Genomic DNA, 101,103 nt, shown 5'->3' on the forward strand with positions numbered 1-101,103 from the left:
TTTGCCATGTACAAGTTCAGCTGGACGAGCAGAGTCTCAGCCCTCCTGCAGCAGTGCCTGATGAGAGCTACAGCCCTGAGCTGGGCACTGTGGCAGCTGTCCCATGGCAGCTCTGCCCTGCAGGGTTCCTCTCTCTCTGTGCTGGCCTGCTGTGTGCCCTGATTTCCTTGTCCTGGTCCCAGATAGGAGCTGCACTTGGCCTCTTTGAACCATATGAGGTGCACATGATGCCAGTGCTGGAGCTTGCCAAGGGCCCTTTGGATGGTCCCTGAGGACAGTTCTGTCTGTGTGTCTGTGGCTGCCATGCCCAGCTGGAGCTGTGTTCCCTGTGCTGAGGCTCAGTGCCCCTCTCAGCTCCCTGTGCCTTCCTGCAGCCTCTCTCCTCCTGTTCTCACCCACTGACACAGCCCTGGCCACTTTCCCAACGCTTCCTGTTCCCTCAGCCCCCTGCAGGAAATATTTTCACAGCAGTGCAGTAACAAACCTTGCTGTCCCACACTGCTGTCTCTGCCCTGGCTTCATCACCAACATGGGACAATATCTGCCCATTCTCTGTCCTGTCATGAGTAACAGCTAGAAGTAGAAAACCCCTGGAGGTTCCTTCCAGCCTCAATTGTTCCAGGAGTCCATACACTGTGCTTGGAATGTGATAGGCACAGCTACCCCTGCCCCAGGGAGGAGTGCAATCCTACAGAACAGCAAAGGAAAGGTTCAAGGAGAGAAATATGGATGGTTTCAGGAACTTTTCAATCTGCTAATACAAAGGGTTGAGTTTTGTTTGGGTTTTTTGTTTGTTTTTGTTTTGTTTTGTTTATTTTTTAATAGCAAAAAATTATTTTGAGTTTTTCAGTAATAGCAGGATGAAGTAAAGATGGAGAATGACTTTGAGCCTTCAGTGGAGGGGATTACATTTGACAAGAGAGCAAGTAAGAGCTGCTGCTGAACTGGGAGGGAAGTTTGATGTTGGGGAAATTGAATTGATAAATACACCACAAGTAATCCCCAAGGTATTTTATACATGACTTGATGATGACATTATTTCAAGGAAATTGAACAATAAATGCAATTAACCGGAAAGTGACAAAGGTTTTAAAATCTTCCTTAGAATTACTGACAGCAAGATATATTCTGGAAAGGACCTCCCTAGACCAAGCCTTCTTCACAGTAAAGATGTAACCAAAGGGAAACAGGTTACTCATGGCCATCATCAAGTGATTTCTGAACAACCACAGGGCTGGAGCTTCCCCAGGGTCTCTGGCCTTACCAAGCAGCAGACTGGACCCCATGGCACCGTAAGGTCACTTTCAACCAGAATTGTCCTGTTATCCCACAATCCTCCTGCCTTACATAGTCACTCAAGCTCATGATTTAGGGATCAGGATGGGCAAATCCGAGTATCGCCTGAGCTGTATTGCTCCTGAGGAATCTTGCTCTAAAGAAAGGGTCTCAGCTGATAATCTCACATTACAGATGTGCATGCTCACAGCAGATTATTGGCTAGTCTGTTCTGGAAATACCTCGCGTTTTCCCTTCCCCTTCCTTCAGTAATTCTCAGGAAAACACACAAGCACCTCCCTCCCACAACACACTTTCATACTGCTCACAATGTCTTCTGGATTTCTGACTCATTTAGAGCAAGAATCTAGAACATATAGAACACATCTAGAACACATCAAAGGCGCTACCCATATTTTCATCCCTGGTCCATTCCTTCTTTCAGAATTCCTGAAAAATTGTCTCTCAGGGAAAGAAAATCTTTCTGCGAAAGAAACTCAGAGTATTGTGAAAGGATCAGAGAATAGAGCAGCTGCAGCCTCTCACAATTAACTTCCCTGCTTTCCCCAAACAGAAAGGTTACCCTATTTCTGTGTGCATACAGCAGCTTTATTACTCATTAACTGCTGAGAATACTGGTTTGAAGCACTTGAGATCCAACAGGTCTGCCCCATTTCTTGACTTTCTTTGTCTCATCAGTGATTGACTCTAAGCAAACTTTCAGTGTAGGTTTGCCAGTTAGGAGAGCAGTTTGCTGGCAAGCCAAGAGAAGCACAAGAAGATTGCAAAGTGATGCTTTCAGGAGGTGCATTTGCAGGAGTGATCTGGTGTGTCATTGATGTTCTGGGCCTCTCTCAACACTGAGGTTGCTCGGCCATCGTTGCTTTCCTGATGGTTTCAGTCAGATGCCCTCTCACACTCACAGAGTTGGCTCACTTGACTCACACATCTCAACTCTTTGGAGCATGGGCAGAGGAAGAGAAAAGCACCCTGGTCACCTAACTCCAACTTTCCTGTAGTTTGTCAGCAAAGGATTTTCCTGTTTTGTTCTTTTCAATCCCACAAACTCTTTATTTAGACTCCTTTTGAAGAGGAGCTGTTCTAGTCAGTACTTCTGTACAGGTTTTACCCTGCCTCAGGCATGCCACTATTGAGTACATGCAACCCCTGAGAGTTTAATTCCAGTCCTGTCAGAATGGCTTCTCTCTGTCTCCTTTCTGTGGTGGATAAGATGTTGAAGGGCACTTGCATCCTGCACAGCATGAGAACTGGAGGAGCAGGGGAAGGGAAGAGTTTATTCCAACTCCTCTGAACAGAGGGCACACCCGGAATACTGCATCTGTTTCAGATGCCCTATAAAAAGCACAATGTGAACAAAATGGTGGAGCCCCATACAGGCCAGTGGATGGCACAGGAGCATCCCATGAACCAGCAGAGTCTGAGGGGCCTGGTCCTGTTCAGCCTGCAGAAGACAAGGCTCCTGTTATCCGAGGGGCTCAGCAAAGGACAGCTGGAAAGAGTCTTAGATGGCAGCAGGGAAACTCAGACATAAAAAAAGGAATAAAAACAAAGCATGCAAATGATTGCTCAGCTCTGGCAGAAAGGCAAGAGACCCTGGAGAGCCTCCACCCTTGTACTTTTTGCAAACATCTCTTGAGGATGGCCGTTAGTAAACTTCTTACCTTGTATCTACTGTGAGGAAGGCAGTGAAATAGGGAAGTCCCTTCCTGAATAAATCTTTCTGTCAGTAATTCTCAGGATGTTTTAAAAACCTTTGTCACTTTCTGGCTAATTGCATTCTTTGTTCAATTTCCTTGAAAAAATGGCAGCATCAAGTCATGTGTACATTAACTTGAGGATTACTTGTTGTGTATTTATCAATTCCATTTCCCCAACATCAGACTTCCCTCCCAGTTCAGCAGCAGCTCTTACTTGCTTTCTTGTCAAATGTAATCCCCTCCACTGAAGGGTCAGAGTCCTTCTCCATTTTTACCTCATCCTCCTCTTACTCAAAAAGGTACAAGAATTCTTTGCTATAAAAAACAGAACAAAAAGGATAAACCAAACAAACAAATAGACGCCATTTGTAACAGCAGATGGTTCCTGAAACCACCCCATCCATATTTGTCTCCTTGAACCTTTCCTTGGCTGTTCTCTAGGATTGCACTCCTCACTGGGGCAGGGGTAGCTGTGCCTATCACATTCCAAGCACAGTGTATGGACTCCTGGAACAATTGAGGCTGGAAGGAACCTCCAGGGGTTTTCCACTTCCAGCTGCTGCTGAAGGCAGGACAGAGAATGGGCAGATATTGTCCCATGCTGGTGATGAAGCCAGGGCAGAGACAGCAGTGTGGGACAGCAAGGTTTGTTACTGCACTGCTGTGAAAATATTTCCTGCAGGGGGCTGAGGGAACAGGAAGCGTTGGGAAAGTGGCCAGGGCTGTGTCAGTGGGTGAGAACAGGAGGAGAGAGGCTGCAGGAAGGCACAGGGAGCTGAGAGGGGCACTGAGCCTCAGCACAGGGAACACAGCTCCAGCTGGGCATGGCAGCCACACACAGACAGACAGACAGACAGACAGAACTGTCCTCAGGGACCATCCAAAGGGCCCTTGGCAAGCTCCAGCACTGGCACCATGTGCACCTCATTGTAAATTGGCTGCTCTCTACCAGAGCCATTCGGGCCCGATCCATCCAGCGCTGGGCCCAGGCCCCTGCCAACCTTTACAAGGATAAAAGCAAAAGACTGGAAGTGTTCTTCTCCTCTCAGGACCAATAATCCCACAGCTTTACTGTGGAATTACTCCAGGGGATCGTTTATGGGGAGTAGTTGGTGTCCCAGGAGAAAAAGAGAGGGAATGCGTAAGGAGGGGAGACTTTACATCTGGGGGAATGGGGGATGGAGGAATAGGACCACAGCCAATGGGACACAATTGAGGAACGGGCCAGGGGATGAGTAAACCCGGGACAAACTACTACCAGCAAGGATCAGGAGTGGGGAACACCATGTGATCAGTGCAGATTATCAAACACCCAGTGCAAAACCAACTAACTAACTATTTAATGCAATAAAGCACCTCTTGTGGTTCGAAGAGGCCAAGTGCAGCTCCTATCTGTGACCAGGACAAGGAAATCAGGGCACACAGCAGGCCAGCACAGAGGGAGAGGAACCCTGCAGGGCAGAGCTGCCATGGGACAGCTGCCACAGTGCCCAGCTCAGGGCTGCAGCTCTCATCAGGCACTGCTGCAGGAGGGCTGAGACTCTGCTCGTCCAGCTGAACGTGCACAGGACTCACCAGGTCCTGATCTACCTTGTCATTCCTCATTCCTTATCAGGCTATTGCAGGTGTGAAAGACAAGGCAGGTTTTCCCATTAGGATGAAAGAATTGAAATTATTGAAAACATTCTGTTTATGATGAGATTTAGGGCAGTAGAAGACTGCATCACTGCTACAATCACTGCCTTCAAATACAACCAAGCATGTGATAGCCAGGTAGAATCTGGAGGTGAGTGTTTGGCCAGGACCAGCAATGATCACATGCTCACGAAGACATTTAGAGTCAAGCCTGACCCCACTGATAATGAGCAGGTAAACCAGAAGGAAACAGAATTGTGCAGGAGACATCAAGGAAAAATATCTGGAAGTGGCTGTGGGGACCATTCTCTGGATACACAGAGACATCTCAGCATGGAAGAGCAATATTTATCTATTCCAAAGATGCACAAAACAGACCCAGTGCTGATTGCAAAGGATTCTTTAATGGCAGCAACACAAAATGGATTAGAGACAATGGCAGAGCCTACAGTAGCACAAGGGCATTGCAATGCAAATTACAAAAGAAGTGATGCTGGTTCTGCACTGACACTCTCTGTTTCACTTAGCCACACACACAACCTGCAATGCTTCTACATTCCATAGGCCAGGACTCTGGAATGCCAGCTGAGGGTACAACAGGTTTCACACATGTGGCATTGCCTCCTCTAGCTTGGACACTCTCATATGATCAATCCTGATGATTCTTGCATTGGTGGGGTGGGAGCAGCGTGCAAGGCAGGATGGAGAAGTGCAGCTCTGCAGTGCAGCCGAGCAGAGAGCGCTGACATTCGGTGGTCCTGTGACACTGGGGGAAAAGGCAGCACCAGCAGAGGCAGAGATCCGGGTGTCAAATTTCTGCATCTTTTCTCAGCGCTGCAGGATTTGCATTCTAACAGCCACAGCCAGGGCGCAGGGGGCGCAGGAAGGAAAGCTTGTCGTTGAAATAGATTGCGTTGTAGTTTGGAAAGTCCTCATGGGCTCGGGCAAGGTATTGAATTCCACTTCCATCGCTGTGCTCACACAGCAGCCAGGCACCTCTCTGTACTTTGTGGGAAGAAATGATGTCATTGTCGTGTCCGGCAGCCAGGTTGGTTGCTTCTCTTATTATTCTGCTCTTCCCTTGATAATTAATGTGTTCATAGAGAGTGATCTGAGGATTCTGCAGATTTTCAGTGATCACCTGCAGAGAGCTGATCCTGTCATTCATCTCTTTACCTACAAAGCTATATTCTCCCTCCTCAAACACCAGAAACCGACCCTGGTAATCAACATGCTCGTAAGCCACCCAAGGCTGGCCAATTACTTTCACTGAGGAGACAATATCATTCCAATCTACATCTTTTAGATTGGAAATGTTAGTGGTGAATTCTCTGGACAGGCCCTTGAAGTTGGCATGCTCATAAATGATGATTTTGCCCATCTCTGCAGGACTTCTGGGGGGCAGATTTCTTGGTATAGGAGCTGGATGGCAGCCTGCACAAAAGGGAGACAGAAAACAAGTAGAGCTGGTAAGATGACTTTCTGCTCCAGACAGAGGATTATGGGAAGTGTGGTGCAGAAAAGGAAAAGTAGGAAGTTTTTAGCAGAATAGAAACATAGCAGCAGCTGGAAAGCAGTGAGAACATGACAGAAATTTCAGTTTTGAGGGAAAACATAAAACAAGACATGTGCCCACAGCTACTCAGTTCAAATTAGTTGTGTCTGTTGGTTTAGGTGCATACCCAAGAATAAGCTGTAAATGCTCTCCCGGTGACACCCACAACTGTGTATCTGTGGCCCCCTCCAGGCTGTCCCTGGGTCAGGTTTGTCTCTCCTGCAGCAGCCATCCATCTCCTCATGCCCTGAGAGATGGCTTCAGTCTCTGCACACGCACACAACAGAGCCTCACGGCTGTGCTGCAGCTCTCAGCCCAGCACTAAAGCCTCCTGCCCTTGCCCTGCACTTCACAGCAGCTGCCCAAGAAGCCCTTCCAGCTCTCCTGTGCCGAGGGTGCCTCTTACCTTGCTGTCAGCTGCAGGGCTGCGAGAGCTGAGGGCAATTCTTCAAGTGCAGGGCTGTGGTGTGTGCAGAGTGTCTGACGTGCCTCCATTTATACTTACACAGAAGTGAAAGTGTGGATCACCCATTGCAAGGAACTGGGAGTGCTTGATATCATGCTCAGGGATCAAAAAGTATTCATATTCTATCTTGGTTTTGATGTCCTACAGCCAGACATCTCATTGCTTTGGTTCAAAAGTTCACTGAAGTGTGAGTGACCTGATAACCTTAGAACGTGGCTTCATGTCTGTCCCTGCTCAGAAGCCGTCTGAACCATAGGAACTGGAACACGTTGATTGGAGCAACCCCAGCTCCTTCAATCCCTCAACAGCTCAATTCCCTTCTCTGCACTCACTCCAGACCCCCATGTCTGCCTTGCAGTGAGGGGCCCAGAACTGGGCCCAGCCCTTGAGGTGTGGCCTCAGCGGTGCTGAGCACAGGGGGACAATCCCTGCCCTGATCCTGCTGGCCACACCATTGCTGATCCAGCCCAGGTGCCACGGGCCTGCCTGGCCACCTGGGCACAGCTGGCTCATGTGCAGCTGCTGTCTGTCACGTGTGGGGCTTTTGTGACCGCAGGGCAGGACTCGGCCCTCGGCCTGGCAGAGCTTCATTCCATCGGCCTCAGCCCACTGACCCCTCTGCAGAGCCTCCTCACCCTCCAGCACACAACACTCACCCAAGCTGGTGTTGCCTACAGACTGACTAAGGGGGGAGATCCAAGGATGGGGTGCCCACATCTTCTCTAGAGAACCTCTTCCAGTGCCTCACCACCCTCACAGTGAAGAATTCCTTTGAAATGTCGAGCCTAAACCTACGCTCTTTCATCGTGAAAGGCCGCAGTAAAACGACCCTCTCTCTGCTTTTCTTATAAGCCTCTTTATATTTTAAAATGCTGCAATAAGGTCTCCCAGAACCCTTCTCTTCTCTAGGCTGAACAACTCCAAGTATCTCTGGCTTTCTTTTTTGGAGGTTCTCCAGCCCTCTGACCATTGTGATGGCCCCATTGTGATCTCTACATCTGCTATAACAGGTCTGTGTCTCTCTTGTTCAGGAAACCCCACGGTTGCATGCAGAGCTGCAGGTAGAGTCTCACCTCAGCAGATCAGAAGGGAAGGATCATCTCCCTCATCCTGCCAACTACACTTTCTGCAGCCCAGGACACCTTTGGCTTTCTAGGTGGCAAGTGTCAGGTCACGTCCAGTCTTTCATCCACCGGTGTTCTCAGCTCCTTCTCCACAGGGCTGCCCTCAGCCCATTCATCCCTCAGCCTACGCTGCCCCTGGTGATTGCTCTGACATCCAGTTGCAGGGCCTTGCACTCAGCCTTGCTGAAATTTATGGGATGCACATCGGGCCATTGCTCAGGCTTCTCGAGGTCCTGCTTAACAATCCCTTCCTTCCAGCATGGCAACACACCACTCAGCTTGGTGTCATCTGCAAACTCGCTGAGGGTGCACCTGACCCCAGGGCTGTGACATCAAGGAAGGCATTGGAGAGCACTGGGGGCAGAACAGAGCCTTGGGGGTCACCATTTGTTCATGGCTTCCATTGATCCTGATCAGGTTTCTCAGGAACTCATTGTGTGAATGACAGCACAGGCATTTAGGTGCCAGCAGCGCGGCACTTCTGCCCCAAGAGATGGTACTTCCTCAAGGGAGAAGAGATCTAGAAAGATTTCTTCTCTTTTATCAGAGTATTCACCTGCTCACTTAACTTGCTCACTTAGGGTGATTTAGCAAGGAGATGTGTGAACAGTTAAGTAACTCAAACTGCTTCCTTCTTCTCATTTTGTGGATTTGTAGGCACATGAAAAACATGGATGTGATTTGTGATTTGCACATCTTCAGCAAAGGAAAGTCCAGTTCAAATAACCTACTGGCTTTGTACAGTCGACTGACTATTTCAGTGGAAAATGGAAGGGCTGCAGATGTTATCTCCCTGGATTTCTGCCAGGCCTTTGACATGGTCCCCACAACTTCCTTATTTCTAAATTGGAAGCACAGAGATTTGATGGGGAGACTGTTCAGTGGACTGGGCTTTGGGGCTGTGTAAATGACAAAACCAAATTACCTCCAGGGAAGGGAGTTCCTTATAGGAACAATCAGCTGCACACATTTCACTCTGTCACATTTATTTTCCTGATGACCTCTACAGATCCCTGAAGGAAAGTCTCTCATTACTGCTTTTGTGAGCAACAGGCTTTGCGTTTTTTGAGATTTGATTTACAGGGATGGAGAATCTCATTTGAGCTTTGCTGTAGGATTGCTCTGATTAACACAGAGTCAATAAGGTACTGCCAGGAAAAACAGCAGCGTAAGGGGGAGGACTACTCCGACAAGGAAACCAAGAAAAACTTAAAGGAACTATCAGGAAATGAATTGAATGTGGGGCAGCTCTGTTGTTGGGTAAAGGAAGATGTCTTTGACGATGCATGTGGGGAAAAAAATAAGTTGCTTCAGCCTTGCTTGCCACAATGGCTTTTCAGTGTTGGATACATTAAAAGATGCTGCAAATCCTTGCTGTGGGAATTCCAGTAGCAGATGAAGTGAGTAGGGAAGAAAGGCACAGTAAAAACTTGCTAGCTTGCAAACAGCAAGTTTGGGAATTTTGGACTTGGAGAAGAGCTTGAGTTTCCCCAAGGGAATGTTAAATCATCTAGCCAAAAACCCATGGGTTAAGGCATGTGCAGCAGAACATCCTGTCTGCTGGTGTCCTGCACTCCTCTGATGGAGGCTGCCTGGGCAATGGAGCTGCCCTGCAGGTGCAGAGTCACAGTGGCTCATTCACAAAGCTGACCCAAAGGAGCTGCACCAGAGCCCTGAAACACAGAAACAAACACAGAATCATTAAGAAATGACAGAAGTGGTTAATGTGTAGCATCACCTTTTACTGGGCATACAAGATCTGACTTTAAGGCAGTGCTGAAGCTTGCCAAGGTCCCTGGGCATGGTCCCTTCCCTCAGCTCTATCAAACACTCCCTCAGCTCAGAGCCGTCTTCACACCTGCTCAGGGTGCCTGCATCCCACTGCCTGTGCCATGGATGAACACAGGGAGCACTCCTGGTGCCAGCAGGGACCCTCAGGGACCCCATTTGGGACTGGTTTCCATTGACCCTGACAAGGCCCTTCACGTGTGTGTCCCTAACAATTCCATAGCTCCAACTGCTTCCTGCATTTCCACTTCTGTGCTGGGATTTGCAGGCACATGGAGGACAGGGCGTGATTGGAGACAGTCAGCACAGCTTCAGCAAAGCCTTCACCTCCTGATCTGTGGGATCAGCTCAGTCTCAGGCTGAGTGCACTGGGAGCAGGCCAGGAACTGGGGACAGTGCTGGATGACAAACTGGACGTGACCCAGCACGCTGAGCTTGCAGCCTGGAAAGCCAAACCTATCCTGGGCTGCCAAAGGTGTCCTCAGCAGGTCAAGGCAGGGGGTTCCCACCCTGCGATCCCCTATGGTGAGATCCCACCTACAGTACTGCGTGCAGCTCTGCAGGTTTTTACTGGAGCCTTTGAAACCTAGAGAGGGGAGATTTGAAATGGACATTTGGAAGAGTATTTTTGTTGTGGGGGGTGTGAGAAACTAGCGCAGATTGCCCAGAGAAGCTGTGGATGCTCCACCAAAGACCTGGCTGGATGCACCTTTGAGCAGCCTGGTCTAGTGGAAAATCTCCCTGCTCATGGCTGGAGGTTGCGACTATATGGTGTTTAAGAGCTCTCCCAGCCAAAATCATTCTGTCATTTTGTGATTCTAGGATGTGCAAATTCAGCAATACAGTCAACCTTGCTGTGGTTTCAGGTCCCAGTCTCTCAGTTTCATGTTCCTCCTTTTACATCTACAGTAGCTCTTTTTCCAGCAGCACTTATAAATTTTGAATATCAGCACAATGAGTCTGTATGGCTCCAAGTCCCAGCAAAATGCTGTGCTTTGCAAGGCTGGCTGAGGAGGAAATCTACCCTATCCTACTGTGCAGGGCTGTGTAGGCAGAAGTCTCTGCTAAAGCATTAGCATGTTTACAGCTCAGGCTGGATGATTTATGGTTGTGGCATGGAAGGGTAGAAGAACAGTGCCTTTCTAGCTGCTTCTCAGGCATGCAGTGGATGATGCCTGAATGTTGTGAAGCACGATATCAAATAACACATATAGGGAACAAAATTGAGATTCTGGAGTGGATTCGTACAATGGAAAAAAATAAAGATGTAAGAACATCCTTGTTGGTGTTCTTTCCTTGTTTCTGACACTATGACCTGCAGGTTCTTGCAATGTCTCACTTTAAGGTGTAATGTATGTGCACTCAGGTTATCTTTTGTCTTTTCTTGGTAGTAGAAACATTTGTAATGATTGAGAGCCTGTAGAGGAATTGGGAGGAAAGTCTGATGTTGGGGAATGGTATTTATAAAGGCACAAGAAGTAATCTAAGTTATTGTATGCATGACTTGATGATGACATTTTTTCATTGAAATTGAATAACAGATGAAATCAGGAAGAGAATGACCATGGCTTTTAAATCTTCCTTAGAATTACTGACAGAAAGATTTAGTGTAGAAGGGACCTCCCTAGTCCAAGGCCTTGTTTACAGCAGACCTACTTTCAAACATGATCAAGTTGCTCATGGCCGTCTTCAAGTGATTTCTGAACAGCTGCAAGGATGGAGATTCCCCAGGGTCTCTGGCTCTCCGGTCAATCCTGAAAACCCCTTAGGGTCATATTTTTTTCTTTACTTTCCATCAGAGCTTCCTTGCTCCCAGAAAGGACTCTTTCCCAGGTGTCCTTTTGTGTGCACCTCCCTTAGCCTTTTCTCTTCCATGGCTGAGAAACATTTTCTCAATGAGGTCAGACAATTTTAAATCACGCCACTAGAGATCACAGAATCACACAATCACACGATCCCTAGGTTGGAAGAGAACTTTAAGATCATTGAGTCCAACCCGTGCCCAAGCACCTCAGCTAAACTATGGCACCAAGTGCCACATCCAGTCTGTTTTTAAACACATCCAGGGATGGTGAGTCTACCACCTCCCTGGGCAGACCATTCTAGTGCTTTATCACTCTTTCCATAAAAAACTTTTTCCTAACACCCTACCTAAATTTCCCTTGGCGCAGCTGTGTTCTCTTGTTCTGCCAGTTGCTGTCTGGAAGAAAAAAACAACCCCCACCTGACTACAGCCACCTTTCAGGAAGTTGTAGAGTGATAAGGTCACCTCTGAGTCTTCTTTTCTCCAAGCTAAACAACCGCAGCTCCCTCAGTTATTCCTCACAGGGCTTGTGTCCCTCATAGGGCAATGTTGTGTAGTCTGCATACTCTGAGGTTTTCCAGACCTGACTGGATGAAGCCACCAGCAGCCATAATTCACCACACAGATGTCCCTGTGTTAAGCAGCTGACTGGATCCATTGACAATCAAAAGTCACCTTGAAATTCAATTACTCACCAATCCTACCATCCTCCTGGCTCCCTGGATCATTCAAGCTCATCACATAAGGACCAAGACAGGCAAATCCCAGTATTTCCTGAGCCAGACTGCTCCTGAGGAATCCTGCTGTAAATAAAGATGATCAATGTCCCTTGTCCAACCATTCAGCCTGGTCAGACCAAGGCTGTCCTTGGGGATTTCTGAGCACTGGGGATTTCTGTGCACTGACATTGACCCAGTGGATCTAATGAGCTCCTTTGCATTGTCCTTGCACTCAGCAATTAATGTGTCCCTGCAATTTGTCTCTCCTCAATTTAGTGTTTGGGGCTTTCTTGGTGAATTTAGTTTTGTAGAAGGGAATTTTTCAAGATGTGGCTCTCCTGCTTTCAAGGGAGTACAAGTACAATCACATCCAACTACAAGTGCAAGAGAAAGAGAACTGAGAGAGCATCTGCAGATCTGTAGGATTTCAACACACAAGATACTTGTCTGAGAAAGCCCATGTTAGTTCTTACAAACAGATGACCAAGATTGAAAGTAAAAGGAAAGAAGACTGAAGTTACACCAGGATGTTCGGGTTTTTTGTGGAAAAGCCCCAGTTTCAGAGCTGTGTTTTGGCCAAGTCACTTTTCAAGTGCATAGGGAGAGCTCAGGATGAGCAGAGTTCAGCCCCAGGAGCTCCTCAGCTCAGCTGCTGCAGCCCAGGCTGCAGGCTCTCTGTCCAGGGCTGCTCTTCCCAGTGCCACTGGCCAGGCTGCAGGGACAGCCCGTGCTGGGCTTGGCTGTGTGACCCAGGGACGGGCACCTGGGCACGGAAAGGACACGGCCACGGCCACGGCACCGGCTGGCACACACCAGGGGCTGCCCTCAGCCACCCACAGCTGACACCACCAGCACTCCCACTGAATGCAATGGAAGACAGACAGCCCCGTCTCCTTCCTCCTCTGCAGCCAACACACATGGAAGCCCTCTAGCGAAGACCTGCCCACCCTCACTCCCCACAGCCACAAGCACTGCCCAGCTGCTCCCAACGGGACTGAGAGCCCCCAGCCTGTCCAGCCTCACACCTGGCTCTGGGCTCTCTGACCAGGACACCCTTTGGTGTCTCCTAGTCCTTGGCTAGTGCAGCTTGGTGCTTGAGCCAGCCCACACACAGCACACACTGTTCTCATTGGTGTTCTGGCAGTCGTGGGTGCCTTGAATCCCAGCACGAGTCTCCTGCTGGACTGAAATCCCTGTCTATATCCATGCCCTGCTTGCTGGGTGCTCCAGCTCAAACTTTGCTGGCAAATCACACCATTATAACTTCTCTTGAACCGAAAATGTCTTAATTTGATAAAGTTCATGAAACAGAGGCTGTCATGTTCCACATACCCTTACAAGCTTGTCTTCCCACACTTTAAATATCACAAGGGGTGGAAGACTGTGGAGTAAGATGTATCCCAGCAGGACAGAAGGAGACACTTTTAGAGCTGGTAATTGAAGGAGAAGAGACACCAAGGCTGAACAGAGCAATCCATTGAGGTTTAGGCCAGTGCAGATTGCCTCTTCAGTCTGGTCTTGCAGACCCCATGCCCTGCAGCAGCCTCTCTGTCCCGTGTCACTGCCTCTGTTGTAGCTGAGGTGTTAAGGCACGTCCAGCCGTGGCTTCCCTGGCAAAGCACCACACCCTGCTCTGTGCCACACAGTGCTCAAAGCTTGGGGAAGACACTCTTAGACCCAACATGACCACCCAGTGACCCAGGTCTCAGAATACTCTCTAACTTTTCCCTACCTTCTGTTTGTGATAGTGGTTGGACTGCTGCAGGCAGTTTCCTTTGAGCGGACATCATAGTTTCTTTCAGCACAAATGCAAGCAGAAATTAAGAACCAATCAAAGAAACAGAGAATCTATCTTCACGTCCTGTTACTTTTGCACTAAAATTAATTTTATGCTAATGTAGATTTTTATGAGAATTTAGAGTGACGACATAAAACATTTTGTGAAAATATAAACCAGAAATATTTTAAACAACTAACAAAGCAACAAGGGTTCAGAGTTGATTCTGGGAAGTGTTCTAGCAATGACTTTTTAACGTTGTCCAGAGTGCTTGTGAGTTAATTCCAAAACCAGCAAGGAGGAAGCACAACCTCCGACAGGCTGATCCTGTAAAGTAAGTTCCTACTGATAAGTGACCAAAGGCAGTTATTTAAAAATGCAGAAATAGAGCTGATTTTACAATCTATTGTTCGTTGAATTCAATTCAGTAACTCATTAGATGGTGTTTCTGTTGCTTAGAAGTTGGTCAGGAGCCCCAGAGGAGAACAAGTCAGATCAGAGCACCTTGAAAGACCAGTGACCAGAGACAGGGTGGGCTGAGTCCTGGGGACACACGCTGCAGAATTCCCAGCACAGGAGTTTATGAGATGCTGTTTTCTGCAAAGCAGAGTTCCAGTAGGAGTCACTGAGGGCATAGTGTGGTATCTGGGAGAACCAATAACTTGATGTAGGAGATAATTTGTACCCATCTGGAGAAGAAAATAAAGGAGGATGGGGAAATGAGGAGAAACAATATTGCTGGTCCATGGACAGGAATGGAAAAACTTGATAGAGGAAAAACATTAAAAAGAAGTATTATCTGAAGCATTTACTTCAACCTGATTGGAAAAATGCCTAGGGTCATATTTAGCATAATAAGACTGCTACTTGACATGTTTGTGAAAAAACACCATGTCTAACCAGATTCAAATGTTCAATTTCAAAACTGAAAGTATAAAGCACTATTTAAAATAAAACGGTGTTGAATGCAAAATAAATGTCTGCAAATATCTATGTTTCTTTTGCCACGATTCTGCCTTAAAATTCTGACTTTGAAGCTGGTTTTACACCATGCCAGAAAGTCTCTATTTACATCCTGTTTCTGGATTCTACACTGTGACCTTCTTTCTGCTTTTGAGACAACAGTTATGATAATTTTGAGTTTTATTGATGAGAGTACCATGACCATCTATTACTATACATAAATATATGCATTAATACATATATCACAGAATCAGAGAATGATTTGGGCTGCAAGGGACCCTAAAGAACCCTTCAAGGGATGGTGCATTCACACCTTGAGAGGGCTGAACATGGGCCATCAGTGTTCCCAGGTGGCCAAGAAGGCCCGTGGCACCTGGCCTGGATCAGCAATGGGGTGGCCAGCAGGAGCAGGGCAGGGATTGTCCTCCTGTACTCAGCACTGCTGAGGCCACTCCTGGAATCCTGTGTTCATTTTGGGCCCCTCACTGGCAGACAGACATTGAGGTGCTGGAGTGAGTCCAGGGCAGCAAGGCTGGTGAAGAGTCTGGAGCCAGGTCTGATGAGGAGCCACTGGGGGATTTTATCCTGGGGAAAAGGAGGCTCAGGGCAGATATGTTTACTTTTGACAGTTCCTGAGAGGAGCTTTTGGCAAGGTGGTGGTTTGGCCCTTGTCCCAGACAAGGCAGGAACAAGGGGAAATGGCCTTTAGTTGTGCATGGAGAAGTTTGGGCTGGATATTGGAAACATGTTTTCATTGAAAGATTGTTAAAATTGGGAATGGGCTGCCCAGGGAAGTGGTGGAGTCATCATCATTGGAAGTGTTCAAAACACAAGTAGAAGCGACATTTGCAACATGGTTTAGTGGGCATGGTGGCATCCAGTCAAAGGCTGGATCTTGGAGGCCTTTTCCAACATATAATAATACTGTGATACTAAGGACAAAACACAACTGAAAAAAGAAAAAAAATACATAAATGTCCTCTCTGCTACCTGGATATTTCCCCAAAAAAACCTTTTAGTAGGACTAAGGCTGTGTATTCAATATTCTTCCCAGAAAAGCAAAAATGCAAACTCCAACAGGCAGAAACATTCTACAGCACATGTGCCACAAAATGCTTTGATACACTTTTATTACTGGGATTCCAGTTTCTTCTGGAGGAGAAGGACAACAAGAACTGAACTTCCCCCATTTCATCAAGTCACTCATGCTTCAATGGACTTTTGTACAAGAGGAAGAAGATGTCTGATTGTATTTTGACAATAGAAAGCAAAATATAATGGATAATGAGTTTTGATCCCAGGGGGTAATATTGGACATTTTCAGTTCCCTTGACCGGCATGCTTTGCGAAGCTTCTGTTCAAGTATAAATGCAGGGAGGTGAGAGACCCTTCCCAAACCACAGCTCTGCACTGGAGGAATTGCCCTCAGCTCTCGCAGCCCTGCAGCTGACAGCAAGGTAAGAGGCACCCTTGGCACAGGAGAGCTGGAAGGGCTTCTTGGGCAGCTGCTGTGAAGTGCAGGGCAAGGGCAGGAGGCTTTAGTGCTGGGCTGAGAGCTGCAGCACAGCCGTGAGGCTCTGCTGTGTGCATGTGCAGAGACTGAAGCCATCTCTCAGGGCATGAGGAGATGGATGGCTGCTGCAGGAGAGACAAACCTGACCCAGGGACAGCCTGGAGGGGGCCACTGATACACAGTTGTGGGGGGTGACTGGGAGAGTATTTACAGCTTATTCTTGGGTATGCACCTAAACGAATACACATATGTCATGAGCTCACTCTTCTCCAGTTACTTTTATGTTTATTCTTTGTTCAAAATGTTTTATTTTTCCTGCTCCCCTTTTTCCTTTCTGGGTGCCCAACATTTTGTTTCAAAACGCTTCTTACAAGCATTCTTGTTTTCTGTCTTCCTTTTGTGCAGGCTGTCATCCAGCTCTTAGAGGAAGAAATTCAAACTCTAGAATTCCTACAGAAATGGGAAGAATCATCCTTTATGAACGTGCCAATTTCCAGGGCATGTCCAAAGAATTCACCTCTGATATCGCCAATTTAAGAGATGTAGATTGGAATGATCTTGCCTCCTCGGCAAAAGTAATTGGCCAGCCTTGGGTGCTTTATGAGCATTCAAACTATGGAGGCAAATTTCTGGTACTTGAGGAGGGAGACCATAGCCTTTTTAGTTCAAAGATGAATAATAAGGTCAGTTCTCTGCAGATGATCACTGAAGATCTGAGCAATCCGGAGATCACTCTCTATGAGGATGCCAACTACCAAGGGAAAAGCAGGGCAGTACGAGAAGCAACCAACCTGGCTGCAGGACACGACAATGACATCATGTCTTCCCACAAAGTCCAGAGAGGTGCCTGGCTGCTGTGTGAAAACAGTGATGGAAGTGGAATTCAATACCTTGCTCGAGAACGTGAAAACCTTCCAAATTACAAGGCAATCAATTTCAATGACAAGCTTTCCTTCCTGCGTCCCCTTCGTGCTGGCCGTTCTTATTAGAATGCAAATCCTCCAAAGCTGAGGAAAGATGCAGCACCAGCAAGAAATTTAAGACCTAGATCTCTGCCTCTGCTTTTATCACATTCTTTGTGATTTGTTTTAAAATGCCCCTATGATACCATGGCTTCTGCTATTGTCTCTAATCCATTTTGTGTTGATGCCATTAAAGAAACTCTTGCAAGCAACAGTGAGTCTGTTTTATGTACTGTTTAGTGTCGATAAATATTGCCCTTTCATGATGTCTCTGTGTATCCAGAGAATGCTTTGTGCAGTCATTTTGAGCCCTTTTCATGGATATCTCCTGCAAGATTTTATCTCCTTCTAGTTTCACTGTTCAGTAACAGTGGGTTCAGGCTTAACTCAACTAGTGCTAAAGTCTTGGTGAGCATAGTGATAATTGCTGTGATCCTGGCCAAACTCTCACCTGCAGCCTGTACCTAAGTATCACATATTTGATTGTGTTTTAAGACATTGGTCACACTGATGATATAGCCTTTTACTGCCCAAATTACATAATCAAACAGACTGTTCTCACAAATTTGAATTGACTGAATGCTTGGTCCCAATGGTAAAACTTGTATGATTTTTTTAAACAGCTGCCTCACTTTCAATTAAGTTATTGATTAAGAATTTAATTTTTTCTTGGTTTTCTTTGTCATAGTATTCCTCTCCCTTATGCTGCTGTGTTTTCTTGGCAGTGCCTTATTTGACCTTTGAATTCAACAGAGCAATACTATGGCAAAACTTAAATGAGATTCTCTATCCTGGTAAATCAAATCTCAAAAACTGTGAAGCATATTGCTGACAAAAGCAGTAATGAGAGACCTTCTTTCAGAGATCTGTAGAGGTCATCAGGAAAATAAATGTGACACGGTCAAATGTGTGCAGCTGCAGCAGATTGTCCCTATAAGGAATTCTCCTCCTTGGAGCAAACTTGCCTTTGTCATTTGTGAGGTCCCAAAACCCTGTTCACACAGTCCCACGGATTGGCAGAGTGCAGTTCACCTTAGGTAAACACCATCAGCCCCAGAGCTCAGCACAGACTCAGGACAGGTCCCCCAGGCCCCTGGCCTGTTCATGCTCTCTGTGCCCCAGAGGCAAGTGCACTCAAACTGGACCTGGTGCTGTGAGACACCTTCCCAGGGCAATGTCACCTGTGGGGATGTCGTGGCTTGACACTGGCCAAACACCAGGCGCACACGAAAGTCACTCACTCAACCTCCCCTGCTACAGCTGGACAGAGGAGAGAAAAATTTAACAGAGGGCTCACTAGCTAAGATAAGGACCAGGAGGAAACACTCCAAGGGCAAAACAGGCTCAACTTGGAGGTACAAAGTGAGTTTATTGCTATCAGCATCACAGCAGGATAATAGGAAGTAAAATAAGCCCTTAAAAACACCTTTTCCCCCCCAGCCCCTCCATCCCATTGACAGCACAGGGAGATGGGGTTGGGGGTTTTGGTCAGTTTGTCATCCAAGGTTTTCTTCCCCTGTGCTGGGAGACAGGTTGTTTCCCTGTGAGACTGTGGAGTCCTTCTCACAGGAGAAAATTCTCGGTGAACTTCTCCGGTGTGGTTCCAATCTCATGAGCAGCAGCCCTCCCAAAACTGCTGCAGCGTGGGTCACTCTTCCTTGGGGTGCAGTCCTCCAAGGACAGGCTGCTCCAGCCTGGATGTAGGGGCCCTTTCCCTCCACCAAGCCACCCACTGGATCACAGCCTCTTCCACACTTCCTGAGCGCCTGCTCTGGCATGGGCACTTCCCCCACAGGCTGCAGGAGGATCTCTGCATTCCCCATGGATCCCCACAGGCAGCAGGGGCACAGCTGCCTCACCATGCTGCCTTGGAATTTTGGCTGCAGAGGAATTTTGGCTCCAGTGCCTGGAGCAGCTCCTCCCCTCCTTCTCCACTGACTTGGTGTCCCCCTGTAGTTTCCCTCACATGTTCTCACCTGCTCTTCTTCTCCATCTGGAATGAAAACTGTGCCCCCACCTTTGTTTTGGTTTCTTCTTAAGTACATTATCACAGAGGTGTTACCACCATCTCTCATTGGCTCAGCTGTGACCAGCAGCATGTCCATGTTCAGAGCCATCAGGGATTGGCTCTGCTGGACATGGTGGAAACTTCCAGCAGCTTCTCACAGAACGTGGCCCTCTCACTACCAGAAACCAGGCCATGCAAAACCACACACAGGGGAATACAGCAGCTTGTTGATCTAGGGCAGTTCCCAGTGCAGTGACACCCAGGCTCAAGGAGAATGCAGCTTGAGGTGTCCTTAGCAGCAGCACAAGATGGAATGAGCTGCTGCTCATGTGCACTTCCAGACCTCACAAATCTGACAGAGTGACAAACAAGGCAGCAAAACCCTGTCAAATGTTTTTGAAAAGGCTGAGAACAAAGTGTCTATTGGTATCAGTCAAGCCAGAGCCTACCAGCCAGGCTTTTCCCCACAGAAACCACAGCAAACATATATACCAGAGAAAAATCTTCAGCATGTTTAAGAGATGACCAGTGACAGCAAGGCAGGTGTCTACTTGTCACTTTAAGCTCCCCCTCTTCCTGTGGTTACTCAGGAACCCAGGCAGGAGATATTAATAGAATGAGTGATCACCAAGTGTACACAGCAGGCGATGAGAATCCTGCTGGGAATCCTGTACTCGGCACGTCTTTCCTTGGAAATGCCCATGACACTTCAGATGAACTCAGAGCCTTGCAAACATCTCCAATATCATTTTTCAGGAGGTGTGAGTGACAGGAACACACTGAAAAATCACTGCTGCCTGGGGAGAAGTGCTGATTGTTGAATACGGAAAGTAAAACTGCTGCCTTAGGAGATCAAGATGACTGAGGAAGACAAAAGCGAGGGTACCTTGGCTAAATAAGCAAGTAACCAATAGAATCATACTCACAGAATGTTTTGGGTTGGAAGACACCTTTAAGGATCCTGTAGTCCATGGACAGGAATATCTTTCACTAAATCATGTTGCTCAGTGTCCCATCTAACATTGGCTTGAATACTTCCAAGGAAAGGGCATCCACAACTTCTCTGGGCAACATATTCCAGTGTGTCACCTCCTCACAGTAAAGAATTTCTTACTAATATCTAAACCTACCCTCTTTCAGTTTAAAGCCATTACACCTTGTGTCATCATTGCATGTCCTTTTAAAAATTCCTTCTTCAGCTTTCTTGTAGTCCCTCTAGGTACTGGAAATTGCTGTAAGGTCTCCCCAAAGCTGCCTCTTCTCCAGGCTGAACAGCCCCAGCTGTCTTGGCTTATTTTCATGGTGGAGGTGCTCCAACTCTCTGACCATCTTCATGGCCTCCTCTGGACCCTCTCCAACAGGTTGGGGGTTCCAGAGCTGGATGCAGCACTCCACTCCAGGCAGGGTTTCACCAGAGTGGAACAGAGGGGCAGAATCTCCCTTGCCCTGCTGGCCATGCTGCTTGTGATACAGCCAGGACACATTTGGCTTTCTGGGATGTGAGTGCTCACTGCCAACTCACATTCAGCTTCTTGTCGCAGACATCTTTTTGTCAAAATATCTTCTTAATATTTTTTTCGCTTCTGAGAAGCTGAGGCCTCAAAAACAAAATGTAAACAATGGTTATCTGCTGCTGTGGAATGCATCAGGTTTGTCTGTGATTGGGCCATCTTGAGTGTTTACAATTAATGGCCAACCACAGACCAGATAGCTTGGACTCTCTGTACGAGCCACAGATCTTTCTTTTTCATTCCATTCTATTCTTAGCTTAGCTAGCCTTCTGAAGAAACCTTTCCTTCTATTTCTTTCTAGTATAGTTATAATGTAATATATATATATATCTTAAAATAATAAATCAAGCCTTCTGAACATGGAGCCAACATTCTCATCTCTTCCCTCATCCAAGAACCCTTGTGACCACTGTCACAGCTTCTTGTCAGCCAAAGCCCCCAAGTCTTTCCCTGCTCGGCTGCTCTCAGTCCATTCTTTGCCCAGCCTATATTTGTGCTTGGGATTGTCCCAGTTCACAGGCTGTTGCTGCACTTGGCCTTGTTGAACTTGGCTCACCACTCCAGCCTGGCAAGACTCCTCTGGGGAGCATCCCTTCCCTCCATCACCTTGACAGCACTGCAGATCTGGTGTCATCAGCAAACTGACTGAGGGTGCACCCGATCCCACTGTCCACGTTGCCAACAAAGATGTTAAACAGTCCAGTCCCAATAACAGCCCCTGAAAAACACTGCTCATCACTGGTCTCTATTTGGACATTGAGTCATTGTCCCCAACTCTTTGAGTGTGACCATCCAGCCAGATACTTATCCATTGGAGCAGTCCATCCACCAAATTCAAGTCTCCCCAGTTTAGAGATAAGGATGTCATGCTGTCAAGCTTCAAATGCTTTCCATAAGCAAAGTAGATAATGTCAAACAGTCTTCCCCATCCACCAATGCTTCAACCCTGTTGTAGACATTTTTTTTTGTTGATGCAGACATATTTTTTGTTGATATAGACATATTTATTTATAAACATAGCATTTTCATTTTACTCTGGAAATAGCTTACCATAAAAGGGATAACTTTAGGGCAAACAATCTACAGCTACTACAAGGCACCTTTATTTAATACTGAAAATTCCTTACCTCACAAATTTTCCCAGCCCCTGTTTCATGCTGGCCTAATCATCCATAATACACTTTCCATAGCTTGTTGAAATAAATACATTGCATTTTCAGCAGGCAGTTTTGTGGTGTGGCAGGTGAGCCTTTCCAAACCCTTGAAATAGCTTTTTTTAAAATGAGAAAAGTGTGAAAGCAGCTCTCCTTGCAGAGCCTGGGAGTTGCAGGGTGGGGCACACCAGATGGGAACCAGGTAGGACCTCCCCTACCCTGGTCACCCACTGGCACAGCCATTTGGCTGGAGGAGGTTCTGCTTCTCTAGTGCTGCTTGCTTTAATGTCTGCTGATGTTACCTGGAACTCCCATCCAGATTTTTTGTACTTGTCAGTACTACTTCATCTGGTCATGTCTGGATCCCTCAGAAAACTTGCTTAGGTCAAGCCTGAAAATAGCAGGGAGCTCAGCAGAGTCTGAACACTTGGGGGTTGAAACTAGATGATTTTTAAGATCCCTTTCAACTCAAACTATTCTGTGGTTCTCTAAGCCGGGGGGGGGGGGGGGGGGGGGGGGAGGGGGGGGAAAGGTCCTTCAGGGTTGCTTGAGCTCTGCTGCCATCCTCTGGAGAGGGACAGGGTGCAGTGCTAGTGAGCTGACCCTAAACGGGCTTCCTCTCTATGGCTGGGTGGGTTTGCTGCTAGTAACAAAACTTGGCCTTAATTTGTGCCATGAGGACGGAAAGGAACACTGCAGTATGGTGGCTGTGACTGGAAAGATGTGGGCAACAAAGCTGGGACCAGTGTGCCTGAGGCGCTGTTTGCCATCGTGCAACACCCTTGTGCCTTTGGCCCTGGGGCAGCCGTGCCAGCAGCGGGAGGGTTTAGAGAAAGACCTTAAAACTAGAAACTCCTTTTACTCATAGTCCTTGCAAGAGAAGTTAAAATGCTAACCAAACACATCAAGAATATAGTTATATGCATGGCTGATGTAATTAATCCTTAGCTGGACTATTACTTGCAGAATACAGTGGCCGTTATGAGATTGTGGTCACTATAGCCTGAATATCTGCTTCCTAGAAAAATAAATTATAGCAATCACTAACATAATGGTTTTGATGTGGGTTTTTTTTGTTGGTTGTTTGTTTGTTTGGGTTTTTTTGGTTTTTTTGTTGTTTTTTTTGTTTTGTTTTGTTTTTTTGTGGTTTTTTTTGTTTTTTTTTTTTTGTTTTGTTTTGTTTTGGTTTTTTTTGTTTTGTTTTTTGTTTTTTGTTTTTTTTGTTTTTTTTTTCACTGTGCTCCTGGATAGCCTAAAAAGAATAGGAAGGAGAGGGAATGGTAGTGTCTTATCAGTTGGATATTTTTTAATCCATCCTTGCAGTATTTGAAGAAAACTGCTATACTTGCCTGGAATTTAATCAGAACACTCTATTGCACTGTCATTACAATTAACAAGTTGTCAAGGACTGAGACTAAGCAAAGATGACATGGTCAGAACTTCAATCTACCATTGGACAGGGCTCTCACCTGACAGTGAATGAATATGACAGGAATAGAAAGGATTGATGATGGAAATAGCTCCCAGTCAAACTGGGAAGGGAAGCACGTTAAGATACCGTCTGTGTGAGAAGCCAGAGCTGTAAGCACAAGTTCATTTATTATTTATCAGTTGTTCATGGATATTCGTGTCATCAAGTGGGTGATGCATTGTCCAGAAATTCTGCTTCACGTGGGACTATCCTCAACACCACATCAGGTCACTGTGACTTTATCTGGCCAAGTGCTGAAAATACTGATGTACAAGTCACCATCTCACACATGGTTTGATGCTGCACTGACTCCTAGTGGAAAAGTTCCTCTCAATGCCATGTCCAAATCTCCCAAATCACAGTTTGTGTACCAGACAGTTATGAAGATGGATGAAGATGGATGAAGAAGTGCAAACACCAAAAGCGTGAGATTGCTGAGTGACTGAGTATTTACTGAGGTTATGGTGAGCACGTTGGTGGAAGCCTGTGAGTAAACACTGACTTTGTGTCAGTGGGTTGTCCACATGACTGTAACGCATTATTTTAGTTAAGGACTTTCTACAGTACTAATGACTAAGTTGATGTAGCTTTTTGGCTCCTCCTAAGAGAGGTACAAAGTGTAAAAAAGATATCTACTTCAGCAGCTCAGGGAGACAGGAGTCCCCTGAGTTTTTTCATGTTCCTAACTGATGTAACTGTGCTCTAAATAGAAGGGGATGTGATCAGGAAAGTCAAGGCACAGCTGGAACTTAATTTAGAAAGAATAATAATAAGGACTTTCATAAGTACATTGACCAGAAAAGGAAGATTAAACAAAATGTCGTGCTCCTCCCCCCCCCGCCCCCCCCCCCCCCCCCCCCCCCCCCCCAATAAATAAGACAGGAGAAATCGTGACAACTGATAGGGAGAAGGCTGAGGTACTCAGCAAATTTTTTTTGCCTCAGTTCCCTCTTCCCACATCTCCAAAGCCCCTGAAACTCAAGACAGTGTGCCTCAAGACAGTACTGGGGGAATGAAGCTGCTCCCATCATCAGAAAAAATCAGGGTAAAGACCAACTGAGGAACCTGAAAGTGGCATGGCTGAGAAGGAATTGGGAGTACTGGTGGATGAAAGGCTGGTCATGAGTTGATAATGAGCACTTGCAGCCCAGAAGCCAACTGTGTCCTGGGCTGCATCCAAAGCAGTGAGGCCAGCAGGTCATGGGGGTGACTCTGCCCCTGTGCTTGGCTCGAGAGAGACTCCACATGGAGTTCTGTGTCCAGCTCTGGAGTCCAGCACAGGAAAAATATGTACCTGTTGCAACGAGTCCAGAGGAGGGCCACAAAAATGGTTAGAGGTCTGGAACACTTCTGCTATGAAGAAAATCTGAGGGGCTTGTGGTGGTTCTGCCGGGAGGAGCGAAGACTCTGGAGAAATCTTACTGGGACCTTTCAATATATGAAAAGGGTTTATAAGAAAGATAGAAAGAGACATTTTTATCATGACCTGTAGTGTCAGGACAAGGGGCAGTGGTTTTACACAGACAGAGAATACATTTAGATGGGATATACAGAAGACATATCTTTTACAATGGAGGTGGTGAAGCATGGGATCATGTTGCCCAGAGAAGCTGTGGATGCCCCATCCCTGGAAGTGCTCAAGCCCATGTTGGACGGAGCTTTGAGCAACCTGTTCTAGTGGAAGATGTCCCTGCCTATGGCAGAGGGTTGGAACTAGATGGTTTTTAAACCTCCCTTCCAACCCAAACCAAAGGGTAAAAATGTATCATAGAAGAAGGACAGAAAGTAAAAGGAAAGAACAGTAAAATTACACAAGCTCTTTTTTCTGTGGGGAAAGCTTCAGTTCCAGAGCTCTATTTTGGTCAAGTCACTTTTCAAGTGCATAGGGAGAGCTCAGGATGAGCAGGGTTCAGCCCCAGGAGCTCCTCAGCTCAGCTGCTGCAGCCCAGGCTGCAGGCTCTCTGTCCAGGGCTGCCCTTCCCAGTGCCACTGGCCAGGCTGCAGGGACAGCCCGTGCTGGGCTTGGCTGTGTGACCCAGGGACGGGCACCTGGGCACGGAAAGGACACGGCCACGGCCACGGCACCGGCTGGCACACACCAGGGGCTGCCCTCAGCCACCCACAGCTGACACCACCAGCACTCCCACAAAACAAGGAGAGACAGCCAAGGTCCTCCTCTGAATGCAATGTAATTACAGCACTGCAGGGACATCAAGGACAGTGTATGCGTATTTTGTAGTGGTGGCTGAGATACTTACCAGTTCTATTGCCATCCTCAGTTTGGTTTTGAGTTTTACTGGGGAGAAAATGCTGGTGTTTGGAGTTTTAAGTAAGATATTATTTCAAAGCCATTCCTGGACTGAAGTGAATCTCACAAAACTTCAGCACAACAGAGGAGACTGTTACTGGGTAGAGATGTAAATGCTGGCCTAATGTTGTCAGTTCATCAAACATTACAGACACAGTTGACTACAAGGAAGTAATTCTGGTTTTGTTTTATTATCTGAATTTTCAGACTTATGTTTTGTTCCTCAGTGTAGTGGAAAGTGCTTTTATCCCATTTATCTGCCTGGATGTCAGCACACTGTTGAGACTATTGACCTTCCACCACAACAGGGTTGGCAAAATGAATGTTTTTCCACAATCTTTCTCCTCTAAAGAAGTACTCCAAGAGTCATGTAGCAGGCTTGGTCTGCTCCCACTTTTGACTAGAGCCTAATGTTCTGGGACGATGAAAAATCTCTATTACCAGTGACTTCACTCTTTTCAGGATGGCCTTGTGCCCTTTTTACTTTCCTGGCATGTGCAACTAATTGACAAGCAGAGCTATATTTTCCATCTTGCATTCCACCTGCCATACAGGCATTTCCATTGCTCTACAGTCCTCAATTTTTGTGCACAAAGTGGATATTACGAAGTCTAATATGAACTCCTGAAAGGTAAAATCTGTAAGATGGTTGTTGCCTGGGAAAGCAACTGTGCTTCTGGGAATAGTCATAGAGCTTCCAAAATGAGATTTGTGGTTCTCCAAGCCATAGTACTGATTTCAGTAAAGATGGATATTTTTTTCTCTGTCTTGTGTAAAAGCTGAGTGAAACCTTAGTTTGGAGTATCTTAAAAAAAAGTTAAATTCTTAGACAAAACAATATGCATTACTTAATTCCAATTAAGTTGTTCTTCTGATTTTAGTGTCCATTGATATTGTTGAGAAACACATGTCAAGATTCCTATCTCAGTAAGCTACCTTATGCAACATTAATATTGTTCCAAATTTTGGGCAGCAAAAGGCTCCTCTTCTCATCAATGTCTAGAACAAATAAAATAAGTTTTCAAGAACATGCAAATATTGAAGAGTTTAATATAATATTTCCAGCTGGCATATAAAACATTGATGAATTTTCATATCTGCAGCCCATTTGAACTGTCTGCTCTGGTACTCTGAAGATGTAACCTCTGTGAAGTTACATCTAGTAACCTCTGTGAAGCTACTCTTCCTTTATGCTGTGCTAAGAGGCTTTTTCCAACGTTCTCTTGATGCACCGATCTTGTTTTTCCTACTTCCAGTCCTATTTCCCTTTGCCACCCAACTTCCAGTCCCAAATACCAGGGGTTTATTGCAGCTCCATTAAACCAACAGTAATGGTCAGTAGCTGTAAATCACATCTCAGGGGATTCTGGTTAGAAATTCAAAAAATTTTTCACCAACAGGCACCCAGCAGTGGAAATGACATGTAGAGGGGTGAAGGAGTCTCCAGCCTTGGAGGCTCCCAGTAAGAAAAATCCATCATAACAGGACGCGGTGTTAGTGACACTCTGGCTCTGAGCAGGATGCTGGGTGTTCCAGGCTGGTTTCTTATGTTTCTGTGACTCAGTGAAGGCCTTTTGTAGCACTGGAGAATGTTATGGAATCACATCCACTCGATGCAGTTCCATTACATTTCCCATTCATCAGCCCAAAAGAACTGCAGAGTACTTAGCTTGGTTTGTTGCTCAGGCTGTCACAGGGTCTTCAGCCTGTGTTCCCTAATCAGGGAAAATTATGTTTTGCTAATAAAAGAAAGTTGCTAAAATGAATATGGAGGAAGCTCTTCTCAGTGTCTGAATATAAAGGAAAAGGCATAAATATGCAGATCAGCTAGCATGTGCTCTAACAAGCAGCTTATTTCAGAATAAAAGCCTTTGCACCAAATAGATCCATGAGACTGGAAATCAAAAGGGGCATCAGAGGTATCAGGCTTTAGATCAGCCATCCAGGACCCAGATTTGTTGCACTGGTCAACCAACATGTAAATATGAGTGTGATCTCTTGATAACTCCAGGTGTGCCCACAGTTCCCCAGCCCAGGACAGGGTTCAGGACTCTGACAACTGAAGGGCATTTGCCAGCAGTAAAATACAGGTTGCCACATAAGAATGGAATGGAATGGAATGGAATGGAATAGAATAGAATAGAATAGAATAGAATAGAATAGAATAGAATAGAATAGAATAGAATAGAATAGAATAGAATAGAATAGAATAGAATAGAACATCCTGAGTTGGAAGGGATCCCACAAAGATCAAGTGCAACTTCTGGGATTTCCAGAGACCTCAGACAAGTATGAGTCCTCTCTGCCACATCTTCACTGAGACTCACAGAAGTAGATAAGGGCCTAAACTTTTTGTCCTTTGTGACCTACTGTCCTCCTCTTTCTCCTGTTCCTCCAAGCAGCTCATGATTCTGTTGTGCCATGTGATGTGTCCTTTCAGATAAGGGCTGTAGTCACCCAAGAAGCACAATGAAAAAATTAAATATATGACATATCTATGGACAGGGATCCCTGCAGGCTGATAAGTCTCTCCCCTATCTCTAGCAGGTCCTCATGCAGAAAAGCTGTTTAAAGTTTTTCTCTCTTGCATTCACTTGTCTTGAAACTATTTCCTATAAATCTGTGTTCCTGGACATCTGGGCTCATAACATTTTACTGCATCTCATCCTGTATTCTGCAGTGGTGATGCAATGCTGGGCTTTGTACCAAGAATAGTTTGCTGAATTCTCACTGAGTTGTTTCAGCGTTTGCTTTAATGTTATGTAAGAATTTAGAGATGTTGTGAACACAAGAAAAAAAATAATAGAAGTAGATAACATGTACATCATTGTGTGAGACAATAAGTGGAAATGACGCTAAAGAATGCTGAAGGCAACAGCTGGATGGCTCTTTGACTGAGCACCTGCTCCCCTGCCATCCAGTCCAGCAAGCCACTGTATACATGTTTTCTAAAACATAGATTCTTTCCACAGTTAGGGACAGATTGCTCTTTTCTTTCACCTCCACTGACTTTCTTGAAACACAGCTTGAAAAAAACTTGAGAGTTCAGTGCTAGAATGGATCCTACATCCCATCTGCAGTCTCTGACCACACATATTGACTGTATACCGCAGTTCTTCTGTCTAAACAAGCTCCAGTTCACCTGGAGTTTGTATATTCAGTCTGGGATGCTGGTTTGCAGAGTTTATTTTCTGAAATAAGCTTCTTCAGAAAAGCATGTTGGCCTAATAGTTATTTACCTCACTACTCTGAAAATGAGCTTTGGGTTTCTAAGTGACACAGATGAAAAATGTTATTCTAGATGACCAAACTTGTGATGGGAGGAGGAGGATGAAATGAGTAGTAGCTGAGTACACTGGGGATGAAGTGTGTGCAGCATCAGCTTGGGATGGTGTCTCCTGTGGAGAACTTCATAAGACAATGAGTTTTTCTGGCTTTTCTCCCAATGGCTGTAGGTGCATCAGAACAAATTAAGCAAAAACAAATGATGTCCCCAGGTGGAGTGTCTCAGTCACTGCCACCCCAAGGAAGAGCTCAGGTGAGACAATGCCTCATTTACCACTGCACAGGGAACAATAAATACATGATTTTTGGAAGACAACACCAGTGATTCTCAGCAAGGCCCCAGAGTGCTATCATCCCTGCCCCAAGAAGGGCTGAACACTGCTGATCTCCTTCAGAGACCATGGGAGATGCAGCTACTCTGTTTCTTTCCAGATGAGCCCTTTAGGCTGAAGGTAGTTAAACCCCAAACTTTTAATTGGATCCACAGAGACATCCACAAAGTTGTCCAAATGAATCTGAAAATTACTTCAGATACAAGAAGAAGACTTAGACCTGTCTTCAGAATATCAGTCTTTCCTACTACCTCACCTTCCTTCTTGTCTTAACCACTGGAGTTCTAGTTAATCTTTTCCAGGGCCTGTAGCCCTCATTTTCAGTCTGTCTTTTTCATTTTCACTTGCTGTTCTCAGGTAAAATATTTTCATCCTTTTATTCATGAATTCCTATTTTAGATTTGTCCTTTCCCTCTCTAGTTCTAAATGAGCTTTCTTCTAGTAACTCCATTTTATTCCAAATGAGAAAAGCTTGCATGTTTATGATACTATTAACTGATCCGTACAAACTTTTTTTATTTAGCAGAGACACAGGACAATGCCTTTGGCTGGGTTAGACTATGAGTAAGTACAACCAGGTGAAAGAAATGCCCCACCCTTAACAAATCATGAGGAGTAGTTAGCTGCCAGGTTGCCTGCCCTTTTTTTGCAAAACTCTGTTTTGGTTGGTTTATGGTTCAGCATCTTTCCCAGACTGAGTTCCCAGGCACGGTTTATCAAGCCAAACAACAGAAACTCAAGGAGGGCAGCGTGATGAATTTCTCACCAAGGCAAACTGATGCCAGCCATCCTGCTGTTACCACCCCAGCCAGTTTCAGTTCCCGGTTTCCAGAAAGCTCTGAACATTGTGGGAATAAGGATACACTGCTCCTCCTAAAGGCTATGCCCAATTGTTTCAATGTCTTGCCTCTGTGGGAGACAACATTTCTTGACTCCTGTTTACTCAAGAATAGGGATCCCATACCGGTTAGAAAGTCTCTGTCAAGATGCTGTAATTTTCAGCCCTTGGCCCTGCTATGTTATCATCATAATCAGCCATACTGGATCCAAAAATGCACTTTCTCAAAAGATATTGGCATTTATTTTTATATTGCTACTCTTAACATTTTCATTTGAGCGAATCTTATATTTCATCAACCACCAAAACCAATTCAAGGAATCCACCTTAAAACTGCCTTAAGTTCTCAATCAAATAAGTCACCGTGACGTTTCTGAATAAGCTTCTGCAACTGAACATTCCTGCAGCAGAACATCAGTTGTGAAAAATCAGTGCAGCTATGACAGCCAAAATCTTTGCTTTCTACAGCGCTAAGATACCTCCAGAGGATCAGTATCAGTGCGTTTTTGCATGCAAAGATCTGCAATCTTTCTTATCCTCATTATTCTCTTTTACCACTGGCTAGGTAGTTCGTGTTGCTTGAACATTGCTTGCAGCCTGCTGCAGAGCACCATTTCCCTGACCATTGCTGGGACTGGCTGTCCCTCTCCTCCAGGTTTCCTGGTACCTCTCTCAGTTGTTTCCATTTTTCCCAGATTGCTCCACGTTACACTGAGCTTCCCAGTTTCTCTTGCTCTCTTTGGAGAAGGCCAGCAATTCAGGGGTGTGGAGAGGCAAGCCCAGTACTGGCCCTTTTTCTGAAGACCAAGGGGAATATCCTCTGAAGTATGTTGCAATTGCTGATAGAAGCTGATACCATGTGATTCACTAACCGTAGCTGGATTCCAAGAAACCCTTTATACAAATTCGGGCTAAGGCAGGCCAGTCCCAAAGCCTTGCAGGCACGTACTGAAAAAAAATCACACAGTCAAGAGTGTGGGGGAGGAGAGCGGGGCTGAACTCTGCAGCAAGGCAGAAAGTACAGCTCTGTAACATGCTGCAGACTCAAGACATGCAAACACTAATGCCAACGTGCAGCTTTTAATAATCTGTTATGAATTTGGCTGTAAGCTGATGCAATGGAAGTGCTGGGAACCTGAAAGGTGTGGGCTAGAGGAGGAAGTACAGAGTCGCTTTGACATGCATATTCTCATCCTCTGCTGCTTGTTGTTTGTCTGGTTGCTGTGTGTTCTGGCACTGGGCTGCACTGCTCACTCCAGCTAGCACTCCCCTCTTGGGGAGCCGTGTTTTGGAGGTAAGGTGTGGGAGTGTGTCGAAACGTTGCGGGGAGGTGTAAGTTGCATGTTAATAAATGACGGCTTATCTGCACACACACAGACTGAAACAGTAATTTGCCTGATTTATTTCAGTATAAGGCTGGGCACTATGGTAAAAAAAAAATTAGTGCATATAACTGCTGACTGTGTGGTATTGGTTACTGGGTACGTGCTGACTCACCTCAGTTCACCTCCAGTCCAGCAGGAGGAAAGGGCCATCTGAAGATGAGAAAGCTGGAATAGACTTGTCAAAGTAGTTCCTGATAATTATTTTGCATTGTTACTGAGGCAGCAGACTTTCTCCTGCAGTTTGGGTCAGAGAAGAGGACAAAGTAAGAAATAGCACCAGAGCCCCTGAATTTTATTTTGTAACACAAAGATAAACTCTACATGAGTTAATCAGCTGGTGTCCTGAAATTCTGACAGAGTTTACTAGAGGGAGCAGTCTTACTCTGCAAAGCATTTGACTAAAATAGATTTCACTGTAAAGATTTCCTTCCATTTATAATCCACCCAACTTGCTAGGTGTAATTAGAAAATAACCAGCACCTCGATTTTGCTCCTGTTACAGCTGCACAGACAACGTGTCACCGAGAGAGGCTTCAGGGTGGCTGTTTTGTTCAGTATTGTACAACAGTGCCTAGAATTCAAGACAGATTCAGAATTCAGTTTTGTAAATGCTCTAAAAACATTCTGTGCCCTGAATTATTTGCAGAACCTTAAACAATAAGAAGGGTAAGGAAAAGAGTTGAAATGAAAAAAAAAATAATTTGAAAGTTAAGGAAGTGACTCGAGAATCTAAAGACTTCACTGTCATAGCTGTAATTCCAATAAGTTAAATGACGGGTTTAAAATAGAGGAAAAAACCTTAAGTACAACTTTGCCAGTTCCAGATGTGGCTACATGTGTGACAGATAAAGAGGCATAATCACCTTCCTTCACCTGTTGGACACATTCTTACTATTGCAGCCCAATAAGTGGTTGTACTTTGTTGCCTTTTCCTGGCTCCTGTTTCTTGCTGTCCACTGGAAGCCCCAGTTCTTTTCCCAGCACAATTACTCTCAGACTGGATTGATGTATGAAGCAGTTTTGTATCAAAATGACTATGCCACATAGATAAAATATGAGACAAGAATATTTTGAAAGGATTCCTTCTAAACCAGGTCCTGTGAAAAATCTTGAGGTACCATATTTACATGTTTCTACCAAGCAGATCAATTTTAGCAGTCAAAAATCTTGACTTTTCTTCTCTTTTCTACTCACATAAGGCTAGAGATCTCTTTCATTATCTCAGTGTAAGTGGCCAGGAATGAATGTAACCATGGCAATAAAAATAAATTGGGCTCAAATAATCTCAGTCCAACCAACTGCTGAATGGTGATTTCATCTGAGCCAGTAAGAAATAGTGGGTCACCAGAACTGGTGAAAACTCCACACACAAATGTGTTTAAAGTCTTTATATCTGTTTAGCTTTGCCTCTAAGTGTTAGTTTGGTTTAAACTTAGTTAAAGACCCATAGCTTTATCTTTATTTAAGAAGAGCAGCGATGCATTTTGTTACTTAAACATTGCCATGCCACGTACAAAACAGCCCCATCAATAATCAGCTACTTTTAATTGCTTCAGTGAAGAGAACAAGGGAGGAGGGTGCCGCAGCTCTGCCATCCTCTGAAGATGTAATTACATCCTACTGCTCATTTACAGAAAAACTGAAACACCCCTTTCTTGGGAGGAATGGAACTGCCTGCCCTTGGTGCAGGGAGGAGGCAGCTGGAAGAGGACAGAATTCTGTGTCATATGGCATATAAGGAGCTGGGTCCTGCAGAGAAGAGAGGATGGCCATGAGATGCTGAAAGGAAACGTTGGCTCTAGGGGCGCCCACAGCCAGAGGGAGCCCAGACTGAAAAAGAATATGAATCTCAGCCCAGACTGAACAGCACACATCATCAAGAGGAAGAAGTCTCTATTTTCTTACCTTTTAACCCAGAGAAGGTATGTTGCCACTGAAGCAAACAGCTCCAAACTAAAGGAAGGGAGTCCCGTGTTTCTTCCCCACTTCTTAGCCCTGCTGTGTTTAGTAGAATCCTCTTAAAGTCTCAGCACGTGGAGTGAGGGGAGCCCCAGCTGGTCCTCAGTGACTCAGTCCACAGCCATGTACCAACCCATTACTCCTGTTTTCAGTGAATACCTTCTACTTGCATAGAGTGTGAAAGATTTACAGCCAGACTGCTTAGAACTGCTTTTGGAGAGGTCTTGCAGCAGCAAAACGTAGATGTAAGAGATAACTATGGGTTTATAACTGCTGGAAACTGTGTCCAGCAGGAGTATATTTACTTGCTTTTGCAGGATTGCTGCTCTCTCTGTGTTCTCTAAAGAGCTCCTTGGTCTTCACCAACTATCCACTATTTTTTGGTCTTGGAGTTTATGGTAGTTCCTTCCTAGCTTGTTAATTTTGCTGACTTGTGCTCTGAGGCGGACTGATTAAATTCCTAGTTTTGCACCTGAGGTAATATAATAGTGGGTATTTTGTGGGTATGTTTACCTGAGTCCCCAGATGTTTTGAATGCTGCTGAGATACTGAATCACAAGGAAACCTTGGGGCCAAAAAAAATAAAGAGACAAAGGCCTGTAGGCTTTAAGCAGATTCACCTCCTCAATTGTACTGATTATTTTTTCTGGAGTTTTTTGAAACATCTATTTCCAGGAAAATCTCATCCCCACTAATAGCGTTTCCACCAATTTCACATTCCTTCTATTAGTCTTTGATGATATTTCATGTAGTTTTCCAGTTTGTTTTACACTTAAATATTGCTGGGATTTTTATATGAGCAGAAGTCTTCAAGGAATCTCCGATTTTATTTATGTTTTATGGCAAAGTGTAGAAAGAGTTGAAATTATTTCTTGTAGTTAATACTGTATTGATGAACATATGAGCAATGAACTCTGTTCAACCATGACCAGTATATATAATTTATTTTTGTTTGTCTCTCTACCTTCTTATCTTTCCTAAATTTTCCAGCTTTAATAGCTTTGTATCACTCCACTTTCCCAGGAAATTTCTGTTCTTCCGGTGAAAAGCAAGATCTCAGTCTCCAAGTCCAGGATATTAGCATTGTGTTTTCCTTAAAAAACTGTTACAGAGTATGTATGTTGCCATGGACATCTTTGGTTTGGAGAGTCGAAGTTTGTTTACTTTAACTCTGATGCCACAGGGCTGAGCCAGACATAAAGATGTGAGCAGCCAAAATGTCAGCCCTAACTTTGGAGTCCTCATGTCTAATCATGAAACCCTCCTTCTGTATGAACCTTATGGCAGACCCACTGTGGAGAAGGGAAAAGCCAGTCAGAGAACACCTCAGATTCCCACTAATGGGAGTCAGGCTGCAGCACAGAAGCTGCAGCTCACTGTCTGGTTGTTCTTGCACATCTCTGACACAGATGTAGGGGACTGCAGAAGTGCTGTGAATAGAGAATTAACAGGTCTGCCTAGGAGTAGAAGCACAAGGAACAGCAGCAGCTTCTGTGAGACCTAGGAGCTGATGGTTGTTAAGACGCAAACACCTCTGTCTGCAGCTTAGGACACGCAGATCAGGAGGGAGAGTCCAATGAAGACTCTCAAAAGCAGGACAGCTCAGTCAGACTAATCAGTGCCAACTTCTAAAGGATACCTAATGCATGTTCAAAACCTGCACTTGGTCACAAATCTCAGAATAATTCAGAAGTGATGAAGACCCAACAACTGACAGTCTTTGTCACCAATGTCATGACAAAGAATCCTAGGCTGATTGTTTGGGCACAAGAACCTTGGTAGTTGTGAGAATATGGGTCTGAGATTGTGCTGAATGTGGCTGAGTGAAATCAGGTTTGAAGTTTGGGTTTTTGTTTTTAAAAGAAATTGCCCACCCCACCCAATAAGCTTTACTACTGTGAAAAACGCCAATCACTTGTTTTTAAAATTTTAAAAGTTTAATAAGTAATAAAATGATTATAAAAATAGTAATACAATTAGAGTAATAATAATTTGGACAATTTAAATTAGGATAATATGAGACAACAGAGACAAAGAGTTATGGGCCCGAAAAAGGACACTCGTTAACAGAGGATTAACCCTTAAAAACAACAGCCTGTTGCATATTCATACACCTCATACATGATGCATAAATTCCATTCAAACACAGGATTCTGTCTGGTCATCCTCAACTTGTTCCTCATAATCTTAATGGTGCTTTCAAGCCTGAGCAAGGTGGGAAGAAGTTCATTTCTTCTGATAAGATAGCAATAAATTCTTTTTCTCTGAAAGATTTAGGTGTCCTGTGACTGCTATCTTGCTGTGAGTCCTTTCTTTAAAAGAGTATCTTACATTGCATAGTTTCTATTTTACATTTTGCTATAACCTAAAACTATATTTAGCACACTACTTAAGAGAATTAATACAGCATAACTTTCTAACACAACGCATTTTAATATTTGTGAAAAGCCAATCATAAAATATGCATTTTTCACACTACGCTGGTTCTACAGTAATGCAGCATTATTTCCTATCTGGAATTGATTGCCAGGCATCGAATTCAGCTGTTTCCCTTCTGTTTCCCTCCTGCAGATGCCATGTGAAGGCTGCATGGAGAGGGACAATGTGAGCAGTGGTGCAACCATGGAGTTCATCCTGCTCGGCTTCTCTGAGCTGCTCCATCTGCGGGTCCTGCTCTTCTTTACCTTCCTCATTGTTCATTTGGTCACACTGGCAGGGAATATGATGATCTTCATAGCGGTGGTGATGGAGCCCTCACGTCCCCCCATGCTTTTCTTCCTCGGCCAACTCTCTGCTGTGGAGCTGTGCTACACTTTAGTCATCGTGCCCAAGGCGCTGCTCAGCCTGGCAGTGGGTGGCAGCCCCATCTCCATGCCGGGCTGTGCCGCACAGATGCACTTCTTTGTGGCCCTTGGTGGCGCCGAGTGCTTCCTGCTGGCAGCCATGGCCTACGACCGCTACGTGGCCGTCTGCCAGCCCCTGCGCTACGCGGCCCTCATGGGCGAGGGGCTGTGCCTGCGTCTGGCTCTGGCCTGCGCCCTGGGAGCCTTCCCTGTGGCCCTGGGCCTGACGGTGGCCGTGTTCCGCCTGCCCTTCTGTCAGCCCCGCCGCATCGACCACTTCTTCTGCGACGTGCCCGCCGTGCTGCGCCTGGCCTGCGCGCAGGGCTACGCCGCAGAGCTGGCCCTGCTGGCGGCCTGCGTGCTCCTCCTGCTGCTCCCCTTCCTGCTGATCCTGGCCTCGTACCTCTGCATTGCTGTGGCTCTGTTAGGTGTCACCTCCCCGGTGGGAAGGGGCAAGGCCTTTTCCACCTGCATTTCGCACCTGGCCATCACCTTACTGCACTATGGCTGTGCCACCTTCATCTATATTCGTCCCAAGTCCAGTTACTCACCGGCTCGGGACAAGGTGGTGTCTCTGGTCTACACCAACGTTACTCCTTTAATGTATCCCCTCATTTATAGCCTGAGGAACAAGGAAATCAGAGGGATCCTCAGGAAAATGCTGAGGAGAAAGAAAATAGGTGAACTGGGATATTATCAGAGTTGTGATGTGTGTGTGTGGTAAATTTTAGTAGAGCAAACACATTCTTGTTGGGAAAAAGCCCCATAACCAGATCACCATAGACTTCACTAAGGCAAATATCCAAGCAGAATTCTACATGCATCACTACATTTATGAGAAAAAGATATCTCTGCTCAAAAAAATCCCCAACATAACAGTTGATCTAAAGGAAAATGTTTTAGTGAGTTGTGAGCATGAAGAGCTTTGATCAATCACTGGTCTCGCTTCTCTGATCACATACATATTCAGGCTTACATTCATAGTCATGCCAGCACAATTAGAAGATCAACACAAAAGTTTTTAAAGCTAATAAACCAATATTAAAGTATTGGTTTTGTTATTTTTCTATCAAGATGACAGCAGAAATTGGGTAGTCCAGTACAAATTTTAGCCTGGTAAGTTTACCAGCACAATAAATCTGTAGGGCTTAAAGGAAGGTTAGAAGAAGAAAGACCATGGCTAGAAAAAAGGGTAAAATAGCTGTGGTTTTCTCCAAATTTAATAGAAGCCTGCACTCTGGCATCCCATGACAAATGGAAAGATTGTTAGTGTAAACTCATCTAACCTTGAATTATTCTACATATTGAAAGTTAAAATGCCAACAGTCTAACAAGAGTATGACTTTGCTATGCCAGTTTTGCAGGAAGCAAAACATATTTCCTTGTATTGGGAGATGCTTTAGGTTTGGATTGTTCCTATGGCAACACAAAGGCTAAGATACTTGTTTTATCATTTGACTTTCACCACCAAAGACTGCATCATATAAATATGAATGCCTGGGGAGTGTTGAGATCTGTAATTGTAAAAGTAATAATACTGCTGCCACAGTTACTGCAATTTCTTCAGCAAAACCAGTGAGAGTTACAGCAGACTGCAGCAGACATAAGAATCTCAAAGTTGCAAAGCAGTGCTATTTTATGAGTTTCCTATGTGTAGGAGGAACAGGATGATTCAGACAAATTAGAGAAGATCAATTTTGGCCAGGAAGAAGGGGGGAAAGAACCAACGTAATTATTTTATTTAATACTTCCCTCCCCCATGTCTCTTTAAAGGCTGTAGAGACACCATGATTCAGAACCCACCTCTTACACAGAAAATAGTTGAGAAAAAAATTAAAATGTTTGCTTCTGTTCCTCTGTCTCATCCAAAGGAATTTCAGCACCCCAGCTGCCCTCAACTCTCTCGTTGGGCAGATTGAGAAAGCAGAGTGGTATTTGCTTTCTCTGGGCTACAATCATTAAAAATTATGGTAAGTGGATTTGACAAATGTAAGAAATTGGCACTGTAACTAAGGAAGTTAACTTGGAGCCTTCTGACAAAAGAGAAATGTGGAATTTAAAACTGACATTAAAAGCTGTCTTCAAGATCAGAGTCTAGCCTGCCTAAAACATTAACACAGAATATTGGCTCTCAAGTCAATGAATACCTAATTACTCTGTGGGCAAACACTTAGCTGCATTATTTAAAATTATCAAAGTTGCAGTGAACATTTTAATCACCTGCCAGCTCTTCCAAAAAGTGAGAAGGAGAGGGTCTCAATGAAAGAACACTATGTACTAATAGAGAAGTACTTCAGAATTACATTAGAGAAGTACTTTGAATCAAATACTATTAAGTAACTGTAATGAGCACAAGCAGAATAGGAAGCATCAATTCTAAATCCTGTCAAGTCAAATCAAGCTTTGAAGTCAATCCTGCTGCGAGCAGTTGGCTGGACTTGAGGTGGCCAGAGCTCCTTCCTGAGATTAGCACAACTTTGCATCAGAGGTTTCTGACCTGCCTTCTGTCCAAATGCCTGGCAATAAAACTGAAGGACAGACAGACACTGAGGTTTATGACACGGTTCAAAGCCTTGGTAGAGGCCCTCACATATTTCTGGCAGCTGTGGGTGTGGGATAGCAGAGAGATAACTGTGACCTGCTGTGGGAAGATAGCAGGGCTGTCCCCTGAAGCAGGAAGTTCCTCACCAACCACTGCAGAACAGAGGTACCTGGACAGACCTCTCCTCACCCCAAGGATACAGATTATGCCTTTGGAAGGGATGAAATGACCTAAACAGCAGTCAGGCTAGACTCCCAGCCTGAGATACATGTGGGAAGTACGACAAGCAGTGGAGGCTTTCTGAGAAGACGCTTTCTCTACCTAATGTTCTTGCAGATGAACAGAGTGAGGAGATATCCCAGAGCCCAAGACCATCTTCACCAGTGTTCCCACATCCACTAGTCCAAGACTAGCCCCATCAGTATTCCCACACTCATTCACAGCACCCTTTCTCCTCAACCCTTGCCAGCTGTGTTGTGCACTGTACAGATATGTAGAGAGTATGAGGTAAGAGCAGCAGCAATGTATCAGAGGTATCACAACAATTTCCTTTCTAAAATGTTATCTTTTAATTGACTGGACCTGCCTGAGGTCCCTTTCCACTCAACAAGTGGCTGTTTCAGTCCTGTTGACTCAGCACACTGTGTGCTGAGAGCTGGAGAGTGCTCAAGTGAAGTAAGGCAGCACCATCCCTGATGTAGGCATGAGCACAGAATAATAATTTTTAAAAGGTAATTTCTAAGCTATTTTCAGACCTTCATAGGGAACAGCAGGATTCAGCTAGGCAGAGCAGATTATGACAAATGCACATTCCACCTCCAAACAAAGATGGGTATGGAAAAGATTTTTCCATGGGTGCTGTAGTTTTTTGGGTTGGGTAGAGATTCAAGAGTCCCCAGTGAATGAGTACAGCTGGGTACCTGCATTTCACAAATGGTCTTGTCCATTCTTGGAAGAGGAGTGCTTGCATTCCCAAATTTGCTGAGACCTGAGATCTGGCGAACATAGATGTCATGAAGTTTTCCAGTGAAACCAATTAGGACATCACTAAGAATCACTTTATGGTTTACACAGCCATACAAACAGAGTATTCACCCTTGCAATTAATTTCATAAAGGCGGCCCTGAGCAAGCACTGTGTAAGAACACAGATCTTATCAGGGGTGCAGCACCAGAGCCCAGCCTGTAAGAGTTTAACCTGTAAGATCACATCAGTGATCAGCTGCCACGTTCTCAAAAATGAAGAGAGTTTGGAGGATGATGGCCCAGATTTGGGCATTCAGGATGCTCTAAGTCCAGCACCTTGAATGGTACATGCCACTGAAAGGTTCCTCCCCTTAAGGGGATACTTCAAGGTTCTTCCTTGAGAACTCCTGCCAGTACCAGACATTCTGGGAGGATACAAGTGAAACCTCCCTTTCAGTATAGAGAGAAACCAGACAAAAATGCTTTGGTGTTTTTTGTTTGTTTGTTTTTGTTTGGTTGGGGTTTTTTTGTTTCATTATGGGGGGTTTTTTGCACACATTATGCTTTGCTGGCAAGCCAGGTAAGACGTTTCCTAAAAGTTGTTCCTATAAATAATCAATCTCCTAAAAGAAATAAATGTACTTGCATTAAAAGAATATCCTTATTTTCCTAGGAGTATAAATACAAAAAGTTTATCTAGGGGATTTGTTTCTGTTATGGGTAAGGAAAGTTGAAAACTTGGCAAAAGTCCAGTTTTAAGAGCTAGGAAGACATTTCAGTGTATTTATTTTCCCTTGACAAAGACATGTTAAAACATTCTGTCTGTTTTGGCTTACATGGAAAGTGAGTCCACCAGCTTTTCTTTCTTTCTTTCTTTCTTTCTTTCTTTCTTTCTTTCTTTCTTTCTTTCTTTCTTTCTTTCTTTCTTTCTTTCTTTCTTTCTTTCTTTCTTTCTTTCTTTCTTTCTTTCTTTCTTTCTTTCTTTCTTTCTTTCTTTCTTTCTTTCTTTCTTTCTTTCTTTCTTTCTTTCTTTCTTTCTTTCTTTCTTTCTTTCTTTCTTTCTTTCTTTCTTTCCCATTCCTTAAAAGCTTAGAAAACCTGCAAATAATCCTATATTTACCCAAATAGATTTTTTTTATCCTTTGATCTGAAGCAGGATGGTGAAATTAATACAGCCATTTACGATAATGGAGTTGTAAAATGAAATGGGTATGGGCTTAGTAGCAAACCTAGAAAATAGATGTTAATATCATGAGGGTGAAAAGTTGTCAAAGATTTTCTTTATTAAGAAAAAGCTTCTGTTTTTGAAGTTTATTATTAACATGCCAAAGGAGCAATATTTAGTGTTATTACTTTACTATTAACATATTTTACTATTATAAAGGCTAGAATGCTATAGGAATTTCTCTTGCAGATATTTATAGATAGAAGATTTACAAAAGAAGAGAGATGAGTCCTTTCTGAGATTGTTTTTTACTATTATATGAAATTATGTATTCAGCATATAAAATCTGATAGGTTCTATATGATATAAAACAAATATAGTCCACACCCCCATAAACAAGCTAATGGGAATTAAATATACTTCAATAATCTGCCATTTCTCCACAGAATTAAACATTTCTACAAGCTTTTTATTTATCAACTTGGCTGTTGCACAAGCCTTCATTTTCCTTTAATGGATTGTTTCAGGAAGCAACCAGGAACATAGGACAAAACTAATCAGGAGACCAAAGTGGAGCTGAAGAATGAGGTGAAGCTCCTGCCAGCTGGTTGGTTTCAGAATTAGTTTCACCTTGCCCTACAAGTACCTCCACATCAAAAAGCTGACTGAAGGTGTTATTAATAATTCCAGCAGTGTATCCCTAACCTAAAGCTCTTGGCTTTAAAGATCCTATTGTGCTCAGTTGTCTTCCAAGCAAGTCTAGAGAAAAGAGAATGGGAAGATCGATACCCACCCAGTGTGTACCTTTGGTTTTACCTGCATAAGTGCAAGAGTATGAGACAGTCTGGTTTTACAAATCGGTATGTAAAGATGTAAGACTGTCTGGTTCTACAAATTGGCATGTAAAGTTGAGGGAAGACCTGATGGCTCAGCAGCATATGGCCTCTAGCCTAGTCACTGCTGAAAATCAGGTCTCCTAAAATCTCTGCAGTGTTTCATTGTGGTTTTGCTGTACAGTTGCTCTCAGCATTCATTTCAGTTTTCATGTTTTGATTTAATTAATGAGTTCAAGTTTCAAAAAATCAAGTGGGAGGCTGAACTGAGAATCGAGTTGGCAGTGAGTCGGGAAGATGTTAACACGTTCACTGCCCTCTTTCCACCTGCAAGGTGTCTGCTTCAAATACCTTCTTCTGGTGTCCACCTTGAGACCTCTCAGGGAGAATGCTGCTTGCTTACACAGTGAACAGTGGAAACTATTTCATTTCTGCACTGGACAGCAACTCTTCAACATCAGGATCGAGCTACAACAGCAACAAATATGGGCAAGCTTATTGTGTTTAGATTGTGGAGGCAACTGTAATTTGTTAAGAAGAGGACTATAAAAATATCTTGAAAAAACATATTAGAAATAGACATAAAAGCTTTAAAATATTTGTTGTAAACTCCCAGAAAAAGAAAAGATTTATTAACTCACACATTCACCTGTAAGAGCAGAAAAAATAAATTTTAAATCACACTAAGTGACTAATGGTTTGGTTTTTATTGTATATTAGAAAAGCCTTTTCAGTGTCAGTGAGATATTTCCATGCTTGAACATAATTAATCCAAGAGTGGGGAAGAACAGCAGGAAAATATGAAGAAATTACAAATTACAGAGAGGTATGTGTTTGCCATGCAGAGGTTACCATTGTTAAATTTTGAGTTTTGATTCAGCTACTAAAAATATTATAATCTATACTTTTCTATAATGTAGTGGAATAAGTCATCAGCATTTCTCTACTAGAAATAAGTAATCAGTCATTTCTCTACCAGAAATCAAATTTATCTGGGTCAGATTTTATGTTTTTCACACATATTCTGTTGTGTTAGTAATGCTCACGGAGAAACTGAATCCTCTCATGAAATCTTAATGCCACCAAGATGAATAAATATCTTTAAAGGTGCCCAAGAAGAATGTGCTCTCAAAGAGAAGTGTTAAGTGTAGAACTGCACTTTTTGGATTTCTAATTATATAACGTGCTGCAATAGTATAATAGAAAGTAACTAACTCTTGCGACACAGATTTGTACCACTTAGGGAAGCTTTATGATTAGGAGAATGACTTGGTTTTCCTTGGTTTCCTCCTGTCTATACAAAAAGTCACACCTCAGCCCAGGCGAAGCCCCGTTTGGCCGCTCTCCCGGACACATCTGGGGCTCCACAGCCGCTGGACCACGAGGGGGAGCAGAGCTGGGTTAACGCGGCAAGAGAGTTATCTCAGGTGATTGCTGCGGAGAAGCAAGGTCCTCCCCCTCATTTGCAGGATGGAGTAATAATTTAACTGAGCCCTGTTTTGCAAGCCAAATAAGAGCATGGCAGACCATGGCAGGATAAGCTTATCCAGAGACAAAAGCCAGCAAGCTTGCAGTTCAGGCAGCAGTGCAAACACACTTCCCTGCCTGATCAGGCGTTCAGCCAGGGCATCAGCAGGTAGAGAAACACCTATTAGTGTGTGGCTGATGATCAAGTAAGTGGAATTTTATTCAGGAATACTGGGCTTCTTCTGGTTCATCTACTGTATGACATTTCAGTCAGGTGGAATATATATTTGGGAAGCTACCCTCCTGTTTTGACTGCAGCCCAAGTAAGGAACTGTCTACATTCCTGGTGGAAGAAGATGTGATTGCTCATCCACCAATGATGAACTGAACGAGCAAAAGATTGATGTGGGGAGGGATGACTGGAGGTCTTTAGCCCAAATACCAGCTCACTGCAGGGTTAAGACCAAAACTATGTCAGGTTGTTCAGGGCCTTTCAGGCAAAGCTTGTACATCTCCAAGGGTGTTTATCTCACATATGTGAGGAAGAACAAGGGAGTGTCCCCTGCTTCTTCTGTGTATGAAAACTCAGATCTACGCCTTGTCTCTATCAGCTTCATTCCTACCCTTGCCCTTGTTCTTCTTCGCAAGGGAGAAAGATAACCAGCTTGACTACTTGTGCAGTCAGATCCTCAGGTCTGTAACACAGGGGTGGCTGCTCTGTGATCCAGAGGAGCTACTTGTGCTTCCTCATAGGAGTTTAAAATATCTATTTAAAACAAAATCTGAGTTTCTGAATGCAAAATGTCTGTATACAAAATTAATTTAACAGCTTAAACCACTAAATGGTAGGAGTCTGTTTTCTGCAGAAAAACAGTCTGAAGTCAGCTGTTTGAAATATTCCAAGATAATTGCTGGTGGACTAGAGCCAGAAAACCTTCTAAGATAAACATGAAAACACTAGAATATTTAACTGTGGTCATGCAGGTGAGAATAAGGGACAGAAAGCACAATTTTTTATACAGGGAATTAGACATTCATACAGAGCATATCTTAGGCTCTACAGAGCTGTCATCATAGATTATTTCTAGAGTTGTAGAAATAGTGGATAAAAGGAGTGAATCAGAGACCACAGAACAAGAGCAAGTTCCCCCTTCAGAATGAAATGGGGTTTGTTGCAAAATGGATTTGAGGCCTCTGGGGGACCTATACATCTATGTTACTATGATACCTTACTGAAAGCCCATTCAGGATGCAGAGATTCAAGTTATCAGTACCGAAGGGATGCTTAGATAATTAGGGAAGTCATATCAAGTGAGAAACTCCAAAGATTATTTCTAATAATCTTAGGTTCTGTTTCATTCATCATCTGTAAGGACATTTAACAGCACAATGGTGAAACTCATTCTAAAACATGAGGAGCAGCAAACACAGTAAACAATTTGTAAGAATCATATGAGACAGTTCTGTCTGAACTGCAGTTCAAAAGAAGCACGTCCCAACTCAGCCTTGGGAGTGCCCTTTGACTTTCCAACAGCACATCAAAACAAGACCTGGTGCACAGCCTTCCTCCTCACTTCCCTCACCACAAGCCCACATAGCTGTAGGAGGAAAGCCCAGGTGTGTTGTGTGGTGATATTTTCCAGCTGGATACCTAATCACAGAGATACTCAAAACAAGATTCTGGGGAATGGAAGGAAAAAATGTGCCCTGCAATTCAGAAATACTCAGAGGGCCAAGAAAGAGACGATGAGAATCAGCCCGAAGACATGCCGAGAGTGAGCTGAAAAGACACAGTTACCTTCTTAACACAAGATGCATGCCAGAGATGGCATGCTCACTGGGAAGCCATGAGAGCGAGAGGCTGTGGAGATGTAAATTATAGAATCATAGAATATGATTGTAAACAAGACATAAAAAGACTTTTTAAATTAAGCTCTTTCAGTTTTGCTTATTTGTTGTTTGTTTGGGATTTGTTTGTTTTAGTTGTTTGGTGGTGGTGGTTTTGTTTGTGTTTTTTTTACAGTCAGAGAATTAATTTTGCCCAACGATTTCCAAAGACAAAATCCAAGCTTGTGATGCACAAACAGAATAACAATGTCAATGAAATACTGAGTATGAAAATGCACGTGTGGTACTCACTCTTCTGGCTACAGCCTCTGTGTATATTCCCTCTTTTTCCCTTTGGATCTGCATTTTGGGGCAGAGGACACAAGGGAAAGCAATCTTGCAGAGCTTTTACAGGTATCAGCAAAGTTCTATGCATTTTGTGTTTTTACTTCTGTCTGCTCCCACTTGTTTATAAATTTTCTTCAGGTCCTGATCCTGCTGAAACATTACGCTGTATTTTGTTTCACTATCATTATACACATTCTGACTGTGAGCTACACTAGGTGATCTCCAATCTGAAAAAACACAAAGCAATAAATACGATTTCTGACCACCATTATCTGGAAAACCCCAATTGCTGATCCCCATTTGGCCACACTATGAGGGGGAGAAAAAGAAAGGATTTTTTTTTAGGCCACGTTCTCCAGTAAGTCCTAGTAAATTGCTTCCTGCCCACTCCTTAGATCAAATGTTCTGAGTATCTGCACACCAATGAAATGGAAATAGAGCCTCCCAAGGATCTTCACTCCAGAACTTGTTACTTCTGGGATTTTACAGATGCAAACTCTGTTAGCCCTGAGGAGACCAATGTCAGGCCTCAACACTGATTTTTTTTTTTTTTTCTGAAGAAGGACATGAGCTCCTGGCCTGCCCTAGAGCCTTATCCTCCAGTTGCAAATGGTTCTTCCCCATTTCACATCTATTTAGGCCTTGCCTATGTCATCCCATCACAGACAAGTTAGCTGTGGGTCTGTCTGCCCCCTGCTACATCACAGACTGAAGAAGGCACAGAACTGTCCAAATGAAGCCCTAAATGGACACATTCTCCCACCACAACTCAAGGTATGGGTTGCAGACCAAAAAATCTTACATGACTCCTGAAATGGGAGTCTTTCAATTGTGGGGAAAACACAGGCATAAAAGTTTGGGACTTAGCACTGTGGACTGATGAAGAGAACTTCAGTCAGGATTAAACTGTAACAAATTTAAGGTACAGCTACTCTGAGTGCCATTTACATTTGAATTATTTGCAGCTATATTTTACTTCATGTGCTACATAAAATTTAAAGCTTAGTATTGTAACCATTTGTTCTGAAATTTCTCTTGCCTATGTTCAGACATCTTGGGATAGATCTTGCTTTCTCAAGATGTATGAGAACCACAGGATTCATTGAAAGATTAAATGCAAGGGCCCTCAGAGAGTCCACACTCCCAAATGCTGCCCAGAGCAGGGCTGACTCCAGAGGTGGTTATGTTGTTCATGGCTGTGTCCTGGCAAATCTGGAACATCTCCAAGGGTGGAGATCCCCCAGCCTCTCTAAGCAACCTGACAAGGTCCTTTCTTTAGCCTTCCTTGGGGAGGAGGAGGAAGAGACCAGGAGGAATGCAGCCGTACAGCAAATGTAAGTGCAATAATACCATCTGTTTTTTACAGGGAGGGGTGTAATAGCTGTGTATAGGTGGGAGTTACATCCTTGATGAATGCCAGAAGAGACAGAACAAAGGCAAGTTCTTTCATATTTATATCCCTCAGGAAGAAAACTAAAAGTCCCATGAGGTCTTCTTAGACAGAGAAAGAATCCTTCTAGTTTGCTTCCTCTCCCATGATTTCTTTTTTGCTGAAAAGCAGGCACTGTCCATCAATGCAGAGGAGCATACTGAATGAAAAACAGTAATTCTGCCAGACAAAGTGGTATCGCTGTCGCTCTGTGACATACTTGGGAATGAAACGGGCTGCTGTCCCCGTGTACAGATGGATTTCCTAAACATATTCAGTGAGGATGGCTGAGTGGTTTTAGCCCCATTATCATAGATCACAGAATGGCTTGGCTGAGATCTGGAAGATCATCCATTTCCAACTGCCCTGCCATGAGGGTTGGAACGAGACCTTCCACTAGACCAGTTTGCTCCAGGGTCCCATCCAACCTGGCCTTGAACACTTCCAGGGATGGAATAGCAACAACCTCCCTGGGCAACCTATTCCAGTACTCCACCACCCTGAAGAATTTCTTCCTAAAATTTCAGTTTAAAGCCATTGCCGGGGCCGGCGGGACGGGGAAGGATGGCGAGGGCCGCCCAGGAGGTGGCAATCGGGAGCCTCTTACGGGAGTGGAGCAAAGGTGGAGGGAGGCTCCCAGGAAAGAGGTGGCTGCCTTTAAGGTGGGTTTATTTGCCTGCCAGATGGGAAGTCTGTGACCAGCCCCTTAGAACAGGTAAAGGCAGTAAGGCTTCTCCACCCACTCGCCTTGATCTTTCATCACCACCGTGGGCCAGGCGGGCGCTTGTGCAACGTGCGCGCCGCGCTCGGAGGCTGCGGGAGAGGCCCATGCGCTGCCCGCAGCTGCCCGGGCACGGAGGCCGGAGCCGGCGGGGGCTGCGAGCCGGGCCCCCTCCCCGGCCAGCCTGGGGCTGAGCACCTGCAGCGGCGGCATGGAGCCCTCCCTCGGGCTCCTTCTCCTCTGGGCTCTCCTTCCTCCCGAGGCGCACGGCAAGGAAGGTAAGCGTGGGACCCGCCGCCGGTCCCTCTGCCTGCAGGGCTGGGCTGGGGCGCGCAGCGACAGCGACCGCGCTAAGGGGCAGGGAACGGGACCTGGCCCACGCGTCCGGGGCTCCGGGGACACCTCCGAGGGACCGGGGGGTCGGGGAAGGGCAGCCGGGTGTGGGGACCATGGCCTGGCAAATGCCATCCGAATCTCGGTGGCTCAGTGTGTTCTCGTCCTCCTTCACCTCCTCCTAGTTGAAACACAAATGTCTCGGCATATCCAGTGATCCAAGAGAATTCTGCCCCTGTTCCCCTCAAACAAGGGCCTTGCAGATAACAAGTTTAAACACAAACTCAGAAAGTTTCTCCCCTCCTCTGGCAACACCCCCGCAGTTTCCTCAGGAAGCCCTCCTAGGAGTTAACTCTTATGAGCAAGCGGACAGTAATTTTATCAGAGTCTTTTATCTACCCTACTGCTGGAAGACGGAGCTGGGCTTTAAAATTTCCTCTTCCACCTCTTAAGGCTTCCATGTTTCCCCTCCCTGTACCACTTACTCCCTTTTATTAAATGCAGTGATTTTTTTTTCCTTCCATCTTGGTAGTTGCACAGTGGTTATGAAACGTGGGAGAATGGTAACTTTTAATAGAGAGGTGAGGGAGGTGTAAATCTCGGCTCTGTTTCCTACCTCCTCCTGCAGTCAATTCTTGCTAGGGACTTCTGTTTTGTACAGCAAGAGGTGTTGGGGCTTTTCCATCCCAAGGACAGTCCTCCTTCGCTTCTCAAGGCTCTGGATTGAGGGGACTTTGTCATAACTGGAAGTTCAGCCATGGGCTCGGCTCTGATTCTGCGAGTGCTCAGTGATCTTTTAAAGGGTCCTTGACAAGCACGTTTCCACTAAGGATCCAGCTACGGGATGGATGCAGCTGGCAGACGCAGTGGAGAGGGCCAGCCTGGGTGAGAGGCAGCACCGGGTGGCACCGCGCAGGCTTCGGCTTCCAGAAGCGTGTGACCAGTAGTTGGCAGTAACAGTCAGGGACCTGTCTGCCCGCTTCTCCCCTATCTCAGCCATCTCATTTGGGCTGCGTCTGTGATCCACTGTTCCTTAACTTGTCTGTCAGGGAAACAGCTCATTTTCCCGGCGTCCTCTCTTATCTGAAGCCTTTCTTCTTTTTGGGGACACCTACCCCTCCCCTGTGGCTGGACAGCCACGTGAGGCTCCTAGCAGCAAAGCTGTGGACCAGAGAGTTAGTAGTCCCCGAGGACTTTATTCTTCTGCTTCTGTAGTCTCACTGACTCAATCATCCTTTCCGTGGAGAATCCCTGTTGAGGGATCACTTTGAGAAGTACTTCTTGGCAATGGGCTTTGTCCCTCCAGTGGGCACTCAGCAGTTGAAGGAGCTGCCATTGCTGGCAGTGCAGAGCATGGCACAAGGGTTCTGCCAGGTTCCTGTCCTGGCCACTTCCAAGTTCCTTTCCCCTTGCTCTGCTAGAGCTTGCCATGCAGCCCCTCTCACTTCCACATTGCTGCTTCAGTCCTGAAGAGGATGGGATGGCATAGATGTTATCTGGGTGATGGTTCTGGCAAGACAGGCTACCTCACCCTCTGAGCTTCTGGAACTAACCACAAAAGAATATTATCTCAAATAAAGAGATTGAGAGTAGAGGGGAAGTGAATGAGGAGCCTTGTCTGGACAGGGAGTCTGTGGCTAGGAAGGTTTTGCCATATGACCATACTGTGAGCACTTGGAACTTGCAAAACCTGGATTCCTGCTTTTCCCTTCTCCCAATTCTGAAAGGGTGTTTCAGAGGTGAGAACAGCAGCGCAATCTCTCTTATCTCTCATTCTGGGCCCACAGCCTGCTTCCTCATTCCACGGGACTCTTGCTGATCTGCACTTTACACTATTACTTATAGTTGGCAGGGAGTATTTGTAAAACAGTCAGATGAGGGGGAGGAAACCTGGTTATTTAAATGCCATTTAAAAATCTCCCCACTCCTACCTTTCACCCCCAGATTCTTCTCTGAGATTGTTCAGAAACGACCCCTCTGAATACACCCACAGGAATCTGAAAGAGAATCCAAAGAATTTTTCCTGTTTCCTATGTTCCCAAGCTGGGACTTCGATAGGTGCACAGAAACCAGTAGTCTGTTCTGGCAGCACCGGCAGACCCAAAAGCAGGCACGAAGCTGCACATCCCACAGTGTGTCTTATGTCAACTCCTCTGCTTTCTCAATGTTTGCCCACAAAGTGACACATTTTTAAACGTGTCTTCAGATCAAGACTTTAGGCCAAACTGTGATCGCGTTTTCAGATTCCTTTGAGGGCTAAAAATGAACATACCAATGATTTTCTCCTTTGTCACACGACTCCAGGAGCGAGGCTTAAAGCAGCCGTGCAATTCCGTGGGACGTGGCCATGCTTTGGCCGGAGCCACTACTCCCTCTTGATGTCCCGGCCAAAGAAGTCGGAAGTGTGGGAGAGGGTTAAACGATTTGTAGGCCATCGTCAGCTGGTGGACAGTCTGAGTTAGAAGTAGGGGGCTCATCAATTTGCACAAGTGGTGCATCTCCGGGCTTTTGGGTACCGTGACAATGGAAAGTCCCTTCTACAACTTCACACTGCCTCTGTACTTTCCCACTGTGTTTCAAGTACTGAATAGTCCCTCCAGGCGACACTGATTGATCTTTTGTGTTGGTAATTTATTTGATTGCCTTCCTCTTCAGCCGTTTAGTTTGCTGCCTTCCTATTTCAAGGAAAGATATGTGTTCAGCTGCTAATGCCGGGTACCCATTTGAATAGGCTTCAGCCTCCTTCTTCCTTTTTGGGACAGTTTTAGGAAGTGATAAAATTTGTCAGGGTTGAGTTTTTTGGATGTGTATCGGAGGGGGCCTCATATATTAGTAAAAACTTTTAACTCCTGACTAACTGCCCTGTCTCGTCCCTCCTCTAGTCATGCTTTTTGAACGTGAAGGGTTTCAAAGGATGGGGGGGTTGAGAGAGGAAATGCAGGCTTTACCTTCTTTGACAAAACAAGGATGAAACCATTCCGCGGGCTGCATGAGTTGGGACACCGATTTATCTTTTCCCTCTCTTCTGGTTTTCAGTGGATCTACTTGACACAAGCACTGCACAGGGTGAACTGGGCTGGCTTCCCGACCCTCCGGAAGTAGGGGTGAGTACCCAACATTCAAGGAAGGGGAGCCACTGGCAGTACTAAATGATGGGAAAATATAATCCATGCTGAAATTTCAACCTACCTCTGGAAACTGAACTTCTGAGGCCCCACCCCCTCCTGGACATTTTAGGCTTTATAAGTCTCTCTCTCTTCACCTGTGAAGCCTCACCCCTAGCCAGCTTTTTAAGGACTGATGCCTATTGACTTCCAGTATGATTAAACATAACCTTGAAATATACTGTTTTCATGAAGTAATAAAGCAATGAAGAAAAATGAAAAAAATCAAATCACCCTCCAGTTTTTCATTCTGTCATGCTGCATATAAATCCAATGTCTCTTTTTTCCCCAGTAAAATAGGCAGAACAAAAGTATTTCTGTCTCAGTCTCTCAAGAAATTAGGAACACATTATAGGTTTTTTAATTCAGCAGCTGACTGAAGAAATAACTCATAGGGCAGCAATCTGCCTGCGTGGGTGGGCTGTAAGACTTTACACCAAGCTGTGGTGTTTGGTCCACACAGCTGACAATGAGAGAGGAATTTCCCTTTGTTTTGTGACTGTAAAAATGAGTTGATGGAAGTGCTTAAAACGTACTCCTGAAACCACTGCAACAATGGTGTACCCCAAAAGAGAGCTGAACTCAGCTGTTTTTGTGCAAGTACAGCTATTTTGTATGAAGCATAGTTGGGCAGTCCCTCTGGTGTCACAACCTACATCAGTGAAGGTGTTCCCTCTGTAGCAGCAGTGCTGTGGGAGTGGTGCAGGAAGGCACAAAGAAAAGGGAATTTAGGGACTATGCTGTGGTAGTTAGCACATATGTTAATATGCAGTTTCAGTTCCTCATCCATGCTCTCGTGTTTGCAGCAAGTCCCAAGCTTTCCAATGGAGAGTCTTCACCCTTCCTGCTCTAAAGCAGACCTGTTGGAGTAGAGCCTGTTCCTAACTAATTTCCGTGACTTTCCTCTGTAATGTGCTGTGGCTGGTTTAAATCCACCCCAGCCTCCTCCTCCTTCCCAGCAGCATTGCTGGGTGAAGTAGAGGCAGACAGTGAGGTTCTCCTGTACTGGCATAGCTGCATTTCTTTCATTAGTAAAGCTGTTTTGGTTATTATTAGTAGTATTATTATACCCTGCTCAAAACAGGTGCCCTAGTGAGACATACATGTAGATCATGTTTTGCTCATTGCTCCCGTTGTTGTCTAATCAACTCTCTGTGTGGTAATTTTACCCCAATTCTAGGCTCCAGGCATGTTCAGGATAAAGTACCAAAATCTGATAGAAAATAAAACCTTCATTACAAAACATCTGAGTGTTGCACAGGAAGTTCAGAGTTGGCAAATCCTTCTGCTTGTGCTACATTTTCAAAATATGTATATTCACAATGTAATTGTAACTGAGAATTGTTGGAAATTAAGGGGAACATGGCCTGAGAGAAATCAAAATAACAGATCAGGATATGGATGACTGATAAAACAACAGAGGATGAAGAATAGATCCATTGACTTCTCATGAGCAAGTCTTTTGAGGAGATTTGTCTAATTACATAATTTCCCAATGACTGTTAGGTGGAAGTCCAACAAATTGCCACAAGCAAAAAGGGAACAATGGCTGATTCTCTCGTAGTGAGAGCTTTGAACAGGTGTTTCTGAAACCATTCCTTCAAAATGAAGGATTAAGTATGTTCAAAAAAGAACGGAAATGAATTCAGAACATTTTTTGACAAAAACGGGCCAAGATTAGTACTGAATAATCTGACTAGGTTGATTAGTAACAGGCTGGAAACGTCTGAGCTGTGTTGCACACAGAGCTGAAGGGTGTACTTCATGTAACACTGCTACTTGTAGCTAACCTCAGATGCCGGAGATCTCCCATCAGTGAGTTGGATTTGTGTCAATATACTTATCGCAGAGAGGAGGAATTTGCTGTGGGGAATTTTCGTGCTTTATATGGACAAGGCCCCCGAGGCATAGCCCAGAAGAGGCTGGCTAAGTCTGTGGAGGCAGAACTACACCTTTGTTTTCTCCTCACTTGTAGCCAGTGACAGAGGATGAAGTGGCTTGCCAGGTGTGGTTGTTCCATGGTCAGACCATGGCTGTATCCAAGGCAGACAATGCTCCCATTAACACACGGGCTCAGCCTGAGAACACCGCTCAGTTTTGGGCTGCACTTCCGTAGTTCAGAACTTCTGCACCACATTAGCCGGCATCTTGCCTAAGCTTAAGGGTAGTCTTTGAGTGAAAGTCTCTGTACTTTAAGTAAAGTGTCTGTAGAGTTTTGTTTGCTAAAAGGTTTGTGCTAGCTTGCTTTGTAGTATTTATTTAGAAAGGGTTTCGTTACTTTAGGCTACTATTGGAAACGAGGCTTTTAAAGAGGCACACCGTAGCTCCTACAACCCCCTTTTATCTACCTTACCACCCACCACTCCCCTCCTCTGACATATTCCTTGATAATTCTTTTTTGGCTTTGAAGTTCTGCCACAGCAACACCAGGTGGGCACAGAGAGGTGTGTTGCAGTACTAGTGGAAGATTTCCACCTTTTAACATACATTAGAGAGCCAATGATGGCCACTTTGAAGGTGTCAGAAGTACAGAAATTGCTTGCTTTCACATTTCTTAAAGACTCCTCATGCAGCACAAACAGCCTAGCTACCTGAACTGGTTTCAGATACCACTGAAACTTCAAAAAGGACCTCTCAAATCCAATCATGAACAAATTCACTTATCAGGCATAGTGGCACTGCTTCTTGGCAGTTTGCAAAATGACATTATAAAAACTTATTAATCACTAATTTGCTTTCAAAGATAATTGCATCAGCTGTGAACAGATTGTGATAAGGAATTATGCTTTCCTCTTGCATTTTGCTTTTAATGGACAAGGCCCTAAGTCACCCCAGCCTGGCTTTGAAGTCAGCCTTGTTCTGAGCAGGGGATTGGAGTAGAGAACCAAAGGTCCTTTCCCACTAAATCTTAGTGTTTGTGTTATAATTTAGAACTGTTTGTTCATTAGAATTCTGAGTTTGAATTTTTAGCTGAGGCACAAAAGGTCCTCATTATTTTATGTTTTGATTATTTCTCATGATTTTATGTACTATCTATTCCTATAGATTTTCTGTATCAGTTTATATGCATCTACAATGCAACATACGGAGTGATCCAATATTTGTCTTTAGTGCTGTGATTATCTCACTCCCAGCTTGTGGGCCTATCTTGAAATTTTCCTTTTATCCACAATTTCCAGTTTTTGTTTATGTGAATAGTATTTGCATAATCCAGTCACACTCCCATGAGTATGTGTGACTACTTAAGTTCCAAGCCATTTGTGCTGGAGAATGCTGCACACTGGGCTTCTCAATATGACTTTCTCTCTATATATTGTTGAATGAATTGTAAATTAAACACACTTCATTTTTTTTAGCTGCTACATTTTCTTAGGATATGTGCTTTCACCAGTCTTTACTTGTAAAAGGGTCCTTTTTCATGGTGACTTCATTTTTAACTTGGATGTATGTTATTTCAGGAATCACATGAACTCCACTGCTGCCAAATTGTGCCATATTTATTACATATTAAAATGTTTGGCAAGGCTCAGTTCTCAGCTGGTAGCTGCTTTGTGGAGCCTATTTTTCCCAACTTATATTCCTGCTTGGATCATTGCATTATTAAAGCTTCCCAATGACTTTCTTAGTCTCCTTTCCAGGCTGCTATTGTTCTCAGCCTTTTATTCACAGTGAGGAGGAGGACATAATTATTTTCCTGCCTATTCCATACTCTTGCTTGCTTCCACATATACTTCAAAGCATTGCTATCAGTTTCAAGCTTTCTACCAGTTTCCCAGTGTGCATGGCCCTTGATCTGCTCAGCTTTCCCAAAGTCTACTTTCAAACAAGATTAAGGACAGTAACACCAGTGGCCTAACTGGCATTAGTATACCAGAGGCTATCAGTGAATAGCCACTAACTACAACTATTGGGGCTCCAAAACCACTTGAAAACTTTGGAAATTACTTTGGTGATTCTTGTTCAGGAAAAAGAGTTCTGAGTTCTGCACCTCATGTTCCATGGAAAGTTTAATTATGACCACAGCAACTGCCAAAGCTATGTGAATACCATTTGATTAAGCCAAAAAAATTTTTTTTTGTGTGGTTTTTTTTTTTTTTTAATGCTGTTGTTGTCCTATTAAAGTCCAGGCATAGTTCAAATTCTACACTGATAAATTTTTAAGCAATAGACTAGATCAAGTACCTGCGACCTGTCAGCAACTTCTATATCACTGACCACACCACAACATTTGCATGCCTTCAGGTTCTAGCAAGGTGAGGTTGTGTTCCACCAGACTCAGCGGTCCCAGATTTCAGTATCAGCTGATGGCTGCTTTCTGTTCCACCACTTCTTGGTTAGACAGATAGTCCTGGTCACGAAGGAAATGGTGCTATGGGGCACACAGCCTTCAACCTGCAAGCAATTCCAGCACAGCACTCCTATCTCGTTAAACCTGGGCAGTTCACTGAGTCAGACTCAATGATCACTTAGTCAGACTTGATGATCTCTTACTCAGATAGTCTTGGAAGAGTCTCAGCCAGTCAGCTTTTTGTAGCATCCAAAGGTGGTGTGAAAAACAGCCATCAGAAAAGCTGTTCTGTGCACGTCTTCCCAAAACCGTTGTTCATGCATGTCCTTTAGGAGCTAACTCAGAGGAGTGCCATCATTTCTGAAGCTGGAGTAGAGTAGCAGTGCACACCTCACTGCTCTCACTTAAGTGTCAGGCACAGGGGATTAGCTCCCCTGAGTGAACAGGATCTGTACAGAAATAAGGGAAATATGCTTAGTAAAGTCAACAACTACCTGGAAATGGGAACAACTCTGGCTTCAGGGTTGTATCCTGACATGACCTGCTGTTGTTGATCTGTGGACTGGTGGAGAGATATTTGTTAATGATATCCTGGTAATTGAAAATTAATTTTTTTGTGTCAATTTGGGAGAGGAGGAAAAAATTGTTTTGCATATCCAGATATGCTTTACTCAGAAGTGTGAGAAGAGGGAATACAAACCAGTGAGATGAGAACGAGTGAAGTGTAAATTAATAGCTGTAGGGAAGGCCAGATTGCATGAGCCACCAACTAGGCAGCCTAGGAAGGAGTCACTGCCAGAGACCCAAGTAACAGTCTTGGCCAGTGCACTCAGTGTTGTGACCTGAAGGGCAGAAAAGAGCACATTGTGAGCTGAAGATGCTGTACAGCCATGACATTCATCACCACAGCTGCTCGGGCACAGGGGTGGTGACAGCCCTGTTGCCTGGCAGCTTCAGAAAGCTGCTTCACTCTTTTATAGCTGTTGAATGAGTGGACAAGGTTCACTGAACTTCCTCATGTCAACACAAAAGCAGCACAAGTCAGCTGGAGCTTGGAGATTAACCTGCCTATTGCATGGTCCTCCAAGAAGACTAACAGGCTATTTAAAATAATAACAGTATTAAAACCCAACCAACCAAACAAACAGAAAACCCAAACAAAACAACTTCTATTATAATTCTAACTAAAATACTGGTGAGTTTGCAGGCAAGCAATTAGAAAGAAAAGGCTTTGCATCTTTTTTTGCCTGTTGTGTCCTCGAAGGATGAACCTATGTTTTGAACTGTGATTCTCACTATCTCAGAGGCAGATCTGCACAAAAACATTCCCATGATTTATTTCTCAAAAGGCTATTTCCATTGTTTCCAAGGCCAGTTTCTGGCTTCTCTTTGTTTGATCTGAATATTGCCAGCTCCTCACATGACTTTCAGACTGCCATCTCCTGCAGCTTCTTTTCTCCAGGCAGGTTTGATCATCATCATCAAGGCATAATTACCCCATCCCTGTGTGGGATTCCACCTGATCCATCTTTAAAGGAACTTATACAAACAGAAGCCCATCACCATCAGACTAATTTCCAGCTTCTCTGTAAACACTAGAAGTAGACTTGACATACCATACAAAACCACAGCTCACAATACAAAGCCCTTTACCTTGAAAAAATGAAAAAAAAAATCTCTTCCATTTACAATGGATCCTATGCAATGTAATTCAGAAATAACATAAGAGCTAACATTTGCTTTATTGGTAATGTGCCTTTAGCCATAAATTCTGAACTCTTAAGATGCACAATCTGATTTTTCACTCCTGTCCTTTTTGTAGTTATTGGTACTGTTAGTGAGTGGTAGCAGAAAGAAGTGTTCCAAACCAGCTAGGTGAAATGTTGGACCAGAGTATCATTATCACTCATCTAGCACCACCTGTTATGACCAGAACTGTTTTCATGCAAGACCTTAATGTGGTCAGGCAGTTCAGAGAATGAGCAGACAGCAGAACCTGTGTTTGATAAACAGGTTCTGTAATCGATGCACTGGCGCTCGGTGTCCCACATGAACACCTTATCTTCCCTTAAGAGTATGAGTACCAGTTAAATAGAAATGACATGGGTGGGATGGAGACCTGTGTGCTAGTGCCCTAAAGAATGAGTAATTACATAATGGAGTTGCTCCTCCCTGAAAATAACCAATGGATCATTGTGGGGAAAAAACATATCATCCCACCCATAAAGATACTGTAGATAAGCAAACATCTCTTCTGTGTTCAGTTGTTTCAAAGGCTCCATGATGATGTGATGAAATTAAAATTGCCTGACCATAGCCAAATGATCAAAGAAATAAGAGCAGCCTCAGCTGTTCTCAGATTTAAAGTTACAGGACTCATGAAGTGTCTAGATGTCACCACGCTTCTTTCATCATCGTCATCTAAATTGTCTTCCACACCAGCAAAAGAACTTCAAAGAGTATTGAGAAACGTTCAGTAAAGGGTCATAGAAGCTTCAATTCTAGAATACACCACTGTGGTGATGCTATTTTTGGTTGGCTGGTCCGGCTTGCCTCCTGACAAATTTTTGTCAGATGTATTTCAACTGAAGAGAAGATCTTCATGTATTAAAACAGGTGCCAGCAAGGTGCCTCTCTTGTCACCGGCTTTGCTCTGAGGAAACTACACTATGATTGTAGCACAGCTGTAATTACCTTCAATGCTGAATCTGTTCCAGGAAGATTTTTTGGTCATGGTAGCACGCAAATGCTATACTATACAAAAGTCAAGACACTCCACAGGCAAGATTGCAGCCAGAGAAAGGGGATAAAGAGTGTTCAGCGGCACATGTTTTCCTAGGCAGTTTTAGGCTTGCCACACCAGTGATGTATTGTTGCTGAAAAAGGTTGCTGTTTTGGGGCTTTGCAATTTTTCTTCATAAAGAGATTTAATGACCTCTCAATTCTGTTGAAAATTAAATGAGATTGAGACACACTTACTATGCACGGGTACACTGTAGCTGGCTTTATTAACATAGGTGCTCTTTTCGTCTTAGTGAAATTTTCTAACCCAAAGTTAAACAAGTCATTAGATTTCAGCATATGAACACTTAGACTTTTCCAGTAGGAATTCTTATTAACTTTTCCAGTGGAAACATGCATCTTAGTTTAGTAACTTTAACCTACTGGCTAGCCTTGCCTAGCTTTTGCTTCTGTAAGTCTCTTAAAAGTATCACTGTGCCTTTCCTTGGGGGGCTGCAGACCACAGATTGGAAGTCACTGTGCTGAGGTAATGTGAAAGCAAATGAGATAGAGGTCACAGCAGGCAGGCAGGCTCTTTTTTGAAAGGAGACAGGGCAAGTCCCTGGCAAGCTGGAAATGGAGACAGTATTCTTACTGCGAGTCACAAGCTCTTATGACTCCAGTCTCAGCCCACAATTTGCAATACTGTCACAGTCTGCTGCCTCTGCCACTGGTAGCCTACCTCTCCATAAGCAGGGATGAAATTTGTATTTGTCAATGTTAAAAGCTTGTTTCCTTCCTTTTTTTCCCTACTAAGAAAGGCTAAAACCAAAAGAGACCACTTCATTGATGCCTGCAAAGCCTGAGACAATGGCTCCAAGGTGTGCAAACTGTTTCTTATACCTGATGGTAAATCCTAGGAAGAGTAACCCACAGGTACTCTTCCTGTGATGAAGGAATCACAGCTTGTCCTAAATAAGATCCTTGACACAAACCTAATCTAGAGAAGGCTTATTATACAGAAAAAGCAGAGTAAGTATTCCATAGGCTCCAGATCTTCAAACTGTATAATCATTTCAGAGTCAATAAAGGCAGATATTAAAAGGCACATCTTATCTTTGGATTTTTACTCACATGGGAGACCAAACCAATACTGTTTACTACAAATATCTACTGTTGCCCTTTCAGGTTGTCATTGAAGGCATTCTGAATGGCCTTTATAAAGACAACTTTCTTTATATGGAATCAAACCAATACAAGGAAAGTTGCTTTCCTTCTTTGCTTTTTTCTGAACTTGCAGTGTTTTGAGGTTACTGACATATACCTTTGCTTTGAGGTTGTTTTTCACTTGACTCTAATTGCTGTGCTAGAATAATTTTGCTTTGTATTGCACCACCACACCAAGATTTTCAAGAACAAACCTCTGGAACAAGGTGCCTGTGTTAGTATATGGGTTTCTGAGAAGCACAGGAAACCCGTTTGCTCTCAAATTCAATGGCTATGTACTTAGACTTCTTAGGAAGCCAAGCTACTAACCTATGGCACTCTCCTGAATGCATTAGCATTTGTTTTCTTAGTGACTTTTAAAGAATTCTGAAAGATTTTAAGAATTTGAAGACTAGTTTAAGGACAGTTTACACTCTAACTTAAAAAATAAGAGAGTTTAAAAGACATTTTAAAGAATAACATGCAAAGACTTCAAGAACTCTTTAGCTTGCTTGGAGCAGGGAATTGGACTAGATGATTTTCAAGGGTCCTTTCCAGCCTAAATCTTTCTATGATTCTGAATCTCATGAGAAAGTTTTCTCTCGCATCAAAAAACCACAAATTCACTCACTGCTAAAATAAGGAAGTCTGACTAACTCTGTTCTCCACTTCTAGAAGAATGTTACCTATTCTGTGGCCAACTGGAGTAAGGCAACAGAGTCTGGAATGAAGTGGGTAAAAAGTTACATTATCAAAGGAGGTTGATTCAATGTCATTGGCAGACAAACTGCAGAGGCAAGTAATTAATATTGATTGAGCCAGAGTTTACCACACATGTTTATTAAGAACATTACATTAAAAGTCAGAGGCACACATTTTGATTTTGCAGCAGATTCTCTGAGGACGGGAGACAGTTGCCTGGCAACTTCTGGTCTCATCACCCTTTCATTAAATGTTGTATGTAACAGTTTTCCTCCACTACTTTGAATTTAAAAGCTTCACTGAATAATGAAAAGAAGTCAGAAGCATATTTAACAATAGTTCTGTATTGTTAGCATAAATAATATCCTCATTTTACTTCCTTTACCCATCAGCAGTAGAGTCTAGAAAAAACATGTCTGACTCCCTTGTTATTTCTTTGCACCACACTGCATATGAAACTGTGCAATTGTCAGTGCCAAGCATCTTTGCCCTGAAGAACTGAGTCTGGGAGAAGCTGGGCTGAGATGAGCTAAGAAATACAGGAGTTAACAATTGGATTTTTTTTCCAGCAGTATAGTTTAAAGGAATTTTTGTTGTTGTTGTTGCTACAGTTGCCACCACTGAAAATAAAACTTTGGTCCTATATCATGTAAGTTTTGAAAATGCATTTTCTTGACAGGCACCACAACAGCTCATGTCTTTCAATGAGACATGCAAAAACCACTTTCTGGTGTCACTTGTCTGTGGTACTGCCTTAGGATAAACTGCTAATGGAAAGTAGTCTAACTCTCAGCCTCCAAATGCAATTATGCTTTCCCCAGGCAGACGCGCATTGAAAAATGCTTCTAAAAGCCAGTCCTAACTTTGGCAGTGTATGAAAGCCAGTTTGCTCTTATTCTCCTTCCTAACTTCTTTTCTTCTACTTCAGTCTATTTCAGGATGCATTGTAAATTCAGTTTGTAACATTTTCTGGAAGGTTTTCAGTTAAAGACTGCAAGAGGTCATTAAGTGATTGTCCCTTCTGCTTGATCAATTGTGATTGATCCATCAGTCTCTTTCTTTGTTTTGCTATCATAAATCTTTTCACCTCCAGTGAGTGAAATAAGTGTAAATCCTGTGTGCTGCAGGTCTATGCCAGCTGGATCAGATTAAGAGGGTGGGGTAACACTGGGGATTAATTATGTGGAAAAAAAAGGGAACAAGAAGGGACACATAGATATCATCCCCAGAACTTCTTGGGAGGAGACTGCTAGTATGCACTTAGGTAAAAGGCTGAAATTATGCAGAGAGGAGCTTGTGCTATCAGCACGACTTGCTAGTTTGGAGAAGGCTCTCCAATACTTTTCAGACTGGGACTGGGTAAGAGGTATACTCTAAGTCATGGCATAAAAGCAGAGCCTCTTTGGCACTCTGTGGGTCCATCTCTGTATTCCACTAACACAGTGACCTGGTCTGTGGGGAGAAAAGCTGTTGTGCTGTGAGCACAGGAGGTGGTGGTGCTGAAGAAATGCGTGAATCTCATGCTCAGCCCATGAGATTTGACAAGTCTGGAATAACACAGAGACTGAGGCCTTGTTTAAATTGCATCTTAACCTGGCGTGTGATTTAAAACCAAGATGCTTAAACTTGTGCCAGTACTTATGTGGGCACTTGTTTCAATTTAATTTGATTAAACATTTAAAGCATAATGAGAAAGGCAGTCTTAGCATTGGAGGAAAAAGGATGTAAGTTACTTTCCCTGTGGACAAGACCTTGCTTTCCAAATTTTCTCATATATGAATTACTTAAAAGAGAATGTTCTTTGCATTTTGTATCTGACCTGTGGTAAGGAAAGAAAAACTAGAGCCACCTAAAATTTGACAAAAGCATATGTTAAAACGAGTATCAAACTTTATTAGATTCATGCAAATAGTATTAGTAAGGCCATATAACCAGCTGGGCCCGTGTCCTCCTCTCGGCCATTATTTGCCTGGGGAAGATGCAGAACCTTAATGCAATATGAAGTAAGGAAAATCAACAGAGTTTTAATAGTTAAATTAGGTTTTGCAAAATATCCCACTTAAAGAAGCGTGAACTCCAAGTTAATGAGTGCTTGCTCTAGAACAGTCTTTCTGCAATTTACCTTTCCATTATGCCAGACCTTCTTTTCTCTTATTCCCAAATGCTGTGCATTATTTCCAGGGACAGATAATAGTCCTGGTGTGGTAGGTCCTACTGTACACCCTGGATGTAAACTGTGGCAGAGAGAAGTGGCCACCACACGGAAGTAGTGGGTCTTTTTCTCAATCTCTAAGATACGCAGTGCATGAAAGAATAAACTGGAACCAAGATAGGATGAAAGGGATGTAAAAAGTTCTATGTAAGTCAGATCCTAATTGCAGGATCCTCTTTTCCTCCCTATGTACAGGGTTTAGGCAGCCAAGGGGCTCTACACCAGATGCAGCTCTTGCTGAGTGTAAGAAACTTTTTAGCTGGTGAGGCCTTGAGCGCCGAACCCTGTGTAAGAACTGATTTTTAGGCAAGATTTTGTCATATTTGAAGTGAAACTTATTTCCCTCACCTATCTAACAATATGTGTTTTCTTCTCCCCTGGGAGCAGTGGAGTGAAGTGCAGCAGATGATAAATGGTACCCCAATCTACATGTACCAGGACTGCAGTGTGCTTTCCGAGGGTGACACCGATCACTGGCTTCGCACCAACTGGATTTACCGGGGTGAGGCAGCCTCCCGCGTTTATGTGGAGCTAAAGTTTACTGTGAGGGACTGCAAGAGCTTCAAAGGTGAAGTGGTGACCTGCAAAGAGACCTTCAATCTCTATTACATGGAGTCTGAACAAGATGTTGGGATCCAGTTTCGCCGCCCACTGTTCACCAAGGTCTGTATTGCTGGGGGTGAAAACTGAGTCATATCTTTCAGCTTAAACTTGTCATATCTTTCAGCTTAAGCTAGGTGTGTCTTGCTGGCTGGGACAAGCCAGGAGAACCAGCATGTGGGGAAGGGCATGGATAGTAAGTGTTGTCCTTAGAGTAAACTTTACCCCTGGTGCCCTCTGTGATGCTCAGAGCAGTCTTTGCCACAGGAGGCATAGAAGGTTTCAAATGAGATCAGACCTGTGTTCTGCGTAACCTCTTATTTAACCAGACACTATGTAGGTAAGGATTCTAAAGGGTTGTGACAGGGCTGGATGGTTACACCAATTTTTAGAAATAGTAAAGCAGAAACCAAAGGTATTTTTCTTGCTTTAGGGAATAAAACAAGATTAGACCAAGCAAAAAACAGAACCCAGTTCAGGTCTCAGTGGTCCTGATTATTTATTCTGATTGCCATGAGGTATAGGGTCTTGTTTCATCACTGGAGGTGATGGCTTGCTACAGTGAAGTTCTCCCAGGTGTGAAACTATTTAGCACTGCTGTATTTTACCTGCTGTTTTCCTCAATGTTGTGCTCTCTTGCCATGGAAACATTAGAATTGCAGAATAGAGAACCTCTGGTTTTTGGTTTTTTTTCAGAGGAAATTCTCTAAGCCAATTCTGTTCTAATAGAAGCCAAAGACCTGAATTATTTGACTGCCCTTTCCTTTGCAGTTTAAATGGGATGTGATGGAAACAAAGAGTAGTAAAGGCTACCACAGGCAGAGCAGAACTCTGGTTACTGATTCCCCTCCCTCCCCAGTGCTCCTCCATCTCCCCTGCAGCCTACAACATGAATTTGTGCGATACCTCCACAACTCCTAAACATGCCTTATGATCCCTGCCAAATGCAGCTGCTCTACAGAGCCTTTCATCTCCAATCCAACTACAAGGAGTGGGTGGTGTTGTACAATGGGAAGGGGCCTGCGGAGGAGAGGATCAGTTATCAGGCTCTCCCACCAAGAAGAAAGGCCACCCCATCTGCAGTCCAGCTCTTCCATGTCACAGGGTGTCACAGAGGCCTTTCCCACTTGCTCAAGCACAGAAAATACTCTCACTCACTCATTCACTCTTACCCTTTGTTTGCAGAGGCAGTGGGAATGCAAAAGCATGGGAGCATTTTTCACCCAAGTACCTACAGTGCTGAAATATGTTGAGTGCTGCACAAGGAGCACCTTACAGTAGATCATCTGAACTGCAGCAACTACAGCCTAAAAACAAGTGGCTGTAATTCCCTGGGTGGTTTCAAAGCACAGCTCTTGAGTGGTGTTGTGGATTTACTGCATGCAATTTGCAAACAAAGAATATTATGACAGAAAAGGGGCAGCTCCTGAAGACCTCTGAAGTCAGAGACTCGGAACACAGGGTACTGTAGAAGACCAGTGAATGACTACAAAGCAGTTGAAGGAGATGATGGATGGAAAGTACAGAGGGAGGAAAATATGCCCACCCCATTTTTAACACATCTTTCAAGTGCAAAGAAAGCATGCAGTGCAGTGGCATTAGAAGTAGTTGACTAGACAGCCCCTAGAAGGCCTTAGTATAAAAAAGGCCTGAGAGGAACGGGTATCTCAGCTGCTGTGGCCTGTTCAGATGGTAAAGCTGTTGTCTTTCTCTTTTTCACGTAGCTCAACACTGTGGCAGCAGATCGGAGTTTCACAAGCAGAGACATCGAGTCGGGGGCCATGCAGCTGAACACAGAAGTGTGCCCCATTGGGAAGCTCTCTCGCCGGGGCTTCTACCTGGCTTTCCAGAACTCTGGGGCTTGTGTAGCCATGGTGTCTGTCCGAGTGTATTACAAGATTTGCCCGGAGGCGGTGCGGGGCCTGGCCCGCTTCCCAGAGACGCTGGCAGGGTCAGAGGGGCTGACAGAAGTGCCTGGGGTCTGCGTGGAGGACGCGGCTGAAGAAGTGGGCTCTCCCCCCAGGATGCACTGCAGCACCGACGGGGAGTGGCTGGTGCCAGTGGGCCGATGCCTTTGTGCTGTGGGGTTTGAGGAAGTCGATGGGAGCTGCGTAGGTGAGTATGCAGACACTAGCTGTAGGCCATGGGAGAGGTTCCAGAGAGCTAGAGATCAGAGTATCTGTAAGCAGAAAGTGGGATCAGGAGAGTTAGTGTGGTCTACCTCTCTCTTGCCTACCCTCTGTATCTTATATCTTTCCTTCTCCTTCTCCTTGGCTTCTCTTTTTCAGTTGGGATTTTTCTCTTCATGTGTCAGGTGTAAGACCTGCACACACCTCTCCACTCCCTCTTGGGCTTCATCCAGGACCTTTCAGCTCTGGAGCTAGTTTCTGCGAGCTGTAACTGTGTGATTGACACTGACTCACTCAACAACTGGTTCTCAACCCTTGAACAGCAGCCTTGTTCTCTCAGGGCAGATGGGTCAGACACACAGAGCAGGGTATTTGTCCCGTGACTAGAAAGCTGAGAGGCAGAGGGGACAGGTTTCTCCTCTGTCCCTTATTCTTCTTGGACTGGGATGGCTTTTCTGCCATGGGAAACCATGTAAAGCATATTGAACAATAGTGTGGTGCCTGCTCTTCTGAAGAAGAGCAATTAGCAAGCAAAAGAGTCACCAGGGTGCTGGAGTCACAGCAAGCAAGGGTTGTTGGAGTAAGAAGTGCAGGGCTCTCCCTTGGCTGCAGAGGGGACAAGATTCAGCTTCTTAAGGCAACTTAGTTTGACACGCGTGTTGTTTTGGGGGATATGTATTACTGCAGGGAGACAGGTTAAAGACAGCAGATCTCTGCTCTTGTTGCCAAAGCTGTGTGGCACAAGGCTAAGGCCATAGGGATCCATGCAGTGCTCTCAGATTCAGCAGGTGCCCCATGTCTCTGCTTTGCTCTGCTACAGGGAGCTGGTGTCTATGAACCCCTACTGCTTGCTGCTCGTTTTGCTTGGGGAGCTGGAGAAGGTTGAAGCACAAGATCCTTGCCTCCTCCAGCAATCCCCTCCTCGCACAGCCCAGCCAGTTTTTCCACTTAGGTGCTACAGAGCTCTCCCCGCCCTCCTGAGAGCACTCCTCTGGGAAGGGGCAGGGAAGCTATCATGTCTGGACAAGCCTCGACTGCTATCGCAGCACAGGTTCATTCTACATCTGTGCTTTCATCCCACTCCGCCCAAGTACAGCTGCAGCCAGAAGTATGTTTTGCAGGATTAGTAGGGACTGGGAAGGTGTCCCAGGAGAGGAAGGGAAGAGGGGAGAACCTAGCAGGAGTAGGGAGAGGTACTTCACAACCAGAATAGTGTCTTATTGGAGCATCAGGGGAGAAGGTGAATGCAGGGGGGGAATATCTTAGGATCTGCTCCCTCAGCAGAAAAGACCAGACTGTGCAATGGACTGGGAGTAATCCAGCTCAGGATAAATACTGAAATCACAGATTTTACTTTGTCCTGAGAACAGAGGAGGACTTCTTCAGACACGTAAAGTGTGACAGGATGGAAGACCTGGCAGTGTCATTTTGATTCTGAGTTTTGCCTGGAGTAGGGAGCAAAAAAAAAAAAGGGAAGGCTGCACCTTTGCCTTTTAACAGGGAAAAGAACCTGACCTCTCTTACAGGACAGGAGACAACAGACAGCCAGAGGATCAGGTCCTTACCTAGTTCCCTCAATCTCTCAGTGAATTTCCTGCTGTATAGTGCTCTGCTGGGTGCTGAATGGCTCAGCCACCTCAGAGTCCCAGAAAAGCTGTGCCTGCTCCAGAGCATTCAGACTTTGCTGCCCATAAATGCAGAGCTCATGATTAACTTCCTCAACTGTGTAATTTGCTGTGCCCCGGCCTGTGCTCTGGCTCCTTGCAGTGCTCTGCAGGGCGGCAGGTGAGCCGAGCTCCCCGCCAGCCCCACTCCGGTGCCCGCAGCCTTCCCGGCCTAGCTGGCAGCTCACGGGGGGCACCTGCAGGAATAAGGAATTAAGGAAGCGCCCCAGCCATCCTCTCTGCCCTCTGGTGCTTGGTGAGCAGGCCCTTTCCCAGACTCGTTTTTCCCATCGTGCCGCCCGGAGCGGGTGCCCAAGGCCCGGGCAAACCGGGGGCCAGCGGGGCTGGGCGGAGGCCGAGGCTGCTGGCTGCGCGCCCGCCTGCCGCACCCCCGGCCCGGCCGCGGGCAGCCGCCCCTCCACCTCCGCACCCCCGGGGCCAGCGGGGGGACAGGCCCCTCTGCACCGCCGGCCCCAGCGCCGGGCCGGGCCAGGCCGGGGCCGCTCCGCGCCGCCCCGGGGCGGGGCCGGGCCGGGCTCCGCGGGCCGCTCCCGCCCCCTGCCGGCCGCCGCCGCCAGCTCGTGTCGCCGCTGCTGCCCTCGCCTCCTGAGTGTGTCCCTTCGAGCCGAGCACCCCGTGCCGCTGCCGCCCTGCGGCCTCTCTGCCGGGCTGTGGGCTCCCTGCAAGGCATCTCCTGCTTGGGAGGGACTCGGCACAGCAGGTGTGGCCGGTGGGCTGGAGTGGCGCTCAGAGCTGGAGGAACAGAGGTGCTCCTGGGGTCAGAGTTACTTGTTCTGGAGCACAAGTCTTATGAGGAGCAGCTGGAGGAGATGGGGGCGTTGAGCATGGAGGCTCAGGGGACACCTTATCCCTCTGTACAAACACCTGAAAGGAGGGTGTAGCCAGGCGGGGATCGGTCTCCTCCCAGGCAAGTAGTGACAGGACAAGAGGACATAGTCTTTAGCTGGTTTAGGTTGGACATCAGGAGGAATAACTTCACAGGAGGGGTGATTAGACTTTGGAATGGGCTGCCCATGGAGGTGGTGGAGTCACCATCCCTGTAGTTAAGAAAAGACTGAGCATGCCACTTGGTGCTATGGTCTAGTTGACATGGTAGTGTTCAGTCACAGCTTGGGCTCGGTGATGTCAGGAATCTTTTCCAGCCTAATTGATTCCGTGATTCTTGCAAAGGTTCCCAACCCCAAATTTCTATCATTTACTTGCAGACGGTCTCAGCTTGATAAGAGTGTATGTATGTTGTGTCATATCTGTGGCAGGTAGTATTATACAGGCGACATCAGAACCTCTGTGTTATACAAGAATGTGGCCATGTGCTTCCTTTGCTTTTCATGTCAAAGCTCTCCTGGCCCAAACCGATCCAATGTCAGGAACTCTCAAATCTTATGCTGGAGCAAAGTGGCAGGAGGCCTCAAAACTTTCATCTTCAGTCCTGCATGTAGAAGTACTCTCAGTTGTGAGCAGCCTGTTTCTCAAAGGGATGATTTGATCTGGAGTATAAATGGAATCTCTTTGGGCTGTGACAATCAATACTTGAGCGTTGTAATTATTTTCAATGGCCTTTGCTATCATTAAACGCATAGTTGCATGATTGTATCTCAGAATGATAGATTTTCCTGAGTGGTTCTGTCATTTCATGGAATCAGAAGGTGCTGGTTTCTCCTACTTGTGATTATTTCTTTTTTTCTGGGCTCTTCAAGCATCCCTTCTGCAGACTAATGATGAGTTGTCTTGTTTGGCCTGTGTTAGTGGAAAGTTTTCAAGGTCCGTCAGATGTTCCTCTTTGTCACATAGTAGGAATGGCTGGGTTTGTCTTCTGGATAAAGAATCCTTTCCTATACTATGCTCCACCACAGCAAGCCATTTGTGTGAAGCTGCTGAACAGATGGTTTTCTCCATTGGGATCTCCTGAGGATTACACAGGATATTGTTGCTTTTATAGTGCAATATAAAAAGGGTCATTCCCTCAATGCGCATGTTAAATGCAAAGTGGTAGCTCTGGCAGAAAATTAGTGTATGCATTTCTCTACCATCTGATTAGAAATAGGTTGGTTGTTTCTTTAGCTTCTAGAACTTTTGATTAATTTAGCACAGGCTGGCTAACCATTAAATTCACAGGTTGCCTTGAGCTCTGTCACTGATTTTGTCCTCCCTGCTACACAACTGTAGGAGTGAAGCATTGACCTTGAGACAGCTGGTAAGCTGACCAGTGCTTCTGTGCATTGAACTAATAGTAACACAGCAAAAACAGGTGGTCAGATGTTACACTGAGAGAGTGTGGATGCTCCTTTTTGTAGGACTGGAAGTAGAAAACAGTGACACCTATTCTCTTGCAGTCTGTGTTGGCTCCATAGCCAGTTCCACTCAATGCTGTGAGGTGAACTGATAGCTTCCTAGATATTCCCCAGGGCCCTGCCAGATGATGCTCTGGTACAATACTTGAAATCAGCAAAGATGCTTCTGCCAAAAAGCCTACTGGCTCCCTCTATGGAGTCAGCAAGCAGAAGACTGTGAGAAGTGCAAGGATTTGTAGCTACTCTTTATGGTTCTTATTTGTGGTGTGGAAAGCTTGAAGGACAAGGTGAGGACCAGTCTGGGTTTATATTGGAGGAAGATTCTGAGGTTGACTGGATTCTGTATTCATGCAGCCTCTTTGAGGATTAGATCCTCCTTCTTCAGTCTGCAAGTCCTGTCATAATACTGATGCTACCTTGAATTGCATCTTCTCTCTGTCTGCTCTATGATTGATCTAGGTGACTGCCAGGTGTCCAGGTGTTCCTTCCAACCTAAATATTTCTTTGAACTAAAAAAATGGAGGCATATAAAGGAGTGTTCAAGAAGCTTTTTTGTTGATCTGGGTTTATTGGTTATGTTATGCTGGCTTATGTTTGTCCTTCCACAGCCTGCCAGCGAGGGTTCTACCGCCACTCCCTGGATGCTAAACGCTGCCTGAAGTGTCCCCCCAACAGCTTGTCCAACGAGTCAGGGGCTACATCTTGCCCCTGCAATGCGGGCTTCTACCGAGCACCTTCAGAGGGCCAGAACATTGCTTGTACCCGTGAGTTGCACACAGAAAGGAAGAACAATATCCAAACAGTGTGAGGGGTAAACTTACTGAGAGCATCACCACAGAGAGGAACTTGGGGGTACTGCTGGGTGAAAAATTGGGCATGAGCTGGTAGCATGAACTTGCAGCCCAGAAAGCCAAGAGAGACTGGGACCTATTGGATCACGCCCAGAGAAGGGCCCTAAAAATGATTGTAGGGATGGAACACCTCTCTAATGAGGAAAAGTTGAGAGAGTTTGGGTTATTCAGCCTGAGAAGAGAAAGCTTTGGGGAGATACTCTTGTGGCCTTTCAATACTTAGTGGGACCTGCAAGAAAGATGAAGAAAGGGTTTTTATACTAAGGCCTGTAGACAGCACTAAGGACAATGGTTTTAAACTGAAAGAGGGTGGATTTAGATGAGACACATGAAAGAAATTTTTTATGAAGAGGGTGATGAGACCCTGGAACAGGTTGTGGGTGCCCTATCCCTGGAAGTGTTCAAGGCCAGGTTGGATGGGGCTTGGAGGAGCCTGCTCTAGTGAAAGGTGTCCCTGCCCAAGGTGGGAGGGTTGGAACTAGGTCTTTAAGGCCTCATCCAACCCAAACCATTCTGTGGCTCCATGAACAATGATATGGGGGAGAAAACAAAAGGTTGGAAAATGGGGATGACAGATCAGAGAGGGAGAGGCTGGGCCGGAGAGAGGGCTCCATTTGAAATGCATCTGCAGATGGGAAGCTGTCACAGAACTTTGGGCGCCAGCAGCTGGATCTAACACTTCCTTCTGTGCTCCCTGTAGGCCCACCCTCGGCTCCCCGCAATGTCAGCTTCTCCCTGCTTGGCACCCAGCTGAGCCTGTGGTGGCAGCCGCCCAGTGACCACGGCGGGAGGAAGGACCTGACTTACACAGTCTTCTGCCAGCGCTGCCATTTCCTGTCCTGTGAGCCCTGTGAGGCTGCCGTGGTGTTCTCCCCCAGTGCCTCTGGTCTCACGAAACCTGCAGTGGACGTGGATGGCCTAGAAGCTTACACCAATTACACGTTTACTGTGGAAGCCCATAATGGTGTCTCAGGAATGGGACCTGCTCTACAGAGAACTGCTCCAGCTGTCTGGGTCTCAGTTGGACATGCAGGTTAGCAGAAGCAGAGAAAATTTCTTCCTGCTCATCATGAAAAGGAAGAGGAATCTCTGTGAATACTTAAGCTTTCTCCATCTTTTCCTTCTGCCTGACACATGTGTTGGTATGGTATGATAAGGGTTCTAAAGTACCTCTGCCTCTGACATGTAAAGTCCTTTAGTCATATTCCTCACAAATCAATGTAGCAGTAATGGTTATCCATCAAGAGCTATGAATCCACCAGAACTTAACAGAGATGAGGAGGATGAAGCCCTCCCTATCACACAGCCTAAGTATTATTACCTGTGTGACAGGAAGAATGAGGGCTGTGTCATGAAATATTTCCCGTGACTCAGATATTGCAAAACACCAAACACAACAGAAACCCTGGTGTAACTGGAAAATAAGAGGTTTTGAAAGCATGGAGGGGTGAGGATGTTAAATCTTGACACATTTCTGTAGGTTAGCTTCAATCTGGCTAGTTTGGCGGTCCTGTAAATACTTTCCAGAGCACCATGAAATGTGATTATAGAAAGGTGGCATCACAGCCCTCAACAGCCCTTGGTGCATTCCCTGGATTCTAATTTAGTAACAAAATATGACTTTTCTTCCTGATGCTATGCGGGGGCAGCACAACTCTGAGCTAGAAAAGCAGAGCTACTTTTGGCTTGCCTCATCACTTCCTGATGATGATGAAGGACAAGGAGACAACCAGGCTTAACTCCTCAGTCCTTGCAGGCTCTTGAGAATTATCTTTTTATTCATGAACAGCATGCATTTGCAGTCAGCTGAGAGATTTTGAGCATTGAGTTTCACTGTACCCTTATGCAATGCAGCTGCATTCATAAATCATTACATAGTAGAGCTGTGCTACTGCTGCTGTAGGAGCATAAAATCCTAACATTTTTAATTTCAAATTGGACACTTTCAGTGCAGTCCTGGAATAAATGTAATTTCTTGGAAGGTGGATTTTATTTTGAGGGCCAAACACAGTTATGCTTCCACTGTTTGGGCAGAAGCACACTATTCACAGAACACAATTAATTACAACCAGAGACCTCCTTTCCCTTCCACTACACAAGAGAAAAATGACAGTGGCAATGAGACTCACTTCCAGTTGCATGGTATGACCAGAGCTTCTGGTAGAGAGAGGACATAGTTTGCATTTTGTTTGTATTTCCCCCTCATGTTCTCTATTCTCTCCCACTGCAGCTCCAGTGACAGTATCCCAATTTATTCTGACACAGAGAGATGACAGCAGTCTTTCTGTTTCTTGGCTTGCCCCACGGCAACGCAGCCGGACCTCAGTGGAGTATGAGGTCATGTTCTTTGAGAAGGTAAGGCCTGCCTGATTTGCTCATCCCCCTTGCACCCAAAGGGCTGGAAGTGTCCTCTTGTTCAGCATGCATTTGTTACTTGATCCTGTTTGGTTCCTGCAGGGGGAGGAGGCACGTTACACAGTGAAGCACCTTCTTGAGCCGAATGTCACTCTGCGAGACCTGCAGCCGGACACAGCCTACCTGCTCCGTGTGAGATCCATCACACCCCTGGGGCCTGGGCCCTACTCCCCAGAGCAGGAATTTCGCACCCTTCCACCAGGTAAAGGGCAAGCACTGGTATCTCATCTGGGAGAAACTCACTTCCCTATCCGATGTTGTATTCTCATGGTACATGGATCTCTTTTTGTGTTCTGCAGGTTGTAAGGCAAGACTCCACTCTCCTGAGTTCCTTGCCTGTTGCTTTGTGAAGACAAAAGATATTTTTGTTGCTTCCTTGCCATCTTACAAAATTTGCTTGCACTTTCCCCTTTAGACCTGATCAGTCTCAGTTTATTGTGTTGTACTGGCACAATATTTAACCAGACCTTCATTTAGTTTTTGAGACATTTTAATTTTGGCTAATGTTTTTAAGTTTGAGTGCTGGTCAAGTAATTACCATATGCCTCCTTTTGTGTGCCAGTTACCAGTGAGAATGAGAACTCAGAGGACCTCAGCACTATTTTTTCCAGCTTTCAGTTCCACGTATGTAGTCCAGCTCCTGAATATAGCTCTGCTCAAAGAGATGGCATGTACCACTGAAAAAAGTTCTTCACCAAAGTACAATGTGTAGAAGGCCAAGCTGTCAGGGCCACAAGAAGACCTCCCTCCTGTGTCAAAGAACATCTTTTATAGGCCTGACACCCAATCTCCTCTTTCCCTGGGTCACCCAGAAGCTTCCCCCTAATCTAAAGTTTTCTGTAATGGAATTTGCTCTCTCTTCATTCCACAGACTCCTACTGACCCTATGGATAGCTTTAGAAATACATGTATTGAAGTGCTGCTTTTGAAAGACTAATTTTATTGTAATGAAATAAGGACACAAGGAAGAAAGCTAAGGCATACCTTAATGTAACTAAATAGTTAAATTAACAGTGTAAAAGCTGATAAGGAGTTGTGCTACCATTACTGGAATGTAAAGGTTGGACCCTTTTTGGCACTTGGGGCTTTTGGTAAAGTCTTCCTGAAGTCACAGTGAGAAATGATGATAACAAAAATTATGTTTAACCAATTAAATAATGTACTACACAGGCCCTGTGAAAAAGATGTAAATTATCATGCAAAATTGTTTTGATTAAGACAGAATAAGTTAGAAAATACTTTCATCTATATTATGCTTTATTTCAAATGAAAGTTGATCTCCTTATCATGTCAAGACAAAGGTATTTTGAATATGAAAGAGATTAAAAAGAAGTGCCAGCAAGGTTTCACTTGATGAGAGTTCTTGTTTAATAATACTAGGAGCATTTTTTAGCTATTATAGTCTAGGAATATTAGTGTAGCAGGATTTGCAAAAAGTGGCAATTTTGTATTTAAATCTGAATTTGATGATTTAGATGCCTTAAATTCCTGCAGAAGTTCTGTGCATCTAAATGCTTCTCCATTTTATTAATAAGGATACTATTTCACCTTCCAAATCTTAGCTTTTTGATTTTGACAAAACAAGGACATTAGCTCTGTCTCTTGATTTCTGCTTAAGTAAGCTGATGATTTTTAATAATTTTAGTGGGATGAGTCAGAGGAAGAATAACAAATGTTAATTAGGCTTTATGGATGCTGGCCATTCGACTAGATGTTAGGAAACACTTCCCCACACAGGTCTGTGTATCATTTGTTCCTTGCTTTAAAATTTTCTAATTTATTTTAAAATTACTTGAGGATTTTCTTTCTTCTGGATGCTTTCCTAAATCTCTTTTGGGAAAATATTAAAAATATGTAGATTCTCATTACTTCTCCATTAATTCATTTTAAGTTCTTAATTTTGGGGGGTTTTTTGTTTTTTTTTTTTTTTTTTGTTGTTTTTTTTTTTTTTTGTTTTTTTTAATTATGAGAAATAAGTTTTAAAAAGACCAGCAGAGGTAATATAGCATTTTCTCTGATGAATTCAAATGTACTTTGTGGAAATGCCTAGCTTTAGCTTGAGAACTTAAATGGAAGGAGACAGCCTGTGTTATGTGAACTCTCCCAAAGCTATCCAATCACAGAATGAAACCACCTGATGCTCAGTTTTAAGAACATAGGAATATGATAGACTGCAAGTTTGTAAGTCAGTACTTGTTTCAGGAGTCCTAAGCAGTGAGGGGCTTTTGTTAGGGCAGTTAGGCAAGGAACCAGCCCCAGATATTGATGGGAGGGGAGCATATAATTAATTTCATAAACAAGAAGAGAGTAACTTTAGACTGTTGGGGAAAATCATGTCTTTGCTTTGCCATAGTTTAAATCAGCTACTGAGCTGGAAGAAGGGCCTGATCTGAAAGGATTGTTGGAGAGGAGTGGGGATGGAGAAGGAAGTTCTTCGCTTTTGAAAGTGTCAAGGAATTTAAGTAAGAAATCAGATATACGGATAAATCACTCAACTGGAAGACCAAGATTGTAGATAAGAGTCAACCAGATAACCACCAGAAGGTGCTCCATGCACATGAATAACAGTGTGATAGGACTCCCATCTGGTGGCTCTGCTGCCTGGAAGACAAGGGGCTGTAACTTGCCTAATGCCATTAGCTGGTAGAAGCTGGGTGGTATGTTCCAGACTACTACATAGTGGTCTTTTAAGTGATATGGCCTCTCTCTTTCTTTTCTGCAGACACTGGAGCTCTGTCTGGTGGAGTCATAGTCTCTATTATCTTTGGAGTTCTCCTATTTATTGGTCTAATTGCGGGATTTCTCATGTTTCGGCGAAAGTAAGTATTGAATTTTGGTATTGAAAAAGGTACAGATGTAGGAATAGCTGAGCTATGGGAGCTTGAGAAAGGGAGGCCTGGATTTCTCACAGGGTATTGTATAGGTAGAGGTTGGTTAGAGAAGAAAAACACCAACATGCTGCAGCAAGATGGAAAGGGTCTCAGTAAATAATTTAGATTAGTAGGATTGGAGGGATTGATATGGTAAGATAATGTTTGCTGTTGGGAACAGAGGAGTATGTTGTGATTTCTCAGTTTTGTTATAATCCAGCAGTATCATATTGTTATCATGACAGAGTAATAAAAACATTGTTATGGTACAATCATTTCTATAGCTGCTGACCAGTTGAGTGATAATCCATGTATCCAGTAATTTCAAACCATTTTCCATATATCATTACTGTTGGGGTCCTTTACCCATATACAGAATTCTACTTTCCTCCTCAATGTCCATAAGGCTGCTGTTGCTTGGTTTTAAGAAGATCAGATATACTACAAAAAGTGTACAGAAAACATGAAATAATCAGAAATTTATCTGTAACTCAGCATAAAACTCCCTCCATGAAAACAAAGCTCTATTTCTTAATGAAGCATCCCGTTTTATTGCCAGCTGTACTGTTCCAAGTAGGTGCAGTGTCTGGTCCCACTTTGCTCTATGCTACCCTGAACTCTGTTCCTAATCAGCTAGGGCAGACACCTTGGAAGTCTTGCTTTTCCCTTTGCTATCTGCTGACCATTTTACTTTCACGACTGTTTTTGATGTTCCAGGAGGGCTCGTCGGAGACACGCACGGCCGGAATACAGTACTTCGGGCTTTGAGAGAGGTGAGGTTCAAAGGGGTAATAAAACCAGGGGGAAGCCTAGAATGTTTTGGAAGGAATGAAAAGAAACATTAGTTTGAAAGCAGACACTGGCATGGCTTTTCTGATGTAATGTGCCTCTTCCTCCAACAGTTCTAATCTTCAGCCTTGGTTTGGTAAATTTTTTTACTGCCATTGTCAGAAGTCCATGGATTCACTTCTGCCTTTGTAGTTGTGCTTTAAAAAGGTTGTCCAAAGAGGTAACTGATTAATTTGCTTGTTTGTTTTCCTTTACCACAGAGAAGGTCTGGTTGAAACCCTATGTAGACCTGCAACCATATGATGACCCCAGCAGAGGCGTGCTGGAATTCACGAAGGAACTGGATGTCTCTTGCGTTACTATGGAGAATGTGATTGGAGAGGGTGAGTTACTGCTCTCCCTGTCTTTCAGTTTCCCCACACTGTTGTTTTGCTGCCTATCTTTGAATTCATCTGTGACATTTTACCTCTGGTTGTCTTCAGGGGAGTTTGGGGAGGTCTATCGTGGCTCCCTGCGACTCCCAGGGAAAGAACGTATTGTGGTTGCCATCAAGACTCTGAAGTCAACATACTCAGACTCACAGTGGTGGAACTTTCTGCGTGAGGCGACGATTATGGGGCAGTTCAATCACCCGAACATTGTGCGCCTGGAGGGAGTTGTCACCAAAAGTAAGAGTGTGTGGGAGAGAGTCCTGGGATGAGAGCAGAAACTGGCACATTTCTCAGGCCTTAGAGAATTTGCTGTCAAAGAGGCTGTTCTGGGAGAAGACAGGGCATTGTCATGTCAGAGAACGAGGAAAGGAGGAGAGGTATGGATTTCCAACAGAGTCCTGCAGCAGTGTTAGGAGAGGTCTTTCAGGGCCAGTGAGTAGATGGATAGCGAGGGATGCTGCAGGGTCATATGTGCAATACAAGGAGGAGTACAAGATCATTGGGAGATGTGTAAGGAGAAGGGCAACCAGCTGTGGCAATGGAGTGGGGCTGTTAGCTGGGGTTGGACATTGTTCCCTGTGTAGGGGAATATGGATAGCATGGAAAGGCATGAGTAGGAGAATTAGGAAAAGGCTGAAACCTTCTTGTCTTCCTCAAGGGAGGCCGATGATGATCATCACTGAATATATGGAAAATGGAGCACTGGATACCTTCCTCCGGGTGAGCAAGTCCAATCTCTAATAGGCTTGTGTACTGCCAGAACTTGCATTTGACCTGGATTTAGGGCCCTAAAATAAAACTAGAAGATCCAGACATCCACTTCCTTTCTGCTTACTGACAATTCCACTGTCAGCAGCAGAAGCTTAATGCCATCCAGTTTGTTCAGTGACAAGAGTGGCATGCTTGGTAATTGAAATCCAACTGCTTAATGATGACCATCACCAGTCTCTTAGTGAGAACCTGTTGGGGCCTTTGGGCTGCAGCATTGCCTTTTTGCTTGTTCACCACTGCCCACTTTTGTATGTTGATAAGGTCAGAGACTAGAAACCAAGCGGATCAATGTCACTTCTCTCACTTCTTCTTCTTCCATGCAGGAGAATGAGGAAAAATTTAGCCCTGTGCAGCTTGTGAGCATGCTGCAGGGAATAGCCTCTGGCATGACCTACCTTTCAGAACACAATTACGTGCACCGGGATCTGGCTGCTCGCAACATCCTGGTAACACGCAGTCTCCAGTGCAAGGTGTCTGACTTTGGTCTCTCCCGAATTTTGGAGAATGATGCAGAGGGAACCTATGAAACCAAGGTAATGCAAACCCAATCTTTCAGCCTTGTAAATTAACTGTAGTCTCTGAGGAAAATCTGTCGTAAAATTGCAAGTCATGGTGTGGATGGTTCAGAAGGTGGTGCTTTTGTCTCTGGAGTCCAGGTTGATTTTGTTTGCTAAGAAATTCGGAGGGATTGTGGTGTTAAAATGAGAAGCAAAATAAGAAGTATGATCTCTTTGACTCAGTTACTAAATCTAGCTTTGAAGATAGCCTCACTGTGATCAGTGTTTTGGACTAGAATCATCTCCATATCTCTTTCAATGAAAGTTCCAGTAATTCTAATGCATGGTGTCCTTCAAAGCAGGGCTGTGACTGGTGTCAGGCTCTTACTCCCACAGCAGAGGTTTTGTGTAGCGTTCAACTGAACAGAGGGCTTAAACTCATATACTTTCCAAGAATATTTCTCTCCTTTTGAGAAATTTCCCTGGAGTGGTTACATGTCACTTCAAATGAAGTGGGCTCCATCTCTGAACCACTTTGTAAGGTCCTTGCATGAAAACACTGGAGAAATACAACACAATGATATATGCTGGATACACTATGCTTCTGCTGTTTCACAGGGTGGTAAGATTCCTATCCGATGGACAGCCCCAGAGGCCATTGCTCATCGCATTTTCACCTCAGCCAGTGATGTCTGGAGCTTTGGAATTGTCATGTGGGAGGTGCTGTCATTTGGTGACAAGCCATATGGGCACATGACCAATCAAGAGGTAACAGACATTGAGTTCAAGAGCTGATTTAAAAGATAAATGAGGCATGTGGGAAAAACTCTTGTAGATCTACCTCAGTCTGCAGTCTTGACTTTCTTTTGAACACATAACTACTGTGTTTCCCTCCCTGCTTAAAATCAGTGCAACCAAGTCAAGGGCAATAAGTATTGAGGTGTCAACAACAGCAAGAATCTAGAATAAAGAGAGTTTAAATCAGCCATGGCATTTGGATCTGGGGATACTTTCTATTGCTTTTGTTTTCTCCTTCTTCTGGCTCTGGTGCATTATATCTGGTCTTATTCTAGGCTCAGCACATGCTGTTTAAATTATTCCTCAGAGCCTGGTTCCCCTTCTCTCACTGTGCCAGGATCATTTGGTCCTCACTTTTCCTCACTTCTCATGAACATGTCCTGAGAAGCAAATGGGAGCTAAACTAGTAAAGGACTGAAAACACATGCATATGCCACTTAAATTTTTGGCATCCCTTAAGTGTTTTGATCCTGTGCCGTGCTGCCCAAACCCTGTGTCATACGTGTGTAATCTACACCAACCCCTCCCTGGCTGCACATTGTGAAGTGGGGAATGGCTGCTCCCAGAGGCCTCTGGCTCCTCTTCTGCACTCTCTGCTCTTGGCCAGATTTCTCTGTGTCCTCTGTGCAGGTGATGAAAAGCTTAGAGGATGGGTACCGGCTCCCCCCGCCTGTGGATTGCCCATCTATCCTCTACGAACTCATGAAGAGTTGCTGGTCACACGATCGGATGAGGCGGCCTCATTTTCAGGAAATCCGGGCACAGCTGCAACATTTCATCTCAAGTCCCCAGCTCCTCCGGCCTGTTGCAGACTTTGATCCCAGGTAAGGAGGCTGTCACCAGAGGAGGAGGGGTTAACTGGGACACTTCACCTCCCTGTCCCCAGCAGGAGTGGCGGTGAGGGCCATGCAGACTGGAAAGATGCACCTTGAGTGCTCTGTGTGCAGCAGATAGTGGTCATCTTTGTCTCCTGGTGACAGAGGGCAGAGCCTCACTGTGCAGAGAGCAGATGAGCTGGCTCAGCCCTGGTGGGGGGTGCTTGCTCCCCCTTTGGTTACTGAATCCTAGTGCTGTCTATTTCAGGTGGTTGTCTAACGAAGGGTTTCTGTGTCCCTAGGGTAACGCTCCGTCTCCCCAGCTGCAGTGGATCTGATGGGATCCCCTACCGGTCCATCCCCGAGTGGCTGGAATCCATCCGCATGAAGCGCTACATCTCCAACTTCCGCACTGCCGGCCTGGACACCATGGAGTCCATTCTGGAGCTCACTGCTGAGTAAGTGCACGCCAGGCTCCCACAGAGCACCTCAGGCTGGCTACAAGGTGCTGTGCTCATCCCTGTGCGATCTCAACAGGCACTCATATTTACTTGGAAGGCTTCTCTCCTTCCTTCTCCATGCAGTTAAATGGAAGTGGACTGGCTTCTTGACCTAAAAGGGAAGAATCAACCCAGAACTGGGAGCAGCACAAACTATGAGACAAATTCCCCAATTATCCATGTCCATGCTTGAGGCTCTTCAGGGGTCTTCAGCTGCTCTGAACTCATGTGAGACACAAACAGATCTCTAACTTGATCGTCTCCCCACTCTCACAGGACTTTGTAGGTTAACTTCCTTGCCACAAACTCCATATAGACTAGTGATATCCCCCTCACTCCATCAGCCAGGCACTGTTGTGTCATACAGCAAGTCTTTTCTGGGCTCCTCAGAAGGACTCAGAACACAGCTGTGTTATTTTGTCAGGGATGTTCAGCCAACTCCAACCAGGGCAGTTGCATGAAAAAAATGAGCAGGCACAGACCTGCTGAATGGTTGAGACATGGCCCCTAACACAAGTCCTGATTTACTGGGAGCACAGGCCTAGCCACAAGGTAGAAGAGGTCAGTTGACTGGGTGGGCAGAGATAGTCAGGGGAGGGCAGGAATATCTAGAAGTTTCTTCCCTCTAGAGAAAAGGTAGGTGCACTAGGAGGCACTGAGGAAAAGGAAGCAGTCTGAACTAATGCTTGATAACTGTTTCTGCCCTTACCACACTCTTGTCCCTAAGGAACAAGAATAGCAATTCATTTTTTTCCTTTCTTTTCCTATTTCCTTCAGGGACTTGAAACAGATGGGAGTCTCACTTCCAGGCCACCAGAAGAGGATCTTGTGCAGCATCCAAGGCTTTAAGGAGTGATCAGTTGTTGCATTCTTAAGCTTGAAAAATGCCCATCCTTACCAGATATCACTTGGAATCATTCCTATGGCAATTGCTTCCAAATGAGTGACTGGACAAGCAAAGCAAAACAACCAGAACTGAAAAAGCTCGTGAGGCAACACCACCTGCTCTCATTTCTGTTCCCCCTTGCTTTAGCTCTACAGCAGCCATCAGTACGTTTCAGAGCACTGGTCTTAGAAAATATTCTGTTTTCTGCAGTCCACTTTGTGCAGGACTAAGTAGGCCCTGTAGTCCTCATACTGGAGTTTCAGACCCTCAGTACATCACATGCAATACAAAGTGGGTGGAGGGTGGTGGATAATGTTTTAAATTGGAGATGAGGGCTCAAGATAGACTGGGACATTCAGGGAGCAGGCACAAGAATACAGACAGGTAGAAACAGGGCTCATGCACTCCTTGGCATACATTCCTTCTCACTTCAGCACCCTTCTGTCTTTCTTATTTTGCATCAGGAACAAACTATTCAGTCTTCACAAGGCTGCTGGTAAGGCATATATTTTTTAATGCAGCTGTTCTTGCCTGAACGCCATCCTGTGGTGTACTTTTTTCTTTGGAGGAGAAACTGGGAGTAGAAACACACCCCGCTGTAACTTGTGTGATCACATCACCTCAGCATGTTGCTGTTTTGCACATGCACACTTCAGTGGGGACATTTACATCTCTCCAATCTGCTTAATACCTTTTCTTATGCCGTGGACAGAAAACCCTATACATATCCATTTTTCTCTGCCCCTTTTTGAAAGAGACACTAGTCTTGTTTGGCTGGAATAGGGTATTTGTAACAGAAAAATGTGTAGGTGGTCTGTCTTACTCCTTCTCTGTGGAGGAAATATTATTATTTATCAGATCTTAAGACAGTTATAGTCTGTAAATAATATTTTGTAAATAAACCTGTGGCAGGGCAGGGTGTGTTGGAATTCTTTGGCTTATTTCAAATGTGATTGAGACCTTTAGCATACATATCATGAGTCCCAGCAGGGTCCTTACATACATGTTTAGTTGTTTGAGTCAATGGTCTTTGTCCATTTAACTGCAGATGTAACATGGAAGTGCAATTGCATTAGGATTAAAGGATACCTTTGCAGCTGATCACTTCAGATTTGTTTTTCAACCCATTTGCAGGCATATCTTTCTGAGTCCATTGTTTTACAGATCCTGTGATTATTCCTAAATCATAAATATTAGCAACTACTGCTGTGCTTGATGAAATACATGTGAGTAGTACTTCTTTCTCCTGCAGACTAGACTGTCCAGGAGAAAGTCTCAGGAACATCAGTGAGAATTTTTCTTTCTCCCACTCGGGAAGAGTAGCTACCTCAAGATTTATTTTTCAAGTCTAGGTTGGTGATGGTGAGTGCTACACATTCAGCAATGTGACTTGCTAGAGATAAAAGTGTTTCCATAACTGTATAATGCTCTAAATTCTTAAGGCTATAAATTAACAGTGCTGCTTCTGGGAAGGCCTTGCTTAACCATAGATGACAGGAGGGCTAGGAAGCAGAGATCCAAAGAACTGCAACCTGGTGCAAGAAAACTGGTTTCCATTCAACACAGACCATGGCTACTCAAGTCACTGTAACTATAGCAAGAGAGAGAGCTGAAAAGCAAAGCTCTGAGTTTTTAGTAGTTTTTAGTATCAGTCTTTATTCAGCTCTAGTTTTTAATATCAGTCTTAGCAATAGATGTCTTTAACATGAAGTACAGGTAGCCAGTAAAGTTGCTCCCTGGCAGACACCCAGGCTAGCAGATAAGCCCTGATGAGGCTGACACAAGATTATGAGCTTGTGTCACGCACATGTAAACTTTGGCTTGTCACTGCAGGTGATAGGGAAGTGAGTGGTTGATCCATCAGGTAACTGTGCTGCCACACAGAGGCAACTTAACACAGGGGAGAAATGAGAGGAGAGGTGATTCAGTAAGTTGAACCAAGGGAAAGGCAGAGCCTCGCGACTGGGGAAAAATAGTCACAGGTGCCAGTACAAGTTGGGGACTGGAAGGCAATTTTGGAAGAAAAGACTTGCTGGTCATTGTGAACAGCAAGTTGCACCTGAGCCCTTTAGCAAAACAAGACAACACCTGGGCTGGGCTGCATTTCAACTAATGCATCAGCAGTAACTGGAAGGAGGCAATTATTCCTCTTTATTTAAGCATTGGTCAGACACCTGAAGTGATGTGTCCAATTTTGGAGTTCCCAGTACAAAAAGATATAAACTTAATGGAACTAGTCCAGTGAAAAGCTGCTGTGGTTTTGAAGGGATTAGAGCATCTGACAAACAGGGAGAGACTGAGAGAGCTGGAAGCTGTTCAGCCTCAAGAGAAGAAGGTTTGGGTGGCTTTTATCATTGTGTATAAATGCCTGATGGGAGTAAAAAAGGAGCCAGATACTCCTGAGTGGTATCTAGCGAAAGAAGCAGCTGTGAGACCACACCAAAATGCAGTACATTCTGTTTGAAGGTGAGAAAAACTTACAGTGAGAGTGTTAACACTGGAACAGATTATCCAGATCTCATCCTTTAAGGTATTAAAAAGCAACCTGCTGTGGTTGACCCTGCTCTAGGCAGGGAGGTCCCTTCCAGCTTCAAGTGTTAGAAGCTGCTGAATCAGCTGGCCTGGTAGTGAAAAGGCTGTTCAGTTCCATGTCCTCAGGGTACAGCCAGTAGCAAGCCTGAGCACGTATTCCCAATAGGCACTCATGCACAGAAAATCCCCAAGTCTATAATGGGTGCATGTCTATAAACGCACACACTGTGCATGACTGGCCGGAGGCAGAGAGCGCAGCAGACATGCAAGCACAGCACAAACAGCCTAATCCTCTTCCCAGCTCTGGCTGATCAGGATGAACCTGTTAGAGGGAAACACATACAAGCACACAATGGATCCCTCTAGTGCCCAAGACCAGCCATCCTGCAGCTGGCTCCAAGCCCTGGAGCCTGAGCTGCTCTCCTCAGTTGCTGGCACCAGGATAAGCAAATCCTCAAGGCCTGCAGCCCATGCAGACATGCACACACACACACCCTGGGGCCCTCCAGGAGTTAGCCTTAGGCATTGGCTCTACCCAGCAGCTGGCTCCAGGACTCCCTGGTCTCCCAGTGTCCTCACACTGGGATGCAAATTCTCTTTCAGCTGGTCTCCAGACCCACGAGTGGCTCCTAAGAGCTTGAGCAGCTCACTCCCACACGTCTTCACAGCATTTAGCCAGACCCACAGCCATACCACGTCCTGGCTCCCAAATCTCTTACCTTACACACTAGCTACTCTGACTTGATTTTGCTGGCAGTAACACAAGGACATACGCACCCACACAGGATACATGCACTCAGGTCTGTCTAGTTGCTGGCCTTCAGATTCACTTGCACTGAACAGATCCCATACAGAGTACAACAAAAATGCTACTATGAAGGCAGGACAGATTGCACTGATGACACACAGGGCATGGCCAGACAAGTGTACTGTGTACATGCAGCCACCTCCTCCTGTGCCTTCTTCCTGTCAGTTTTTCTCCATGGCACTTCCCATCCTTGATCACTCCTGTTTCCTGCCTTTGATCTTCCCCCTACACATCCCATGCCCCTCAGAGGGGAAACTTCCCTTTAACCCACAAGGTAATCCCATCCTATTGACGCCACTGGATAGGTCTCCTACCCAGACACCAAGGCTATGGTGCTCTGATAGTTCTGGGAGGAGCAGAATTACTGCTTCTCTATCCCAGCATTGTTCTTCCCTGCACTCCTTGGTGTTTGTGGGCACAAACTTTTGATAACATGGTCTAGAAACAGCCTCTCACAACAATGCCTACAAACTAGCAACAACTACAGTAAGAAAAATAAATGGATAATTTATTCTCTACTCATTCTACAGAAAACATCAAGACATTTACTGGATCAATTTACAACGAGTCATTAAAGATCTTCCCCAAACTGGCAAGAGATCAAGAGTAGGTTTCAGGTCTCTGAAGTGTAGAAACATTGGTGCTTACCACAAAGAGAAGTTTCATCTGCAGGGACCATCACAATACCATGCTTAGAACCATAAACCACAAACACTTTCTGAGGGGCAATTGTTAGGGACAAAGCAAACAAAGTGCACTTTTATTACAATCCACTTCCATCTCACTGGAATACCCATCTCTGAGTGATATGTAAGGCAGACTACAATATTGCTGTACTGAACTGCAGTCTTGCACTGTTTTAAACAAGAGCTACTCTTCAGGTACAGAAAATAGAAGTCTGGAAAGGAGACCAAGAGGTGGAGAGAGAAAGGCCATGTTCAGACTCCTGCTCTCTGGAGGCGGGGTGGAATAGCCTCATATACACTTGGCAATGTATAAAAAAGCTGTGCAATGGCAGTTCTACTGCCAAAGACAGCAACTCCCATGGGTGGCTGAACAAACACAGCAGACACAGGTTAATGGAAAAAACCCACACATTTTATTGAATGCAAACAGTGGTTGGACAGTGCTGTTATTCAAAATGTTTGTTCAGTTTGAGACAGTTTCTAGTTCAGGAAATGGGGCTCGGTGCAGTAATGCTCAGAGCCAGACAGTACATTGCAATTACAAATTACACTGCAGCTCTCACTGACAGCAGTGAAAGAAACCCTACTGGAACAGGAGACATTCCTCAGTCTGCTGAATCCTCATCCACGCACTGAGACGCCTCCTCACCATGTGCTGCCCGTCCTTCTGACGGTTTCTATTTGTAAACATGCATTCTTTGGACTGCTTTGCTACTCTGGTTCCCAGCCTGGCTGTCCAGAAACCACACTGGGAAACAATTAATTTTGGGAAGGGGAAGAAGATTTTTTTTTAAAAAAAGCTTCCAAACTCAGAAACAGAGTAGTATTTCAAACACTGCCAGTTTAATCTGACTAAGGGAAAAGACGACAAGACAGTTAACCAGTAAAATCCATTAGAGACAGAAAAGCTATAGCAAGTTAGCTTTTTCCAGCGACAGTAACAGATTCCGACTACTTTATGCCTCCACACTCAAACCCAGGTGAGGGAGCAGGCAGAGGAAGACATCCTGATAATGAGGTGTCACAAGACATAAAATAAAAGACAGAAGTGGTGCCCAGATGCAGGCTTCCACCTTCTCAAGTCAAATCATCGTTCTTGGCTCCATGGAACTGAAGAATGCTCTCAGCCCTTCCCAGCACTTGCCACCAGGCCCTTCTTGCTTCTTCCACCAGGCGGTGGTGGAGGGCTGATCTTTCTCCTCCAGAGTCTCGAGGGAACAGCGATTGTGCACTCACCTTGAGGACAGCCCCCAGCCTGGGATACGCTGTGGCCAGGAAGCGGTGGCAGAAGAGGTCCTTTCTTGGTGGGTGTGCAGAGTGAATCTAGGAGCAGTGAATCCTACATGAATGAAAATCTGTGCTGGCATAGTCTCCATTGGTAGCAGTCTGCCTTGTCAGGCAGAGGGGTAGGACGATTGCAGGGAGGGGAGGAGTACTGAGTGCGGGGATCTCGAGGGAATGCCCCCTCCGAGCTCCTCAGCGCGCGGTTTTTGCGCGAACGGTGTGACACTTGATACACAGCACGTGCCCATCCAGAGGAAAGCACCCATTCTCGTCTGCCTCAATGGACAAGGGCTTCCCACAGTCCTAAACAGGAAAAGAAGAGGAAGCTCAGTGATGACCAAGAACAGAGTGAAGGCATTCAAGGACATAAGAAATGCCCCCACAGGGTCAGGATCGCTCGCAGCCCACTGCTCTGTCCCTGGTGGTGCTAACGGAAGATGCTGTTCTGAGGGGAGAGCAATTCCATCAAGTTCCCCTCCTATAAAACAGCTGATGTCTTGGAGTGTTATGGAATGCAACAACCCTGCACAGTCCCTGTATTCATTCCTGTGAATGTCTAATCTTTTTCTGAACATGCTTCAAAAACATTCCAGATTCCTTCAAAACAACTTCAGTGTTGGGTCAGCCTAGACAACAAAGGTGTCCAGTTGCTGGTGATGGGCACAGGAAACATGGGAGGAATGGGGCCACCAGGCTTACCTCACACTTGTAACATTTCATGTGGAAATTTTTCTCCAGTGCAACAACACGCACTGTCTCATCCTTTCCAGGCTCTGGCATGATAGGTTCACTACAGACTGAGCAGCGTGGAGCATACTTCCTGCAACACAGAACCATGGAGGAGACCATGACCACCATGGTGACATTCAAGGGAGGATTCTCAGTGCTGTTCAGTGGCCTTAGCAGCAGAGGAATAATAAATGTTTAGGTGGAAAGACATCTTCACACTTTGCTGACTCATTTTTAACCTCATGTCTGACAGATGACATGGGCAACCCACCCCCACGCTGCAGCAAAGAGAAGCAGGTGTGAGGGAATCTGCCCTCTCTCATACACCACATGCACGTGCTCTCTCCATACCTGTGGTAGTCATCCACACAGTGAGGCTGGTTAGACTGGTCCACAATGAAAGAGGTCCCTTCCAGGGGGGTATGGCACATCACGCAGGTGAAGCACTGGGGATGGTATGAGTTACCAGTGGCCTTCAGCATCCGGTCTGTGATGGTCTGCTTGCAGACACTGCACTTCTCCAAGGTGCTCTGAGCCCAAAGAAAACAAGTAAGACACATGAATCCAATCTGCCACCCCTGTGAGGCTACACCACAGGAAGCAAAGATGGAAGGAGGAAGGGAAAGCAAGAGAGAACAACCACAGCGAGCTCAGTTCCTTCCAGCAGCTTTCACCCCAGTGACTCACAGCATAGCAGTCCTCGCAGAAGGGCTTCTCATCCACATTGTAGAACTGCTGCCCCTGCAGCTGCTTCTCACACTTGAAGCAGGTGAAGCATTCCACATGGAAGAGGCGGTCCAGGGCCCTCACAGCTGGCTGGGTTCGTGACAGGGGCTTCCGGCAGAAGCCACAGAGCTCTGTCAATGGAAGAGGAAAGGGATCAGGAGAGATGAAAACCCATCACAGTCTCGATCCTACTGCTGTCCATTGAAAGCACGCACCAGAAGTTGCAGCCTCTGCTGGGGGTGGATGCTCCATATCCTTCATTAGTCTCTGGGTCAACTTCTCCAGCTCTTCTACCTCCTTCATTGTCAGACAGGAATTCCCCCTAGGTGGGTCTGCATTGGAACCTGTGGGTCTATGCTGCAGGAAGAGGGAACATTAAATCCCGAAAGACAGACTCCCTCCCACCTTGTCCCTAATTAACCTATTTCCCTAGCCTTTATAGGTCCTCTCTGTTCATCTCTAGGAACAATCTGCCATCCACTGTGCTTGATTCTTCCCACCTTCACATGAAGCCCTACCCCTCTGCACTACAACCTCCATAGTTACATCTCTCCTTCAGAGGGGGTAACAGCCTCCCTACAGCCTGGGCAGATCCACCCTCATCCTCAGAGTTTCACTCCCAGTGTGCCTGCCCACAGACACCAGTCCCAGGGCTCTTTCCCTCACCGTGTCTCTTGCAGCAGCCGGCTGTTCTGTTGGGCGTGGCTTCTCCTGCACTTGGGGTTTTTCCCTCTGCTGGGCATAGGTGAAACTGGGGGGCTGTGGTCGAGAGGAGGGGCCTGAAGGTGAAGGGGCTGTGAACTGAGTCTGAAGGGAGGTAGGGTATCTCGTAGAATTTGAAGGAGCCATTGGAACACTGTCACCTGATCTGGACACAGACTTATGAGAGCCAGCAACAGGAGATGGGGTGAATTTAGGGGTAGGCTGAGCAGAAGGGAGAGAAGGGGGTGGAGGGACTGATGCTTGGGGCTCCTTGTGTTGCTGTGGGGCTGCCCATGGGGTTGGGGTGGGGTTCAAATCCACCCCAGGGGGCTTGAAAGGTGAGCTTCCACTTGGCTTTGGCGTGAATTTGGAAGGAAAGGAAGGAGGAGCATCTTTGGGGGCAGATGGTATTTCCACAGGGGCTTTTGGGGCCAATGGTTTCTCCAGAGAACCTGTGGATCCCGGAGTTATCTGTAAAGAGAAGCAGCAGAGAGAAAACAGGCAGGTATCAGCAAGGTGGAAGAGAAAATATGCCATCTATAGCAGTGAATCAGCCAGCAGCTATCCCAGACCCAGAACACGAAGGGTTTCCACACTGACATGTTTAGCAATACTGACAAGTTGCAAGATCCACGTTTTCCAATCCTTCACCAACACCTGTGTGCTATGGTTTATCCACATATTTTAATCTTCAGTAGCACCTTTCTCACTACCTCTGTTCAACAAACCAGGCACCTCCTCTTCCACCTGCAACACTCTGGACAGCTCACCCGGGATTTGAAGGGGTCATTCTTCTCCATGTCATCCAACATTACAGACAGTGATTCAATCTCAAGATCAACGCTGCTCATCTTGCCACGTACCTACACAGCCATCCGTGAGGAAAAAGGGAGCAGAGCATGTTACAGGACCAGCCACAGAAATGGGTGAATAATTTCTTTCCAATAGCACATTTTGATACTTTGGACTTTGGTACAGATCTGCTCCTTGCTTTGACTGGATAAAAAGCTGGCGAGGACGAAGAGGACACAGTCTCAAAGGTCTACAAACAGTGGGAAAATGCACAGCCCAAGGAAGCTCTCAGATTTAGGTGGGAAAAGACATCTGGACATCTGTAGTCCAACACTCTGCTCACAGCAAGGCTAATTCCCAAGCAACACCAGGCTGCTCAAGGCCTCACACAGATGATTTCACAGCATTACCAAGGATGCAGGTTCCCCAGTCTTTCTAGGCACACATGCCAGCAATGAGCCACAGGGTTTTCTTCTGTCCAAAGGGAACTTCCCTTGCCACTTCTGTCCATTGTCCCTTGTTGTGCTCGAGTAAGAAGAATCTGTCTTCTCTCCAGCCCTCCTTTAGGTATTGCAGACTCCAGTCAGACCTCTGCCTTGGCAGCCTCTTCTGCTCCAACCCCAAAGGCTGCTGTGACCTTTGACTGGATTGCTTCTCATTCAGCATTCCAGAGGGGTGGTTATACTGAAGAGCCCAACCAGATGCAGTCCTCCAAGATGCAGCCCCACCAGCACAGAAGGGAGGAGTATTCACCGTCCTTGTCCTTCTCTCCCAGGAGCAGCCCAGCGTGTGGCTGGCCCTCACTGCCACAGGGGAGCACTGCTGGCTTGCATTCTCTGTCAACAGGGAACCCCAGGTCCTTCCCCTCAGAGCTGTGGCCCAGCCAGCTGACCCTAACCTGTGCTGGTCCAGTGGCTGGTAGCATTTCCTGCTTTCCCAGGTTCTCAGGGCTTCCTGCTGCTGAGCTCAGACAGTAGCGAGAAGCTGTCCCACCTCACAGAGCATCACACACACACCACACTTCCTTGGACCTCACTCACCTGTGGGGCAGGAACCTTGCTCACAGGTCCTTCATCAAACATTGGTGGAGGAGGAGGAGGTGGAGAAGGAGGAGAAGGAAAAGCTTCATCTGGGGCTGGTGGAAAAGGCTCTTCAAAGGGTGGTGGGGGTGGTGGAAATGCACAGTTTGAGGAGAAGCTTGCATCCTCCCCAGGCGGAGGAGGAGGTGGCAGTGGCAGGTCTGTGGGGAAGAATGAGAATAAAAGCGACTTCAGATCATTTCTTACTCCTAGCCAGGAGGGTTCTTGAAGGTATTGCAGCAAGCAGGATCATAGAATGACAGGGTGGTTTAGGATGGAAGAGACCTCAAAGAATATCTAGTTCTGCCCTCACTGCTATGGGCAAGGACACCACTCCTCAATCAGGATGCTCAGGGCCCCATCCAGTGTGAGCTTGAACACTTCCAGAAATGGGGCATCCACCTATTTGGGCAATCTGCTCCAGTACCTCACCACCCTCTGAGTAAAGAATTTCTTCCTGACATCTAATCTAAACCAGCCCTCTTTCAGTGTAAAACCCTTGTCCTTTTACTATCTGTACACATAAAATCTCCATCTCCCTCTTTTTTATAATCCCCTTAAGATAGTAGAAGGACACAATAAGTTCTCCCCAGAGCATTCTCTTCTCTAGGCTGACAAACCTCAGCTCTCTCAGGCTGTCTTCCTAAAAGAGGCGCTCCCTCCCACCCTTGGATCAGCTTTGTGGTCTCCTCTGGATTCTCTCCAACAAGTCCACATTTTTCTTGTGCTGAGGACCCCAGGGCCAGAAGCAGCATTCCAGGTGGGGTCTCACAAGAGTGGAGCAGAGAGGCAGAATCCCTCTCCCATCTGCTGGTCACACCCTTTTCGACGCAGCTCAGGACTCCATCAGCCTTCTGGGCAGGGAGTGCACATTGGTTCCCCTGTACCAATGGGATCTCAGCACCCATCAAGGACAACTGAACTCCACAAGCTGTTTTTCACCTTGTCCAAAGCTTTTCATAATGATGTAATCTGTCCTCAGTAGATGCTGTTACTAGTCACTGGGCAGAGTTGTTGTACATTTGGGAAATATATCTCACTATGCTCTTTGTCTCATTCCTTCCTCATTTGTCTCATTTGCTCCTTGTCTCACTCCCTGGTCCCCAGCACACCCTTCTCTTGCCAGTAACTGGCTCAGGTTACTGAACACAGGGTAGCAAACATGGAATGCCAGTGGACAACCCAGGACACCCTGGAGAGACTGTGTTTTCACACAAAAATAAGCTGGCATCTCACAGCAGCATAGTAAGCACTACTAAGTGGGGGAAAAAAAGCAAGCTGGACCAACTACCCCTTATGTGTATGAACAATCTTTGAAATGCCTGTTTTTCTGGGGGGGGCAAAACCAGCTTTGATTTTTGAGGCTATGTCTTCACACTCAACAGACATTATGACATGAGAAATTTTCCAAAACCCTTTTAAGCAGGCTGAAAGGCACCAGAGCACCTCCGTGTTCTAAAAAAGCCCTCTGCTTCTACCTATTCCTATTTGCCAAAGATGCATAACAGGCAAAACCAACCATTTTCTACTACAACATGGACAAATAAATGTGAATCCTCTTCCCTTCCCCACGTAGGGAAGAAAGCATCCTCTTATCAACCACATAGCAAAGAACACTGAAGATGAGGAGGTGTAACTTCCACATGCCTTCTTCCAGACACCCACCTCTCTTCCCAGCTAGCCCGAATAAGCAGTAGAGTGAAAGACCAAACTTTCCAAGTGCACTACTCCAAGTGCAGCTTTTACCAGCAGTAACCAAACAGTCTCATCTTTATATCCAGCTGTTGTCAACAGGCTTTATAAGGACTTCTCATCTGTAACCTAAGGGAGACGATACTGCCCTTTTAGAAAACGAAAGGCAAAATCTTATTAGCCTGAGGAATGCATAAACTGCCCTGGTATGCAACACCTCCTCCAAGCAAGCCTTCTTGTGCTGCAGAAATTCTGCTGGGGGAGGGAGTTGGTTTTTTTTCTTTGAAATTACAGTTTGGGATCAAACTTGTACGTGCTTGCCTTTTGGTTTATCGAAACCCTAAGAAACAAAACTCTGATTTGCTGTCACATTGTTCCAGATGCACTAAAAGCCTGTTTTATGAATTATTCACAGGACAAGAAAGTTCCCCACGAAGTTGTTACACCAGATTTACAGAGTAATCAATACTAAATATAACATTCCTACAGCAATACTAACTCAGCCATCTATCATTTAAGACAGTCCAACTGCTACAGATCTGTATCATACTACATTTGTTTGGGGAGTGTGTAAGAAAGGCACAGAAGGACTGAAGATATGCACCAGAGGAGGACCAAATCAGATGCATTTCTCTCATGACTGAGTTTTGGTGGCTCGTCTGTGCATCAGCTGTCTTGCTGGCAGTCCTTACCCAATGATGACACAGCAGCTTATGACAAATGGTTCTTCTGCTAGATTTTCTGTCTAGTTACTCCATAATGCCCACTTTAACAACAGGAGAAGCAGAGCAAGTAACACCTAACACTCCACTCATACTGTATGTTGAAAAGTAAATTTTAACATCCATCCATCTACTTCAGGCAGTATTTGTGTCAGTTTGAGACCTTCTGACAGACACATCCCTAATCCAGACCACTACAGCAGAAAATGATAAGTCCTAAAACGGGACCTTGATTTCCACAGACACAAGATTCCAGCCAAGAACATACAAGAAATACACCTTGCTGGTACAATTTTAGGAGGCAGAAGCACCAGCATGTCCTTGTGACTTCAGAAATGGGAAAAATGGCTTAATCACTCTTCTCCTGCAAGCACAGGACCAGTCTTCCTACCATCAGGTCAGCTGCCCACCAACTTAGCACACTAACCTGGAAAATATCAGTGTTGCAAGTCCCTGCTAAACAGTGAAAGAAAAGAAATTTAAACCAGCAGCTGGCATTCTCTGAACATGTGTGTCCTGACTGAGGCACACCCTTTACTCGACAGAGCCTTGGGGAAATAGGCAGTATCAAGCATTAGCAAACAGTCCCTACAGAAATTTCTGATGGCCCCATGTTGACCAAATGCTCAAACTACAGAGTAACATAACCAGCCTCTAAACTGCATCTAAAAGGACACAAAACCAACCAAGCAACAAAACAAGGAACAAAAAAACCCACTGTACCACTGCAGGAAACAAAAAAAGGCCACACAAAAAAAGAAAGAAAGAAGTAAGAAAACCACAGTGAAACAAGAAGTCCCTCTACACAGGAAAACCCAACCCAAACCACTAGGAAAAAGTACCAACTGTACAAGCCATACAAACTAAACTCTGAGTCTCACTTCCTGTTTATCATCCCTGCCACTATTTTTTCACGCAATTATTTCTCCCTCTCTTTTCCAGCATCAAAGGTGGCAATTGCAGAGCCCACAAGAAGGACAGTCAGAGATAACCAACTTATTGGTTAAGTTAAGAGCTGGGACCAATCAACAACAAGGAGAACAGAGTGATTCATCACTATCAGGGTCAACTTCTCTGCAACATACTTGCTCTCACACTGGCCAAAAACTGACTGCAATTACACAACTGTGCACCCAGGGAATACTGTGAAAAATCCACTGCATCCCTCCTCCAGCACCAGTGCAGTGCAGGACAGTCTCCTCCCTCCTTTCCTAATGGAGACACTATGTACTTTGAGACCTCTTTCCAATCCATTTGTCTTGTTATGATCCTGCTAGTCTCTACAGCAAGAATATCCATCACTTGCAGCAGTTACACTCCTGTTCTCATATTCAGCCCAGCTACAAACCTCCCACCCTGAGAAGTCAGAAATGCATATTCACATCTGCCACGCCAGCCTTGACCTACCTTCTGCCAGCATAGACACGGGTGGCAATGGAATCTCCCCCACCTTCCCCATCTGAGCACGCTGGGCACCAGGACCAGGAGGTGGAGGCACCGACGACTCTGACGCACCCCCAGCCTTGAAGGGGTTCACCTTGGGCTTAGGGGCAACCACAGGTGCAAACTTCTTCTGTGGGTTGTAGAAGGAAGGCGTAGAAATGTTGATGCTGACTGTGGACGTCATGCGGGTCCCTGGGGCACCTGGGGAGGCCATCTTCTCAGCACCTGGCAGGAGAGAAGAGGGAGGAAACCTACATGAAATCATCCTTGGGCCAGAGTGGAAATTAATGGAGAAGAGTATGTGAAACAAAGGGATAGAGGAATTTAACTCAGGCCAGAGGCTGAGGTGCCTGAGCAGTGCACTTACAAGACCAGCACAGGAAAAAGGAAGAACAGAAACTGCAGACAGCTCGAATGAGCCATCACACTTCACCATTTCAACTCAGCATGGCATTAACCACAAATGGGTTCTTGCAACAGAGAAAACCCAGATTTCCACTGCACTGCAGCCCTGCACCTGTGGTGACCCGAAGGAGGGTGATCCCCCGCACCCCAAAGGATGCCCCCTGAAGAGGAATCAGCCTTTCCTGTCCCCCTTTACCCGATACCGCCAGCCGGCTCCTCTCGAGCTCAGCCTGTGGCAGCGGCAGCAATGCCCCTCTCCCCCGGCACCCCGCACCTTTACCTCCAGGCCCCTCCATGCCGCCGGAGCCGCACGGCCGGGCGGGAGAGGCTCTCCGGAGCTGGGCGATGCCAGCCTGTGTCTCCTCCCGCCCCGGCCGGGCTCCGCCGCCCGCTCGCCCCGCCCCCGCCAGGAAGCGCTCCCCGGATGCCGCCGCCCCCCGCCCGCGGGGCCGAGCCCCGGGCCCAGCGAGCGCAGGGTGCCCGGCCGGGCCGGCTGTGAGGGGAACGGCGCTGTCCCGAGCAGAGGCGCATCCCTACGGCTGCCCCGGTCCCGCGATCCAGGCCAGCAAGCTCACCCGTGCTAGAAGCCCCCACGGAGCCAGACGCTTTGTTGTAAAGCCTGGCATGCCCACAGCCCTCCTAACACCCCAGCACAATAGGGCTGCCGTCAGCACAGGGGCTCCGTGCCAGCTTTCCGCGTTGGCATGTCCGAATCAGCGCCCCTCCGCGCTGCCGGCCGCTGCCACGGACAATAACAGCTGCTGCCACAGACAGCCCTGGTGCCACAAACATCCGCCCGGCCCCGATAACCCCTGGCTGCTGCTAAGAACCGCCTGCCCCGTCCTAAGCGCTCCCACGGCTCGGTGCGGTGTGGCACAATACAGCAGCAACCTGTCCCAGCCTCCCCAGGTCACAAGCGTGTGGCAACACAAACAAAGTCCATGCTGCTGAACCTTTCCTTCCCTTTGTGCGGTGCTGATAAGATGCATACTTGGACAACTCTTCTGGGAGTTTCGAAAGGAGAATGAGGCAGCAACAATAAGCAGGAGCCAAAAAGCTGTGCTGAGCATTCCCCCTGGGTTCAGAATTGGAAAGGGCCAAGGCAGAAGAGTAATTAGCAAGGTCTGTCCTCATTCCTCCAAACTTCTAGGGTTCATCAGACTTGCCAGTCAGAAGGGACTGACCAACTCCCTTCCATTCTGCAGTTCTCACCAAGCTTCAGAAGCTGTTAAATACACCTCCAGCCTTTCTTTAGAGACTTTTGCCTCCTACTCCATTATTTCACTAGGGTGTAATGAACCACTTGGCAGTAGCTCTACCAGATTTGACAGGATTATGAGCAGAACACTACAGTGACAATGTCACTTCTAATCACAGGGTTAGTCAACACAGTCTGAGGACATCGGCTGCTTCACAAAACAACCCACTGGCTTTGCAACCAGCACCTGCCATGTCCCTGAACCCAAAGCAGCCCATTTCCCTGTACGCTGTGTCGCACTTAGGGCACTTGCTGCTCAGGGCTGTCTCCACCCAGCAGCTGCCCCTGCTCATCCTCGCTGCTGGCTATCAGTCCACCCACACAGACCAACCCGGCTGAGAAAGCTTGGCCTTGCAGAGAGTCACCCCCTCCAGCCCTGGGGTGCTGCCAATGCCATCTAAGCCTTACCAGAAACACACAGCTCACACAGGTCCTGTGGCACAGTCTGGGAGAGCTGTGGGAGAGGGAGTGTCACGCCAACAGAAGTAATCTCAAATCTTTCTCATCCTCACATTTACCCCGAGGGGAGAGATTTTTTTACTTGCTCTAACAGCATTTAGGATGACTCAAGTGGAGCTATGAAGAAAGATGCCCCCAAAGGCAGGATACCTAAGTTGACTCATACACCTTTTCTTTCTGACAGCAGGAAGAAGAAGGAGGACAGAACCAAGGGACACCTCCTTTAGCAAGAGGGTCAATTCCCAGGACTCATGGTGGGTCTGCCACCTGTTATACGTCTAGACAGCTTTCACTTTGATGCCATGACACCACTCTCAACAGCTCTGCTCCTTTCCTGGGGTAGCAAAAGCAGGAGGAACCTGAAGAAGCAGACAGTCAAGTGACATTTTTCACTTCTGTTGGTAAGAGCAGTTTGGCTGCAGCCACGCTGGAAGCCCCTACAGCTGCACACATCATATTTGCACTTCTCCATCGGCCAACTTCCTCCCAACTGAGGGGAGTCAGAGGGGGGAAAAAAAAAACAAAACAAAAAGCCCCCACCAAAACAAAAAATCCCCACAAACAAGCAAGAATATTAAGAACAGATTAAACGGATTCAGGAGTTATGCTGCTTTTCATCCAGAGAGTTCTCCCAGCCTGCCCCAAAGTTACAAAGCTTCAAAGAGAGCAAAGTCTATCAGCTATGCAAGCTGCAAGGTAAAGCCTCGGAGCACCCGGCTGGGGGAGGGGGTTATTCGGAGCTACTAACTTCCCTCACAGATGCTGGGCTTGCCTCCTCCCTATGCAAGGGAGGGAAGAAAAACCAGGAAGAAAAACTCCAAAAAGCTATGCAAACATATTTAAAACGTTAGAAAGTCCCACGACTTTGCAAACACTTTCTCAGGGCACTCCCAGGGAGCCAGAAACTCATAAATTAGGCAAATTTCATGCACAAAGGGCCCCAGATTCCTCTCTCGAGCACATCTGGAAAAAGGCTCGCGAGGTGTCTCGGTCATCCAAGCTCACACAAAAGAGAGCTTGTCCCGAGCAGAGCCCGGCAGCAGCACCCCCTCCCTCTCCCCCGCTGCTGGGGCTGTGCGGGAGCGCCGAGTCCACCTCCATTCCACCGGCAGGGAAGAAAAGTCACCACACACACATACATACATACATACACACATACACACACGCACACATACACACGAACCTGATTGTTTTTGTGGAGGGCCAAGCACCACCGCCCCACCCCGAGCCAGCACCAGGAGCGAAGGGCTGTGTCCGAGGTGCAGAGCCGTGCGGGAGGGAGCGGCAGGAAACCCGCACCCTCCGCACCACCCCCGGGGAGAAGGCAAGGGCTTTGTCGTCAAGCGAACGAAGGGACTCACCTCAGGGGGAGCGGGAAGTGCCGCCCCGGCAGTGGCAGTAGCTACGGCTGTCGGGGCCGGGCTGTTCGGCTGCCCCGGCCCGCCCGCCGGGAGCAGCAGCAGCGAGAGGCGGAGGAGCTGCCGAGCCCCGGCGCTTCCTCCCAACTCGCGAAAAAAGCCTCGCCCAGGCAAAGTTGTTTGACCATAAAAGGCGCGAGGCCGCGGCACAGCTGAGCTCACTCGCTGGGGAATGTGGCAATGAGGTAACGGGGGCCGGGGCTTGCCGGGGCAGCGGCCCTGGACCCTGCCGCTGGCGGGGAGGGGGCGAGCGCTGTGCCCGCCGGCAGCCGCCAGCCAGACGCGTCTGTCGGGGTTTGCCCCGGCGCCCACCCGGGGCCGGGCCCCGCTGCCTGCCCCCTGCACGGAGAGCCCCGCTCCTCCCGCCTCGCCTAACCTTGGAGCTGCCCCCGGGCCGCGATTTCACTTCCAGTCGCTGAGCTGGATTTTGGGAAGGAATGCGGCGGCTCTGGTGAGTCAGGGTCCCTGCTGGCCTCCTCCCCGCCCGAGCCAGCTGTGAGAGCATCTGACTCACGCTGCCCCGGTCTGCCAGAAATTAAAGCAAACATCAGATGACTCCACTGTGCAGAAAAGCCACTTGTTCTCCTCGTACTGGCTGCAAGGCAAACACTATTAGCTGGTTTATATCAAACACTATGCACATGAATTGCTTTGTTGGATTGCCAGCGCTGCACATCGCTTTAATTTTTATCCCAGTGCTCGCTGGGGGCTCAGCCCGCTGTAGAACCTGACCCAGCCCAACAGAACGTGACTTTCAACCCCAGCCTTTGCTGCTTCTCCCTGCTTCAGAGCCTTTCACGAAGGAGGAACGCCAATAAAGATATTTCCTGTGCTTTGTGCAATCATTGCAATTGACTTTGGAATCTGGCCTTAATTTTGGGGTTAATACACCTACTGTTGCAAGTTCCCTGGAGAATTACTGTATTTGGTAATGCTCAGGGGACTTGGGGCTTGTCTGCTCCCAAGACTTACCTATCAACACAGGTACCTTTCAGTACTGCTAATTTACTTGCAGGTTGAGGGAGTAAGCCACAAACCACACCAGCGACACTCCCAGTCTGCACTGCTGCAGAATTCTCACATTAGAGAGCTATGCAAAGAGATTCGTCCAAGGTTTAAATCCAGTGTAAACAAATCTTTAATTTCACACGTAAAGTTTGTACAAAGAGGTCGTATCTTTTATTTAACCAGGTGATACAATTGGGAAAAGTCTCTCTAGGTTTTTCAGTGTTACATACCATTTGAAAATGCCACCCATAGCAGCGCCCAGCACTGAGCATCTCACTCCTTACACAGCTGCAACCACTGAACCACTGATCTATAGCTCTGAATTTCTTAGAGAAATATAGGTCTTCTGTGGCTGCTAAATAATCCTGTTTACTGCTGCTTTTGTAGGCATGGCATCAGTTCTGTTATCTCCCATGATTAATGCACAAAGTAATTATGTAGGATAAAGAATGTATCTCTGTGACGGGTCTTCCAGCACTGTCACTTTTCTACTGCAGACAAGCTTCCCTCTTGTTCAGGTAAAGATGTCAGTGCAGAGCTAAAAAGAATTCACTGCGTAATTGCGAACCAAATTCTGGAACATCACAACACACCCTACACAATGAGCCTGACGTCAGAGAACTCTGCCACTGTTCCCTGGGCTAGCTCTGACTTCAGAGAAAACTAAGAATGTCTCAGACTGAGATTAAAAAAGTGCTGAGTGAATATGAAAAAAAATAAATCTATGCTTTCATACTTTCTGGTCACGTCCCCATAAATCCAGATGCTTGCATTTTCTTACCAGTGTGTTGATGTTAAAAGCTCATGAAGGCAGATCAAGGAAAGTGGGAATAAGAAAAAGAAAAGCTGCCCTTTTAGACATTTTGTATGAATTCCTCACTACAGGAAACAAATGCAAAACACATGTTGTCCAGGTTGCATGTGTGAAAGCTAGAATTCTCAAATCAGAATACATAGAATACACGGGGAAACTAATCTGATTTTGTGCTTGCCACATAGTGAATTTAAAGTTTGTGCTTTTGTAATTGGAAATGAAAATTAACTGACTTCCCTGTTAGTTCTGATCCCTCCAGAAACAAAATAACAATCTCCTTATGCTAGCAGTCTTCCTTCATGCAATTATTGGCTTGAAAAAGTAGGCATTTTTCAGCTGCAAATGAAAATTAGAGCCTTGAGAGACACACAGTTGTACTGACATTCATTAGCTGAAGCAAAATCTTAGTCCTGAAGAGGCATTTAGCTACCTGGGTACAGAGATGGATCAGCAGGTATACTTGGCTTGCGCCAGACCTTGTTATTTCTGGAATTAGCAGCTGTCCTCTGCATAAGTCACTTTGGCTCTTCCATGCCATGAATAAAAGTGATCTGGTCTTCTGGAGTTTATTGTGGTGTGAATGCTACTGTCACCGTGGGTGAAGTGACAGCCCACTACAAAGGAGGTGTTGGAGGGATTTAGAACACACAGTTCTGGCTGGGTGCTTCTTTTGAGGCAACTGACAGGAAGCAAGCCCTGCTACTGGCCATGAAATCAAAGCTTAGAAATGCTGAGAGTTCAAGGCAGCCATCTCAGGAAGACCAAGTTTTAATGGAGACAGTTACAGAGAATCTTTGCTGGCAATTCAGTCCTGTAACACAATGAGTAAATAAAGAATAAGACCACACAGGAGTGGGGTGGCAAATTCATGTACTGCACTGGGATGAGGTATGTGCTAGCACTGGTTAGGTGCCTATAAAAAGTCCTTGAATAGAAAATGAAGAATTATTTGCAAGAACACTACCGGGGAATTAAACTTATTGGGCAGAAAATCTTTTTTGATAGCCAGGTATGGCTTAGGTAGCTGCAGATGGGAATCTTTGTGTTAAATACGTGTTCAAGGTCAGAGGAAAGCAATCTGGAATCTGGACAGAGTGCTTTACTTCTGTTAAAAATGCAAAATGTCTGCATCTGTATAATTTCCATCCATATCAACAGATCAATTAGTGCCATTTTATCTCAGCATGAGTTAGTTAGCAGTTAGTGACGCCACGCAGGAGCCCATGGTCTTCCTAAGCAACAAAAAGTTCTGACTCATGTCTGTGTTGAATCTCTGATGCTTCTTTAATCACATAACTTCTGTTTAGTCTAACCACGTTTTATTGATTAATGTTAAATTGCTACTTAATCAGCTTTCCCCATGCTGTATTAAATGCTACGTCTGGGCCAACTGGAAGGGTTGGGAATATATAATGGATCTGCTTTGGTCTCCAGGCCAAGTAGTTGGGCCTGCACTGTTCAGGGCAGGGCCACCTGCAGCAAACCGCCTGCATCCACATGGGCCAACAGATGTTACAGCTGGGTCATCTTAGAGCTCTTTTCTGAGCTGAACAATTCTGTGATTCTCTGTAATTCACCCTGGCAGGAGGTCTCCTGGGATCGGCTGTGCCTTTCCTGGTGTGCTCCTCGCTCCCTCGCTTGAGCAGGGTGTTCTCTGTGTGAAAGACAACGTCTGGCCCCGATTGTCCCCTGCCAGGCTGCTGCTCACACCCCTTGTGGAGGCCATGACACGTGCAGAGCTGTCTTTTTTCTGACCAAACAGCAGTTTCAAGTTGGAATCCCCCAGTGCCATTGTGGGCTGCGTGTTGACAGCTGGGTGGCACACACAGAGAGCTGTGCTGGGGACACCAGAGCCTTGTGAGACAGCAGTCCTCACAAGCCTCATCATCTCCCTGCTCTGTG

The 101,103-nt window shown here is 45.6% G+C and overlaps 4 protein-coding genes and 1 long non-coding RNA gene across 10 annotated transcripts; 3 read left to right on the forward strand and 2 right to left on the reverse strand.

Moving 5' to 3' along the window:
• Positions 1 to 5,044: 5,044 nt before the first annotated feature.
• LOC134415126 (epidermal differentiation-specific protein-like) lies at positions 5,045 to 6,641 on the reverse strand. The gene is made up of 2 exons (XM_063150426.1): positions 6,590 to 6,641; positions 5,045 to 6,062 (listed from the first exon to the last, which is right to left on the reverse strand). Exon 2 carries the CDS (start codon positions 6,007 to 6,009, stop codon positions 5,479 to 5,481), a length of 531 nt encoding a protein of 176 aa, XP_063006496.1. The 5' UTR covers positions 6,010 to 6,062; positions 6,590 to 6,641; the 3' UTR covers positions 5,045 to 5,478.
• A 9,570-nt stretch (positions 6,642 to 16,211) lies between these two features.
• LOC134414254 (uncharacterized) lies at positions 16,212 to 17,511 on the forward strand. Its single transcript, XR_010026695.1, has 2 exons — positions 16,212 to 16,281; positions 16,743 to 17,511. It is a non-coding gene; the product is annotated as an uncharacterized LOC134414254 (long non-coding RNA).
• Positions 17,512 to 36,121: 18,610 nt separating this feature from the next.
• Positions 36,122 to 37,117, forward strand: LOC134415127 (olfactory receptor 10AC1-like). Its single transcript, XM_063150427.1, has one exon. The coding sequence runs from the start codon at positions 36,122 to 36,124 to the stop codon at positions 37,115 to 37,117; it is 996 nt and encodes a 331-aa protein (XP_063006497.1).
• Positions 37,118 to 47,847: 10,730 nt separating this feature from the next.
• Positions 47,848 to 81,745, forward strand: EPHA1 (EPH receptor A1). 2 transcript variants are annotated; one of them, XM_063148542.1, is made up of 18 exons: positions 47,848 to 47,968; positions 51,060 to 51,127; positions 62,704 to 62,979; positions 64,641 to 65,031; positions 69,630 to 69,785; positions 70,573 to 70,905; positions 72,103 to 72,227; positions 72,330 to 72,489; positions 75,010 to 75,106; positions 75,869 to 75,930; positions 76,207 to 76,329; positions 76,429 to 76,614; positions 77,036 to 77,097; positions 77,472 to 77,681; positions 78,264 to 78,413; positions 79,074 to 79,267; positions 79,561 to 79,716; positions 80,536 to 81,745. In XM_063148542.1, exons 1-18 carry the CDS (start codon positions 47,902 to 47,904, stop codon positions 80,612 to 80,614), a joined length of 2,895 nt encoding a protein of 964 aa, XP_063004612.1. In that variant the 5' UTR covers positions 47,848 to 47,901; the 3' UTR covers positions 80,615 to 81,745. The 2 variants fall into 2 exon arrangements, with proteins under 2 accessions (XP_063004612.1, XP_063004613.1); XM_063148543.1 differs by having other exon boundaries at positions 75,875 to 75,930.
• Positions 81,746 to 85,060: 3,315 nt separating this feature from the next.
• Positions 85,061 to 97,942, reverse strand: ZYX (zyxin). Of its 5 annotated transcripts, none has more exons than XM_063148544.1 (10): positions 97,756 to 97,942; positions 93,804 to 94,064; positions 89,944 to 90,143; positions 88,882 to 88,974; positions 88,076 to 88,582; positions 87,625 to 87,766; positions 87,371 to 87,540; positions 87,035 to 87,213; positions 86,654 to 86,774; positions 85,061 to 86,257 (listed from the first exon to the last, which is right to left on the reverse strand). In XM_063148544.1, exons 1-10 carry the CDS (start codon positions 97,925 to 97,927, stop codon positions 86,147 to 86,149), a joined length of 1,956 nt encoding a protein of 651 aa, XP_063004614.1. In that variant the 5' UTR covers positions 97,928 to 97,942; the 3' UTR covers positions 85,061 to 86,146. The 5 variants fall into 5 exon arrangements, with proteins under 5 accessions (XP_063004614.1, XP_063004617.1, XP_063004618.1 ...); XM_063148547.1 differs by lacking the exon at positions 97,756 to 97,942 and adding an exon at positions 97,323 to 97,424; XM_063148548.1 differs by lacking the exon at positions 97,756 to 97,942 and adding an exon at positions 97,145 to 97,163.
• Positions 97,943 to 101,103: the final 3,161 nt, after the last annotated feature.

The sequence above is a fragment of the Melospiza melodia genome, chromosome 2 (genome assembly GCF_035770615.1).
Source record: "Melospiza melodia melodia isolate bMelMel2 chromosome 2, bMelMel2.pri, whole genome shotgun sequence".
Lineage (NCBI taxonomy): Eukaryota > Metazoa > Chordata > Aves > Passeriformes > Passerellidae > Melospiza > Melospiza melodia.

Excerpts from the sequence above, each read along its gene's own strand:
- ZYX (XM_063148544.1), bottom strand. The coding sequence starts at position 97,927 with ATGTTTGCTTTAATTTCTGGCAGACCGGGGCAGCGTGAGTCAGATGCT. Across the intron at positions 87,767-88,075 it reads CGGCTGCTGCAAGAGACACG|CATAGACCCACAGGTTCCAA; the intron begins GTGAGGGAAAGA and ends CTCTTCCTGCAG. Across the intron at positions 86,775-87,034 it reads TGTGTGGATGACTACCACAG|GAAGTATGCTCCACGCTGCT; the intron begins GTATGGAGAGAG and ends TCTGTGTTGCAG.
- LOC134415127 (XM_063150427.1), top strand. The coding sequence starts at position 36,122 with ATGCCATGTGAAGGCTGCATGGAGAGGGACAATGTGAGCAGTGGTGCA.
- EPHA1 (XM_063148542.1), top strand. The coding sequence starts at position 47,902 with ATGGAGCCCTCCCTCGGGCTCCTTCTCCTCTGGGCTCTCCTTCCTCCC. Across the intron at positions 65,032-69,629 it reads AGTCGATGGGAGCTGCGTAG|CCTGCCAGCGAGGGTTCTAC; the intron begins GTGAGTATGCAG and ends GTCCTTCCACAG. Across the intron at positions 79,717-80,535 it reads ATTCTGGAGCTCACTGCTGA|GGACTTGAAACAGATGGGAG; the intron begins GTAAGTGCACGC and ends TATTTCCTTCAG.
- LOC134415126 (XM_063150426.1), bottom strand. The coding sequence starts at position 6,009 with ATGGGCAAAATCATCATTTATGAGCATGCCAACTTCAAGGGCCTGTCC.